General features: G+C 35.3%; 10 protein-coding genes and 1 non-coding gene across 42 annotated transcripts; 2 read left to right on the top strand and 9 right to left on the bottom strand.

Annotated features, from left to right (window-relative positions):
• Nucleotides 1-21982: 21982 nt before the first annotated feature.
• LOC105976623 (tubulin alpha-5 chain) lies at nt 21983-25053 on the bottom strand. The gene is made up of 5 exons (XM_013001874.2): nt 24625-25053; nt 23843-24057; nt 23545-23744; nt 22797-23305; nt 21983-22526 (listed from the first exon to the last, which is right to left on the bottom strand). The coding sequence occupies exons 1-5, from the start codon at nt 24735-24737 to the stop codon at nt 22214-22216; spliced, it is 1350 nt and encodes a 449-aa protein (XP_012857328.1). The 5' UTR covers nt 24738-25053; the 3' UTR covers nt 21983-22213.
• A 5518-nt stretch (nt 25054-30571) lies between these two features.
• On the bottom strand, nt 30572-30905 carry LOC105976624 (arabinogalactan protein 12-like). The gene has a single exon (XM_088825128.1). It carries the CDS (start codon nt 30791-30793, stop codon nt 30617-30619), a length of 177 nt encoding a protein of 58 aa, XP_088681254.1. The 5' UTR covers nt 30794-30905; the 3' UTR covers nt 30572-30616.
• A 453-nt stretch (nt 30906-31358) lies between these two features.
• LOC105976688 (non-canonical heme oxygenase HOZ, chloroplastic) lies at nt 31359-33995 on the bottom strand. The gene is made up of 12 exons (XM_013001945.2): nt 33704-33995; nt 33559-33612; nt 33323-33412; nt 33025-33123; nt 32829-32924; nt 32694-32759; nt 32509-32599; nt 32356-32423; nt 32212-32277; nt 32015-32065; nt 31847-31911; nt 31359-31684 (listed from the first exon to the last, which is right to left on the bottom strand). Exons 1-12 carry the CDS (start codon nt 33890-33892, stop codon nt 31627-31629), a joined length of 993 nt encoding a protein of 330 aa, XP_012857399.2. The 5' UTR covers nt 33893-33995; the 3' UTR covers nt 31359-31626.
• Nucleotides 33996-34162: 167 nt separating this feature from the next.
• APK3 (adenosine-5'-phosphosulfate (APS) kinase 3) lies at nt 34163-36791 on the bottom strand. Its single transcript, XM_013001946.2, has 7 exons — nt 36524-36791; nt 35961-36126; nt 35466-35615; nt 34832-34947; nt 34662-34746; nt 34534-34580; nt 34163-34451 (listed from the first exon to the last, which is right to left on the bottom strand). The coding sequence occupies exons 2-7, from the start codon at nt 36082-36084 to the stop codon at nt 34326-34328; spliced, it is 648 nt and encodes a 215-aa protein (XP_012857400.2). The 5' UTR covers nt 36085-36126; nt 36524-36791; the 3' UTR covers nt 34163-34325.
• A 674-nt stretch (nt 36792-37465) lies between these two features.
• On the top strand, nt 37466-38954 carry LOC105976613 (Chaperone DnaJ-domain superfamily protein). The gene is made up of 3 exons (XM_013001856.2): nt 37466-37911; nt 38001-38069; nt 38172-38954. The coding sequence occupies exons 1-3, from the start codon at nt 37672-37674 to the stop codon at nt 38769-38771; spliced, it is 909 nt and encodes a 302-aa protein (XP_012857310.2). The 5' UTR covers nt 37466-37671; the 3' UTR covers nt 38772-38954.
• Nucleotides 38955-39218: 264 nt separating this feature from the next.
• LOC105976612 (hypothetical protein) lies at nt 39219-46597 on the bottom strand. The gene is made up of 17 exons (XM_013001855.2): nt 46110-46597; nt 45124-45594; nt 44797-44922; nt 44640-44713; nt 44482-44551; nt 44355-44410; nt 44087-44158; nt 43842-43936; nt 43549-43615; nt 42685-42814; nt 42382-42600; nt 42147-42277; nt 40546-40720; nt 40326-40416; nt 39996-40153; nt 39726-39914; nt 39219-39653 (listed from the first exon to the last, which is right to left on the bottom strand). Exons 2-17 carry the CDS (start codon nt 45529-45531, stop codon nt 39594-39596), a joined length of 2121 nt encoding a protein of 706 aa, XP_012857309.1. The 5' UTR covers nt 45532-45594; nt 46110-46597; the 3' UTR covers nt 39219-39593.
• Nucleotides 46598-48836: 2239 nt separating this feature from the next.
• Nucleotides 48837-51571, bottom strand: LOC105976560 (glucan endo-1,3-beta-glucosidase 8). 2 transcript variants are annotated; one of them, XM_088825254.1, is made up of 3 exons: nt 51479-51571; nt 50316-50688; nt 48837-50098 (listed from the first exon to the last, which is right to left on the bottom strand). In XM_088825254.1, the coding sequence occupies exons 1-3, from the start codon at nt 51492-51494 to the stop codon at nt 48982-48984; spliced, it is 1506 nt and encodes a 501-aa protein (XP_088681380.1). In that variant the 5' UTR covers nt 51495-51571; the 3' UTR covers nt 48837-48981. The 2 variants fall into 2 exon arrangements, with proteins under 2 accessions (XP_088681380.1, XP_012857253.2); XM_013001799.2 differs by lacking the exon at nt 51479-51571 and having other exon boundaries at nt 50316-50691.
• Nucleotides 51572-51896: 325 nt separating this feature from the next.
• Nucleotides 51897-58079, bottom strand: PTB3 (polypyrimidine tract-binding protein 3). The gene is made up of 16 exons (XM_088825255.1): nt 57665-58079; nt 57495-57571; nt 56953-57020; nt 56482-56553; nt 56314-56390; nt 56132-56213; nt 54519-54642; nt 54158-54222; nt 54036-54085; nt 53902-53943; nt 53757-53808; nt 53610-53646; nt 53500-53513; nt 52892-52999; nt 52617-52760; nt 51897-52494 (listed from the first exon to the last, which is right to left on the bottom strand). The coding sequence occupies exons 3-16, from the start codon at nt 57007-57009 to the stop codon at nt 52105-52107; spliced, it is 1314 nt and encodes a 437-aa protein (XP_088681381.1). The 5' UTR covers nt 57010-57020; nt 57495-57571; nt 57665-58079; the 3' UTR covers nt 51897-52104.
• Nucleotides 58080-58886: 807 nt separating this feature from the next.
• On the bottom strand, nt 58887-67137 carry LOC105976559 (transcription regulator NOT2/NOT3/NOT5 family protein). 16 transcript variants are annotated; one of them, XM_088825238.1, is made up of 17 exons: nt 66796-67137; nt 66594-66725; nt 66021-66158; nt 65597-65647; nt 64980-65069; nt 64737-64883; nt 64438-64548; nt 63984-64049; nt 63255-63423; nt 62705-63168; nt 62050-62214; nt 61406-61574; nt 60577-60722; nt 59919-60200; nt 59646-59780; nt 59389-59567; nt 58887-59114 (listed from the first exon to the last, which is right to left on the bottom strand). In XM_088825238.1, the coding sequence occupies exons 1-17, from the start codon at nt 66886-66888 to the stop codon at nt 59048-59050; spliced, it is 2604 nt and encodes an 867-aa protein (XP_088681364.1). In that variant the 5' UTR covers nt 66889-67137; the 3' UTR covers nt 58887-59047. The 16 variants fall into 16 exon arrangements, with proteins under 16 accessions (XP_088681364.1, XP_088681369.1, XP_088681363.1 ...); XM_088825243.1 differs by having other exon boundaries at nt 62050-62208; nt 66021-66137; nt 66796-67130; XM_088825237.1 differs by having other exon boundaries at nt 59919-60203; nt 66796-67073.
• A 22319-nt stretch (nt 67138-89456) lies between these two features.
• LOC105966146 (uncharacterized) lies at nt 89457-90858 on the top strand. The gene is made up of 2 exons (XR_016034429.1): nt 89457-90087; nt 90181-90858. It is a non-coding gene; the product is annotated as an uncharacterized LOC105966146 (transcript).
• A 20783-nt stretch (nt 90859-111641) lies between these two features.
• On the bottom strand, nt 111642-121144 carry LOC148766723 (membrane-bound transcription factor site-2 protease homolog). Of its 16 annotated transcripts, none has more exons than XM_088825111.1 (12): nt 120819-121144; nt 119382-119643; nt 119210-119275; nt 119057-119123; nt 118851-118937; nt 118303-118406; nt 117400-117547; nt 117192-117272; nt 116657-117094; nt 116259-116573; nt 115218-115370; nt 111642-112072 (listed from the first exon to the last, which is right to left on the bottom strand). In XM_088825111.1, exons 2-12 carry the CDS (start codon nt 119480-119482, stop codon nt 112031-112033), a joined length of 1602 nt encoding a protein of 533 aa, XP_088681237.1. In that variant the 5' UTR covers nt 119483-119643; nt 120819-121144; the 3' UTR covers nt 111642-112030. The 16 variants fall into 16 exon arrangements, with proteins under 16 accessions (XP_088681237.1, XP_088681232.1, XP_088681245.1 ...); XM_088825106.1 differs by having other exon boundaries at nt 111642-112067; XM_088825119.1 differs by having other exon boundaries at nt 111642-112067; nt 119210-119297; nt 120819-121134.
• Nucleotides 121145-121896: the final 752 nt, after the last annotated feature.

Genomic DNA, 121896 nt, shown 5'->3' with positions numbered 1-121896 from the left:
TGGGTGGAACGTCCAAAAAATTGTTTTGCGATCAAAATCACCAAAAACTGTACACTATAATACACATATTTTGGGTAACATTGGTGGAATCAAAGAACTATTTCACAATCAAAATCACTAATACCTGTACACTATAGTACACAAATTTTGGGTAAAATTGGAGGAGCGTTTAGAAAACTAATTCTTGATCAAAATCACAAAAAACTGTATGCTAGTACACAAATTTTGGGTAAAATTGGTGGAACGTCCAAAAAATAAATTCACGATCAAAATCACAAAAAACTATATGCTATAGTACACAAATTTTGGGCAAAATTGGTGGAACGTCCCAAAGTCTTTATCACGATCAAAATCACCAAAACATGTACGCTATAGTACACATATTTTGGTTAAAATTGGTGCAACGTCCAAAAAAACTATTTCACGATCAAAATCACAAAAAATGTATGCTATAGTACATTGATTTGGGTAAAATTGGTGGAACGTCTCAAAAACGTTTTTACGATCCAAATTATCAAAAGCTGTATGCCAATAGTACATAGAGTTTGGGTAAAATTTGTGGAACGTTTAAAAAACTATTACACGATCAAAATCACCAAAAACTGTATGCAGTAGTACACAGATTTTGGGTAAAATTGGTGGAATGTCCACAAATCATTTTCACGATCAAAATCACCAAAAATTGTACGCTATAGTATACAAATTTTAGTAAAGAATGGTGCAACGTCGAAAAAACTATTTCACAATCAAAATCACAAAAAACTGTATACTATACATTGATTTTGAGTAAAATTGGCAGAACGTCCAAAAAACTATTTCACGATCAAAATAACCAAAATCTGTATACTAGTATATAGATTTTGGGTAAAATTGGTGCAACACCCAAAAAATTATTTCACAATCAAAATCACCAAAAAATGTATACTGTATTACACAAATTTTGGATATAGTTGGTGGAACTTCCGAAACCCATTTTCACGATCAAAATCCCCAAAAATCATATTATATAGTACACAAACTTTGGGTAAACTTGATGGAACTTCCAAAAAAAAAATTCACGATAAAAATCATCAAAACCTGTATGCTATTGTACACATATTTTGGTAAAAAATGGTGCAACATCGAAAAAACTATTTCACAATCAAAATTACCAAAAACTGTATACTATAGTGCATAGATTTTGGGAAAATTTGGTGCAACGTCCAAAAACCTATTTCACGATCAAAATCACCAAAAACTGTATACTATAGTACACAAATGTTGGATAAAATTGGTGGAACTTCCAAAAACTTTTTTCGCAATCTAAATCACCAAAAAATATATAATATAGTACTCAGATTTTGGGTAAAACAGGTGGAATGTCCAAAAAAAAAATTCACGATAAAAATCAGCAAAAACTATATGCTTGTACAAAGATTTTGGTAAAAAATGGTTCAGCGTCGAAAAAACTATTTCACAGTTAAAATCACCAAAAACAGTATATTATAGTACACATATTTTGAGTGTGTGTAATTTTTTTAGTGTGTGTATATTTTTGAGTGTGTGTTTTCGGTGGAGTGTGTGTAATTTTTTTTAATGTGTGTTTTCGGTGTAGTGTGTGTATATTTTTTTACTATGTGTTTTCGGTGTAGTGTATGTATTTTTTAGTGTGTGTTTTCGGTGTAGTGTGTGTAATTCTTTTTTTTTTTTTTTTTTTGTGTAGTCTGTGTAAAAACTTTTCACGATCAAAATCACCAAAAAATGTATACTATAGCACACATATTTTAGTTTTAATTTGTGCAACGTCTAACTATTTTAGAATCAAAATCACCAAAAACTGTATACTATAGTTTTTTTTAGTGTGTGTTTTCGGTGTAGTGTGTGTGTATTTTTTTATTCTATGTGTTCGGTGTAGTGTGTTTGTATTTTTAGTGTGTATTTTTGGTGTAGTGTGTGTGTATTTTTTATTGTGTGTTTTCGGTGTAGTGTGTGCATATTTTTTAAGTGTGTGTTTTCGATGTAGTGAGTGAAATTTTTTTAGTGTGTGTTTTCGATGTAGTGTGTGTATATTTTTTAGTGCGTGTTTCCGCTGTAGTGTATTTTTTCGGGTCTAGTGTGTGTGTATTTTTCTATTGTGTTTTTTCTGTCGTGTGTGTTACTTTAGGGTGTGTTTTCGGTGTTGTGTGTATTTCTTTTAGTGTGTATTTTCGGTGTTGTGTGTGTATTATTTAGGTGTGTGTATTTGGTGTAGTGTGTGTATTTGGTGTAGTGTGTGTTTTCGGTGTCGTGTGTGTATTTTTTTAGTGTGCGTTTTCGGTGTAATGTGTGTATTTTTTTAGTGTGAGTTTTCGGTGTAGTCTGTGTATTTTTTCGTGTTTGTATATTTTTTTAGTGTGTGTTTTCAGTGTAGTGTGTGTATATTTATTTGGTGTGTGTTATCGGTGTAGTGTGTGTATTTTCGATATAGTGTGTTTTTGGTGTAGTGTCTGTATATTTTTTAGTGTATGTTTTCGGTGTAGTGTTTGTAATTCTTTTTTGTTTTCGGTGTAGTGTGTGCACTTTTATTAGTGTGTATCTTCGGTGTAGTGTGTGTTTTCGGTATAGTGTGTGTATATTTTTTAGTGTGTGTTTTTGGTGTAGTGTGTATATAATTTTTTAGTACTTCTTAGGTGTAGTGTGTGTATTTGTTTTATTATGTGTTTTAAGTGTAGTGTGTGTAATTCTTTTTAGTGTGTGTTTTCGGTGTAGTGTGTGTAAAAAAAAATTCACGATCAATATCACCAAAAATTGTAGTACATAGATTTAAGTTAAAATTGGTGCAACGTCCAAAAAACTATTTCAAGATCAAAATTATAAAAAACTGTATACTGAAGTACACAAATTGTAGTTAAAATGGGTGGAACATCCAAAAAACTGTTTTGCGATCAAAATCACCAAAAACTGTACACTATAGTACACATATTTTGGGTAACATTGGTGGAACGTTCAAAGAACTATTTCACGATCAAAATCACTAATACTTGTACACTATAGTAGATAGATTTTGGGTAAAATTGGAGAAACGTCTAAAAAACTAATTCTTGATCAAAAAAAAAAAAATTGTAAGCTATAGTATACAAATTTTGGGTAAAATTGGTGGAACGTCCAAATAACAAATTCACGATCAAAATCACAAAAAACTGTATTCTATAGTAAACAAAGTTTGGGTAAAATTGGTGGAACGTCCAAAAGTCTTTTTCACGATCAAAATCACAAAAAACGCTATAGTACACATATTTAGGTTAAAATTGGTGCAACGTCCAAAAAACTATTTCATGATCAAAATCACCAAAAACTGTATGCTATAGTACATTGATTTGGGTAAAATTGGTGGAACGTCCCAAACATTTTTTTACGATCATAATTATCAAAAACTGTATGCCAATAGTACACATATTTTGGGTAAAATTGGTGGAACGTCCAAAAACCTATTACACGATCAAAATCACCAAAAACAGTATGCAATAGTACACAAATTTTGCGTAAAATTGATGGAACGTCCAAAAATATTTTTCACGATCAAAATCACCAAAAACTGTATGTTAGTATACAAATTTTAGTAAAAAATGGTGCAACGTCGAAAAAACTATTTCACAATCAAAATCACGAAAAACTGTATACTATGGTACATTGATTTTGAGTAAAATTGGCGAAACGTCCAAAAAACTATTTCACGATCAAAATAACCAAAACCCTGTATACTAGTACATAGATTTTTGGTAAAATTGGTGCAACATCCAAAAACTATTTCACAATCAAAATCACCAAAAACTGTATACTATAGTACACACATATTTTGGATATAATTGGTGGAACTTCCAAAAACCATTTTCACGATCAAAATCCCAAAAAATCATATAATATAGTACACAAACTTTGGGTTAACTAGGTGAAACGTCCAAAAAAAAAAATCACGATAAAAATCATCAAAACCTGGATGCTATTTATTGTACACAGATTTTGGTAAAAATTGGTGCAACGTCGAAAAAACTATTTCATCAATCAAAATCACCAATAACTGTATATTATAGTACATAAATTTTGGGCAAAATTGGTGCAACATCCAAAAATCTATTTCACGATCAAAATCACTAAAAGTTTTATACTATAGTAACCAAATTTTGGATAAAATTGGTGGAACTTCCAAAAACTTTTTTCGCGATCAAAATCATCAAAAAAATATATAATATAGTACACATATTTTGATTAAAACCGGTGAAGAGTCTAAAAAAAAATTTCACGATAAAAATCATCAAAAACTGTATGCTCGTACACAAATTTCACTAAAAAAACTATTTCACAGTTAAAATCACCAAAAACATTATATTAGAGTACACATATTTTGAGTCTGAGTAATTTTTCAATGTGTATATATTTTTTAGTGTGCGTTTTCGGTGGAGTGTGTTTAATTTTTTTAATGTGTGTTTTCGGTGTAGTGTGTATATTTTTTTAGTATGTGTTTTCGGTATAGTGTGTGTTTTCAGTGTAGTGTGTGTTATTTTTTTTTTTATTTGTTGGTGTAGTGTGTGTAACAACTTTTTCACGATCAAAATCACCAAAAAATGTATACTATAGTACACATATTTTAGTTATTTTTTGTGCAACGTCCAAAACAATATTTCACAATCAAAATCACCAAAAAATGTATACTATATGTTTTTTTAGCGTGTGTAATTTTTTTAGTGTGTGTTTTCGGTGTAGTGTGTGTGTATTTTTTTATTCTGTCTTTTCGGTGTAGTGTGTGTGTATTTTTTAGTGTGTATTTTCGGTGTAGTGTGTGTGTATTTTTTATCGTGTGTTTTCTATATAGTGTGTGTATATTTTTTATGTATGTGTTTTCGGTGTAGTGTGTGTAATTTTTTTTAGTGTGTGTCTTCGATGTAGTGAGTGTATATTTTTTAGTGCGTGTTTCTGATGTAGTGTGTTTTTTCGGGTGTAGTGTGTGTGTATTTTTTTATTGTGTTTTTTTATGTCGTGTGTGTTTCTTTAGGGTGTGTTTTCGGTGTTGTGTGTGTATTTCTTTTAGTGAGTATTTTCGGTGTAGTGTGTGTATTTTTTAGTGTGTGTTTTCGCTATAGTGTGTGTATATTTTCTAAGTGTATGTTTTCGGTGTCGTGTGTGTATTTTTTTAGTGTGTGTTTTCGGTGTAATGTGTTTGTCTTTTTTAGTGTGATTTTTCGGTGTAGTCTGTGTATTTTTTCGTGTTTGTATATTTTTTTAGTGTGTGTTTTCGGTGTTGTGTGTGTATATTTTTTTAGTGTGTGTTTTCGGTGTATTGTGTGTAATTCTTTTTAGTGTGTGTTTTCAATGTAGTGTGTGTATTTTCGGTGTAGTGTGTGTAATGTTTTCTAATGTGTTTTTGGTGTAGTGTCTGTATATTTTTAGTGTATGTTTTCTGTGTAGTGTTTGTAATTCTTTTTTGTTTTCGGTGTAGTGTGTTTATATTTTTTAGTGTGTATCTTTGTTGTAGTGTGTGTGTTTTCGGTATAGTGCGTGTATATATTTTAGTGCGCGTTTTTTGTGTAGTGTGTATATATTTTTTTAGGTGTAGTGTGTGTAATTTTTTTTAGTGTGTGTTTTCGGTGTAGTGTGTGTAATTCTTCTTAGTGTGTGTTTCGGTGTTGTGTGTGTATTTTTTTAGTGTGTGTTTTCGGTGAAGTGTGTGTAATTTATTTTAGTGTGTATTTTTTTTAATGTGTGTTTTCGGTGCAGTGTGTGTATAAACTTTTCCACGATCAAAATCACCAAAACTGTAGTATATAGATTTAAGTTAAAATTGGTGAAACGTCCAAAAAACTATTTCGCGATCAAAATTACAAAACACTGTATATTGAAGTACACAAATTTTAGTTATAATTGGTGGGACGTCCAAAAAACTATTTTGCGATCAAAATCACCAAAAACTGTAAAACTATAGTACACAAATTTTGGGTAACATTGGTGGAACTTTCAAAGAACTATTTCACGATCAAAATCACTAATACCTGTACACTATAGTACACAGATTTTGGTTACCATGGGAGGAACGTCTAAAAAACTAATTCTTGATCAAAATCACAAAAACCTGTATGCTGTAGTACACAAATTTTGGGTAACATTGGTGGAACGTCCAAAACACAAATTCACGATCAAAATCTCTAAAAAATGTATGCTATAGTACACATATTTTGGTTAAAATTAGTGCAACGTCCAAAGAACTATTTCACGATCGAAATCACCAAAAACTGTATGATATAGTACACAAATTTCGGGTAAAATTGGTGGAATGTCCCAAAGTCTTTTTCACGATCAAAATCACCAAAAACTGTACGCTATAGTACACATATTTTGGTTAAAATTGGTGCAACGTCCAAAAAACTATTTCAAGATCAAAATCTCCAAAAACTGTATGCTATAGTATACTTATTTGGGTAAAATTGGTGGAACGTCCCAAAAACTTTTTTACGATCAAAATTATCAAAACTTGTATGCCAACAGTACACAGATTTTAGGTAAAATTAGTGGAACGTCCAAAAAACTATTACACGATCAAAAGCACAAAAAACTGTATGCAACAGTACACAAATTTTGGGTAAAATTGGTGGAACGTACAAAAAACTTTTTCACGGTCAAAATCACAAAAAACTGTACGTTATAGTATACAAATTTTAGTAAAAATTGGTACAACGTCGAAAAAACTATTTCACAATCAAAATCACAAAAAACTGTATACTATAGTACATTGATTTTGAGTAAAATTGGCGGAACGTCCAAAAAACTATTTCACGATCAAAATCACCAAAACATGTATACTTATACATAGATTTTGGGTAAAATTGGTGCAACGTCCAAAACCCTATTTCACACACCAAATCACCAAAAACTGTACGCTATAGTACACAAATTTTGGATATAATTGGTGGAACTTCCAAAAACTATTTTCACGGACGAAATCCCCAAAAATCATATAATATAGTGCACAAACTTTTGGTAAACTTGGTGAAATGTCCAAAACAAATTTGACGATAAAAATCATGAAAACATGTATGCTATTGTACACAGATTTTGGTTAAAAATGGTGCAACGTCGAAAAAACTATTTCGCAATGAAAATCACCAAAAACTGTATACTGTATAGTACACAAATTTTGGATAAAATTGGTGAACCTCCAAAAACTTTTTTCGCGATCAAAATCACACATAAATATATAATATATTACACAAATTTTCGGTAGAACTGGTGGAACGTCCAAAAAACTTTTTCACGATAAAAATCATCAACAATTGTATGCTTGTACACAGATTTCGGTAAAAATTGGTTCAACGTCGAAAAAACTATTTCACAATTAAAATCACCAAAAACAGTATATTATAGTACACATATTTTGAGTGTGTGTAATTTTTTTGGTGTTTGTATATTTTTTAGTGTGTGTTTTCGGTGGAGAGTGTGTAATTTTTTTAATGTGTGTTTTCGGTGTAGTGTGTGTATATTTTTTTAGTATGTGTTTTCGGCGTAGTGTGTGTATTTTTTTACTGTGTGTTTTCGGTGTAGTATGTGTAATTCTTTTATTTTTTTTGTGTAGTGTGTGTAAAAAAAATTTACGATCAAAATCACAAAAAATTGTATACTATAGTACACATATTTTAGTTACAGTTTGTGCAACGTCCAAAAAACTATTTTACGATCAAAATCACAAAAAACTGTATACTATAGTTATTTTTAGTGTGTATAATTTTGTTAGTGTGTGCTTTCGGTGCAGTGTGTGTGTATTTTTTTATTGTCTTTTCGGTGTAGTGTTTGTGTATTTTTTAGTGTGTATTTTCGGTGTAGTGTGTGTGTATTTTTTATCGTGTGTTTTCAGTGTAGTGTGTGTATATTTTTTAAGTATGTGTTTTCGGTGTAGTGTGTGTAATGTTTTTTAGTGTGTGTTTTCGATGTAGTGTGTGTATATTTTTTAGTGCGTTTTTTCGGGTCTAGTGTGTGTGTATTTTTTATTGTGTTTTTTATGTTGTGTGTGTTTCTTTAGGGTGTGTTTTCGGTGTTGTGTGTGTATTTCTTTTATTGTGTGTTTTCGATGTAGTGAGTGTTTTCGGTGTAGTGTGTGTATATTTTCTAAGTGTGTGTTTTTGCTGTCGTGTGTGTAATTTTTTTTGTGTGTGTTTTCGGTGTAATGTGTGTGTTTTTTTAGTGTGAGTTTTCGGTGTAGTCTTTGTATTTTTTCGTGTTTGTATATTTTTTTAGTGTGTGGTTTTGGTGTTGTGTGTGTATATTTTTTTAGTGTGTGTTTTCGGTGCATTGTGTGTAATTCTTTTTATTGTGTGTTTTCGATGTAGTGTGTATATTTTTAGTGTAGTGTGTGTAATTTTTTCTAGTGTGTTTTTAGTGTAAGGTCTGTATATTTTTTCATGTAAATTGTCGGTGTAGTGTTTGGAATTCTTTTTAGTGTTTGTTTTCGGTGTAGTGTGTGTATATTTTTTAGTGTGTATCTTCGGTGTAGTGTGTATGTTATTTTCAGTGTGTGTTTTCGGGTTGTTTTGCGATCAAAATCAGCAAAAACTGTACACAATAGTACACAGATTTTGGGTAATATTGGTGGAATGTTCAAAGAAATATTTCACGATCAAAATCACTAATAACTGTACACTATAGTACACACATGTTTGGTAAAATTGGAGGAACGTCTAAAAAACTAATTCTTGATCAAAATCACAAAAAAAATGTATGCTATAGTACACAAATTTTTGGTAAAATTGGTGGAAAGTCCAAAAAACAAATTCGCGATCAAAATCACTAAAAATTGTATGTTATATAGTACACAAATTTTGGATAAAATTGGTGGAACGTCCCAAAGTCTTTTTGACGATCAAAATCACCAAAAACTATACGCTATCGTACACATATTTTGGTTAAAATTGGTGCAACGTCCAAAAAACTATATAACGGTCAAAATCACCATGAACTGTAAGCTATAGTACACTGATTTGGGTAAAATTGGTGGAAAGTGCAAAAACTTTTTTACGATCAAAATTATCAAAAACTGTATGCTATATAGTACACTGATTTGGGTAAAATTGGTGTAACGTCCCAAAAAATTTTTTACGATCAAAATTTTAAAAAGACTGTATGCCAATAGTACACAGATTTTGGGTAAAATTTGTGGAACGTCCAATAAACTATTTCACGATCAAAATCACCAAAAATTGTATGCAATAGTACACAAATTTTGGGTAAAATTGTTGGAACGTCCAAAAATCTTTTTCACGATCAAAATCACCGAAAACTGTACGCTATAGTATACAAATTTTAGTAAAAATTGGTGCACAGTCGAAATAACTATTTCACAATCAAAATCACAAAATATTGTATACTATAGTACATTGATTTTAAGTAAAATTGGCGGAACGTCCAAAAACCTATTTCACGATCAAAATCACCAAAACCTGTATACTAGTACATAGATTTTGGGTAAAATTGGTGCAACGTCCAAAAAACTATTTCACAAACCAAATCACGAAAAACTGTATACTATAATAGTACACAAATTCTGGATATAATTGGTGGAACTTCCAAAACCCATTTTCGCGATCAAAATCCCCAAAAATCATATGATATAGTACACAAACTTTGGGTAAACTTGGTGGAACGTCCAAAAAACATTTTGACGGTAAAAATCATCAAAACCTGTACGCTGCTGTACACAGATTTTGGTAAAAATTGGTGCAACGTCGAAAAAACTATTTCACAATCAAAATCACCAAAAACTGTATACTATAGTACATAGATTTCGGGAAAAATTGGTGCAACGTCCAAAAACCTATTTCACGATCATAATCACCAAAAATTGTATACTGTAGTACACAAATTTTGGATAAAATTGGTGGAACTTCCAAAAACATTTTTCGCGATCAAAATCACCAAAAATATATATAATATAGTACATAGATTTTTGGTAAAACTGGTGGAACGTTCAAAAAACGTTTTTACAATAAAAATTATCAAAAACTGTATGCTTGTACACAGATTTTGGTAAAAATTGGTTCAACGTCGAAAAAACTATTTCACAATTAAAATCACAAAAAACAGTATATTATAGTACACATATTTTGAGTGAGTGTAATTTTTTTAGTGTGTGTATATTTTTTAGTGTGTGTTTTCGGTGGAGTGTGTGTAATTTTTTTAAATGTGTGTTTTCGGAGCGGTGTGTGTATATATTTTTGTCTGTGTTTTCGGTGTAGTGTGTGTAATTCTTTTTTTTTTGTGTAGTGTGTGTAAAAACTTGTTGACTATCAAAATCACCAAAAAATGTATACTATAGTACATATATTTTAGTTATAATTTGTGCAACGTCTAATAAACTAATTCACGATCAAAATTACCGAAAACTGTATATTATAGTTTTTTTTAGTGTGTGTTTTCGGTGTAGTGTGTGTGTATTTTTTTATTTTGTCTTTTCGGTGTAGTGTGTGTTTGTTTTTTCGTGTATATTTTCGGTGTAGTGTGTGTGTATTTTTTATCGTGTGTTTTCGGTGTAGTGTGTGTATATTTTTGAAGTATGTGTTTTCGGTGTAGTGTGTGTAATTTTTTTTAGTGTGTGTTTTCGATGTAGTGTGTGTTTATTTTTTAGTGCGTGTTTCCGCTGTAGTGTGTTTTTTCGGGTGTAGCGTGTGTGTATTTTTTATTGTATTTTTTATGTCGTGTGTGTTTCTTTAGGGTGTGTTTTCGATGTTTTGTGTGTATTTCTTTTAGTGTGTTTTCGGTGTAGTGTCTGTATTTTATAGTATGTGTTTTCAGTGTAGTGTTTGTATATTTCTAAGTGTGTGTTTTTGGTGTCGTGTGTGTATTTTTTTAGTGTGTGTTTTCAGTGTAATGTGTGTCTTTTTTTAGTGTCAGTTTTCGGTGTTGTCTGTGTATTTTTTCGTGTTTGTATATTTTTTTAGTGTGTGTTTTCGGTGTAGTGTGTGTATATTTATTTAGTGTGTGTTATCGGTGTAGTGTGTGTGTTTTCGACATAGTGTGTGTAAGTTTTTCTTGTGTGTTTTTGGTATAGTGTGTGTAATTGTTTTTAGTGTGAGTTTTCGTTGAAGTGTGTGTAAGTCTTTTTAGTGTGTGTTTTCGTTGTAGAGTGTATATTTTTTCTAGTGTGTGTAAAAACTTTTTCACGAACAAAATCACCAAAAATTGTAATATATAGATTTAAGTTAAAATTGGTGCAACGTCCAAAAAACTATTTCGCGATCAAAATTACAAAAAACTGTATACTGAAGTACACAGATTTTAGTTAAAATTGGTGGAACGTCCAAAAAACTGTTTTGCGATCAAAATCACCAAAAACTGTACACTATAGTACATAGATTTTGGGTAACGTTGGTGGAACGATCAAAGAAATATTTCACGATCAAAATCACTAATACATGTACACTATAGTACACAAATTTTGGGTAAAATTTGAGGAACGTCTAAAAAACTAATTCTTGATCAAAATCATACAAAAATTGTATGCTAGTACACAAATTTTGGGTAAAATTGGTGGAACGTCAAAAAAATAAATTCACAATCAAAATCACCAAAAACTGTATGCTATAGTACATAGATTTCGGGCAAAATTGGTGCAACGTCCAAAAACCTATTTCACGATCAAAATCATAAAAAACTGTATACTATAGTACACAAATTTTGGATAAAATTGGTGGAACATCCAAAAACGTTTTTCGCGATCAAAATCATCGAAAAATATATAATATAGTACACTGATTTTTGGTAAAACTGGTGGAACGTCCAAAAAACTTTTTCACGATAAAAATCATCAAAAACTGTATGCTTGTACATAGATTTTGGTAAAAATTGGTTCAACGTCGAAAAAACAATTTCAAAGTTAAAATCACCAAAAATTGTATACTATAGTACACATATTTTAGTTATAATTTGTGCAATGTCCAAAAAACTATTTCACGATCATAATCACCAAAAACTGTATACTATAGTTTTTTTTAGTGTGTGTTTTCGGTGTAGTGTGTGTGTATTTTTTTATTCTGTCTTTTTGGTGTAGTGTGTGTGTATTTTTTAGTGTGTATTTTCGCTGTAGTGTGTGTGTATTTTTTATCGTGTGTTTTCGGTGTAGTGTATGTATATTTTTTAAGCATGTGTTTTTGGTGTAGTGTGTGTAATGTTTTTTAGTGTGTGTTTTCTATGTAGTGTGTGTATATTTTTTAGTGTGTGTTTCCGATGTAGTGTGTTTTTTTCGGGTGTAGTGTGTGTATTTTTTTATTGTGTTTTTTATGTCGTGGGTGTTTCTCTAGGGTGTGTTTTCGGTGTTGTGTGTGTATTTCTTTTAGTGTGTGTTTTCGGTGTAGTGTGTGTATTTGTTAGTGTGTGTTTATGGTGTAGTGTGTGTATTATTTCTAAGTATGTGTTTTCGGTGTCGTGTGTGTATTTTTTAGTGTGTGTTTTCGGTGTAATGTGTGTTTTTTTTTAGTGTGAGTTTTCGGTGTAGTATGTGTATTTTTTTGTGCTTTTATATTTTTTTAGTGTGTGTTTTCGGTGTAGTGTGTGTATATTTTTTTAGTGTGTGTTTTCGGTGTATTGTGTATAATTCTTTTGAGTGTGTGGTTTCGGTGTAGTGTGTGTATTTTCGGTGTAGTGTGTGTAATTTTTTCTAGTGTGTTTTTGGTGTAGTGTTTGTATGTTTTTAGTGTATGTTTTCGATGTAGTGTTTGTAATTCTTTTTAGTGTTTGTTTACGGTGTAGTGTGTGTATATTTTTTAGTGTGTATCTTCGGTGTAGTGTGTGTGTTATTTTTAGTGTGTGTTTTTGGTATCGTGTGTTTTGTATATTTTTTAGTGTGTGTTTTTGGTGTAGTGTGTATATATTTTTTTGGTGTGTTTTAGGTGTAGTGTGTGTAATTGCTTTTAGTGTGTGTTTTCGGTGTAATGTGTGTAATTCTTTTTAGTGTGTGTTTTCAGTGTAGTGTGTATTTTTTTTTAGTGTATTTTCGGTGCAGTGTGTATAAATTTTTTCACGAACAAAATCATCAAAAATTGTAATATATAGATTTAAGTTAAAATTGGTGCAACGTCCAAAAAACTATTTCGCGATCAAAATTACAAAAATCTGTATACTAATACACATATTTAAGTTAAAATTGGTGGAACGTCCAAAAAACCGTTTTGCGATCAAAATCACCAAAAACTGTACACTATAGTACACAGATTTTAGGTAACATTGGTGGAACGATCAAAGAACTATTTAACGATCAAAATCACTAATACTTGTACACTATAGTACACATATTTTGGGTAAAATTTGACGAACGTCTAAAAAACTAATTCTTGATTAAAATCATAAAAAACTGCATGCTATAGTACACAAATTTTGGATAAAATTGGTGGAACGTCAAAAAAACAAATTCACAATTAAAATCACCAAAAACTGTATGCTATGTGCACAAATTTTGGGTAAAATTGGTGGAACGTCCCAAAGTCTTTTTCACGATCAAAATCACCAAAAAAATGTACGCTATAGTACACATATTTTGGTTAAAATTGGTGCAACGTCCAAAAAACTATTTCACGATCAAAATCACCAAAAACTGTATGCTATAGTACACTTATTTGGGTAAAATTGGTGGTACTTCCCAAAAACTTTTTTACAATCAAAATTATCAAAACTTGTATGCGAACAGTACACAAATTTTGGGTATAATTAGTGGAATGTCCAAAAAACTATTAAACGTTCAAAATCACCAAAAACTGTATGCAATAGTACACAAATTTTCTGTAAAATTGGTGGAACATCCATAAAACTTTTTCACGATCAAAATCACCAAAAATCGCACACTATAGTATACAAATTTTAGTAAAAATTGGTGCAACGTCGAAAAAACTACTTCACAATTAAAATAACAAAAAGTTGTACACTATAGTACATTGAGTTTGAGTAAAATGGGCGGAACGTCCAAAAACTTGTTTCACAATCAAAATTACCATAACATGTATACTACTAGTACATAGATTTTGGGTAAAATTGGTGCACCGTCCAAAAAACTATTTCACAATTAAAATCACCAAAAACTGTATACTATAGTACACATATTTTGCATATAATTGGTGGAACTTCCAAAAACCTTTTTTCACGATCAAAATCCCCAAAAATCGTATAATATAGTACACAAACTTTGGGTAAACTTGGTGGAACGTCCAAAAAAAAATTTGACGATAAAAATCATCGAAACCTGTATGCTATTACTGTACACAGATTTTGGTAAAAATTGGTGCAACGTCGAAAAAACTATTTCGCAATCAAAATCACCAAAAACTGTATACTATAGTACATAGATTTTGGGCAAAATTGGTGCAACGTCCAAAAACCTATTTCAGGATCAAAATCACAAAAATCTGTATACTATAGTACACAAATTTTGGATAAAATTGGTGGAACTTCCAAAAAAAAAATTCGCGATCAAAATCACCAAAAAATATATAATATAGTACACATATTTTCGGTAAAACTGGGGGAACGTCCAAAAAACTTTTTCACGATAAAAATCATCAACAATTGTATGCTTGTACACAGATTTCGGTAAAAATTGGTTCAACGTCGAAAAAACTATTTCACTGTTAAAATCACCAAAAACAGTATATTATAGTACACATATTTTGAGTGTGGGTAATTTTTTTAGTGTTTGTATATTTTTTAGTGTGTGTTTTCGGTGGTGTGTGTGTAATTTTTTTAAATGTGTGTTTTCGGTGTAGTGAGCGTTTATTTTTTTAGTATGTGTTTTCGGTGTTGTGTGTGTTTTCGGTGTAGTGTGTGTAATTCTTTTTTTTTGTGTGTAGTGTGTGTAAAAACTTTTTGACGATCAAAATCACCAAAAATTGTATACTATAGTACACATATTTTAGTTACAATTTGTGCAACGTCCAAAAAACTATTTCACGAACAAAATCACAAAAAACTGTATACTATAGTTTTTTTTAGTGTGCGTAATTTTTTTAGTGTGTGTTTTCGGTGTAGTGTGTGTGTATTTTTTTATTCTGTCTTTTTGGTGTAGTGTGTGTGTATTTTTTATTGTGTATTTTCGTTGTAGTGTGTGTGTATTTTTTATCGTGTGTTTTCGGTGTAGTGTGTGTATATTTTTTAAGTATGTGTTTTCGGTGTATTGTGTGTAATTTTTTTAGTGTGTGTTTTCTATGCAGTGTGTGTATATTTTTTAGTGTGTGTTTCCGATGTAGTTTGTTTTTTTTGGGTGTAGTATGTGTGTATTTTTTTATTGTGTTTTTTATGTCGTGTGTGTTTCTTTAGGGTGTGTTTTCGGTGTTGTGTGTGTATTTCTTTTAGTGTGTGTTTTCGGTGTAGTGTGTGTATTTTTTAACGTGAATTTTTTGTTTAGTGTGTGTATATTTTTTAAGTGTGTGTTTTCGATGTCATGTGTATATTTTTTTAGTGTGTGTTTCCGGTGTAATGTGTATTTTTGTAGTGTGAGTTTTCGGTGTAGTCTGTGTATTTTTTTGTGTTTTTATATTTTTTAGTGTGTGTTTTCGGTGTAGTGTGTGTATATTTTTTTAGGGTGTGTTTTCGATGTTGTGTATAATTCTTTTGAGTGTGTGGTTTCGGTGTAGTGTGTGTATTTTCGGTGTAGTGTGTGTAATTTTTTCTAGTGTGTTTTTGGTGTAGTGTTTGTATATTTTTTAGTGTATGTTTTCGATGTAGTGTTTGTAATTCTTTTTAGTGTTTGTTTACGGTGAAGTGTGTGTATATTTTTTAGTCTGTATATTTTTTAGAGTGTGTGTTTTCGGTATAGTGTGTGTATATTTTTTAGTGTGTATTTTTGGTGTAGTGTGTATATATTTTTTTGGTGTGTTGTAGGTGTAGTGTGTGTAATTGTTTTTAGTGTGTGTTTTTGGTGTAGTGTGTGTAATTCTTTTTAGTGTGTGTTTTCGGTGTAGTGTGTGTATTTTTTTTAGTGTGTGTTTTCGGTGCAGTGTGTATAAACTTTTTCACGAACAAAATCACCAAAAATTGTAGTACATAGATTCAAGTTAAAATTGGTGCAATGTCCGAAAAAATATTTCGCGATCAAAATTACAAAAAACTGTATACTGAAGTACACAGATTTTAGTTAAAATTGGTGGAACGTCCAAAAAACTGTTTTGCGATCAAAAGCACAAAAAATTGAACAGTATAGTACACAGATTTTGGGCAACATTGGTGGAACGATCAAAGAACTATTTCACGATCAAAACCACTAATACCTATACACTATAGTACACATATTTTGGGTAAAATTTGTGGAACGTCTAAAAAACTAATTCTTAATCAAAATCACAAAAAAACTGTATGCTATAGTACACAAATTTTGGGTAAAATTGGTGGAACGTCAAAAAAAACAAATTCACAATCAAAATCACCAAAGACTGTATGCTATAGTACACAAATTTTGGGTAAAATTGGTGGAACGTCCCAAAGTCTTTTTCACGATCAAAATCACCAAAAACTGTACGCTATAGTACACATATTTTGGTTAAAATTGGTGCAACGTCCAAAAACTATTTCACGATCAAAATCACCAAAAACTGTATGCTATAATACACTTATCTGTGTAAAACTGGTGGTATGTCCCAAAAAATTTTTTACGATCAAAATTATCAAAACTTGTATGCCAATAGTACACAGATTTTGGGTAAAATTAGTGGAACGTCCAAAAATTATTACACGATCACAATCACCAAAAACTGTATGCAATAGTACACAAATTTTGGATAAAATTTGTGGAACATCCAAAAAACTTTTTCACGATCAAAATCACCAAAAACTGTACGTTGTAGTATACAAATTTTAGTAAAAAATGGTGCAATGTCGAATAAACTACTTCACAATCAAATCACAAAAGGCTATATACTATAGTACATTGAGTTTGAGTAAAATGGGCGGAACGTCCAAAAAACTATTTCACGATCAAAATAATCATAACATGTATACTAGTACATAGATTTTGGGTAAAATTGGTGTAACGTCCAAAAAACTATTTCACAATCAAAATCACCAAAAAGTGTATACTATAGTACACAAATTTTGGATATAATTGGTGGAACTTCCAAAAACCTTTTTCACGATCAAAATCCCCAAAAATTATATAATATAGTAACAAACTTTGGGTAAACTTGGTGGAACGTCCAAAAAACTTTTTCACGATAAAAATCATCAAAAATTGTATGCTATTGTACAGAGATTTTGGTAAAAATTGGTACAACGTCGAAAAAACTATTTCATAACCAAAATCACCAAAAACTGTAAACTATAGTACATAGATTTTGGGCAAAATTAGTGCAACATCCAAAAACCTATTTCACGATCAAAATCACCAAAAAAATTATACTATAGTACCCAAATTTTGGATAAAATTGGTGGAACTTCCAAAAACTTTTTTCGCGATCAAAATCACCAAAAAAATATATAATATAGTACACAGATTTTGGGTAAATCTGGTGGAACGTCTAAAAAACTTTTTCACGATTAAAATCATCAAAATTGTATGCTTGTACACAGATTTTGGTAAAAAATGGTTTACATCGAAAAAACTATTACACGTTTAAAATCACCAAAAAACAGTATATTAGGAGTACACATATTTTTAGTGTGTGTAATTTTTTTAATGTGTGTATATTTTTTAGTGTGTGTTTTCGGTGGAGTGTGTGTAATTTTTTTTAATGTGTGTTTTCAGTGTAGTGTGTGTATATTTTTTTAGTACGTGTTTTCGGTGTAGTGTGTGTATTTTTTTAATGTGTGTTTTCGATGTAGTGTGTGTAATTTTTTATTTTTTTTGTGTAGTGTGTGTAAATACTTTTTCACGACCAAACTCACCAAAAATTGTATACTATAGTACACATATTTTAGTTATAATTTGTGCAACGTCCAAAAAACTATTTCACGATCAAAATCACCAAAAACTATATACTATAGTTTTTTTTAGTGTGTGTAATTTTTTTTAGTCTGTGTTTTGGGTGTAGTGTGTGTTTATTTTTTTATTTTGTCTTTTCGAAGTAGTGTGTGTATTTTTTAGTGTGTATTTTCGGTGTAGTGTGTGGGTATTTTTTATCGTGTGTTTTCGGTGTAGTGTGTGTATATTTTTTAAGTATGCGTTTTCGGTGTAGTGTGTGTAATTTTTTTTAGTGTGTGTTTTCGATGTAGTGTGTGTATATTTTTTAGTGCGTGTTTCCGCTGTAGTGTATTTTTTCGGGTGTAGTGTGTGTGTATTTTTTTATTGTGTTTTTTATGTCGTGTGTGTTTCTTTAGGGTGTGTTTTCGGTGTTGTGTGTGTATTTCTTTTAGTGTGTGTTTTTGGTGTAGTGTGTGTGTTTTCGGTGTAGTGTGTGTATATTTTCTAAGTGTGTGTTTTCGGTGTCGTGTGTGTATTTTTTTAGTGTGTATTTTCGGTGCAATATGTGTGTTTTTTTAGTGCGAGTTTTCGGTATAGTCTGTGTATTTTTTCGTGTTTGTATATTTTTTTAGTGTGTGTTTTCGGTGTAGTGTGTGTATATTTTTTGAGTGTGTGTTTTAGGTGTAGTGTGTGTATTTTCGGTGTAGTGTGTGTAACTTTTTCTAGTGTGTTTTTGGTGTAGTGTCTGTATATTTTTTAGTGTATGTTTTCGGTGTAGTGTTTGTAATTCGTTTTAGTGTTTGTTTTCGGTGTAGTGTGTGTATATGTTTTAGTGTGTATCTTCGGTGTAGTGGTGTGTGTTATTTTTAGTGTGTGTTTTCGGTATAATGTTTGTATATTTTTTAGTGTGTGTTTTTTGTGTAGTGTTTATATATATTTTTTGTGTGTTTTAGGTGTTGTGTGTGTAATTGATTTTAGTGTGTGTCTTTGGTATAGTGTGTGTAATTCTTTTTAGTGTGTGTTTTCGGTGTAGTGTATGTATTCTTTTTAGTGTGTGTTTTCGGTGCAGTGTGTGTAAAAACTTTTTCACGATCAAAATCACAAAAAAATGTAGTACAAAGATTTAAGTTAAAATTGGTGAAACGTCCAAAAAACTATTTCGCGATCAAAATTACAAAAAACTGTATACTGAAGTACACAGATTTAAGTTAAAATTGGTGGAACGTCCAAAAAACTGTTTTGCGATCAAAATCACAAAAACTGTACACTATAGTACACAGACTTTGGGTAACATTGGTGGAACGTTCAAAGAACTATTTCACGATCAAAATCACTAATACATGTACACTATAGTATACAGATTTTGGGTAAAATTGGAGGAACGTCTAAAAAACTAATTCTCGATCAAAATCACAAGAAACTGTATGCTATAGTACACAACTTTTGGGTAAAATTGGTGGAACGTCCAAAAAAAAAAAACTTCACGATCAAAATCACAAAAAACTGTATACCATAGTACACAGTTTTTTAGTACAATTGGTGAAACGTCCAACTATTTAACGATCAAAATCACCAAAAAAATGTATACAATAGTACATAGATTTTAGTTAAAAATGGTGCCACGCCCAAAAAACTATTACCAAAATCTGAATACTATAGTACACAAATTTTGAAAAATTGTTGGAACGTCCAAAAAACTGTTTCACGATCAAAATCACAAGAATTGAATACTATAGTACACAGATTTTGGATAAAATTGGTGGAACGTCCAAAAAACTTTTTCACGATCAAAATCTTCAAAAACTATATAGTGGTAGCACACAGATTTTAGTTAAAATTGGTACAACATTCAAAAAACTATTTCACGATAAAAATCACCAAAAATTGTATACTATATAGTGCACAAATTTTAGTTAAAATTGGTGGATCGTATCAAAAACTTTTTCACGACCAAAATCACAAAATATTTTATACTATAGTGCACATATTTTGGGTAAAAGTGGTAAAACGTCCCAAAATCTTTTTCACGATCAAAATCACCAAAATCAGTATACTATAGTACACAAATTTGAAGTAAAATTGGTGGAACGTCCAAAAAACTATTTCACGATCAAAATCACCAAAAACTGTATGTTGTAGCTCACGTTTTTTACTAAAAATAAATGAAATAGTAATATATTTTTTCTAATAGTTCGTAACACTCAAATATATAAAAATGAAGATGCTAATTCATAATTAGTCACGAAATAGTTCATCTAAAATTGGTTTCACCAACTTTAGCTACTCAAGTAAAATCACAAAAAATTGTATACCATAGCTAGGGGTGTTCATAAACCCGCCAGACCCGACCCGCCCGCCCGACCCAAGCTGACCTGCCCGAAACCCGCAATTTTTACATGTTAAATTATTACCCGCAGTTTGATGATATGCATACCCGACCCGCCCGCTCCTAGTAATATAAATATAATATATATTCAATAATCTGTCAAAGCTGGGTATTCTAGTTGTTGACAGGGTATTCTAGTTATCACCGGCATATGTTCTTCCCAATTTGGTCATCTGCAGCTTCACTCCTACAATCCAACCAATTAAATTCTTGAACTGAAAATGGAGAGCAGTGAAGGTGAGAGTGGAGAGAGATTAAAAAAACCAAGCAGATGGAATTTACTATTTGCTGTGAGTGGTCATTTTTCATTGCAAAAATTGCAGCAAGATGTTTTTTTTTTTTTTATTAAACAGAAAAGAAGAATTGCAGCAAGGGATTTTTCCAAAGGGCGGTCATTTTGGTTTGGAAAAAAAATTACAGTGAGGCCTTTTTAGAATAGTGCAACAATGAGAGTTTTTCATGACTAGATTCTATCAAATTTTGTTAAAGTTTTTATTAGTTTTTTTCTTCAACCAACCCGCCCGCAAACCCGCTACACCCGATCAACTCGAATGAGGCAGTTTGTGAGTTTAAAATAGCAGGTGCAGTTTGCTAGTTTTGTAACCCGCCAATGGCGGGTCGGGTTGATTTTTTGTAGAAATCCGCCCAAACCCGCACGTGTTCACTCCTAACCATAGCTCACGCTTTTTGCTAAAAATAATTAACATGGTCATATATTTTTCTAATAATTTTTAAAACTCAAATATACATCTATGAAGATATTAATTAATTCTTAGTGAATAAATAGTTTGTCTACGATTGGTTTCACTAATTCAAGCAAAAACACAAAAAAAATCGTATACTATATAGCTCACATGTTTTTGCTAAAAGTGGTCATACACATTTTTTAATAGTTTTTAACAGTCTAATATATTGAATAACATATTTTCATGCTTATTTAGTCATAAAATGTGTTCATATACAATTGGTTTACCTAATTTTTGCACAGTCGAGCAAAAGCGCAGAAAATCGTATACTAATACTCACATGTTTTTGTTAAAAAAAGATGAAATGGTCATATAATGGAGATATTAATTCATAATCAGTGAATAAGTAGTTCATCTACAATTGGTTTTATTAATTCAACCAAAATCACAAAAATCGTATACTATATAGCTCACGTTTTTTTGCTAAAAACTGTCATATATTTTGAATAGTTTTCAACACCCAAAATATATAGCATAACATATTTCAATTCATATTTACTCAAAAAAATACTTCATATACAATTGGGTTCACTAATTATATATATATATATATATATATATATATATCTCGTATAAGCTCACGTCTTTTTGTTATAAACAGCTGAAATGGTCCAACATTTTTTTGATAGTTCTTAACACTAAAATATATACAGCATCAAAGATTTTAATTTACACTTGGTCAATAAATAGTTCATCTAAAATTGGTTTCACTAATCTTTAACGAGTCAAGCAAAATTATGAGAAAACGAACACTACTACTAACGTTTTTTTTGCTAAAAATAGCTGAAATGGTCAAATTATCGTTTAATAGTTCCTAACGTTATTTAATGATGATCAGTCGTTCAACTTGAGAAATTCACAAAACTGAAAATCATAGATTTCTTTACAGTTCAGAAGCACAGGGATTTCCATACTACGTTTCAAGAAATATCTAGGATGTCAAATATTGTGCAACACATTCACATTCACAGTGTAAATGGATTACTAAAGACATCATCAATAGCACACGTGAATTTACTACAAGCAAAGAGAGTTCATTCAAAAATTAATAAGTAGAAACAAATAGAAGAGAAAAAAAACCCAATTTTCCTGAAATCGAAAACCCTCAAAATCTGAAGATTGACAGACAAAGCATGTGGAGTTGGAAAGAATTGTGTGGTGTGGCAAAAATTAAAAAGAAAAAAACATTAGACATAATACCATCTGAATGATTTAGTACTCTTCCCCTTCATCTTCATCATCGACACCTTCGGCACCAACTTCCTCATAATCCTTTTCAAGGGCAGCCAAATCCTCACGAGCTTCAGAGAACTCACCTTCCTCCATACCTTCACCAACATACCAGTGCACAAATGCTCTCTTAGCATACATGAGATCGAATTTGTGATTAATTCTAGAGAATACTTCCACCACTGCTGTGTTGTTGCTTATCATGCACACTGCACGTTGTACACGTGCCAGATCACCACCAGGCACCACTGTTGGAGGCTGGTAATTGATGCCACATTTGAAACCAGTCGGGCACCTGTATGTGTACCAACGAAAAATCAGCAAGCATACCACCAGTAACCGAAAATAACATTGCAAATCATCCTACAGTAATCTTCTTTTTTAATGCTAAACATTAATTTTTTTTATAACATTAGAACCATGAAGCTAACCATTCATTTAATCTCAGTATCCATATAATTAATATTAACAAGATACACTCAAGAAGCTAACCCCATTATCTTATGCTTGGACGGTAAAACTGAAACTTCTATATTAGGAAATGTGTAACTGACATAGAACTCACCAGTCAACAAACTGAATGGTCCTTTTAGTTTTAATAGTAGCAACAGCAGCATTAACGTCTTTTGGAACAACGTCACCACGATACATCAAACAGCACGCCATATACTTGCCATGTCGTGGATCGCACTTGGCCATCATACTCGAAGGTTCAAATACAGCATTTGTGATCTCAGGAACAGATAATTGCTCATGGAAAGCTTTAGCTGCTGAGATTACTGGTGCATAAGATGACAGCATAAAATGGATACGGGGATAGGGCACAAGGTTTGTCTGAAACTCAGTAATATCCACATTAATGGCCCCATCAAATCTCAAGGAAGTGGTCAATGATGAAATTATTTGTGAGATTAAACGGTTCAAATTCGTGTAAGTTGGCCTCTCGATATCCAAGGATCTCCTGCAAATATCATATATAGCTTCATTGTCCAATAGCACCACGACATCTGTATGTTCTAGAAGGGAGTGAGTGGACAAAACGCTGTTATAGGGCTCCACCACTGCCGTAGAAACCTGAATGTACATGAAAATTAGTTAATTCACAAAAATAAAACAATATGTTGAAAAAGTAATAATGTTAAAGGACTTGCATGTTTTTCATATAGTGTATTCAATGAATCAAAAGAAAAAATATCTTGAAAGGGAAAGAAGAACAGCACATATAAATCATACGAGACAAATGGCACAAACAAACAATGAAACAGCTCAGCAATTGTAACCAATTTGATAACATTGTCGTATAAAAGAATAACCTGAGGGGATGGGTAAATAGTAAAGCCGAGTTTTGACTTTTTGCCATATTCAACAGACAAACGCTCAAGAAGCAGGGATCCGAGACCAGAACCAGTACCACCACCAACAGCATTGAATACCAAAAATCCTTGCAAGCCGGTGCAGTTATCTGCCAGCTTCCTAACTCGATCAAGGCATAGGTCAACGATATCCTTACCAACTGCATAATTGCATTTAATTAACATGAACCAAGAATTGCAGAGTCACGCTAGAATATCATTCATCGAGAAAACAACAACAGCATGAAATGAATGTTACCTGTATAATGTCCTCTTGCAAAGTTATTGGCAGCATCCTCTTTACCAGAAATGAGTTGCTCGGGATGGAAGAGTTGTCTGTACGACCCAGTCCTAACTTCATCAACAACAGTGGGTTCAAGATCAAGAAAAATAGCCCTAGGTACATGCTTGCCAGCACTGGTTTCGCTGAAGAAGGTATTGAATGAATCATTTGCAATACCCACAGATGTGTCACTGCGCGTTAAGAAAGAGGGGCAAATGCATTAGATAGAAAGAACGAACACGTGAAAACAATGCTTGAACATGGAATGCAAATTCAAAAAAAAATGAAGCAAAATACATAATAGAGAATAATAGTACACTAAAACTCCATAGGATTTAGATTCATCAACATAGTGTTTCAGTGCAAGTGAAGAAGAGGGACAAATGCATTAGATAGAGAGAACGAAGACAACGCCAAAAATGGAATTAAATTCAAAAAATGTCCCAAAATACATAATAGGGAATAATAGAACCCTAAAAGTCGATACGATTTAGATTCATCGAGATAGTGTTTCATTCGCGAAATTGAACAGAGGTTACTAACCGATCCGAAAGTAAGAAACAATCAACAAAGGTTATGAAGAAAAATATTGCCTGAAAAGACCGCATTAACAAAGGAAATACGGATCGCGACAAAAAAAATAAAAAAATGGATCCATTTCATAGAAATCTCAAGTCCATCGATGGATCTACAATAAATAATCAGAGAGCATTGAGAGATTGAGAGAGAGAAACAGGAGATAAAAGAAAGAGAAAAACCTAGGCATCATTCCGTCGGGCTGAATGCCATGTTCGAGACAATAAAGCTCCCAGCAGGAATTGCCGACCTGAATTCCAGCCTGACCAATGTGTATGCTTATGATTTCTCTCATCACTTTCAACTCAAATCGATTGATTCTTCTCTTCTCTGAATTAGATTTGATTTGTGGGAATGGAGGAGAGAAGAAAGAATGAATGAAAGAAAGTAGTAATAATAAAATTTCTTCTTTCTTTCGTTTAGTTTTCTCTTTCCTTTCTGGTTAATAAGGGCAATAGGCGAGAGCGGTTTCCTTGTGAATGAATGAATGAATGAATGAAGTGGAATTTACCAATTTTTGGAATCCGGGCCGTGAGGTACGGGTGGGCCCCACCACCGCACCCTCACAGCTGTTGATTGGCCTCTACAGCTTGGCTTCATTTCTGGCCCACGCTGGATAATATATTACTACTTCATTATATATATATATATATATAATAAATAGCAAGTTATGAATCGATAAAAAGGGAAAATACTAATACAACACATAATTAATTGCCAAGCTTGTAGCATATATTTAATTACTAAACAACAACTCCAATGCACTATTATCAATTCCTCATTTGATAGTTAATTAGTTATAACTTCATTTTAGTTGTGAGAACAAAATTATTAAATGTGGTTTCAATTTTATCAACATAATTTTGATTATGGACTTTATTTTGGCTATTTTTTAGGCTTATCTTGACAAAAATCAAATACGAAAACTGTAGCTCCTTATTTAACTTTACAATCTAATTTGAATAAGCTTGATTGGATGTCACGTGATAAAGTATGCCTTAATAAATTATATATTAAATTTTGGATAACTCAAAAAATCAAAGTTATGGACAATATTAATTGATTCATGCATACATATACTTCTCACCTGACAATCAATCTTGGTGATTCAAGTTGAGTTAATTAAAAGAGTAAAAAGCAGTTTGCCCCCTAAATTAAGGACCGATTTGCACTTTACCCTCCAAACAAAAAAAATTTGCACGTTTTTACCTGAACTCATTAGTTCGTTGCACGGTGCCCCCTAAACTCAATTTTCCGACAATTTTGTCCGGAAAGTTAAAACATGTGCCCTGCACATGACATTCGCAGGGGTATATTCGTCCATGCAGTTATATGTTGTATATTAAATATAAATTAATCTTTAAAAAAAAAAAAAAAAAAAAAAAACAAAAAATAAACAAAAATAGTCTTCTTCTCACTCTCTCTCTCCACGCCCACACATCACAGACACACACGCAGCTTCATAACACAGTAACACACACGCAGCTTCATAACACAACCCATGTTTTAATCCATATTCATTTCCTCTCAAACCCGCCGCAAGACCTCCATTTTTCGCCGTTGGAGCTGCTGCGGCCCAGGAAAAAATCCCACCGCCCATTTGCCGTAAAATCCGTTTGACATACGACCCATTTGATTCATCCAGTGCTAATGATCCGGGAACCCATGTTCTTAATGTGGATCCCGTTTATGAACCCATCCCTCGTAATCGCCCCCTTCGAAGAATTTTGGAATTTTTTTAAATTAGTGTTCAGGATTTTCTTTTGTGCAGGATGGATTGGGTTTTTAGGTTTTTTAATTTTGGATTTGCAGGTTGTTCGAACAACCTTAGCTGGAATATTGTTGGAGTGTAATGGAGAATTCGAGTTTATAATTTCAAGATTGGGTAGATTTATTTGTGGGTATTAGCTAAAAAAGTTTTGAATTCAAAAAAAGGGGCTTGAATTTGAATGTTGATGAACGTAATTCTGCAATTACGCGATGCCATTGTGGCGGCAAGTCGGAGAAACGGAGACGAGTTTCCGGTGCCACTTGGAAGAAACACCAAGTGAGGAAGAAAGTTGTCTGAACATTTCAATAAATATCTTCTTTTTCCTTTTTTCCTTTTTTTTATTTATTATTATTTTTTTTTTAATATTTATTTGTATTTAATATTAAAGATGCAGTAATGGACGAATTTACCCCCAAAATCTCACGTGCAAAGCACATGTTTCAACATTCCGGTTAAAATTGCCGGAAAATTGAGTTTAGGGGGCATCGTGTAACGAATTGACGAGTTCAGGTAAAAACGTGCAAATTTTTTTTGTTTGGGGGGTAAAGTGCAAATCGGTACATAGTTTAGGGGGCAAACTGCTTTTTACTCTAATTAAAATATAACTTAAAGACTTACAAATTCTATTATTTGTGTTTTGTTAAATTCAAACTCGAAAATGTGAAAATCACGTTTGAAGTCGAACGATATTTTCAAAACTGAAATGGCATATATTAGATCCAGATTGAGAATTGTGGTAGGGCGGCCCAAGTAAGATTTTGGGGTTGCTTACTGTTACCCCCTTAAATGGTGATATCGGTACTCGAGTGTGGCCGAGTCATGACCGATAAATGGTGCCAAGTGGGGATTGGCACAAGGCAGCCACACAATCAGCCAATGAGTGGTCGAGTGTTCGGCAAGCATTTGGGGTGCTTGGCCGAGAAAAGCAAGGATCGGCTTGGTTCAAGTGGGAACGGTGATCGAAAGTACTAGTGGCTGGCACGGGCGTTGCTCGGCAGCAGATGCGGACAATCAACTTGACACGGGCTCGCGGGCCCGATCAAGTTGGGCTTCGAAAATCAGCCTTAGGGGCGGATTTGAGGGAAGTTACGGAGCGGTTGAGGCCTGGAAATGCATGAAAACTGCCCCTTATTACTTGTAATAGTTAGCCAAGTGTCATGTTTGTATGCTGCCATGTGTCATTAGGTAGTTTTGTGTGAAAACTACCTTTTCCTTGTATTTATTGGGCTAAGAGTGCACAAATCCGAGGCATCTAGTATCATCTAGCATATGAGAGTTCAGATTGCAATTGTTGGACAATTCTGAGTGAGGATTTTGTGTGTGCACCTTAGTCTCCTTTGTATTCGTTGTGGGAATTAATATAAAGGTTGGGCATGGCCCGTAAACGTGCTTGTGTGTTTGTTTTCCGCTGCATACTCTTGTGTTCGTTTACGTTGGCTTGAAAAGACTTGTGTTGTGCGTTTTGTGCGAAGAAAATCGTGAGGAAGGCTGACTGGTTTGGTGGGCAAATCAGGCCGTACAGTGGGAAAATTTCGGTGATAAATTAACCCCTGTAACACTTACCATAAGGAGGCCCAACTCTATCTCATAATGCAAAATCTTGGGTAATTCTTAACATTTATTATATCAAAATAGTTAATTCGATAAAAGCGAAAGTGTTGGAGCTTAATGTGAATGGGCCTGTTCAATGTTTATAATTTATATATGAAAAATAAATAAAATGTAAATGGGCTTGGGCCGTGTAATATACTTATATTACATGGCTTAATTGAAAGCAAGGAGCTAAATTGATTGACTGATTGCATGTTCGAAAACATATTCAATTATATTTATAATTAGCACGTGTAAAATGTAAATAAAACATATACAAGTATGTATTATGTGTATAAGATACCATATACTAGACTCATGTATGCAAATTATAAAACAACTCACTAAAATAAAAAATTATTGACTATAATTTTATCATTAAGGTCCTGTCCCTCTCTATCTGCATCATGCATATCCAAGTCTAGCAAGCAACTGCTATACCATTTTCTTTTGTACTTTTTTTACTTTTTTTTTTAATGCAAAAAAAAAAAAAAGAAAAAAGAAAAAGAAAATCCGAAAGAGGAGTTGAATAGTAAGACTAAAATGAGAATATGTATTTATGTGTGGTCTGTGATGCAAGTTCCAGAGTGTCATCGGTGTAATATATTATTGTGTATCCAATTAAAATATCTAGGATTAATTAATGATACCTTTGGAATTGGATCATCATATTAAATTAATATTCGTCCAAGTAGAAAATAAATTAGTTTTCTGAATGAAAACAAGAAATTAATAAAGAAATATCTCTAGGAGATATATAGATAGATTCCCATTATTTGTTTGTTGTGTTTGTATGCGAGTAGTAAGCTAGCGTCTCCAATTCAATCAACTGGCACATTCATTCATCAACCCTCTATTACACATGTTGACAAAATATGTAGCCGAATACAATAATTCAACAACAACATCATTTATACAGAGAGAGAGAGAGAGAGAGAGAGAGAGAGAGAGAGAGAGAGGTAGAGAGAGAGAGTCCACTAGAAATATATACAGAGAGAGATACGGCCTCCCGGTGCGTGCGTGGTAGTGTAAATTATATTAATCCCTGATTGGTGGGTAGGTGGATCGATCATGAAATTATCGGGGGGAATGGATGTTATGAAATCATCGGATCTTGAGGAGTGGGAGCTGGTGGCTGATGATGATGAAAGAATCATTAATATTGATACTAATACTAGTACTACTAGTCTTTCCCACGTGATCAACTACTTCCACTACTCTTATTGTCCTCCACCGCTCGAATTCGTCCACAAAACAGGGCCGTCGAATCAGCTGCTCTTGTTACCGCCACCACCACCACCACCACCACCTCTCTCGATTGATCATTTGAAGACGATGGTGCAGCCACCACCGCCACCAGGAGGAGGAGGAGGAGGAGCACGGGAGAGTACTATTAGTACTTTAGAGGAAGACCATGTTTCATCGCCAAAGTTTACATCCGACGATTTCAATCAATACGGTCATCCTTGTAAACAAGTTGTTGTTGTTGTTGTTGACTCAGAAATGGATAAGGGAATAACTGCTGTAAAAGAAGAAGATGGAGGTGGGGCAGGAGGGGGGTTGTTCAAGATATGGAAATGGAGCATAAATTATAATAAGAATAGTGTACGGATTGGAGGTGCTATTTGCTCTTTTGCTGCTATATGCATCATGAGTTTAATTAGCTGCAGGAACATTAATAATATTAATAATGGTCAAACAAAGCTTCATCACCACTTTCAGATTTACACCACCACCACCACCAATGATCATCGTCAGCAAGTCGTGGTTCACCGTGCAAACGAAGCATTAATTTCTACAGGAGGAAGAATTCCCTTCATCGCCACAGCTGCCCGTATCACTTTTGGTGGTTACTATGATGCTTCTGCTTCTATTTAATCATTTCATGAATTATATATATATTTTTCTATGTCGTCTCTCATCGATCACTCTGTAATATATATATCTATATTATATCTTGCCTGCCTGCATGTTGTAATTAATAAACTTGCAGTATTCATGTGTATAATAGAAATTTGTATTATTCAGTACAATAATAATCTTATCTTGGCTACACTATTTAATCTTATAATCTGCTCTCTAGTGTTCCTCCTCAGCCTGTGCAATATTATAATCAATCATGGTCATGCATTATATATCTATATATGTAACAAGAAAAAGTATATATACATATAGACATGTATATAGACCGGACCATTTTTGTTCCTTAATGTACCAAAAGCTTTGATTAGTAATAGTGGTAATTAAGGTATGCAAAAGCTAGGCTTTAAAATCTGCAGCTTCTTATTATATATAAGATCATCATTTTTACAATTTCCATTAATAATTTATTTTTCCTATATATATACTCGCATTTTCTTGCTTTCTTTATCCTCCCTGTTACTTTATTGTTCTCAATGAATTACACTCCAAAATTCAATTTCGTTTATGTGTGTGTCAGTTCACAAGGAAGGACCTTCTGGACCGTTGAACAAATTAACTGCTGCAATAACTAGATTATTAATAGACAAGAAATTCAGAAATCGAGTATTATTATTATAGTATTTATGTTCAAGGAAATAATTGGAACATATCCATACATATATGTTCAAGGAACACAACAACACTAGTCACTATATGAATTGATTGAATGAATCAGAAATAAAAAACAAAAAAATGAAACTTGGGGGATCAGAACAGATCGATACAAGAGCTAGGCGATCGTTGTCCGAAGCAGAAAGACGAGGTGGATTGAGTTAGACGACATTTGGAATTAATGCATTATTATTGTTATTATTAATAATAATATTGATAGTAGTAGGTAGGTAATTGGATCAGAAAAGCAATCCAAAGGCCAATGCAGAAACGGAAGCGAAGACAGCTGGGAGGAAAGTGGTGGCGTCGGAGATGGGGCTGGGGGCGGGAGCAGCCTCATGCACCGCCGCCACATTTTGCACTGCGGCCATAAAAGCCACCGCCACCACAGCAACAAGGAACATGTTCATCTTCATTTCTGATATAAATATAATGATCTTCTTCTTCTTCTTCTTCTTCTTTAGTTTATTATTTATTAATTGCAGTGGGGAGAGAGAGAGAGAGAGAGAGAGAGAGAGAGAGAGAGAGAGAGAGAGAATATGAATGAAGAATGTGCGAGAGAGAGAAGAGATATAAATAAATAAATAAGGGATGTATGTTTTTACATTGGTTGGTTGGTTGGCTCAAAATGTTTTGAATTTTGAAAAGAAAAAGAGCGATGATGATGCGATGGAGATGGAGATGGACAAGGAGAGGGTGCCCGATTACTTTGGGTGCCATACATTACAGTTGTTGCCAACCCATTCATACATGTTTTTTTCTTTCTTTTTTATTATTTTATTTAAAATTACTATGCTTGTTTATTCCTTAACATGATCATAAAACACAAGGGTCCTTATACGGCACAAGTCCAACAGCTTCAATTGTCATCCAAATGCCCCTCCTCCTCTCATAATAATCTATATATGTATGTATGTATGTATGTATGTATGTATGTGTGTAGTCGTTTTATAACTTATTTCTATCCCTCATAAAGACATATTTATTAATTATAACACTAGTATGATCGAAAACTTGAAAACATTGAAATTCAAACAATTAACAACTTCTTCGGCTGAGCAAAAAAAAAAAAAATTAAAATTGTAGAATAAACCTAATATTTGCAATTTACATAGAAAAATTAATGAGGCAGGTCAGCTTTGATTACTCATGGTAACAAACAACATTTCGCAGCTTTAATAAATATGCATGAAAAAGGCTGTATATAATAACTGACATGCATGCGGCACCAGAGAGTGAGATTTAGTAACTAACTAGCTTGGGTTTTCGCAGCTTGAAGCATTTCTACTATCAGTGTCTTCACATCCCTGCAATGAATTATTACTAATCATTAAGTCTATATACGAGAATAACAGAAAAATTAACGTTAATTACGCTATCTATAATTTCCATTTATCATTGGTCTCAATATATTCTCGTTGCTCCACATTATTATTTGTTATAATTTATATTTTGTTACTGTTACTCACTTTCTGTCTGCAGCCCGCCTTGTAAAAGGGATTCGGAGCTTGAAATTGTTTCCTTGGTAACCAGCCTTGAAACAAAATATACAACAAATTAAACATGTATTAAATATCAGACAGTAATAATGTTAAATAGTCTAAAAATGAAGTCAATGTATGCACAACATATACAACCTTGACATTGAAACCCAGACTGTCTATATCCAACATGTAGGCAAATTCCACCTGAAAAATATACGAGTTATTTCAATTTTGATTTTGATACTTGTGGTAACCCTGAAGATGGGATTGATGTGAAACCACTGTACATTCTCTTTAAGTTAGTTAGTTAATGGAAATAAATGATTTAAGTAAAAATATTGCAATATTACCGGGACGGACGTAGAGTAGTGCACCATCAGCTTTGTATCTTCTGAATGATCTTTATTCATGTGGGACTGCAACCAAATTTAGAATCTATTAGAATTTATAGTGAAGACAAAATGACAAAAATCCTAACACTGAAATGGTCCTACTGTTATGGGCTTAGAAAATTGATATATAGGATCCACTTTGGCCGTTGTAAATTCCTCCTTGCTGAATTCTGCAAAGGTTACATCAAAATTATCATAAAATCATCTGAAATGAAGAGACCCACAATAATATAATGTAATGTACTATACGAACACCTCCTGATCCTAATAAAGCTGTTGCAACGCCCGACACATATCTAACAACTTGGGGTTCAATCCGCAGGAATTGGAAGTCACCAAAGTCAACCTTCATACAGGTTTGTTTATCTCAGTATGTATTTCAAGAAACACTAGAATCATATGAAGATATGAAATATATAATTAAGAAAATCAAAAGTTACCCAAAATGCATCAGGATGTCTAGCCAAATAAGCAGTACGAATAGTTTCCCTCTCAGTTTCACTAACCTATAGAAATTCGATGTAAGACAAAGGGGTACAAAATAGAACAAGGAAAAAAACCAGTGGTGGCCTTACTGGGATGGCATCACCATGCACTGTAATAACTAGGTCGGTTCTATCCTCTGAATCTTTTGCTACAAGCAATGAGCATTTGGGATTAGCTACAAGGTCCTGCAACAATTCATTCACAAAATATAAAAATGAACTCCAGGAGTCCGATTGGGTTCAGGTGCTCCTCCTCATATCACCCAAAAACAAGTAAACAAGTTACCTTTGTATGAACGGCCAAACTACTAACTGCTAACAGAGGAGATCCATAAGCATCACAAGCAAAGTCCACCATGGAACCTGATGGATACCCCTTGTACTTCTATAATATGTTTTAAGGAAATTGGAGTGTTAGCTAAACTACCTACCTAATGAACATATATATACAAACACGAAGAGATGCATGTATCAATAAAGCACAAAGGGGATATACATTAATTAATTAATTCATGTAATGAGTAATCATATGAAAAAAGAGAGAGATCATAAGAGGAGGTAGGCAGGCGGGTGAGAGAGTGAACCAAAGAGAAAGTAGAGAGGACTCCGCGAGAGATGCTGTAGTGGAGAAGTGTCTTAATTTCCTCAATAGGAGGTAGCCTAGCAGCTTTTTCCTGATAATCAAGTAATTAACCAAAATCATTGAATCATCGAATCATCGAATCATTGAATATTGAATATTGATTTTTTTTTACAAGCCAGTGTAGTGGTGTATAATGTATATTAAGGAAAAATACTTGTCATCATAAAAAAAAGGAACCTGGTGCGCTTGGATGAGTTGAAAGACATTCAGTTCATCGGCAGTGGAAGCATTCTGTGGAAAAAAATATCCAATTTGGGGTTTTAATTAATATGTATAAAACAAAAAATGAAATTGAATGAAAGTAAAATTGATTGAATGAAACCTGATTGGTGGGGGATGAGGAAGACATGCGTATTTGATTGAATCGGGAGACGAGGAGTGAAGTAGTAGTAGGATTAATCTTATCATAATTATTAGCAATTGATCTACAAAAATACGATGATGATGATGATTTGAAACAGAGTGGGATGGACGACGGAGGAAGGCGGTGCATTACAACACTCTTCATCATCTTCTTCTTCTTCTCCTCCGATTAGAGTTGCAGGTGTGTGTATTTTGTGAATGTGTAATTGTGTCTTTTCTGCTCAGATTATGTTTGGTCCAAAATCACTTCCGTAAATGGGCTTTTTCTAAATTATCCATATATATAGATGGGCCTTCGCTGTACGTACTTTAATTTCTGCTAATTAATTTCTGCGAATATGTTATTATTATTTTCTTAATACTCTTTAGTTTTAGGATATAAATATTATTATTGGATAATTAAAACCAGCGCATAGAATTAATTAATTACAAAGCCAACTTAAAACCACCAAAAAAGAAGAATTATTACATAAAAGTTAAAAGAGCCCTCAACAAGGCAAGTCATATATTTATATGTACTTGCTAATTAAAAAGAAAAGAAACAAAAAAAAAAAAGGTTGAGCTTGAGGTTGAGTTTGAGGTTAAGAGGAGGAGGGTGGTGATTGAGCATGGAGATACCCTTTGTGTTCCAAGAAAGTAACCACCTGTCCAGCCATTTCATTTGGTGTAGGGCATTCTCCATCTTCTTCCTTTTGCTTTATCTCTATCTGTATGTACATATATATTAGGTGTATGGACACATGTTGTTGTAACACTTAATTAATTATTTAGTTTCACACAGACACACACCTCAGAATTCAAAGGAGCTTCATAAGGATCATCTATTCCTGTAAATCCTGCAACATAAACATTAATTAATAAACTCTTGTTACTCAAACAACATCTACTGTTTTAATACAAATAAGTTAATAACACACCTTTTATCTTCCCTGCTCGTGCAAGCTTGTATAGACCTTTCGGATCCCTTCCTTCACACAACTCTAGAGGCATGTTTAGGAATACCTGCTATTCTTTTACCAATTTAACATGCATCCTAAATACCACCTTTTTTTTTTTTTTGACATGATTTAATAAAAATTAAACTTGCCTCGATAAAATTTTCTGGCAATAATGCACGACAAGCATCACGGTCTTTACGATATGGAGATATCAGACTAGCTATGCAAATTAATCCAGCATCAGCAAACAGCTTCGCCACTTCCCCTATATACATGCAAATTATCTTTTTGTTTATGTCAAACACAAATAATACTTATCAAGCACCAGGTTAACCTGCAAAGAGAATCTTCTCATACAATCAATCATATTACCATAACAATTATCACATCCACTCAAGTTTGCGACTGTAAGGATTTATCCAATGCTTCGATTTATGTGAGAAAAAAAAAACATTATTTGTAGGACAACCCATAAAAGCAGATTGCAATCATCTTCTGTAGCAATGGAGAAGGTGAATCGACTCTCATTATCATACTAGTCTATATGCCAGATAACGGTTACTAGGGCATGGCCAACATCAATCAACAATCAATGTAAAGTTTGCATCTTTGCTGCATGTCGAATGTAAAAGATATGCATGCGGTGTCTATATCTAAGCATAGCGACTTATGGTTACTGTTACTATATAGTTTTCTCAACTATGAATACAAATTCCACGAGGAAATAACACAACATAACTTATGCAGTTTGCTTGTTTATTCCTTAAGAAATTGTTTACTTACCAACCCTACGTATATTTTCAGTCCGATCTTCCGGTGCGAAACCTAGATTCTTGTTTAGACCATGTCTAAGGTTGTCGCCGTCAAGAACATACGAAAGTTTTCCACGAGAGTGCAATTGTCTACCCAGTGAGCATGCTAGTGTACTTTTCCCTGCACAGATGGATTAAAGCACATTTCACAAACGATGAAATCTAAGCACGGGTGTCCAAAAGTTTGGATCTTTATTATTAATGTTCCTAGGAGCGTCTATCCATAATGCTACAGTTTGGCAGCACTGACTAAGAATTGAAACAATTTGTATCTAAAAGTGATGAACTACATTATTTTTAAGACAGGATGAACAACAGTAAGAGATATATATGCAAGGAGGCCTTTACAGTTACAAGAAATATAAACTTACTCAAGACACGAAGATATAGAAATTCGAGAAACCTAAACCACTGGATAAATCCGAGAAACTCACAGAACGAAAAAAAAAAGAAGAAGAATATTGACCTGATCCACTTAGACCGGTGATCCATACAATACATCCCTGTTGATTGAGCAATGTTTGCCTGTCAAGCTTCCCGACAGGACATTCGTGCCAGAAGATGTTTGTAGAATTGCCCACAGTAGACATTTAAGAAAAAAGTAGTCTTTTTTTTTTTTTCTTTTTTCTATCCTGTTAAGATAGAGACAATCAGATTCTTCTAACAATAAAATATTGACCAAAAGGGTTAAGACAAGATCTCGAGTAGCAAGTAGCAACAAAAGGGGAATTTACAACTATTTCTACACATAACTAATGAAGATCGATCTTCACACCAATCGTATTGCATATATATATCTCTAGACAAAGAAAATCCAAAAGAAGCCTAAAGGGTATATTAATATATAACAAGAAGATGCAATCGCTGAAACTCTTGATCCCCATCGACAAAAATGGTATTAGATAGAATGTGAAAATATTATCAAAAATTGTACAACAGAGAGAAGCCCCGCATTCACTTTCTATTTAACATCAATAATACAGAAAACCCAGATTTAAAATCGAGGAATAACTACAGTAAAGAAAATACCTGGAAATCGGGGGAAAAAAAAAAGTGAAGTGTTGAATGTGGAGATGATAATGGTGGGAATGGAATTTAAGGGAATGGAGGTTTGTTGAATGTGGACGTAATTGGCGAAAGGGGGGAGGGGGATAAATCAAATTGGAAATTGGAAATTGAAGTGATGAATGAAAATTGAAAAGAAAGGAAAAAATGAAGATTGTTGTCACCACCACCGCACCAGACGGTGAACAATTCAATACGGACTACTTTTTCGTTTCCTCAACTTTCGGACATTATTTTACTACACCACCACTCCTTTTTATTACAACACTATTATTAAATTAAATAAAAACGATTATTACACTATTAAATTAAATAAATACGAATATTTCTACTGACTTGATCGTTGGAGTGCTGATGGCCGGAAACTTTTTTTGGCAAATTTCTTGGGAACTCGTGGGCTTCTTGTTTGAGCTTTCTTCGATCTTGCACAGTATTATATTGGGTAATTACAAACATTCCGTGGGGTATGGTCAAATTACACAACTCCCTTTTGTTTGGGTAATTACAACCACCTATTAACTATAAATCTTCTTATACGTCAATTCTTGCGGTTTCAAATTTAGTGCAAACTTTTTGATTATATGGAATATTATCCCTTTTACTCGTTTTGTCTCATTTGAACTCTATTTTAAAGCAAGATGATCATAAGATGTGTTTTTTGGCTTGTATATATCAGATTGTGGTGCATCAGAAACTGTATTTTTGCACAAAACGAGTACAAACTAGAGAGCATTCCACGGAATCTAGATGATTATGTTGAATTTGACAACATAAAAATGGATGTGTAAGAAGATTGATAGTTGAGGGGTAGATGTAATTATCTAAACATGATGGAGTTTCGTAATTTACCCTATTTTATTTTATATCCAATGGAGCCATTTATGCCGCATCAGTGACATTCTACATACATGATTGTGGGTTTCGATTATCCATTTTCTGTTTATGCATATTAAAATTCGAAAGCCCAAATTTGACAATAAAAAAGATATCGAGTAATAGGGCCGTCAATTCATTCATAATTAATTAAAAATTACAATAAACACAAGAGCTGGCTGATCTTCCATCTCCCTCCCGAGAGAGAGAGAGAGAGAGAGAGAGAGAGAGAGAGAGAGATGCAGGCGTACTACGGCTGTCTAGTGCTGGGGCCCACCTCCTTTGACGGTGGTGGTGGTGGTTGTTCCAAATCGAAGGTCCCGTCGTGGTCCTTCATCACCTCCCGGGGGAGTCACCGTCGATTTAGAGCTTGGGCCACCGTGAACGACCATTGGACCAATCACTACCAAGTATTGGGTGTTTCACCAAACGCTTCCTTTTCAGACATTAAGAAGGCCTATCGTCTACTTGCTCTCAAGGCATCCCTTTTCTTTTTTAATTAATTAATTGCTAATATCCAATTGGTTAGATTTATGGATTGTATATAATTAATTGATGATGAGTGCAGCATCATCCTGATGTTAACAAGGAAGTAGGATCTGATGAGGATTTCAAGAGCATCCGACTTGCTTATGATGTCAGCTACTTTTCCGCTAAGATATTTTCTGATTTTACTACATATATGATAAAGTAACATTAACCAATCATCGACCTAACATTGTGTGTGTGTGTGTTACAGATACTGATTAACGAAACAACAAGGAGTGAATACGACAAAGCACTCGGTGATCAACGAAGGCCGTTAGGAGATGAATACGAGGATGGATTAAGGCTGTATAGATGGGCTTATCTGAGGCGTAAAATGCAACGTGAGAAATATGATAGGAAGGAAGATCAATTTTCATATTATGATGATAGTGGTGATGCGTCTGAAGAAGAAAACCAAGAAGAAGAAGATGAGGTGGAGGAGGAGAGAGGGTCATTCATGGAGGTGGTTAGAGGAGCATTACTGTCTGTATTTCTGATGCAGACAGTGGGTACACGGCTCTCTCTCACGTATACTGGGCTTATGGCTTTGATTGACCGGAAATTAGACGCAGGGTATAAGTTTGGTTATTTATTTGCATGGATAATGGGAGGAAGAGGCGGCATTTTGCTTACAATGTTTCTATCATTTGCAAGTTGGGTTTGTGGGAAAACAAGTAGCAGTGTTGTTGCTGTAGTAGTTGTTGCCATGTGCTTTGCTTCAAATATTGCAAGGTATTATGGTCCACTTCCCCAAGGTGCTCTTCTCACTCTCTTGCATATGTCAATCAAGCTACACCTTGATCTAACCTAAATCTCAGTATCATGATTATGTAAATATCTCATGGATGAACAAGCCTTTGTTATATATTTACTTCAAATACATTTAGATAATATATAATTAAATTCCCAGTTCAAGATTGTATACTTGTAACTTGTAATGCTGTGATGATCATACTGTAAACACTCAACAATGTGGTGTTTTTTTCTTCCTTCATTTTTTGTACGCTCGTATGTATTATCCATGTTAAGTATTTTGGATTTTATCGGAATCATGGCTAGTTCGTAAAAACACACCACTTCAAACTCATCTTGAAATCTAAATAGAGCATCAACGAACTTAAACATAAATCGAGCTTGAATTGTTTGATTTTGCGTACACATTTTATCTCTTCAGGATGACTCGTATCTCTAATAATAGAATACTGGATAGTTTAGTTTAAATTTCAGTATTATGTGAGCTTGGAGATATTGACATTGATTTCAGCAGGCCCAATAATGATATTGAACACTTGAATCAATTTACATATATTAAAAAAAAAATAGTGAAAAAAATGGAAAAACATATGGGTACAGTACAGGTGTGCTTACATAAGATAGATAGATAGCCAATCCACTATCAGCAGCTTACATAGACAATTTTTAATCTGCCAACTCAAGTTCCCTTTCAGACAGACAGCAGCAGGTGTGGCAGCTTCTGTGTTGTTTTACAGAAGCACAAGAGTCCTTTTCTTCTTTCTTGGTACAGGCAATGCAAATACAGTTTTTGAAACAAAAGACCACTCATTAAGCTAATTAGCCAAATGTAATAGAAATCTGAGCCAGCCAGATAGATAGAGTCTCAGCTTTCAAAATTTTAGCAAACAGTACGACCGTAACATATTGATGCAATGTAGAGATTTTTGGACCACTTCTCCTGCACGCAAATTTGAAACATATAAGAACAATGTGTCGGGAAAACCAAGAAAGACGAAAATAAAACAAGTACCTTTACATGGGTGCTTGGGAAGGCAGACGTTCGTAGGGTCTCCTGAGTCTCGTCCATCATTTTACGTCTAGGAATACTAAGTATGAATGCCCCTTGATCAGCAGTTGCAGCCATGGCTGTTATTCTGTATCCATTTTCCCATCTTCTGTGTATTCCCTCACTTGGATACAGAAAATCAAGCTCCACAACCTAATTTATTATCCATTATTACTTAGTACTCTAACTTAGACAATTTGGTTACCTACAAATAGTTCCAGCATCGAGTTTTACCTGTTCAGAATATCCAGAATTTCTAGACATTACAACACCCCAACGATTCCCAGCAGTAGTCATGGATGTCACATGAAAACCTTCTTTCCACTTTTTATTTATCCACTTGAAAGGAAATGATTCACTAACTTTATACGACTGTTGAGTGTAAGGAGTTCCTAAACAATAACCAAAAGCAAAGGCAAAGACGTCAGACCTCATAACACACCATCTCACACTACACGATTATAATTCAGTATATGTTATATAAAAAGTATCTTAAATAATCACACATTATATACAAGATGACTAAAGGGGATGCAATGAAAAGAGACATAAGCTTCTGCCAACCTTTAGACATAATAACCAGCGAACTTCCATTAGCTGCACCAGCTATAGAACTGATGTAATAATTTTTCTCCCATTGTTCCATGATCCAATCCTGACAAAAAAAACATAACATTCTTTTAGAGAAATAAATATATGTCCAGTCAGAAAGGACCAAAACCACGAGGAAAAAAGAAAAAAAAAGTATAACTTGAATTAGTAGTGTTTCATTCAACAAACAAACCTTATGAAGGAAGACAGCTGAAAGTTCATACACCTGCGAACTGAAACCCGTTCCAGCATCCATGATCAAGGCCCAGAGATTTGATGCTGAAGCTACGCAGCTAATATATAAACCATCTTCATTACCCTTCTCTACATGCTGTCGGAGCCTAGAGTCTGCAACATTGTAGTGGTATCTACAAATATAATGCAACAAAACTTCTTCACAAATAAATAAATCATAAATAAGGCTGCAATATCTAACGGTATACCTAGTAATGCACTATACTATTAAGAGACACTATCAACTGCAACCCACTAAAGCTCTCATGTGAACCAAAAGCAGCTATATGATGCATCAGAAAAGAGAAAATAATACATACGATGCCAGTAAAGAGAACACAACATATAAGAGTTCGCTCAATCAGTTTCCATAGATTGCAATTTTCCATTAATCTTTATATTTAAAGCAAATTGGAATCAATGACACTATCGAAGATTCTAAAATTAAATGAATTTATGAGTATGTACAAATGACAAACCTCCAAGAAACAGACAAACACACACATGTAACACGCAATGTCAAAACAAACAGAATAAAAGAACATCTGCTTTTCCTATTTTTGTTGAAACCGCTAAATTGCCTCATTATATCTATTCACGTGACTTGGCATCATCAAGACGTCAATACCTAAAACTTATGCATCACGGATTAAAAAACGCATTGTTATTTTCGCAAGGACTTGGACTTCCATTAACTGTCCAAGAAAGATTTTTTTTTCTCAAAATAGTACCGAATTTATCTCTTTCTCCACTGCTTTTTTCAAAAAAATTCAAAATTTACCTTTCAAACTACTACAATCTATATGTTTTTAAAGACTCAGATTTCTGAGAAGTTAAGCATCTGCATATCAACAAGTCAGTAGTGAATAACACAGTATCAACCACCAGATAGTAAATTCACAAAATAACAACATAAATATAACGTATAGCATCAAGAGAATCTACAATATGTTAATTGCAGATAGATCTCTGTTCACATGCATCCAACAATGGGTAAAATATCAATGCCGTCTACATCTTCCTGTTTTGGCCATGCAAGTAGTAAATTACATCTTTGCTATTTTGAGGGAGATTCGATGTGCATGTGGAACTCCATACGCCGAGCAAGAAATTAAAAATGGGTACCATGATAAATATTTGTTGCTCTTGTGCACAGTTGAAGGAAAAAAAAAATATAAAAAAAAAAAATTCAACAGCTGCTTATCGAACAAGGAGGAGAATAACTCAAATTAGGTTAATAAAGATTTATTTTTCAGATCAGTGAGAAGTGAGAACATGCGTGATGCCAAAGTTTGGTACTACTTTACCCATTTTTCCAAAGTCTTCTAAAAAAAATGCCCTTATAATACCGAACCTCTCCCTATACCCCACAACGGGAGAAGTCCTAATACCACTTAGGCTAGGCTGTTTGTTTTTTCTAAGTCCTTGTATAAGCACATGAAGAGCAAATGTGTCATGATCAAAACTTGGATACAAGTTTTATGAACCTATGCATGCGATAACAGAAGATGCCACCCATGTTCATACCATCAAAATAAATATTTAGCAGCAGTGATTCACCTTTGTTTCATAGGGCGTCGTGCGTTATACACTGAAATCCACTGAGTAGCAGGACTACCTAATCGTACTTTCTTCTTTGGTTGCTCATCATCTTCCAAGTTTATAAGCAACCTTCCACGCTTTTGACCAACCTGTATAATAGGGGATAAATAATTTAAGACAATAATGTTTTTATCTAAACAGATACAAATTTGTAAAATTAATGCTAGCATATGTTTTTTCTTTCATATGTTACCTTGAGAGCTCCATCAATTCTTATTGGTCTCAAAGAAGAGCAAGGTTCAATAAGACTATCAAAAAGTGATATCAGCTTAGAATAATTTGGCTCCTCATCGAACTTCATATTAGTAACAGCCTCAAGGAAATGTTTGAATGGACCAGGGCAAAAGCAACACATCAACTCTGGAGACGTGGACATTTTCTTTTTACAGACTAGAAAACTCTTGTTGTCGCCCTGTCATCATACAAGAATAGAGAACATTAAGTTGAATTTGTGAGGTAAGACGCCATAATTACTAAAGCAATTACAACAATCCACCTGATAGCCTTGCCATGGTAACCTTCCCTTTATGAGAAATATCAATGTGTATGCCAGTGATTCAAGGTCGTCCCTCCTACTTCCCGTGCGACCCAAATGTGCGTGCACACTTGCATACCTTATTGTGCCCCTGTGGATAGACCATCAGAGACCATAAGTTCATATGAAGTCAGAACTATCCAAAAGGTGAGTGGTGGGGGTACATCATGAATCATGATATTTGGTGGTATATACTATTCCATAAAAATTGGTTCCATGTAGGGATCAGGTCCCGATGCATGATAAAATAATCAAACACAACTAGCAGACATTGGCTGACTGGGAAATGTCCACAAACCCCTGAGTTTTACCACAAGATTACATCTTCAACTCTTGTGATCTGACCCTAGGTAAAAAATGAATGGAGGGCCACAAAAACCTCATGACCGTCTGTACTCAATTCAGCAATCGAATGAGTTATCAGGTCAGCAGGAAAAATGTAGAGTGAATAATATCTTCAACAATGAATTTTAGGCAATTAACATATACACAATTGGAAGGCTGAAAGATATATCATTATCTTGTGAATGTAATTGTTTACAGTTTCTTGAGAAGCCAACCGAAAAATACTAAAGCATGGTATTCAGATATTACATTTTTTATGGAGTTACAACTGGCTGCAGTTTGGAATGTAGTAAGGGTTTTTTGGTTTATTGAGCAAATTTACACATAATAGTCCATCGTATACAATACTCTTGTAATTGTTGTAATAAGATTGACTGATATATTATCCAAACAATCCTATTAGGTACACATGATATTTGATCGATCTAACATTTGTAATCTTATATAAGAAATCCATAAATAAATCAAAATTCCACTAACCTGAATATATCTGGCCTTTGATCATATTCAACATGCTGACCAGATGGTGCGTCTTTCCACCTTGAAGCTGCATTACAAATGTATTAAATGACAAGAATTTATACAGAACAACGGTGAAATGGTAAAAAGAAAAAGGAACCAGAATCAAAAGAAAAACAAACCACAGATATGGAAATATCGGTAGCATAGATATTTAATACAAGAAAAAATATATGTTGCTTCTCAACATTGTTAACAATACAACTTAAGGTAGTCATGATGCAGAATACGAGAATTAAAATGGAGTATAATACCTAAACCAAGATCAATAAGAAACAGCTTTTTCTCATCTACACTTCCAGGTTGGCCAAGTAAAAAGTTCTCTGGCTTGACGTCCCCATGAACAAATCTAGATAACAGAAGAGACTACTGGTAAAAAAATTGCGTTATCAAACGGATAAATCAATTTGAAGCCCAATAAAGGAAGGATCAAGATTAATGCTATATAAGGGATATTATAGTAACAAGTGATGGGAATTTTAAATCAAGCAGGTGTTACCCCTTCATATGAAGCTTTTCAAGAATTGATATAGCCTCCACAGCAATGCAGGCTGCCATATTTGGAGACATCCTGTTTCAGGTACTCATAATCAAGTAAGGAAAAACATGGCGTATAGAGGAAGACATAATGACCACTCTATTTTTGCATGTTGCTCGTGATCATTTCATGTCAACCGCAGGATAAAGCAGGGTATATGTACGTGTGTGTGTGTGTGTGTGTGTGTGTGTGTGTGTGTGTGTGTGTGGAGAAGGAGAGAAAGTCTTACGACTGGCCCAAAGAATTCCAAACATCCCAAAGACTCGGTCCAAGTATGTCCATGACCTGAAAATAAAAATTATACCTCGGAACAATATAGAAAGTCATGAAGCGGAAATGCAAAAATCACAACTCACCATGATGTAAAAATCAGCTTGGCGACCTTTATAATGAACCCCTGGGATTCCATAACATCCATTCAGGGTGCTTTTTATAAAAGAAAACAAATATTAGTAAGTTAACATTTAAAGTGCAAAGAAAGATGACATCCTCAAGTTAAGACCAGAGAACTTACTTGTACACCTGCCACTCATATGGTGGGCCATAATTACAGCCCTTACTACTTCGGTGTTCACACTTCAGTGCAACCTACAAAAAATGAAAAATATTTCTAATTAAATCAGAAATGGTGAGATTTCATATGCCTCCATAAAATAAGTGCCAAATGATACCTCAATTGCATCTGGTCCTGTTCTTCCGGTGCCACCACTTACCCTTCTGCCTACATATACTTGGCCAAATCCGCCCTTACCTAATTTCCTTTCCGTCTTATACATGGGTGAACCCCCCACTTGTACCTGCACCAAGAAAAAGTAAGAATAAGTGGACTGTGCAGCAAAATATCGCATAAATGCAACAGGTAAGTAATTGAAGATCACAATTAAATCTCAAAACTATCTTCCTGCAATCTCCTAAAATTCAAATGCCATCTATCTGGGAGCCAAACTCAGGATATTTCCATAAGATACTCAAGAACGTGGATAATGAAAAAAAATTACCCTCTCAGGCACCGGAGTTGCACTTGCGTCTTCTTCAACTCCCATTATTTTATCCCCACTTGCACCTTCCATGGCAACTTCCTTATCTGCAACGCCCACGCCCTCCACTCTGTTCAATTCGGCTGCTCCAAGGCCAACAGTTTCAGGAAGAACCTCACGAGGTGGCTCTGGGTCTAAATCTATCAACCTCACTCCCCTGCCTCTACCGGCAGCAGTTGGCCTAGTAGGCGTTGCTGTAGAAGGCCCTTTTGCTACGGCAGATGCATTGCCTCTTCCTCTTCCTCTCCTTCTGGTTCTAGTCTGAGCAGGAGCAAGAAATTCCTCTTCTTGATTAGCAGTCTGAGGGGTAGGATGGAGATCACCGAGCCGTTTTGATCTCCTTGCTCCACTACGCAATTCCGGCATCATCACCCATGCAAAATTACTTCCAACTCATTCCCCGCCTTCTGCTCAGATTCTTCGGTCAGCTTTCTGTAAGAATAACCACAAAGGAATGGAAAGTGGAAACAGAAAGCATTTATTTACGTTTCCAAATAAAGAAACAAACTAATAAAGCTCAAATTTTTCACATATCATGAGCAATCAAAGTTTGCCAAAACTATGAAAAATAGAAGCATTTAAGATAATTGCTGCATAAAGATACTTGTTTCAGCTATTTTTTGCTCAGACTGAAGCACACAATAAAGAGCTCTGTACATATTGTTTCCAAATCATACTTTTTTTCCAACAAAAAGGAATGGCTCTAAATGAAATATTCACAAAAGGAAAAAAAGAAAATCTCTACTAAACACTCGTGGAAACTTATGGCCCAGTACAACAAAAAGTAAATTAACAAACCCAGGAAAACAAACATACAATAATTCAAATATATGTAACCAGAAAAGTTATTAACAGTCCGTATTAGAAGAAAAATGAAATATAGACGAAAAATAACCAAAAATAAAAAAAATAAACAACAATAAGCCGGTACAGATCAATTATCAGACCTCGAAAACAGCAAAAACAGGACGATCGGAGATTAAGAAAAAAAAAAGACAGCGACGGGAACCCCAAATCGATCAGCCGATGAACAGCAGATCTTGAGTGAAAACATTCATTCTTAATTTACATAGAAGATGGGGATGTGAAATTGGATGGAAAGAGAATGAGATATTGGATTCGAATTTTGGATAGAGTTGTGTGCGTCGTAAATGGTATTATACGGCTACTCTTGCTCTCTCTCTCTCTCTCTTTCTCTTTCTCTTTCTCTTATGTACACCAAAACATCCACAGTCCACACCCTGCCCTTTCCCTGCCCTCTCTCTACTCTTTATTTCTCTTTTATTTATTACCTTCAAAAATTATAATGCAATTGTGTTTTTCTTTTTTCTTTTTTTCACCAAGTAAATAGTAAATAGTATCTCTGTAATTTGTAATTTATAATTTGTAATTCGTAATTTGCATTGTAATAACTCTTTAAACCTCCTAAGCTTGAGATGGAAAGAAAAATGACTAGATCATGTTTTATACTCTATTTAGCACTGACATGGGAAACAGGGACACTATGTAGCACTGACATGGAAACAGCAATACTGTAAAACGGGAATACGAAGAACAAGGAAACTCTGGTTTCCAAAAAATTGGATACAGAAGCATGTAAATATTAAATATATAAGACTACATTCATAATTTCTTATACGGTTACTCTATTTAGCACTAACATGGGAAACAAGGACACTATGTAGCACTGACATGGATACAGGGACACTGTGAAACGTGAATACAAAGAAACAAGGAAACTCTGATTTCCAAAAAATTGGATACGGAAGCATGTAAATATTAAATATATAAGACTACATTCATAATTTCTTATACGGTTCAATCTTGTTTCCACTGTTGCGAAATTAACTAAAGTTGGTTTCAATTTTTTTTTACATACCATATTCCATAACTTTAATGTTGCCATAACGTGGAATGATTCAATTATATTTCTTTGTTCAATTTTTGGAAAATGTTTTTGTTGAAAAAATAAAAATATTGAAATTTATTTTGTGGGAAATAAATAAATATGTATTGAAAACGATTTTATTAAAGGGGTCTTAAGATATAGATCCCTAGTGACAAAACTAATTAGAACTAAATGACAAGCTCTACTAAACATTTGCTTCATATCCTTTATTAAATTCATTCCAAAAATGCCCTTTCACTCATGTTTATTTTTTCAATTTTCACTATGCATTTTTTACATTATTATAAATAATTATTTTTCCTTATTTATAACACTTTTTTGAAAATTACCATTTTGTTTTCTTCTTTTTGTTACATAATTCAGCAGATTTTAAAAATACTATAGTATACTATAGTGTACTATGTTGTTATGTGGTGTACTATCGTTTTTACACTATTATTAAAAAAACAATTCTACAATATTATTAAAAATTACAAAACTAAACTTGTTTTTCGTTTTTGTTAATTCAATATATATATATATATATATATATATATATATATATATATATTTAATATTTTATTTATTGTAATACTATAGTAGACTATGGTACGGTATACTACGGTATTCTATGATCTACTACGGTATACTAACAAACCCTAGCAGCCAACAACACACAACCCTAGCCGTCAACGCAGCAACCTTCAAACCCAAGCGGCCAAGATCTGCAGCCGTCGCTCCCGTAGTCACCTACCGACTGTTGGAAAACCTAGATTTACGATTTTGAACCCAAATCAACCAAAATCTCTTGAAGATCAAGATCAAATCTCCTCCATAACCATATCTCCGCCGCCACAACCACCACAACCCCTCGCCGCCATCTCGACCACCACAACCCACCGCCTTGACCACCACAGCCCCCTGCCGCCGCCTCAACCACCACAGCCTCCGCCGTCGCCTCGACCACCACAATCGCTCGCCGCCATCTCGACCACCACAGCCCGCCGCGATCTCGACCACCACAGCCCGCCGCCTCGACCATCACAACTCGCCGCCCCGACTCAACCACAACTTCTATACTTCTGCTCTTTAGATCCTCTGATCTCGTATCTTTAATCCTTCTCTAATTTTTGCAATTTCACACGTTTGCTAATTTTCTCAAAAGAATTATTTTCTGTCTTTGAGAGAGTGTGTGTTACGGTTGAGAGAAAAGGGGTGGGTGGGGGCGGCGGAAAAATTAGGGTGAGGAGAAAGAGATAAATGTGATTTTTTATTAATTATATTAAGGGTATTTTCGGGTTAAATTAAAATCAAAGGATGTGGTTCAAATTTTATTTACAAATAAGGATTTAGTTAAACTATTCTGTTTGAGGTTGTCCCCCATATCTAATTAGGTTTGATTTAAGGGGTGTCTAACATATTACCCCTTTATTAAAACACATTTTTATTACTAGTAATATTTTTTAAGTGAAAATGAAGTGTACTTGTAATTATGATATAAAGTGAGAGGCTTAGTCTTCCTTTATCAATAGAAAAATGAAAAAAAATGATTACTTTCAAATAATGAGAATATATGAATATATCTATTATTTTGAGACAAAGGAGTCATGGGCTGTATAATTTTGAGATGGATCCAATTTTTTCCGTTCGATGTATTAATATTCGGCCTGTGAAATTATAGTTTGCACCCTATAATGTGGCAATGAAGCAATCCACTTGAAAGAATAAACAAATAATCCTCAAAATCAAGATCATTCTCTAAAAAAAACACCAGTAATGGAAACACCAACTAAATATCATAAATTTCTATTGCTCGTAGAAACAATCACAATTTTCAATAGGAGAAATTGCCCAATAGTAGAGTTTCATCACAAAAAACAAACTGAAATGAGAAAAAAAAAAAAAAAGAAAAAAGAAAAAATTATCATCTTCTATAGCAACAATAATAATAATAGTAAGGTTAAAGCAGCTAAAAAAATAGATGAAGAAGGAGATGACGAGGAGGAGGAGGAGGTGGGAGCTATCTGAATGGTGAAGTTGCAATTGGACTGAGATATATTTTGGTCGGTGAGCACGGCAAGACCCTCAAAGTTGCAGGACAATCGACCTTGATTCTGAATCTGGAAGTACATATTAAACGCAAAAGAAGCATTTCCATTGGCATCTAATGAATTGCATGAAGAACCATATCCAAGGGCTGTGCAGTCTCCAAATGTACATGCATAATCTATGTTCTTTGCCAGCTTGCTTAAGTCTTTTGCATCTGGCCTAAGCATACACCATTTTGCTGGAAGATACTTTACATTTTGTGCACCAACAAGATACTTGTCTTCCTCTTGTTGCCCAGACAAGTCCATTGGGAATTTTGGTTGTCCGTCGTATCTGAATATTCCCCAGTGCCTCTCGAATTTACCTGGAGCTATGCTCTTGAAATCCTCATCAATCAAACCAAAAAGGTATACTTCTATATAACCTGGTCGTAGAGGTGTTCCTTTATTTCCTGCAAGTCTTTGTAGAAGAGCTTTGTAGAACCTCAATGCGTAATTTATGTTTGCATTCTTGTCTCCATCTGTCGGCCATCCCACCTCCCCAACAATAATCGGCATATCACCCAACTGCACTGCTTTTAGAGATGAAACCAATGTGTCGAAATTGGCATCAAACACATTGGTGTACTGAATCCCGTTATCCATAATGGGATTGCTAACCCCATCAAAGAAGGCGTAATCAAAGGGGAAATGTTCGTTAGCATAAAGACTCAAGAAAGGATAGATGTTTATGGTGAAGGGGGCCTTGTTCTTGTCCAAGAACTGAACTATTTGGGTCATTTGGTAGATGATATCTGTGCGGAATCTTCCAGCTGAAGGGACAGGGTTGTCTTCAGGGGAACCGTAAACATCAGCATTCAAAGGCACAGTTGCTTTGATGGAGTCCCCAACCCCAGCTTCATTCAAGGCATTCTGAATGTTCTCAAGAGCTGGGAATGTTGTGTTCAGAAATGAATTGTTATACGCCGTAAGGAAAGGCTCGTTGCCTACTGCCACATATCTGCACAATGTTTGTTAATCAATACTATTGACAATCAAATCACAAACCCAACATCTGCTAATTATATATGTTTCAAATCACAAATATATTTAGGTAATAATTTTCTTTATCACATTGCAAGAAGAACCCAAGAAATTAATTAAGGAGAATGATATTTGTTTGAACACACCACATGAATATTAGAAATTAGACAAATGAGAGAGAGAGAGAGAGATACTTGATATTAACACCGCCGTTGAAGTTGTAACGGGTGACATTGCGCCTGACCCACTGCTTAGCTCGGTCAAAACTGGCCATGACAGAAAGCTGGTCATTAGGGATAGCAACCATGACTTCAATGTCGGTGCCAGCCAAAGCGGTCATGGTGGACTGATCTGCATCGAATAGCTTTACTTTCTTTATCCCGTTGTCTATTAGCATCTGCACCACCACTTTCGGCGGCAGCTTGTGGCTTGCCATCGTACCCCAGTTCACACCCAGGCTTCCAACAAGAAACCCTTGCTTATTGGATAACAAATATAGCAGTGACAAGTATACGAAAATACAAAATCTCGACGACATAACTGTGTTTTCAAGGATAAAAATCGAACCTTTATCAATATATATAGATATAGGCTTTTGCAAAAGGAAAGGGGTTGAATAATAATAAAAATAATAAAATAAGGTGGAAAGAAAATCTTCTGCAAGAAAGAGAGGAATAAAAAAGGTATAAATGGAGAAGGAAATATTTATAATGAGAATATGGATGGATGAATGTGGGGGGTGGAATGGAACGTGTATGACTTAATGGGAACTGCCAAAAAGGTTACACTAACACTATCATACTACTACGGTGGTGGGTCGGCCGCCGGGGAAGATGGAAGTAGTGGGTCAGATAATTTAGGGAATTCAAATCAAATAATAAAATAACTTTCTTTAAAGGGCCAAAGAAAAAAACATAAAAAAAAAAGATTGGACCGTTCCGTTTCAGATGTTGTATAATTACAACCCACCGCCGGTCAAATTAGAAAAACCGGCAACCTGGCAGTGGTGGTGGTGGTGAATTTGAAGACGAAACAAAAACAATAATTAGAAATTAATTTCAAGGTATAGTATAGAGAGACACACACATATATGTATATATGTATAAAATATACACATAGGTATGTATGGTAGTGGTGATTGGTGATTGGTGGTGCTCGCCAGAAGTCAGAGGCCCACCGGTGTACCCGCCGCCCTCTTCTTATATCAATTTCAAATAAATTTGAATTTTTATTATAAGTATGATAATTGAAAATTGGTATACCACCAACGGCTAATTAATTTAGAGTAGAAGAAAATATATAGATTATCATTGTTTGTTTGTTTGTTTGTTTGTTTTGTAAATAAAGGAGGAGTTACGTTGTTGCCGACACATGGGCCGGTGTCTCAGTAGTCATTGACAACACAAGTTAGTATATGTTGCTCCGTTCAATGCATCATCGAATCAACGACCTATATAATAAATATTTTGATTATTACCCAAGAAACATCACAGTTTCAATGCAATTATCTAATAAACAATAAGCTACATATTGTACGTACACTCACACCCAAACTCGTTATTCAAATCACCAACTTAGATACAAATTTTATGAAAACAAGCTGAGCCAAGAGGACCTATACGATGGATCATCATTTGATACTCAAGATGCACATCTTGCTGTGATTATTGTTTCTCAAAAAGACGATTTTCAGAGCAGCACATTTGTCTGGATGGACCATAATGGATCATCTTCAAGGTCAATGTAGGTTACTCCTTTCAACGGTGGGTTACAGGTTAAAAAACAAAAGTAACATCATCATATTCGTTCATGGAGATTGTTCGATATAACAAAGAACATTGTATAACCAATGCATTACCCCCAATGATGGCATTGTGCAAGTAAAACAGAGTGAGGATATTGCCAATATACAAGTTTGTGAAATGAAAACATACTGGTCTACAGCTACAAAAGGTTGCTGTATTTGCAAGAAAGTCCCCTCTCTCATATGGTTTGCAATTGTGAGAAGGAAATGCGAATAGTTGAACCACCAAGAGATGTAGCATGCTTGCACACAAGGGCTTCTGTAGCCTGCTCCTCATTTTCATAAAGTACGAGAGACTGCTTTTTTCCATTCATCTCAAACAGTTTTGTACCGACAATTGTTCCATGCTCTTCAAGGTGACTTGCTATTTCTTCTTCGGTCACATCCTGGGGAAGAGTGGATATGTGGATCATTTTAGTTGGTGAACAGCAATATCGGTAGTTCTTGGCAGCATTTCGGTTGAAACGGTTCAGATTTGAGTTGGAGTAATCGTGGGTATCAGATCCAGTTGTTATGTTTACATGCTTTGAGAAATTAACCTCCAATCGTTTCCCAAACAACATTGCACCCTGTATGTATCAAAAACAGCTCCCCCAATTATACTAGCATAATTTATTATATTAGGATAACAGGATGTGCATCCAAAACCAGTCAACCAGAACAAGTTAAATTCAATATCAATTTTCTAGACCTTCAAAAAGTGAACGACCAATTCAGCCTGAAAACCATCACCCATTTGGACCAACGCATGATCTGGTTTGTTTCGGAGCAGTTTGATTCTAATAATGTTTCCATAAATTGAGAACAAATTGAAAAGCTTATCCTCATCTATTCTCTGCAAAACAAGTTCTGGAAGGAGTGAGCAATTTTTATAATGTTGAACTCTATACTTTCAAGAACTGAAGCAATGATCAAACAGATTACTGTGTGTGTGTGTGTGTGTGTGTGTGAGAGGTAAAAACTTACATCAGGATTCAGGTTGGATACAAGAACCGTGCACCGATCATTGGTACCACTTAAACCAGGTGGCAAAACTCCTCCAAAGGCAGCCGCAATAGCAGCAGCATTACCCATCTAAGTTTTAAAAAAACATGAAAAGGCAATCCAGCACAAATACTATAAGCAATGCACGACTGAGTGAGCCAAAGTGTGCATCACAGCTTAAAGTAAAATTAGATCAAAGACATTAGCAGATAAACAATACTTTTGCAGATAAACGAGAACACTTATTAACCACCATACATAGAGGAACCAGCCTGACCAAACGCCAGAGATTAGTTAATGTTACTAAATCAGCATCTACCAGTTCTTGTTTTGTCAGCCTAGATGAAAGATATGGACAGAACAGTATTACTAACTATAAGCTGAATGAGCTACCACAACTACAATCTATTGCCATAGCAAGGACATGACCAATTTAAAAAAAAAAAAAGAAAAACAGAAATGTAATGTTGTCATGCTCTGACTAGGATACAGCAGCATGCTCATGTACCGTTGAGGTGCAGACACAGTTAAGCAAGGATGTTAAAGAATGGTAAATCAGTTTGATCCCTGATGCTCAGCAACGTACTCACCTGAGGATATCCAACTAAAAACAGAGAGAGATAGAGAGTCAGAAAGTGGGATAGACTTCAGAGAGAAACTGAAACTATTAGACATCATACAGCATCTATTTATTAAGCACCTGGATGCGCATACATGCCTGCATCTCCATACCCAGGCTGTCATAAAGGGAATCAAATTTGGAATTCAATCATAAAAACAGTCTCGAGGCGGAAAAAAAGAAGAAGCTAAACAATGTGAAGTACTAAACTAGAGAAGAACAGATTACTTGAGAGGACTTGCCCTTTTGTTCTGAAGGCAAGGAAGGGTTTGTGAAATCCCTATGTCAAGCAGAGAACAAGAAATAATAAATCTTAATGACAGTACAGCAGCAAAAAAGAGACAAATAACATGAATTTAGCTCATAAACTTACCTAGAGCGCTCATTGTTATAATTCACTTGCAATTCATCAAGGCTAGGTTTAAAAAACAAAAGAAGCTCTCATGAATACACAGAAATCTAATAGGGTAATGTGTATATACACCAAAAATCTTAAAACTCACTTACTTTGAGAACTGAATGTCCAGCTGGCAGCAACCATCATATATATTCCGTCCCTGTAGCAAGTGATGAGCTTCGTTTCAATGTCGAGAAAGTCAACCAATCTAGTAGGTTGTTATTCAATATACCTGAAGAGAGTTTCTTGCTAAAATAGCACTCTGCTGTAGTTGATACTGAATTAGAGCTTGAAAACCTACACAATTTGGGGTATTAGTGCATCCCTGAGGAATAATTAGAAAAAGTATATTCTTTAATGCATTTTTTTGAGTGGGGGGTCAGATATTTGACCTCATACACGAGAAAGAAACAGCATAGATATTAATACACCAGACCCAGTTAAATAGAACCCTCACAAAAGCGAAAGAATGGCAAACAATATGCACAGAGGCATTCCTTGTGAAGGATGATACTAAATTTAGACATTCTTCACATGCCTTAACCAATATCTAAAATAAGGAAGTGGAGAAAGAGAAATTTGAAGATGCTGACCAGCCGACTTCTGAAACGTGACAATCTTCTCTACGAATCCATGAGGAGAAAAAACTTGATGCAGCACTTCCACAGTTATAGGATATAGCATGTGATGCACCGTAACTAAGAGGACTCGGTTAGGCTGAATATCCAGAGAGAGCCGAACAGCAGACCAGCATAGAGAGAATAGAGAGAAGACCCCGACAGCAAACCAGCAAAGAGACAGCAGAGAGAGGAGAAGGGAATGAATAGAAAGAATACAGAAAGAGAAAAGGAAATGGACATATAGAGCTAGAATAACCAGCACCCCACGCAATCAGTCCATAAGCACAAATGCAGTAAGTATATGGATGAAAAAAGTTAAGTGCTTGAGGAAATGACATAACCAGTTTACATGCACTAACACTATTTTGATTGATGTGATATCATATCATCAACCTCCATTGCAATACAAATATAAAGAAACCTCGGATATAAAAAAACACATGTAGAAAATAAGGGGGTAAACAGCATTTGAAGAGACACAATCAACCAAAAAATATTAAAATATTAATGTAAGTTATCCTCCAAGAGAACTAGGCATTCTCGAGGAAGAGATAATTGCTTATCCGAAAGGAAATTGTTGATATAGTATCTCAAGTCACCAAACAAGATATACTTGTAAGAAGCAAGAACAAACGGGCTTACTGCGAAATATTTCTCAGAGATACGTAATTATTGCCAGTACCATACTTCTCACTCTTGTGTCAGAAATAAAAGAAAAAGGTACCCTTCAGAACTACCTAAAAGATAAAGCAATGCTGGTTTCCCAGATACATACAAAACCCTAATCTGATTTTTAAACTATCTAAAGGCTGCTGTACTAAATCTTAGAAGGAAACACACATATCAGCACTAGGAATCTTCAGACACAATGCTATTACACGACAAATATCTATATGCACAGATTCAACTTTAAAGAACCTCTTGCCTAGAAGAACCCATGGGCCATGAATAACTTACTAGAGTTCCTCTAAGCAAGCATTAACTGTAAAACACAGCCAATAGATATTTGTATGTAAACTTGCTTCATCTTTCATCAAGTGGTCATAGAGTTCTGCTCCAAGTTCAATACTTCTATGTATAGGTCTCTCTATTTAAATCACTAAGTCTTCCAGTGGGATCTCTATGGAATAAACCATTCCGTCCAGGGCCACAAATGGTTGCTTGGACAGACAAACTGTAATTCAAAGATCTTTCCTAGTGGCTGATGAGTATTGTGCTGTCACTATTCAAATGCTTCTTACTATGTCAGTTGTGTGCCGCCGAAGGTTGCTATTCTTGAATTAAGAATATATTTTTATCTCTTACCTGCATTTTGCAAAAGATTACGTACATCACCAAATTTCTGATATTATAGTGCACTACTTTATATTCTTACCAACTAGATGCATTTCTTATTCAACAGTATTGTGTATATCCGTGAAATGAATAACTTAAGACTCGTGATCAAACCCCTATAAGGGTAGTGTGACATACTTACTACATCTTAATACCTACAAAAGAAGCTACATAATATTTGTAAGTTCAATGATCACATATCAATGTAATTGAAGTGAAATGAAAATTGTCACAATGTGCATAACAGTCACCTCATCTCCTCTTGCTTGGGAATTCTGATCTATAACTGTAAGTTCTTGGTGTGATGAAAATTGAACATAAACATTTCTTCCCCTACAAGCACAATAAGAAAGTTCAGTAACAGACTAGATAACAGCAAAAACAAGGTGAAGAACTCCCACAATGAAATTGAAAACATTATTTTTCAAGATACCTTATGCTCGGCTGAACATTAGAGTAAAATTGCAAGGCATTTACTGCTGAAGTGATATCTTGCATTTGAAGGAGGGCCTGGTATTTCAAAGTAAAAAACAATATCAGAGACAAATTTACTTCTGGCCGCAGATACATTACTGCTTGAAGATATTTTCAAGAACAAAACCTGATTCTTGGCTCGAAGCATCACAAGCTTGGTAATGACTCCAAATGGCTGGAATAGCTGGAGCAAGTCATTCTAGAAATCGTAAAATAATATCAGAAATTGTATGTAAGAGAACTATGCAACCAAAATATGTTTTTTTTGTTTTGCATCATTGATAAAGGTTTCTATATATTTATACGTTTTGGCGATGAGCTTGTTACAGCATTTAACTCTTGAAGATAGGAAAATTAAGCATGGAAGATACTGCAAAACCAAATATAAAAAAACGGAAAGGTTTCTATTTTTAATTTTTTTGGGGATGAGCCTATTACCGCATTTAACTATTGAAGATAGGAAAAATAAGCATGGAAAATGATGCAAAACAGAAAAAAAACAAATACAGTGGGACATATTTAATGCATGGGTAAGTTCCATATAGATCCTATTGTTTAAGCTTTGGGATTGAATGTCAATTGAGAATACTCAATATACCTCGGCAATTTCATGCCCCACGTTACGGACGTGAATGACTTTTGAAGGCTCTGCCATTGTCAAGAATCCTGAAACCAAAGAATGTGAAGGTGTGGATTCATGATATGGCTTCTAGAGGATACACGACCAAAGAAAGCAAAGAAAATACTAATGTCCGCCATAAAGAGAGAGAGAGAGAGAGAGAGAGAGAGAGAGAGAGAGAGAGAGAGAGGAAAGTTAAATATAGAGTAGTCCACTTTCAGTTTTGATTCATCAACAAATAGAGATGAAGTCAAATCACGGAGCAAAGGGCCCCTCTTTCAAGAGGTTGAGAAGAAGAGAGTGAGAAGGTGAAGATGTCAGGTTTAGCAAATAAAGCAAAATACAAGTCGGTTCCTGGTATTATTGACCCCAAGATCAGGCTTTTACAAATTGTAATCATTTAGAAAGAAGAAAAAAATGAAATTAAATATGCATGTAAGCACCAGAAAGAAAAAAATATTTGAAGAAGTGAGGAGGAGATCGAAAAGGATATCGCCTGTATTACACTCAGATGTCTTTACCAGAAAATGGTGTCGAGTCGATCTTTTAGAAGTGATATAGTAAGAGCACAAACAGTATAGCAAAATGCTTGAAAATCCTATCAGCATCCAGGAGAGAGAGAATTATGATCAAAACGACAGCATAAGAATAAGTATTGAAAAAACAAGTATAGAGCAAAAGAATTAATCACCTAATTGCGGAAGAAGAAGAAGAAGAAGAAGAATGGGTGGGGGTAGGGTTAGGGTTTTCTCGGGATTTTATTACAGTTTTGCCCTCAGATAGTAAGGGGTGTATCAGTAAAAAGACAATGGTGAATGGGGAAAAATAGGATCTATATAAAGAGAGGCAATGGCAATGGAGAGTGTAAACTACTTGATCTTATCTGAGCAGAGCGGCGGTGAAGAATGAATAGGTGAATTGGGGGAAGGAACCATGGATCGATCGGATGCCGCCCTCCTTGGCTGCTGGAGGCTCCGGTTTCCCCCAAATCTACTCATCTATCTTTCTTTCACCGCTTCTACTGTGATGAAGACTGCCCGCCGCCGAAGCCTGCAACCTTTATTGTTGTGGCGATGATGGATTAGCGGGCTTTTCCTTCTAAACATTGTTTTTTTTTTTTTCTTTTCTCCCGATTATCATTCTTTTACTTACATTTAAACATTGTTTTTTTTCTCCCTCATCGGATTATCATTCTTTTACTTGCATTAAACATTGTTTTTTTTCTCCCTCATCGGATTATCATTCTTTTTTTTGCTCCAAAAGGCGAAATCCCTCGCCCCCAGGGCCCCCATCCCTTGGCCCGACAAGGATTGATGGAGGAATGTAAATCATGGTAACTCAACGGCCCGTTAAGGTAGCGGACCCGGACCTGGTGCCCACAAGGAACCAATCTCATTGGAGTTGAAATTCCCACACTGCGGCTGCCAGGATTCGATCCTAGGACCTTGCTCCAACTTACCACCTCCGGAACCAGTTGAGCTACACCCATGCGGGCTATCATTCTTTTTTTTACTTGCATTTACTGTTGCTCACATTGTGTAATCGGATCTACATTTTAAAAGAGTGTTGATTTGATATTTCCATATAAATTTCAAATTATTTATCTTAAATTCTGAGAAAAGAGTGTTGATTTGATATTTCCATATAAATTTGAAATTATTTATCTTAAATTCTGAGTGCAGGTTCACACAAGAAACAAGATCCTTTCTGGCATGGCATTAGAGCAAGTTCTACGGAGATATTCATTTACTCAATTCAATTTTCATTTACTCATTTCAATTTGCACTCGTCTAGTTTATTTGTATTCATTTTTATATTTAATAATAAGATGCTTCGTTTCATTTCATTGTACCCATGTTTCAGAAATTTTTATGCCCAAACAAATAATCTATTCCTACGTTCAAACCAATAAATTTTGCCAACTGATTTTACTTGGTCGTTAATTCATGATGGATCAGCATCTCTAAATCATGGACCTTTACAATTTTGACCATCTAACAACAAATCCAACTTGGACAATAAATAAATAAATATAAAGGATCATAAAGCTCTCTCTCTCTATCTCTCTCTCTCTCTATATGATTAGCTCATCTTCAAGAAAACTGTATTCAAATATAAACTCTGTCTTGATTCTCTGGCACCTGAGTACAAAATGAAAACACAAGTGTGTCAAAAATGTCACCAATAACAAAGTATACCACATGCTTATTTGATACAAGTTAGTTAAGTTGCAAACACTAGGTTAAATAGAACAATAATCTATCAGGAATTCCACACCAAAATAGTTCATAGAGTTGTCACAATTTTAGAATGGGAGGATATCATGACAAGCAAAAACAATAAAACTTCGTCAACGATATTTTAAGTAAAGATTGCTTTATAGGCAAATGGAACTTGAAAACTTAAAAAACATACCATCCCTGTTGTTCGTCACTGGAAATATGGAAGTCAAAGTAGACATATGTCCCCTGTTCAAAATCATCTGTGGCAACTTTTGGCTCTTCGTGCCGTTGGAACCATGAATTGAATTTTCTGTGGTACCTCCAAGACTGCTTTTTCAATTCCTTAGCAGCCAAATATTGCTGGTAAGTATTCTGCACGAAAGGTTTAGCATAAGAACGAGATCAAACACTAAATTACAAGTAAATAGAATAGAATTTCAAGTGACCTACCTGTTGATAGTAAAATGAAAAGAAGAGCATATCAGTGGCATAAGAATCTGGACCAAGCCGCTCCCAGAAGGCAGGATTATTGACAATTGGCGCTTGCACTTGAGGATAACTCTGAGGAGTGATTACAGGGTGTCTCTGTGAAAAGCCAAAGTAAGCATTCTCAAGTACTGAAGAGAAACTCGGATGGAAAAACAAATATATATATATATATATATATATATATATATATATATATATATATATATATATATAGTAGATGAGCTAGCTGCATACTGGAGTATAGGTCCTTGCACGTTCAGAATCTTTGGGTTGAGGAAGTCTATAATAAGCAGCCTCGAGCATCTGCAAATTGTATATCTGATCGTGCATTCCTCCCGAATTTGCAGTTGATGCACTGATGTTATCTCCAATAGCACCGAGATCAGATACACTTCTTCGACCAATAACACCAAGACTTCCAGAAGATGAAGCTGGTTGCAAAGGTTGCCCTGGAGAAAGGTCGGTTTCCCTCATCACCTGGGAAGGTTCAACAAGTGGTCCAGAAGCAACTGCAGCCTGCTTGTAACCAATTACATATCAACTAATATTTTTTTGTAGCACAAAAAAGATTTATAGCAACAACTTTATATGAACTACATAAATATGATTGCACCATAATAAATCCAAGTTCAAGGATTACTTCAAGGAGTTGTTGGCTAATAGCACAAGTTCCCACAATATTCACAATTGTGCAAAATAAAAATTACACCATAATCAATCCAAGTTGGTGGCTAATAGCACAGGATAGACACAGTTATACAAAATATATCTTGATAGAGCCCTTTAACAATCAAGCCAAATAAAGTTTTACCACATAATTTTCAATGTTAATTAGAGAGGAACATAAATGAATTTCAACAATTAAAAAACAGAATAATTCTTTTAGACATACTGTAGTATCTAAGGCATGGGAAGTTTTCAATTCATCCTCCTGCACGAGACTTTTTCCTAGGCCGGAGTTAGAGCTATAATCTGGCGCCAAGTCTTCTGTGAGAGGCTGTTGCTGCTGCAATGCCTCAACTTTTGTAAGGCTAGTTTCTGCACAGTTAAACAGATTACATCATTTATTACAATGTCGCGATCAGACAACTGACTGATGCAATTTTATACACTATGGCTAGACAAGCATACATAGTTAAAACTTAAAACAGTAAACGGGAAGACTTCCTATAGATCGTGCAGTCACATAAAACAGAGAAATTAGAACCTGTTGCAATTTGGATAAGCATAAATTTGTATCAAGTTAAATTTCCAGACCCCGTTTGATAAATTAAATCAAATTTAAACGAATTCAGGTAATTCTTAATGAAACCACATCACATACCATTTTGACCACTACGAGATGAGATTTTTTATGAACATATTATCAAGTCTATATTACAACTATCAAAGGAACTCCATTATTTTTACAGAGTATGACAGTAGCAAAAGGTACCAGACTAGTCGTTCAGAAGTCTCTGGTTTCAAAAAAAGTATCAGATGTATTAAACAATCAAAATCCTCTGTTTTATAAGATTTGGTTTTATGTCATAGGAATAAGATAATTCACTATTCCTATCAGAGGTGGGACCAGAAATGTCAGAATTAAAACATATAGACCAAAATTGACCTGGAATCTCCTAGTATTATCATGTTTCAAAACATGTGAATGATAATACAACTTAATGTTTCAAGCTCCACCATACAAGTGTTGTACACATTGTCTTAGCGAGCAAAAGTACCTGCATCCTTAGATGTTGAAGATATGACTGCCTGCTGATTAGATGATTGGTGTATTGCACTCGGTTGTGGCTGCAGAGAAGCAGATGTTGCAACACTGCTAAGACCTGAAGTTTGGACTCCTATCCCCATCCCGAGTTGAGGTGAGATAGACGAGCTTTGAGCATTGAACTGAGAGGGGTTATAACAGGTGAGAAAAAGTTTCAACAAATCAACGAGTCTAGAGGGATAGAAAGTGTTTCAAAAAAATATGTCCCAGCAAAAATATCAGATATTAAGATTAGGATGATTGTATCGACTGTAACATTTCTTCCAAACTTTGTGACATATTCTCTTTTAATCTATTCTAGTATACAAAATAGACTTCACAAAGAGCTGCGGAAAGTCATAAATATGCAGAATAGACAAAGAGAGTGCTTTGCTATGCACAAGCGGTTGCATGAGTGGAATTCTCTTTTAGATGACCACAGTTTAGAAATCCCTAAGGCGCCACTTCTAGACATTGTCCCCACCCCCCACCCCCACAAAAAAAAAAAAATTAAACATTTACAACACAGATTCCGAGCCACATGTGTGGTAAAATGATAAGCCAAAGATGCAAAGAAAAAAGAGTAAGACGAAGAATGTGATGAATAAACAATAGCACCTGCTGTAGAAGTAGATTCTGCTGCTGAGCAGAGTACTGCTTCCCCCCAGCAAGAGGAGGCATGCCAAGAACATTAGTCTGACCTTGCTGCTGTACCTGCTGAAATCGTTGTAGAAACTTCTCCCTTAGATCGGGAGCAATCTCGGTTCTTCCACGAAACTGCCCCTGAGACACAGAAAGTTAACTTACTTCCAAGACGATTAATAGTTTTACGATCAAGTCTTAGCAATCAAATGAACCAATTTATCAGCAATGCGACCAGTACCATCCCTCATATTCTCCTTTTGGAATCATACTTCAACTTTTCCCCATCCCATTAGGTCACATTTTTGTTTCAATCTATCTCCTTCTTATGTTGTACCAATTACCCGTTGAATCCCTAATATGTATCTGCTTTGTTTCTTAACAAACAAATCTTATCACTGTACTAGTGTATTTGTATTCAGTTCACACCTCCTATTTACAAATTTCTAGGTTTAACATAAAGTGCTGGAAGAGCTAAATCAAATACTAAAGCGCACATGAACCCAAGTCATTCTCTTCTTGCGCCATTGACATAATCCAATCAAATCCTTCATACCTTGCAGAAAACTCAAAAGAAAGACGAAAATGATGGAAGGGGGATGAAAGGTCAGAAAATAAATCAATAACATACCGCTTCATTCTGGTTCTGGAAGGAACTTCCGGGCCTCCACTGCATACCAGGAACAACAGGAGAAGTGAAAACCCTGCTGCCCATAATCGCAGCATCGCTAACATTTCCAGTATCAGCTGATCCAAGTCCATCACTAGCCTTGGCAGCTTGTGACAAGATTACTCTATTGCCTAGGGGAGATACAAGAGACTGTGCAATACCAGTACTCGCGGATCGATCATCGGATACCAAAATATTCCTTTTCCCAATTTCAGAACCCAAAGGAATGGTACCATTGCTGGAAATTGTGTTTCCAGAACTGGGAAGGATGTTAGAAGTTGGTTGACTTGGCAATCCACCTTTACCAATAGCCCTTAATCCAGTTTCAGCAAGAGCTGGTGATGATTTACGACCAGGGAAGTTTGCGATCTCCTCTTCTTTTATAGGACTTGATACAGCTACTGGGGATGAAGCACTGCCGGCACCTAAGTTTTAAGAAGCACAAAATAGGAACTTAACCCAAAAAAACACGAGAGGAACTCATAGACCGGCAAAGTTATAGTTGACCAACTTGTGATGGCAGAAGCTGCAAGGCCAGATGCTGGCGTTTGTGGTGCAGAAATGCTGAGGGAACTACTTTTAGGAGGTGGAGTTCTAGCAACTGCATCATCCTGGAAAGCTGTTTCATCCACCTGGTCGAGGGAAGGAGGAGTTAGCTGGACGGAAGCTGACGTTGTTGCCTGGAAAGGATACCATCTAGTTACATCATAGCAGAGATATAAAATAGCATAGATGTCAACACCATGCAAAGATGACTGAATAAAGAGAAGTCAAAGTCCTGCAGATGATCAGAAGTAAAAGAACAGGAAAGAGATGTCAAACTCATATAGTCCTGTGGGAGAGCACACTTTGTTCGGTAGTAAAACAACTTAATACTCCTCAATGTGAAGAGAAATAGCATAAATAACAGATGCAGACTTATTAAACTATATCTAGCAGATGAATCATTCATAATCAAAATGAAGTGGAAGTTCCAAAATAAACAGCCTAGGTTATAGGTTAAGATCGAGGAAAAATAATGGGTAATAATGCAGAGAACAAACAGTTGATCATTAAAAGCCAAGTGGGGTTTGAATTTGCAGCTAATCTGTCAATTCATTTCTTTCTAGAATATACTAATTTGTAATGCTTCATGTGACAAGTGTACTAAGTAAATATGCATTTTCATGATTGAATGAACTATTTTCTCAATTGTTCTAATAGAATCAAAACCCTCCTCAGTATTTGGAAATAAACGTACTGGAGGAGTGGGTACTGCAGCCAAAGATGTTTTCATATTTAAAACTGCACTGGTGGCACTGGCACCCTGCCAATAATAAAACAATGTGATTAGCATTTCAGCTTGAATGTTTCCTATTAATTTCTAATGAAAAGGAACAAAAGTTTGTTCTGATGACAGTACCAATCAAGAATCTCAACAGGAAAAGAAGGGACAGCTACGCAAATCCTAGTCTAATTTGTTCTGTATTTATGTGTTTACTTTCTCAATTTTAATGGTATTATAGTCTAAAAGACAATTTGGAACTATATACCCCTCAATAAAAGATCTACACAAACATGGGAAATACTGGAATGGCATGTCTAGAAAATTTATTGGAAAACGAAGATAGAGAGACGCACAGAGAGAAGAACTAAATAAATAAAATTACACTAAAGTTCATGAAAGAGAAATAATTACGAGAGAAGCCATTCACCTTTACAAGACCAGGAGGACCGATAGTAACTAGGTCTTCAAGAGACTCCACCTTGTCCAGAGGTAGAGAACTGTAAAGCTCATCTACATCACTAAATTCATCAAAGTCCTCCTACATATTGCATGCCAAAAGGAAAGTATAATTAAGCTAAACCACCCAAAAACCTTTACATTTCTCAATAACTACAACCAAAATTGGAAATGTAAAGACTTAAATCATTTCAGAGATCGCAGACAATACAACCTGTAGGGGAGCTAAATCGTGTGAACAGAACATTAACGCAAACTGACTAAAAGTACCTGATTTCTTTCCACATAGTCATCCAAGAAATCCTTTACATCATTGACTTGCTCTGGGCTCAATTCATCGTTGTCCAACAGCCTTAGAATTAATTCTAACTTCATAATATGAGCCTTATGCCGACCAATGGATGTCTCCAGATGCGTCTACAACCAAAATAACAAAAAGAACAGATATTTTCATAGTCTAAGCTCAAGTCAGTTGACCCAAATTAAGACGCATGTCCTTCATTCCAAACATACCAGTCTGGGAGGCCTTGTCTTCCCTTTCTTAACAGAAAGCCCCTCTATTTCAGCTTCAAAGCTATCAATTTGATTTTCCAGCTCGCTGACCTACTCAATACAAACATAACATATTTCAAAAAACTATTAAAAAACTTATTTGGAAGGCGGAATAATAGATTACAGTATGCAATTCAATGTCTGAAGTAAGAATCGGTAAAATGCTCTAGTTTTCTCTCTGGAACACCAACATATGATGTTCCATAATCTAAAGGGGCAATTTTATATCCAAAAGTACCTTAACATTTCAGCCATCGACTCCTGACAACTACTTTAGTGGACAAGAATATACAGATAATAGAACTTTCAATGAGATCATCAAGACATGAACAGTTAAACAACTGAAAGCATGACAGCAATTGCAAATAAACTGACAAGTAGAAAGAAAATCAAATAATATGCATTGGCTTTAACCAGTACAGCTTCACTTGCCAAATAATCAAATTATTGAAACTACAGTTAAATGTAGGAAGATGGAAAACTAATGAACATGGATGAGATAATTTTACATGCTAGACAACCTATATGATTATGCAATCCAAGTGAACAACATGCAAGCAAAATTTCAGGGGCATTACCACATTATTTAACCAATCTCTTGTTTCTCCTTTAGCTTTTTCCTTCGGATCCTACAGCAAAGAAAGATATGCATGCTCAGAGAAGTTAGAATATTCTAAACACTAACCTAACACCAGCAGGCTTTACATGCTTAAATTGATTGCACGAGATAGCCCATATAATAAAAAAACTCCCAAATATCCATGATATTTCTCCCTCTTCAACTATATTACAAAGAAGTGACAGTATAGTTACATTTTGATGGATGATTGATATTATTCACATGACATTAATTTTAATCTACTTGTGTATATTGAAATATTAATTTTCAGCAATTACCCGTTGCAGCCCTGACGGATGTGAATTGTAATGAAACTTACACCAGAATACAGGCATTGGGGATGTTTTGAACATCCAGAAGCAAAACAACTACATAATGCCTACCGTTTTAGGCTGTTGGCCTAGGCCTTCTTTTGAGAATGCTTTTGTCTTCGTTTCTTTTTCACATATCTTAAATCGTTCCATTTCACGCTCAATTTGCTTTCGAGCGTCCATCAGAGCCTGCTCATAAGAGGCACTAACCTAGTCAACAGGTATCAAAAGAAAATTGATTGTCAACATCGGAGAAATAAGCATAGACAAGATGAAGATAATACCAGCTACTGCAAGAAGAACCAAAGAATATATTATAAAACTAAATCCACCATAGAACAATGAAAAACAATTCGCCGAAAAAGAAGTGCAAAAGAGTATGCCAACAAGAGAAAAGGAGTAGGAGCAACAATCAATAAAGTGCATAAATGCATGAGAAACAAGAAAACGAAAAGCCTGGCCAACTTGAATAAAGACAGTTCAAACTCTTCAAATTGTATTCATAAAAAAAATTGGTACGGTAGCTAGGCTGCCAGTTAGGATTGCTAAAAAGTATATACTAAAAATAAATAAGCCACAAATTCTAGGAGAGTAAAGAAAACGATGGGATTAGATAACAAGGTATTAGTTTAGCAGTAGATATACCTTCTTATCCTTGATCTCGCTGGACTGTATCCATGTTTTGATCTGGTCTCTGTATCTCTGTAGCTTCTTTATCTCCTTCTTCAAGTCCGCCTCGAATTTTTCCTTCTGATTTGCATTGTCCGTATCATAGACCTGTACAAACAGAAAGTATAAATTCAACCAAAATTATGATTTCCCTTGTTTGAAAATTCAATAATGCGACCTTGTTCCAGATGCTATCAAATACATCGACGCCCTCTTGAACCTTCTTGAGAACTCGGTCGATCTCCCCCTGCAGCTTCCGACTTGCACCCATTTCCAACTGATAAAGAACAGCTTAAGAAACGGTCTTCAGGAAGACGATGAGGAAACTAATATTAATACAATAATATAAATATAATAAAAATAAAAAAGAGAGAGGGGATGAAATTGAATTGATTTTCTTCCTTGCCCTTTAATCTCCGAGCCGCTGTTACTGTAAAAGAGTTTCTGTTTCTCGACAAGTAAAGGTTCCTCACTCAACATGGGCTTTTACTTGGGCTTTGTCTTTGGGCGAGTGAATTAGTTCTCATAGTAACAATTTTAGCGATGGCAACGGGTCGGTTCTGGGCCGGGTTTGCCTAAACCCAAGACCCGACCCACGAAAAATATATAAACTCAAGACCCGCCCCAACCCGCTTTAGCTTAGACCCAGACCCGCCCCAACTCAAACCCTAACTAAACGGTTCCGACCCGCTAGACCCATTAACATACAAAAAATTTAATATTTTTTTTAACTTTCATAACATTTTGCTTGTATATTTTTACGAAATAATCTCAATACTAAAATACAATATTTTAAAAATCTTTACAAGTGACATAACATGAACAATAAAATTACAATTAATTATATCTAACTTCAATAATAAGTAAAATTCAAAATGCAAGAAAAATTAGCGGTGGTCGACAAGTAATAATATTACTCTAGAGAAATGAGATTCGAAAAATAAAAGAGAGAAAATAGGTAAATGAGAATAGACTAGATGGAAATTGATTGTTTGATAAATGAAACTCGAAATTATATATGCATATATATATATATATATATATATATATGTATACACGGGTCGGTTCCGGGTCGGTTCCAATAAAACCCGTAACCCGACCCAGAACCATCTGGTTCTAGAAACTTAAACCCATTACCCGACCCAAAACCATTTAGCTGACCCAGACCCGCCCCAAACAGGTCGGTTCCGGGTCCAAGACCCGCCAAACCCGTACCCATTGCCATCCCTAAACAATTTCACTTCTTTTAAGTTTTTCAAATATATCGAAATAATATGATAATTTAATTTATAAATTATATATATATATATATATATATATATATATATATATATATATATATATATATATATATATATATATATATATATATATATATATATATATATATATATATATAAAATTGGGTCAGCCCAATAAGCCTATAATTTATCTACTTACTGGGTCACGAGCCCGATTTAGAAAAAAACACTATTACGAAAATCCAATCACCTTCAAATAAGGTTTGGGCCTAACAAATTATCCCCAGCCCAATCGACAAGGTATAAATAACGATTTAGTTCATTTATTAATGCGACACCCTATTATCTAAAAAAGAATACAATTCATATTCTCTCAACTATTTCTACTATCCGTACGTCTGACTGTAGCGTCGGAGGGGTTTCCGCCGTATAAACCCTTGGCCTAGTTCACGTATCTCAGGACCATCTAGCATGTGAACAGTGATCCACTTTGCTCTCCCAGCTCCTTCTACATCAACTACTTAAGGTGATCTATTTCTAGTATCATCATAATGGGGCCATCTGTGGGAAGGCATACAAGATCCCTAAGTCATCTGCTCGGAGAGAACGTGACAATGCTAACAACCTCCCACATCGCGGAGGCTCTGGCTTGCCACTTCCTCCTCGTAATCAGGATCCACCTTGTGAAGTCCAGATAAATCCCCGCATGATCCACCACTCCCCGCTCCTCAAACAGTTCAGATAACCGAAGAGGCCCTCCGACACATCATTGCGGAAGCTTCAGCTCGTGCTACCACTGAAAGTAGTGGCACAGTACATCGCCACAGCAGGAGTCAACGCTCCCCCTGCAACTCAACCCGTGGCACAACGACCTCCACCGCCACAGATACCGCATCCACCTCAAACCCTGGGTCTTGGATGCAACAATCTATTCATCGCTGATGCACAAACTGGGCGACGAGACCCACGTTCACCTCTAAGAGGCAACACCTCTCGCCAACGAGCTCCACCATACAATGGTGGAGATGATGAAATTAACAGTCGGATATCTCGCTCAAACCACTTTCCCCACATAGGTAATCCTATTGGTGGAAGGGCAATACCTTCAATAAGGCGAAGTCCCTTCACTGTCGCAATAATCAATGAGATACTACCCAAACGGGTAAAGGTCTCGAGTCTACCGCAGTTCGATGGAACTAGTGACCTCCATGAGCACCTTGAAAAGTTCTACGCCATGGCAGAACTATATGGCCCAACTGATGCGACGATGTGCAAGATGTTTCGTACAACGCTCTCCGAACAAGCATTGAGTTGGTTCAATACCTTGCCCACTGGGTCAATTGAAGCTCTCTCCGAACTGACGGATCGTTTCATCCGTCATTTTGCTATCAACAAAGAATACGCTAAGACCCCCGCGTACCTCTTCACTCACCCAGAGAGAGGGCGAAACCCTCCGCAACTATATTCAACGATTTGTAGAGGCAACTCACGAAGTTCCTAACGTGGGAGGAAGCATGCTCTCTGGAATCATTCACCAAAACTTGAAGCAAGGTAGATTCAAAGAATCTATCCCAGGAAGACCTCCGGCCACTATGGAAGAGTTATTAAGTCGCACTAAGAAACACGTGTGCATCGAAGAGACTTCGGCCCTCGCTCATCCCTAGAGGAAAAGAGATGAAGATCACTTCAACACCCGGTGATAAGATAACCAACGACAATCTTCGACATCTCATGGACTATCCCCTTCTACGTATCTGGACTTCCAATGATGTCAATGACACTTAGAGCCTCTCGAGCCCATAACATAATTTGTGATGCATCGTCGTAAACTTATCCTACCCTAAGGATGATGTATCATCTCACCTCTCTACTGTTAGAGTAGGTGACCAACAAGCCAACTCGTGGTTGTGGTCTTTTCATTTATTCTTGTAATAAATAATCATTTTTCGTATTAATAATAAAAGACATTGGCATTCTATATCTTTGTCCCTTGTACGAACATAGATATAGTTCTTACAGTTATTGCAATTACTTATAATTGATCTATTAGGATCGTAATATATCTACTTAAGTATTAGAACTGTTAAACTGTGTTCCTATTCGAATGGTTACGCCATCAATGAGGATATCGCCCTTTGCCATTAAGAGACTAGAACTTAGTGTATGTGTACTGCGTCTCATCAGTAAACGGTATTGTGATATCGGCATACAAAAATGGGTGCTCATAAGTTGACGAGTTCACTGAACTCCCTCACCCTAGAAATCTCTAGGTGGTTCTCAATAATCGAGTAGAGACATTTATGGTATAGTTGTACACCATTAGTCCTTATGACCTAGACATCACCGTGATTTCACTAGAGGACCAGTTGTATCGTGACATGTCCCTGAGTTCCACCGAGGACCGCCCCAAGGGCCAGTGTTCGTGCAGTCCGAAATCTAGTAGGAGGTTTGTGCATTGTAGTTACGGATTCGATCGCTAGAATAGTCTTGGATGTCCTGTCCTGTGTGTTCTCATAGTTTGTAACATTTAAGTCTCTGGCCAGAGCTGACTAAGTGATGATTAGGGTATTCGATTCTCTAAGTCATGCACGTACCGATTACAACACTTAGAACGATCGCACAGTTATTGAACTATAAATGAAGTCTCGATGAACCAATGCCTCTAGTTTAATCGGGACATATGAATCGTTGGGATCGTATTGTACGTTAACTATATCACACGGTTCTTGCAGGCACTTCATTTTTATCTAAGGAATCATGATGCGTAGTTGCTAGGCGGCAATCTTGATTCGTTGGGTGATTAAGTTGAAACGAGCTTCATCTCAATTATAACCCTATGGACGAGTTAAACCACAAAGAGTTGTGACGGCTAGCTTACACCTGAACCATCGAGGGTCACACTGCTCGTGCACTCGAGTTCTCTGAACAAACGGTCAAAGATAAAAGTGTTTAATCTTTGCATAATTGGAAGTCACTACGATTGAGTCCAACATTCATAATTGGGAATTATGAATGAGAATAAGAAAAGGAAAGAACTAGGCGAACATCATAGTGAACTTTCTAAATTGGGAAGTTTCCAAATTTTTGGCAGGTCCACTGAATTAGGGTTTCCAATTTTAAAAATTGGAAATCAAGAATTGGCATTCGTAATGACGAGGAAGTTTCAATGATTCCGAAAATATAATTGTTATAATTTTCCAATCATTAGTTTATGAGAAACGAGCGAAGAAACACTAACAAACTTAAGTTGTTGGGTCATGTCCAACTTAAGCCCGTTGGGCTTTTATACAAGACACTATAAATACAAGGTTTATAGGTCTTGTACATACATAAGAAACCCTAGCCTCTCACACACACGTCCGCTGCCTATCTCCACCGCCGTCGTCCGTCGTCGAAAATCGGCGGCCACGCGTCGCTACTCCTCGGTAGTTCTATTCCTTTCATTTTATTCTTCCGTTTAATCTAACTTTTGCGTGTCTAGTGCCACGTATTTAGTAGAACTCGGTATACGAGGTGAAATCCGAGAGGAGGAAGACAAAGAAGTCAAATCGCGGAGAAACACTAGCGGAACAGCCGCCGCACGAGCCCTCACACGCCGCCCGAAGACGGCACGTGAATCACACGCGCTGCCGCTACCTGCGCGTCCGTCAGGCCGCTGCTCCCGACTGAATGGATTGGTTTTCGTAGCAGTTTGCTTCAATCCGAGAATTCGCCTCACGCTTCAATAGGTATTTTTTGGATCCGTTTTAATTAGGTTTTAATTTAATATGATTAAACTAACTGTTGATGTTTGCAGTATGATTTTTCATGAATATTAATATGTAATTGTTGATGTACGATTCGTGATTTACTGTGAGCATGCTACTTGATTTAATTATCGGATTAATTGTATGCATGTAGTATTTTAATTTTCGCTGGAAACATTATGGTACGCAATTAATTGTTATTATCGAGTACGTGTTTATATGATTAAACTTGTTTTTCATATAATTTTTTTATTTTCCGTTGCCTACACGTGCCCGATTCCCGTGAAACACACACTCGAAATTCAGTGTACTTCTTGTGTAAAACACCGACTACATAAAAAACGCACACTCAATTACACAAGAAGTGCACTCAATTTCCAGTGTGTGTTTTACGGTGTAGTGCATTTTATTCAATGTGTGTTTTGGTGTACTTCGTGTTTTTTTGAAGTGTGTGTTTTTTGTGTAGTGCATGGTTTTTTTTCGGGTGTTTATTTTCTATTATAATTATAGTGTGTGTTTTCGAATTAGTGCATGTTTTATTTTTCATGGTATCTTTTTGGTGTAGTGTGTGTTTTTTCCAAGTGAGTGTTTACGGTGTAGTGCGTGTTTTTTTTTAGTGTGTGTTTTTTATGCACTGCGTGGATTTTTTTCCAGGGTGTGGTTTTTGGTGTAGTACTTGAGTAATTCAACCCGATAAAAAAACCACACACTACACCAAAAACACAAACTTAAAAAAACATGCACTACACCAAAACACACATTGAATAAAATGCACTACACCGTGAAACACACACTGGAAATTCAGTGTACTTCTTGTAAAATTGGTGGAACGTCCCAAAAACTTTTTCACAATCAAAATCACCAAAAACCGTATACTATAGTACACATATTTTGGGTAAAATTTGTAGAATGTCCAAAAAACTATTTCACGATCAAAATCACAAAAAACTGTATGCTATAGTACAAATATTTTGGATAAAATTGGTGGAACGTCCAAAAAACTTTTTCACGATCAAAATCACCAAAAAATGTATATTATAGTACACAGAACTTGGGTAAAATTGGTAGAGCGTTTAAAAAACGTTTTCAAGATAAAAATCATCAAAAAATATTGCACGATCAAAATCACAAAAAAAATGTATACTACTACACAGATTTTGGATAAAATTGGTGAAACGTTCAAAAAAAAATTCACGTTTAAAATTACCAAAAACTGTATACTGTAGTATACATATTTTAGTTAAATTTGGTGCATTGTCCGAAAAACTATTTCACGATCAAAATCACAAAAAACTTTATACTATAGTACACAAATTTTAGTTAAAATTGGTGCAACGTCCAAAAAAATATTTCACGATAAAAAATCACCAGAAATGGTGTACTATAAGTTCACAGATTTTGGGTGAAATTGGCGAAACGTACAAAAAATCATTTCACGATCAAAATCACAAAAAACTGTAAACTATAATACACATTTATTTTTTATAAAATTGGTGGATCGTCCAATTTTTTATTTTTTTCACAATCAAAATCACAAAAAAATGTATACTATAGTACACAGATTTTAGATAAAATTGGTGGAACGTCCAAAAAACTAATTCACGATCAAAATCACCAAAAACCATACACTATAATAGTACACATATTTTGGATAAAATTGGTATAACCTCCAAAAGACTATTTCACGATCAAAATCACCAAAAACGGTATGCCAATAGCATACAAATTTTGGTAAAATTGGTGGAACGTCCCGAAAAAAATTTCACGATCAAAATCACAAAAAACTATACGCTATAGTACACATATTTTGGGCAAAATTTGTGGAACGTCGTCCACTACACTATTTTACGATCAAAATCACAAAAAAAATGTATGATATAGTACACAGATTTTATATAAAATTAGTGGAACGTCCAAAAAACTTTTTCACGATCAAAATCACCTAAAACTGTACGATATAGTACACAGATTATGGGTAAAATTGGTGAAACATCTAAAAAATATTCAAGATCTAAATCACGATAAACGGTATGCTATAGTACACAAATTTTAGTCAAAATTGGTGGAACGTCCAAAAAACTATTTCACGATCAAAATCACCAAAAACTGTACGCTAGTACACAGATTTTGGGTAAAATTGGTGGAACATCCATAAAACTATGTCACGATCAAAATCACCAAAAACTATACACTATAACATTACACATATTTTGGGTAAAATTGGTGGAACGTCCATAAAACTATTTCATGATCAAAATCACCAAAAACTGTATGCTGATAGTACACAAGTTTTGAGTAAAATTGGTCGAACGTCCCAAAAACTTTTTCACGATCAAAATAACCAATAATGGTACTCTATAGTACACAGATTTTGGGTAAAATTGGTGGAACGTCCAATACACTATTTCATGATCAAAATCACCAAAAACAGTATGCTATAGTACACATATTTTATATAAAATTGGTGGAACGTCCAATAAACTTTTTCACGATCAAAATCACCTAAAACTGTACGCTTTACACAGATTTTGGGTAAATTAGGTGGAACGTTCAAAAAACTTTTTCACGATCAAAATCGCCAAAACCTGAGTCCTATAGTACACATATTTTAGGTAAAATTGGTGGAAAGTCCCAAAAACTTTTTCACGTTCAACATCACCAAAAACTATATACTAATAGGGCACACATTTTTAATCAAATTTGTGGATCGTCGAAAAAAAGTTTTCACGATCAAAATCATCAAAAACTTTATACTATAATACACAGATTTTGGTTAAAATTGGTCAAACGTCAAAAAAAAACAATTCACGATCAAAATCAGCAAAAACTGTATACTATAGTACACATGTTTTGGATAAAATTGGTGGAACGTCCAAAAAACTTTTTCACGATCAAAATCACCTTAAATTGTATGCTATAGTACACATATTTTGCAAAATTGGTGGAACGTCCAAAAACCTTTTTCACGATCAAAATCACCAAAACCTGTATATTATAGTAAATAAATTTTGGTTAATATTGGTGGAACGTCCAAAAAACTATTTCAAGATCAAAATCACCAAAAACTGGATACAATAGTACACAGAGTTTGGGTAAAATTGGTGTAACGTCCAAAAAACATTTTCACGATCAAAATCACCGAAAATACACACACTACACCGAAAACACATACTAAAAAGAATTACACACACTACAACGAAAACACACATTAAAAAATATAGACACACTACACCGAAAACACATCCTAAAAAAATATACACGCACTACACCGAAAACACACACTACACCAAAACACACATTAAAAAATACACACACTACACCAAAAACACACACTAATGTATAGTGCATTTCGTGTGTGTGTTTAACGGTATAGTGCATTTTCTTTAATGTGTGTTTTGGTGTAGTTCGTGTTTTTTTGAAGTGTGTATTTTTGGTGTACTGTGTGGTTTCTTTTCGGGTTGAATGTAATTAGTTTGTAATTCAGTGTGTGTTTTCGATGTAGTGTGTGTTTTATTTTTCATTGTGTGTTTTTCGTAAAGTGTGTGTTTATTTCCAAGTGAGTGTTTACGGTGTAGTGCGTGTTTTTTTTTCAGTGTGTGTTTTTTATGTACTGCGTGGTTTGTTTTCCAGTGTGTGTTTTCCAGTGTATTTCTTGTCTAATTCAATTTGTGTTTTCGATGTACTGCGTATTTTATTTTTCAATGTGTGTTTTTTGTGCAGTGTGTATTTTTTCTAGTGTGTGTTTATGGTGTAGTGCATGTTTTTTTTTCCAGTATGTGTTTTTGATGTACTGCTTGGTTTTTTTCCTGTGTAGTTCTTGTGTAATTCAAAGCGAAAAAAACCACACACTATACCAAAAACACACACTTCAAAAAAACACGCACAACACCAAAACACACATTGAATAATATTTACTACACCGTGAAACACACACTGGAAATTTAGTGTACATCTAGTGTAAAACACATACTACATAAAAAAATGCACACGCAATTACACAAGAAGTACACTGAATTTGTTGGTATAATTATATAACAATCTGCGTAAACGAAAAATACTTACTTGTTTGTCGAAAAGAGGAATTGTGAAAACCACAAAGAACGATCGAGGCTTGCCAAAGCAATTCCCTTAAGACAATATTTCCGGGCTGTCAACGGTGCACAGTCTCTTCCCGGTAGTCTCCCAAGGTACAACGATCGGTTGTCGAAAATTTGCACGAAGATTCGACCCACGGCGAACTTGAACAACGAACGGAACTTTGACGAAGAGAAAGAAAAATATGAAGAACTATCTCTCAATTGCCGATTAAATTCAGTGCAGAATTGGCCAGATTCTGCCTTTATTTATAGGTTGTAGAGATCCATTCACAGAGAGATGCAATGGTTGGAGAAGAAGCAGAGAGATGTGTCTGTTCTTTTTACCGAGTTCAAAAAACGTAGGAAAATTAATTGGTCATGGGCCAATTATTAAATATTTGGTTTGGGCCAAATATTTTATTATTTAAACTTTGGGTCAACTAATTTAACTAATTACTAAATGTCCCCAAAAGTAATATTTGTGGACACTTAAACCCAAACTAGTCCTATCACTCGATCACATCGAGCGCACATTTTTGAACTTTAACCATTTAATCAAGACAATTTTCATTCACTTTACTTCATGATTATGATCAAGTAAATAAATGAAATTAATCTTTTCATAATTTAATTAATATTACTCAATATTAATTATTGGAAATCATGAAAATTCCAACAATCCCCCACATGAATAAAATTGTTCTTCCAATCTTATCGCATAAGATATATTTGTCAAAATTCCTTAGTGAATAGTACAGCATCGGGATAGGTGAAATGTTTCATCTTGAACCTTCCCTAGTTAAAGCTTATCGGATTTACTTAGCCAATCGGTGAATTATTTCATCTTGAACCGTCGTCTGTTTGTGTAAACCAAGACAATAAACTTAACACCATACTAAACGAACTTGTTCAAGTTCTCGGTTGTGTTCGTTTTGGCCCTGAACATCCTCGGGTTCTGCGAGTGCTTTAGAGAATTCCAGCCTTTAAGAGTTCTCAACGAGCCGACCCAGCTCACACTAACATAGGTGACCGCATCTATAAAGAGTATCCTACTATACCCCACTTGTAAATTACAAGATATAGACGTCATTAAAAGCAATAGCTTAACCTTTTTGAACGTCGTAGGTTGCACTTATTGCATCATAAGAATAAGATGGAGTTAAAACTCCTAAGTGCTCCATTCATTTAAGTTACACAGAACTGGTTGTCCTATTGAACTTGGTCCGTGGGATCTCCAGTCGCCAAGTTAGGTTTCCGTATAAGGTAACTTAGTTATTTAGGCTTTAAACTTATTCCCCTCGATGCGCATTTAACTTTCTCGCTAGATAAACCTTTATTAAATGGATCCGCTAGGTTATCTTAGGACTTCTCAAAATCAATGGAAATTTATTCCATTAGAGAGTAAATGTATCACGTTATATGTCTACTGATAAGTATTCGTTTTGCACGATTTTTGCTTATCGAATCTTCGAGTTTTGGTCTTCATTCGTCCGAGTTTCGGCGTTATTTGTATATATTATTGCGTTTCTTGTTTTATTTCTATTTTTAGGTTTTGTTAGATATTGTTGCCGATTCGAAACGATTTTGAAAGCGAAGCCGAGAATCAAGTCAAACAAGAGCAAAAATTGCAATCAAGTGGATGGTGGCAGCCTTCGGTATTTTACGCATAACTTCTTCATACAACCTCCGATTGAGCTGATTCAAGTGGATTTAGAAAGCCAACTGCAAGGGCAACAACTTTTGTGAAATGCAAAATTGTCAAATTCGGGCTACAAAAGGGTCAAAACAGAGTTTGAAGTTATTGCAGTGACCATATCGCGATATTACCTACCATATCGCGATATGGGAGAAAATGAAACAGAGAGCTTGCATTTTTGCCATATCGCGCGATATGCCATTCCATATCGCGATATGGGGAGAAACGAAACAGAGAGCTTGCAATTTTACCATATCGCCCGATATGACTACGCATATCGCGATATGGGCCTCGGGATGTGTAAAAAATATCTAAAAAGGCAAAGCTTCCTCAAGAAGCTTTGCCTTACTATAAATAGAAGTCAGCCCTCATTCTTCTGGACTTCTTCGACTTTTTACGGTTTTCGACGGTTCTTCGCGGGAATCATCAACGGGGGTTTCGACTTGGGTTTTTCTTACGCAATTTCTTTACGTTTTGTTCTTCATTTCCTTAGTACATTCTTTTGATACTATGTTTGTTATGAACTAAGAACATTTTCTTCTAGGGCAATGAAGCCTTGTATATATTGATTTCGATCGTCATTTCTGTTATCTATTTGTCGTGTTTTGATTTCGTTTATGTTTTCCTGTATTAAATGCTTCTGATTGTGTTGATCAGCTCTCAGATTGATATTAAATAGGAATGAACTCGAGAGAGGATTTCTTGTTTGAAGTTAGGAAAATATAGCTCGGGGTGTGGAAACGGAGACGTGATGCACTTCGGGTAGCCCTTAAGGACTTGGCCTAAATGCTCTCTTAATAGCAGGTTCTGAACGGAGACGTCGGACCTGTGGGTAGACTCTAACTACACTGGAGACGGGGGTTAGAGTACTTTAGCGTCTGGGTTAACGAATAGGAATGTGGCGTTAGATAACGGAGTTGTAGATCGTTGTTGATTATACATAGGTGGATTTGGCCCTAGAAGTCCCCTTTAAATCGAAGTCCCCCCGCGTTGAGTTGTCGTACTTTATTTACGTACATTCCATATTTGCATGTTTACGATCTTGCATGCTTTTAAATTAGGGTTTATCACCAATCCACTTATTTACGATCGGCTAGATAATATAACGATAATATAATTACACTACTCAGCATTTGAATCTACAAGGTCCCTGTGGATCGATATCCGGAACCACTGTTCTGCAAAATGCGATACCGTATACTTGCGGTAATTTATACGTGAGGAAAACGCGTATCAAGTTTTTGGCGCCGTTGCCGGGGACCAATTTGATTTTATCTTTGTTGATAGTGTTACCAATTATCTGACTATTACTTTAGCTATTTACCTGCTTAATTTTCGATTTGTACCTTGATATTAACCGATCACTTTGTTTATGCCCAGGCGTCGAAATTTGGAAATCATACCTTACGATCCCGAGATTGAAAGGACACTTCGTAGACTAAGGGCCACGCGCAACCAACAAAGTGAACCAATGGCCGAAGATCAAGGAAATCCAGAGCACCTGGCTTTTGAGTACGATCGAGAGCCAGGACGAGATCACGAGCAGCCAAGACCGAACCTGCCACCCGAGCGAACAATGCGAGAATACCGAACTCCAGCTGTGAATGAGAACTATTCGGGAATAAGGAAACCGACGATAGCCGCAAACAACTTCGAGCTAAAGACGGGGCTAATCAACATGGTCATGGCGAACCAATTCTCCGGAGCAGCCACTACAGATCCAAATCTCCATCTTGCCAATTTCTTGGAGATTTGTGACACAATCAAAGTTAACGGTGTTTCTGATGATGCCATCCGGTTGAAGCTATTCTCATTTTCTGTCAGAGATAAAGCGAAGAGTTGGCTTCTGAGTCTTAATCCAGGATCACTCACCTGTTGGGAAGAATTATCACAAGCCTTTCTGGCACGATTCTTTCCACCCTCGAAGACCGCACAATTACGAAGAGATGTAGGCAACTTCAGACAGATGAGCCAAGAGCCGATGCACGAATCTTGGGAGAGATTCAAGGTATTATTACGACAATGCCCTCAACACGGATTCAACCCGTGGGATCAAATGGAGTTATTCTACAATGGGCTCGATCAACCAGCCCGATCTTTAGTCGATGCTGCTTCAGGTGGATCATTGCAAAACAAGACTCCCACAGACGCTCGAGACATTGTCGAGCGAATGTGTGAGAATGCTTACCATTGGCCGTCCGAACGGAGTGGTGTACAAAAGGTGGCCGGAGTCCACCAACTCGATCCTTTAGCCGCAGTTTCAGCACAATTAGCGATCCTATCAAATCAGGTCGCCCAAATTTCAGTTCGAGGGCCACAGATCGAACGAGTAGCAACAGCAAGTACTTCACAAGCCACAAACGACGATTGGGAGCAGGCACACTTTATGAACCACCGATTCAACAATTTCCGGGGAACCCACAATCAGAACCAAAACCCTACTCATTATCACCCGGGAATTCGGAATCACGAGAACTTCTCCTATGCCAATCCGAAAAATGCTCTACAACCACCTCCCGATCTCAACCATCAAAGAGAGCAACGAGGGCCAACGTACGACGAGCGTCTTCACCGACAAGAACATGAAATGGAGGGCCTGAAATCAACAATTAAGAACATGGAAAAGCAAATAGGGCAAATCGCCCAATCCATGTCCACAATGGCCAAGGGTGGATTTCCGAGCAATACCGAAGTCTATCCAAAGGAAAGCTGTCAAGCCATAACCACCCGAAGTGGTTTGCAAATGACTGATCCTCCTTATCCGACAGACGAGTCACCAAGGCCAGCTGTACAACCGACCCCGGTCGAGCCGGAAATCACCATTTCAGGAAGTAGTACAAAAGAGGCTAGTAAGCCCAATAACATTTCTTTTCCTGATAATCCCCCTCTTATGGTAACTCCTATTCCTTTTCCAGAAAGACAGAAGAAGAAGAAGTTCAAGGATCAATTGAAGAAGTTCATTGAAAAGATCAAGCAGATTCGAATCAACATCCCTTTTGCAGAAGCCTTGGAGGTAATGCCAAACTACACCAAGTTCATGAAGGAAGTCCTATCCAAGAAAATTCGGATCGAAGAAGACATACCAGTGACACTCACGGCAACTTGCAGTGCCATTCTTCAGTCGAATCTACCACCGAAAATGAAAGATCCAGGGAGTTACACTATTCCTTGTATTATTGGCAATTCTACTTTCGATAAAGCTTTATGTGATTTGGGGGCAAGTATTAATTTGATGCCTATGTCTGTGTTTCTAAAACTGGGCTTAGGAAATTTGAACCGCACTCGCATGACTTTACAGCTAGCTGATTGTTCATTGAAATATCCCGATGGGATTGTAGAAGATGTGCTAGTTAAAGTAGATAAATTCATTTTGCCTGTTGATTTTGTGGTACTTGAAATGCCTGAAGATGATGAAGCACCAATCATTTTAGGTCGTCCATTCTTAGCCACTGGTAAGGCGATGATTGATATGGAATTAGGATCTTTAATGCTTAGGGTAAATGGGGAAGAAGTTGTTTTTAATTTGACAGATGCATTTAAACACTCTGAGCATGTTGAGCATTGCAGTAGAATAGACGTGATCGAGGACTGTGTCTCCTCCTTTTTTGATTTGTATGAATTATGTGATTCTGTTGAGCACTGCATTGTTAACTCTATTGATTTGCATTCTGCCTCCCCTGAAACCCCTATTGAAAATGATGTGCTTGATTGTGTGTTGTTTCTTGAGTGTGCCGAGATTTTAGGCTTAGACGAGGTAGGGATCGTCCCCGAGATACCAGTTAGTGTGAAAACGGCCCCCGTACTGGAATTGAAGCAATTACCGGATTATCTTTGTTATGCTTTTCTTGGAGCAGACAAGACCTATCCGGTGATTATTTCTTCTAGTTTGAGCGAGGCCGAAACAAACACACTGCTGGAAGTCCTTAGAGAATATAGGTCAGCTATAGGTTGGTCTATTGAGGATATTAAGGGAATTAGCCCATCAATTGTTCAACACAAAATTCTAATGGAAGACGTCTATAAACCGAGAGTCCAACCTCAGAGGCGGTTAAACCCGTCAATGAAAGAGGTAGTCAAAAAAGAAGTCTTGAAATTGTTAGGCGCTGGTATGATTTATGCAATTTCTGACAGTCCGTGGGTCAGTCCGGTGCAGGTTGTGCCAAAAAGGGGTGGGATGACGGTTATTGTGAATGATAAAAATGAACTTATTCCGTCTAGAACAGTCACTGGGTGGCGTGTGTGTTTCGATTACAGATTATTGAATGCAGCCACTAGAAAAGACCATTTCCCCATTCCCTTTATCGATCAAATGCTAGACAGGCTAGGAGGTTTCGAGTATTACTGTTTTCTTGATGGTTATTCGGGGTACAATCAAATTTCAATCGCCCCGGAAGACCAAGAGAAAACTACTTTTACTTGCCCCTACGGTACTTTTGCATTTCGTAGGATGCCTTTCGGTTTGTGTAATGCGCCTGCTACCTTTCAACGTTGTATGATGTCTATATTTCACGATATGGTAGAAGAGTTTCTTGAGGTGTTTATGGATGATTTTTCTGTGTTTGGATCGTCTTTCGATCATTGTGTGCACAATCTAGAACTTGTTTTGAAAAGATGTACAGAAACGAACCTTGTTTTAAATTGGGAAAAATGTCATTTTATGGTTCGTGAAGGTATTGTTCTAGGTCACAAGGTATCGAAAAAGGGTCTTGAGGTGGATAGGGCAAAAATCGAAACGATTGAAAAATTGCCTCCACCGAAGGATGTCAAGGGGGTTAGAAGTTTTTTAGGGCATGCTGGGTTTTACCGTAGATTCATTAAAGATTTTTCGAAAATAGTAAAACCATTGTGTCATTTGCTTGAGAAGGAAGCCGTCTTTGATTTTGATTCCGCTTGTTTGCAGGCTTTCACGTTTCTCAAGGAGAAGCTAACCCAATCACCGATTATGATTACTCCCAATTGGGAGGAACCATTCGAGATCATGTGCGATGCGAGCGACTATGCTGTAGGTGCAGTATTGGGACAAAGGAGGGATAAAATCTTCAAAGCCATCTACTATTCAAGTCGTACACTTGACCAGGCACAGAAGAACTATTCAACGACCGAAAAGGAAATGCTTGCTGTCGTTTATGCTGTTGACAAGTTCAGACCGTATATTTTGGGGTCTCAGGTGATCATTTACACCGACCACGCAGCTATTCGTTACTTGTTCGCAAAGAAGGACGCCAAGCCCAGACTCATCAGATGGGTACTCCTACTCCAGGAGTTCGACTTGGAAATCAGAGACAAAAAGGGGAGCGAGAATGTGGTAGCAGATCATCTTTCCAGACTCATACTAGAAGAAGTTCCAGCCGAAGGAAATATTCAGGAGTCCTTCCCAGACGAGCAACTGCTCGCCATTAGTACTCACACTCCGTGGTATGCTGATGTGGCCAACTTCTTGGCCAGTGGAATCATTCCCGACGATCTTTCTTATCATCAAAAGAAAAAATTCCTTCACGACAGCCGTTTCTATCTTTGGGACGAGCCATTGCTTTTCAGAACCGGCCCCGATCGTGTCATCCGAAGATGTGTTCCGGAAACTGAAGTACGTGAGATTCTCACACATTGCCACTCTTCACCTTGTGGCGGGCATCACGGGGAATCTCGCACAGCCGCCAAAGTTCTGCAGTCAGGCTTCTTTTGGCCAACCCTATTCAGAGATAGTTACGAGTTCGTGAAACGGTGTGATCGATGCCAACGAACAGGGAACCTTTCCAACAAAAGCCAAATGCCTTTGAACAACATGCAAGAGGTGGAGCTTTTCGATGTTTGGGGCATAGACTTCATGGGACCATTCCCATCTTCGAACGGGAAGTTATACATTTTGCTTGCTGTGGACTACGTGTCCAAATGGGTCGAAGCAATTGCCACCACAGCCAACGATGCTCGTACGGTTCTCAAATTCTTCCACAAGAACATATTCTCAAGGTTTGGGACACCTAGGGCGATCATTAGCGATGAAGGATCTCACTTCTGCAACAAACTGCTCACTAATCTCACGAACAAGTTGGGGATCCGACACAAAATAGCGCTTGCCTATCATCCGCAAACAAATGGCCTTGCTGAGTTGTCAAACCGAGAAATCAAACAGATTCTGGAGAAGACCGTGAGCACGAACCGAAAAGATTGGGCATTGAAGCTCGATGATGCACTTTGGCCCTATCGAACCGCATTCAAGACACCGATTGGGATGTCTCCGTACAAACTCGTGTTTGGAAAAACGTGTCACCTGCCAGTGGAATTGGAGCACCGAGCTTATTGGGGAGTCAAAAAGCTCAATTTCGATCAAACAGCTACCGGCGATCGTCGATTGCTTCAACTCAACGAAATGGAGGAGTTCAGAAATGATGCTTACGAGAATGCCAAGATTTACAAAGAAAAGACGAAAAAGTGGCATGACAAAAGAATTACAAAGCGAGAGTTTCGGGCAGGTGACCAAGTCTTGCTATTCAATTCTCGACTACGACTATTTCCGGGAAAGCTAAAGTCCCGTTGGTCAGGGCCATTCGTAGTCCTGAGCGCAACCCCACAAGGAGTTATTGAAATCCGAGGACGAGACGGCCCATCATTCAAAGTCAATGGGCAACGAGTCAAGCATTACTACCCAAATGGTGCTCCCGAGGAAGTGGAGCGTGTTGCACTGATTTTCTCCCAATAAATCCAAACTAAGTCGAGCCGTCGACTGTAAAACAGGCGCTAAATGGGAGGCACCCCATTGTTGCTCGTATTTCTGTCATATGCTTTTCTCGTACTTCTGTCACTTCACCTCTTTAGCTTTCTAATTTTGGCTGGTAAAAGGTACCATATCGCGATATGTGTTTCCAGATCGCGATATGGTAGGATGGGAAACAGAGAGTCTGCAATTCTGCCATATCGGGCGATATGGGTGTCCATATCGCGATATGGGGCACTCTTTCCAGAACTCCCAGGTAAGGCCATATCGCGATATGGCCGACTGTATCGCGATATGGGTGTCGGTTTTTGCAGATTATAAGGCAGAAAACATAATTCAAATTCATTCCCCTCTTTCAAAATCACAAATATTACTCCTAAAATTTCGATTTTGATCCCAAAATTTCACAACTCTTTCACAAATTCTTACACCCATTCACTATAACACGCATTGTTGCACTTTTGGGGTTGATTATTGAATGAAATTTCCAAACAAGGTATGAGTACCCTAAAAAAAAAAAAGAAAAAAAAAAAATCGAATTTCTTCAAATTTCTTCAAATTTCTTGTTCCTTCTCCCTTGATTCTTGTTGGGTATTGCAAATGTTCATTTTTTATGAGTCTTGGGGTTTGAAGCATGAGTTTTTGGTTGAACCAATGTCTAGATTTAGGAATTACCCTAACATGCTTTATTTTGAATTTCTTGTCAAATTTGCTTGGGTTAAATGTTGAATTTATGTTTATGTTTGTGAATGATGGATTTTAATTCTTTTGTTTGATTGTTCATTGTTGTAGGAGTCAGGTACCTAGCAAAAAGGAGCATTCAATAGTGTACCAAAACACCGCACACCAAGTGTTCGGTGAATTGCCCGAAAGAAGATTTCAAGCTAATTTACCACCCTATCCAATCAAACCCTTGCAATATGGCTCCGAACAAGAAAAAGCCTCGAACCACGGCTTCGTCAAAAGTGCCAGAGAAAATTGGGGCCCGAGCCAACCAAAGGAACGCATCGTCGGCACCAATCGAAGATGATGAATTTCAGACACACACATTCGTCAGTCCACAAGCCGCCAAGGATTTTCAAGACCGAGCGAAGTCGATCATCCGGGAGCGAGAACTTCTTCTTGACGAGGAACGAAACCCGAAATTTTTTGACAATGTCATGAAACGAGGTTGGCAATCGTTCATTGAGGATCCGGGGGAGGCAAATGTCAGCATGGTCCGAGAGTTCTTTGCCAATGCAGCTCATTTCGATAACAACACATCTGTCAAGGTTCGAGATGTTGTAGTTCGATTTGATCCTGCCCATATCAACAACTACTTCAATTTGCCCGACTTATCGCTGGAAGGCTACAACACGGTGAAAAAGAAAACCATTTTCGATGATTTGATCAGCACTTTGTGCCCGAGAGGGACATCCTGGGAAGGGAAGAAGAAAAGTTTCAATCGTTCAGAATTGTCTAAGGAAGCAAAGGCGTGGGCTTACTTTGTCTCGGCCCGCCTTATGCCCACATCGGCGGTGAGTACAGTCCTTCCCCCCCGGTTGGTTCTTATCTATGCTATCATCATAGGGATCGACATCAATGTAGGGAATATAATTTACGAAGAGATGCGGCGGTGCATCAGCGACCTTTCACTTAGTCCGATGTTCCCATCACTGATTACCGGACTTTGTAAGTGGGCAGGAGTTCCGACCCGGGAGAACGACGAGACAATGAAACCCCAACTGCCTATCAAAGATGTTTTTTCGTACAAGGACGCTGTTGGGCCGGACGATCCAGGTATGGGAGGCGATGACGACGAGGGAGATGCCCAGAATGCTCCAGCTCCACGGCGACCTGCTCAACCGCGCCAAAAAGGAAAGCAACCAGTTCAAGAGATTGGCGACGGGGACCGAGAGTGGAAGGAGGCAGTCGAAACACACCTGACATTCATCGGGAAAATGTTGCGAGCACTTACCAGCAAAATGGGGTGCGACACCACAGATATCGCAGAACCTCTCCCTTTCCCACGACATGCTGCAGCTGTGGATAGGCCCGAGAGCTCTCGGGCGAGACGAGTCATAGAGAGCGACGACGAGGAGGACCTAAACAACTAAGGGACGTTGTGTATTCTTTCCCTTTTATTTATTATTCTGCTTCTGAGCATAGGGACTATGCTAAAATTTGAGTTTGAGGGTGGTGTATGTTGAACCTCTTTGTTTTTGTTTTGTGTTTATTTCGTTCGTTTTGGATAAGTCGTTGGATTGATATTTCGTTTACGATGTATCTTTGCTAGACTTTGTTTTTATTTTTTTATTTTATTTTATTTATCTTATTTTGGTTTGGTCTTTTGCATGCATATCATATAATTTAGTTTCGTTTATGTATTTCGATTTCCGTAATTGTGTTATGTTTGTCACATGCATTTCATTTAGGATCGAGTGTAATTTGCATTTCCGGGTTCTATTGAAGCAAAGCAATTAATGAATTAGTAGATGGGCTAGTTGATTTTAAAATTGAAATTATGGATAACCGGCTAATTATAGATGTACCTTCCGACTGCGTTTTTGCAACTTGTGTGGATAGCCTTTCGAATCCTTTCCGATTAAGTTTGAGCGCACTTTTCTGAGGGGTATAATAGTCTAAGGTTTGGGGGGTGAGTTAGAATTGAGTTATGTGTTCACGATTTCCAGTTGTTGGCTAAAAGTTCTTTCAATGGTCTTAACGTTTTTATTTTATGTTCGATGTAAAAAAAAAAAAAAAAACAAACAAAAAAAAAAAAAAAAAAAAAAAAATAATAATTTGTGGTATCGTTGTGATTCACGCTCTGATTTCCCCGCCTTTCTGACTCGAGCTTAACCCGTAGGGTGCACCTCGTCGCCTAAGTCTCTCGAGCTGTCGAGCTTGGGGGTTTCTTGGACTAAAGTTCGATACATGGGTCAGGGAGATAACACAGTGGTGTCGAGCTTTGCACGAGTCACAATTATGCCCGTTTCAAAAAAAAAAAAAAAAGAAAAAAAAAAATAAAAAAATTGTGATGAAAATCACCAAAAATATTGTTGTTGTCATTTCTTATATTGAATAAATAGACCTACTTATGCCCAACTCGAGTTTTTGAATTTCAGAATCAAAACTTGCTTTTCACCCACACTTCTACTCAAAACCCTCGATAATTGTGTTTATTGTTTAATGACGGATTCTTGAGTCTATCTTTCATTTTGGTGTAGAAACAACTAATTGCGTCGGTAGGAAAGTCGAATACCTTAAGCCGTATGCCATTCTAAAATTTTAAGTTATCTAGCTCGTTTTATCTTTCGAATTAATTGAAATGCTTTGACCAATCCGGCAACTTTGTGGGTGTGTTGTCTGAAAACCCTCACGAGACACAACTCGTCCTTTGGGGGTACCCAGGGGTTCAATGGCTTGTTGCATACGCTAAATGCAATCGTGTTTCCCTACGTTAGTGGCCTAGTTTTAGTTGGTGTTTTTATTTTCTTTTTGTTGTACTTTCGTTTTGATTTACTCGGGACGAGTAAAGATCTAAGTTTGAGGGTGTGATAAGTATTCCTTTTGCACGATTTTTGCTTATCGAATCTTCGAGTATTGGTCTTCATTCGTCCGAGTTTCGGCGTTATTTGTATATATTATTGCGTTTCTTGTTTTATTTCTATTTTTAGGTTTTGTTAGATATTGTTGCCGATTCGAAACGATTTTGAAAGCGAAGCCGAGAATCAAGTCAAACAAGAGCAAAAATTGCAATCAAGTGGATGGTGGCAGCCTTCGGTATTTTACGCATAACTTCTTCATACGACCTCCGATTGAGCTGATTCAAGTGGATTTAGAAAGCCAACTGCAAGGGCTACAACTTTTGTGAAATGCAAAATTGTCAAATTCGGGCTACAAAAGGGTCAAAACAGAGTTTGAAGTTATTGCAGTGACCATATCGCGATATTACCTACCATATCGCGATATGGGAGAAAATGAAACAGAGAGCTTGCATTTTTGCCATATCGCGCGATATGCCATTCCATATCGCGATATGGGGAGAAACGAAACAGAGAGCTTGCAATTTTACCATATCGCCCGATATGACTACGCATATCGCGATATGGGCCTCGGGATGTGTAAAAAATATCTAAAAAGGCAAAGCTTCCTCAAGAAGCTTTGCCTTACTATAAATAGAAGTCAGCCCTCATTCTTCTGGACTTCTTCGACTTTTTACGGTTTTCGACGGTTCTTCGCGGGAATCATCAACGGGGGTTTCGACTTGGGTTTTTCTTACGCAATTTCTTTACGTTTTGTTCTTCATTTCCTTAGTACATTCTTTTGATACTATGTTTGTTATGAACTAAGAACATTTTCTTCTAGGGCAATGAATCCTTGTATATATTGATTTCGATCGTCATTTTTGTTATCTATTTGTCGTGTTTTGATTTCGTTTATGTTTTCCTGTATTAAATGCTTCTGATTGTGTTGATCAGCTCTCAGATTGATATTAAATAGGAATGAACTCGAGAGAGGATTTCTTGTTTGAAGTTAGGAAAATATAGCTCGGGGTGTGGAAACGGAGACGTGATGCACTTCGGGTAGCCCTTAAGGACTTGGCCTAAATGCTCTCTTAATAGCAGGTTCTGAACGGAGACGTCGGACCTGTGGGTAGACTCTAACTACACTGGAGACGGGGGTTAGAGTACTTTAGCGTCTGGGTTAACGAATAGGAATGTGGCGTTAGATAACGGAGTTGTAGATCGTTGTTGATTATACATAGGTGGATTTGGCCCTAGAAGTCCCCTTTAAATCGAAGTCCCCCCGCGTTGAGTTGTCGTACTTTATTTACGTACATTCCATATTTGCATGTTTACGATCTTGCATGCTTTTAAATTAGGGTTTATCACCAATCCACTTATTTACGATCGGCAAGATAATATAACGATAATATAATTACACTACTCAGCATTTGAATCTACAAGGTCCCTGTGGATCGATATCCGGAACCACTGTTCTGCAAAATGCGATACCGTATACTTGCGGTAATTTATACGTGAGGAAAACGCGTATCATCTACAACGAATATGTCGAGACTTACTATAGTAAAGTATGAGAGCAATTTGTTAATTGATTATTTTTAGAGTAAAAAGCAGTTTGCCCCCTAAAGTTAGGGCCGATTTGCACTTTACCCCCCAAACAAAAAAAATTTGCACGTTTTTACCTAAACTCGTTAATTCGTTGCATGGTGCCCCCTGAACTCAATTTTCAGGCAATTTTGACCGGAATGTTAAAACATGTGCTTTGCACGTGAGATTTTGAGGGGTAAATTCGCCCATTCACTTGCATCTTTAATATTAATTACAAATACATATTAAAAAAAAAGAAAAAAAAGACAAAAAAAAAACAGATAAAAGAAAAAGAGGAAATAAAGGAAAAAAAGCTGTCATCCAACAGACCACATAACCTACCTTTCTTCCCCAAAACCCACGAGACCATCACCCACCTTTCTTCCCAAAACCCAATCCATGTCTGCACCAAAAAAATCTCAAACAATAATTTAAAAAAATTCCAAAATTTTTCGACGACCACCACTCCTCCTCCTTCCAAGGATATAGCTTCGTCCGCGAGCCAGGTAACATTCTCCGGCGAAAAAATAACAGCACCATCGATCTCCGATAATTGGTGCACTACATCTCCTCGGCGGCCAAGATTCAGTTAAATAAAATGTCTTCAAATCCTATTTTGCTCATAGATCCATAGAAGATGGGGATGGGGTTAGGATCTTTGACGTCGGAGGAGCAGCGGCGGAGATGGTGATTTCTTAAAAAGAAAAATTGGTCGGCAAACGAAGGAGGAAATGGGGCAAGTAATGGCGGCGGCGGGTTGGAAATAGTTTAGAGGTGGAAATGATGATTTGCCGGGGTGGGGTTGATGGTCGGTGGTTGCGAGAGAGTGGAAAAAACCAATTGGGTTATGCACGAATATCGATTGGAGGGCAAGCATTCTTGCAAAATCTCCCCAAAACTGCTAATGTATATTCCCCTGTTTTTATTTTTATTTTTTTTTATTTTGTTGTTTGCTGATGATTGTTTTTTTTTTTTTTTTTTTTCTTATTAAATTTTCAGAATGAATGGGTGATATGCAGAATATTTAAGAAGAGTAGTGATGGGAAAATAGTGCCTATATCAGGGTTTGCAAGGAATAGAAACTGCGGGGTCGATTCAGAGGCGGCGTCCGATTTGCCTCAGCTGATGGATTTTTCGTCTGACGAAAATCATACAAGAACCACTTGTGCACGTGCTGCTGAGGGATCTCACGTGACCTGCTTCTCCAATCCGATGGAGGACCCACGAGATATAACACCGTTCGATGACTTCAGTTCTTCATCTTCTTCGAGAAACTTCCGTTTCTGGCCTTTTCCGTTTGTTCTACCTCAGAATTCTGTTTCCTCGATAGCAAAAGCTTTTCTAATACGAAGCGAAACGGTGACGGGGAATTCTCGCAGGATATGTGTTCCGCTATGTCGTCGTACAACGAAGTGGGATATTTGCCTTATGAAGATCAAGAATTCCCGATTATTTCGACTGCACAAGTTGACCTCGATTGCTTGTGGAATTACTGAATTTATATTAATTATAAAAAGTGTCGAATTTTTTCTTTTAGTAAATGCAGATTGTATGTTTCTGTATAGGTTTTCGTTTATGTACTCGTTTACGTATGTCCGATATTTCGACGAAGAACTGTCGAAGTTTGCAATTAAAGATTCTTGCTAAATCTATGGAATCAACTTTTTTAAATTTTAATTTTCTTTTAATTTGTTCAATGTTTAATGTGAGTATTAATATGGGTTATATTTGGAGGGAAAATTGGACAAAGGGGAGAGGAAAAGGGGGGAAATACAGCCCTAGGTTAGTTTTTAAGTGATGAGACGGTTTTACCCTCAGAAAAATCACGTGAAATGCACATGTGTGGGATTCCGGCAAAAATGCCCGGAATATTCTCTTTTTAAGGCACTGTGCAACGAAAACCGTAGTTTAGGTAAAAACGTGCAAATTTTTTTTGTTTGGGGGGTAAAGTGCAAAACGGGCTATAATTTAGGGGGTAAACTGCTTTTTACTCTTATTTTTAAATCAAATATCTAATTATATTGCTTCGCTATATCCCCAAGGACATATACAAACATATTTAACTTGTAGTCAAATACCCCCACATTTTGAGAAATTTATAGCTCAATTATATATATTTCCATAACTCATAAGGAATGTTCATCTTGTGTGAAACTCTATTTAATATGTCATTAGACATACAAGGAGTTTCCCCCACAAGTTGTTCGGTAAACTCAAGTTTAATCGTGTCTTTAAATCATGATTTTTCATTTGACTTCCCCATTCAATGTGAATAGGGTGCAATGATTTTTCCATGCACACAAATAAGTTACTCATATTGTCCGCTCTATCGGATTTAAGAAGTTATCTTCTTATTTTGTATTTCACAAATACGCATTTGCTACCTTTTTATTAAACTCAAAATTTTAAGAACTTTATATTTTATTGAGAAAATACTCACAATATGATTGGACAGAATCATATTGCACCGTTTAAATCAAGAACTAACTTATAAAAGTTTTGATAACAAAGAAATCAAGCACCCCTCATGAGTGCTTATTTGAAGTATAAATAAATATTGATTGAAAACAATATTATTTCAAAAGAAAGAATAAAATATTTATATGATTTAATAATTTTAAATTTCATACAAACTTGTAAAACATAGGGCAATTTTAAAAAATATACTAGTCAAAAACTTGTATAATAAAACTTTGTTTTACACACGAAATTTTCCAACATAATAAGTTCTTACAACTCTTATGCAAATAAACCATATAGACTAAATATTATTAATATAAATGTAGTAGCTTAGTTCTTGCCGATAACGGCTACGTTCGCCTTAAAGAGACCATCACATAGGTACCCTTTTCCCACGTAGAACCCTCCTTTGGTTAGCACAAATTTTTTCGACTCAAAAGCCAACTTGAAACCTTTCTTGGTTAGGATAGAACCGCTGATTAAGTTCTTCCTAATATCCGGAACGTGTAGCACATCGTTCAAGGTAACTTCCTTTCCGGAAGTGAATTTTAGGATCACTTGTCCTTGTCCTTCAACCACCGAATAAGCATCATTTCCCATGAAAAGCTTTTGTTCTTGCTCCAACTTTTTGTAGGAGGAGAACATGCTCTTGTCATAGCAAATGTGACGTGTAGCCCCGGTATCTACCCACCATCCTCGAGTATCGCTCATTAGGTAGGCCTCTGTTACAACTGCCGAAAAATGCATGTTGTCGTTCTCGGAAGCGTCTAATTCCACGGTGACATTTGCTTCATTTTTATTGTTTTCTTTGCGGTGACGGCAATCCTTCGCAAGGTGTCCATTCTTTCCACAAACGAAGCACGCCCCCGTGAACCTTTTCTTCTTGTTATTTGGTCCTTTGTTACATGTAAGACCCTTTCGCTTGTTGCTCTGCTTCGAGCTCTCCACCACATGTGCCTTATCCACGAATTGACCACCCTTGTCGGTAATTTTATTATCCTCCTCGGTCTTTAGCCTTGCTATGAGTTCCTCCATCGTCCATTTGGCAACCGATTTCTTGTGCCTTAGGTAGTGTTTGAACTCCGTCCAACTCGGTGGAAGCTTTCCAATTATGGAAGCCACTTGATAGGATTCACTGACCTCATGACCCTAGGCGAGAATATCGTAGATCATGAGTTGGAGTTCATTCACTTGCTCACTCACAGTTTTGCTATCGACCATTCGATAAAATTGGAATTTGTCTACTATGAATTTCCTATATCCCGCAGCTTCAGACTTGTATTTCTTGGACAAACTATCCCACAAAAGTTTAGCAGTCTTTATAGGACTATAAACTTTGTACAATGGTTCGTCCAAGCAATTCAAGATGTAGTTGCGGCATAGGAAATCAGAGTGACTCCACGCATCGATTGCTAGGAAGACTTCCTTGTTATTTTCGGGAGTTTCTCCTTCCTTTGCCTTAGGTGCCTCCTCATTGAGAAATTTAGCCAAATTCATGGTAGTAAGGTAGAAGAACATTTTGTTCTTCCAAGTAGCAAAGTCCGTGCCCGTGAACTTGTTTGGTTTTTCGGCCGCGCCGACAACTTTAGGAGTAGTATCATTGATTGAAGCCATCTACACAAATTTATTGAAATGTGAAATTGAATTTATCCAAAACTTTTAATCTCATAATTTTAGTTTTGAAAACCAACGAACTGAGACGATAAATTCAAGACGTAGAAAATTCAAGAAATTCTCTACGCAGTATAGATTCAATACAATAGTTAAAACTAAAATTACTTTCAGACCTTATGCAATTTCTTAAAGTCAGACTTTTGATTCTAATGCAAAAATAAAATAATGTGATTGCACACAGAAGTGCACTTACAAAATAATAATTTTAAAACATAAGCAGTCTAAATATTTTGGCATAGAAAATACCTTTTCTACCAATTAGCCCAGTAAAGAAGATTTCGGCACAGACATTTACAAATAACCAAATCTTTATATATGTTTACATTTACAGAAACTTTGAAATCAATTTTTTATTTTATTTTCTTCCCAAATCACTCAAGCATTTACAATATATACACGCATATATTGTGAATAATCAACGTATATTCAATATGTAATAAAGCAAATTTTAAAAAACGTATGAACCTCATCACAAGTTTCGAAAATCAGATTTCAATTCACGCAGAACTCATAAAAACTAAATAATAGATATTGTCTTAAGATTGTTATATAATTATAACAACCGAATTTTCATTGTGTGTTTCACGGCGTAGTGCATTTTATTCAATGTGCGTTTGGGTGTAGTGCTTGGTTTTTTTTAAGTGTGCGTTTTTGGTGTAGTGCGTGGTTTTTTTCGGGTGTTTATTTTCTATTGTAATTGTTGTGTAGTTCGGTGTGTGTTTTCGATGTAGTGCGTGTTTTATTTTTCATTGTGTGTTTTTGGTGTAGTGTGTGTTTTTTTCCAAGTGAGTGTTTACGGTGTAGTTCGTGTTTTTTTTAGTGTGTGTTTTTTATGTACTGCGTGGTTTTTTTACCAGTGTGTGTTTTCCAGTGTATTTCTTGTGTAATCCAATGTGTGTTTTCGATTTAGTGCATATTTTATTTTTTAATGTGTTTTTGGGGCAGTGTGTATTTTTTCCACAGTGTGTTTATGGTGTAGTGCGAGTTTTATTCAGTATGTGTTTTGATGTACTGCATGATTTTTTTTTTCCAGTGTGTGTTTTCCAGTGTAGTTTTTGAGTAATTCAACCTGAAAAAAACCACACTCTACCCAAAATACACACACGTAAACAAAAAAATGCACTACACCAAAACACAAATTGAATAAAATGCACTACACTGTGAAACACAAACTGGAAATTCAGTGTTTCTTGTGTAAAACACATTCTACATAAAAACCCCACACACAATTACACAAGAAGTACACTTAATTTCCACTGTGTGTTTCATGGTGTAGTCCATTTTATTCAATGTGTGTTTTTGGTGTAGTGCGTGGTTTTTTTCGTGTTTATTTTCTATTGTAATTATTGTATAATTCACTGTGTCATTTCGATGTAGTGTGTGTTTTATATTTCATTGTGTGTTTTTGGTGTAGTGTGTTTTTTTCCAAGTGAGTGTTTACGGTGTAGTGCGTGTTTTTTTTCATTGTGTGTTTTTGATGTAGTGCGTGGTTTATTTTCCAGTGTATTTCTTGTGTAATTCAATGTGTGTTTTCCAGTGTATTTCTTGTGTAATTCAATGTGTGTTTTCGATGTAGTGCGTATTTTATTTTTCAATGTGTGTTTTTTGCAAGTGTGTATTTTTTCCAATGTGTGTTTATGGTGTAGTGCGTATTTTGTTTTTGGTATGTGTTTCTTATGTACTGCGTTGTTTTTTTTCCAGTGTGTGTTTTCCAGTGTAGTTCTTGAGCAATTCATCCCGAATAAAACCAAAACTCCACACCAAAAACACACACTTAAAAAAAACACGAACTACACCAAAACACACATTGAATAAAATGCACTACATCGTGAAATACACATTGGAAATTCAGTTCACTTCTTCTGTAAAACACTGACTACATGAAAAACGAACACTCAATTATACAAGAAGTACACTCAATTTCCAGTGTGTGTATCACGGTGTAGTGCATTATATTCAATGTGTGTTTTGGTGTAGTGTTTTTATTTTTTTAAGTGTGTGTTTATGGTGTAGTGCGTGGTTTTGTTTATGGTGTTTATTTTTTTTTGTAATTATTGCGTAATTCAGTGTGTGTTTTCGATGTAGTGCGTGTTTTATTTTTCATTTTGTGTTTTTGGTGTACTATATTTTTATTCCAAGTGAGTGTTTACGGTATATTGCGTGCTTTTTTTTTTTCAGTACAAGAAGTACACTCAATTTCCAGTGTGTGTTCTAAAAATCAGTCGAGGCGGCCGATTAATCGGTCTCCGAGGCGGAGGCGGTCTAAAACCTTTACGATTCTAGTGTAAAGGTTTGAAAAATCGGATTTTTGCCTGTGAGGCGGTTTGAGGCGGTCCGAGGCGGTCAAACCTTTAAGGTGGGTCAAACTCTGTGGCAAAAACCGTTCAAAAATTTGTTATTTATTTATTCATTTCTTATAATTCATAATAAAAGTTGGGATTTTAATAAAAAAAAATATGATTTTATGCTTTATTTTGTTTATTTTAGCTCTTATTGTTAAAGAACTAGTGATGTATACGTGGAATGTTCAAGAATAAATGTAAATGAAAAAAAATGCCTTTTTATTTTATAAGGATATTTATGTATTATAATTTTATTATTATTAAAATTTTATATATTATTAAGATATATACATGATGGAGATATAACTATGTTTAAATGTATTTTTATATATTTAATGTGTTTTCGATGTAGTGTGTGGTTTATTTTCCAGTGTATTTCTTGTGTAATTCAATGTGTGTTTTCTAGTATATTTCTTGTGTAATTCAATGTGTGTTATCGATGTAGTGCGTATTTTATTTTTCAATGTGTGTTTTTTGCACTGTGTATTTTTTCCAATGTGTGTTTATGGTGTAGTGCGTGTTTTTTTTTCTGTATGTGTTTCTTATGTGCTGTGTGATTTTTTTTCCAGTTTGTGTTTTCCAGTGTAGTTCTTGAGTAATTCATCCCGAAGAAAACCAAAACTCCACACCAAAAACCCACACTTAAAAAAAACGCGCACTACACCAAAACACACAATGAATAAAATGCACTACACCGTGAAAATACACATTGGAAATTCAGTGTACTTCTTGTGCAAAACACAGACTACATGAAAAACGAACACTCAATTACACAAGAAGTGCACTCAATTTCCAGTGTGTGTATCACGGCGTAGTGCATTATATTCAATGTGTGTTTTGGTGTAGTGTTTTTACTTTTTTAAGTGTGTGTTTATGGTGTAGTGCGTGGTTTTTTTTTCCGGTGTTTATTTTCTTTTGTAATTATTGTGTAATTCAGTGTGTGTTTTCGATGTAGTGCGTGTTTTATTTTTCATTTTGTGTTTTTGGTGTACTATATTTTTATTCCAAGTGAGTGTTTACGGTATAGTGCGTGTTTTTTTTTTCAGTACACTCAATTTCCAGTGTGTGTATCACAGTTAGTGTTCTAAAAATCGGTCGAGGCGGCCGATTAATCGGTCTTCGAGGCGGAGGCGGTCTAAAACCTTTACGATTTTAGTGTAAAGGTTGAAAAATCGGATTTTTGCCTGTGAGGCGGTTTGAGGTGGTACGAGGCAGTCAAACCTTTAAGGTGGGTCAAACTCGGTGGCAAAAATCGTTCAAAAATTAGTTATTTATTTATTTATTTATTTATTTTTTATAATTCATAATAAATGTTGGGATTTTAATAAAAAAAATGATTTTATGCTTTATTTTGTTTATATTAACTGTTAATGTTAAAGAACTAATGATGTATGCATGGAATGTTCAAGAATAAATGTAAATTAAAAAAATTGCCTTTTTATTTTATAAGGATATTTATGTATTATAATTTTATTATTATTAAACTTTTATATATTATTAAGATATATACATGATGGAGATATAACTATGTTTAAATGGCTTTTTATATATTTAATGTGTGTTTTCGATGTAGTTATACATGATGGAGATATAACTATGGAGATAGACATAAAAACACACACTTAAAAAAAAAGCGCACTACACCGAAACACACATTGAATAAAATGCACTACACCGTGAAACATACACTGGAAATTCAGTGTAGTTCTTGTGTAAAACACAGACTACATAAAAAACGCTCACTCAATTACACAAGAAGTACACTCGATTTCCATTGTGTGTTTCATGGTGTAGTGCATTTTATTCAATGTGTGTTTTGGTGTAGTGCATGTTTTTTTTAAGTGCGTGTTTTGGTGTAGTGCATGTTTTTTTTCGGGTGTTTATTTTCAATTGTAATTATTGTGTAATTCAGTCTGTGTTTTCGATCTAGTGCATATTTTATTTTTCATTGTGTGTTTTTGGTGGAGTATTTTTTTTTTCCAAGTGAGTGTTTACGGTGTAGTGCGTGTTTTTTTTCTGTGTGTGTTTTTTATGTACTGCGTGGTTTTTTTCAATGTGTGTTTTCCATTGTATTTCTTGTGTAATTCAATGAGTGTTTTCGATGTAGTGCGTATTTTATTTTCCAATGTGTATTTTTTGCAGTGTGTATTTTTTGCAGTGTGTGTTTATTGTGTAGTGCGTGTTTTTTTCAGTATTTGTTTTTGATGTGATGCGTGGTTTTTTTTCTAGTGTGTGCTTTCAAGTGTAATTCTTCAGTAATTGAACCCGGAAAAAAACACTACACCAAAAACACACATTAAAAAAACACGCAATACACCAAAACACACAATGAATAAAATGCACTACACCGTGAATCACACACTGGAAATTCAGTATACTTCTGGTGTAAAACACAGACTATAGAAAACGAACACTCAATTACACAAGAAGTACACTCAATTTCCAGTGTGTGCTTCACGGTGTAGTGCATTTTATTCAATGTGTGTTTTGGTGTAGTGCATGTTATTTTTACGTGTGTGTGTTTTTGGTGTAGTGCGTGGTTTTTTTTTTTTGTGTTTATTTTCTATTGTAATTATTGTGTAATTCAATGTGTTTTCGATGTAGTGCGTGTGTTATATTTCATTGTGTGTTTTTGGTGTAGTGTGATTTTCTTTAAAGTGAGTGTTTACTGTGTAGTGCGTGTTTTTTTTCAGTGTGTGTAATTGATGTACCGCGTGGTTTTTTTTCCAGTTTTTTTTTCCAGTGTATTTATTGTGTAATGTAATGTGTGTTTTCGATGTAGTGCGTATTTTATTTTTCAATGTGTGTTTTTTTGCAGTGTGTATTTTTTCCAGTGTGTGTTTAACGTGTAGTGCGTGTTTTTTTTTTCTGTATGTGTTTCTGATGTGCTGCGTGATTTCTTTTCCAGTATGTGTTTTCCAGTGTAGATCTTGAGCAATTCATCCCGAAAAAAACCAAACACCACACCAAAAACACACACTTAAAAAAAATATGCACTACACCAAAACACACATTGAATAAAATGCACTACACCGTAAACACACACTGGAAATTCAGTGTAATTATTGTGTAAAACAAAGACTACATAAAAAAGGCACACCCAATTACATAAAAAGTACACTCAATTTCCAGTGTATGTTTCACGCTGTAGTGCATTATATTCAATGTGTGTTTTCGTGTAGTGTGTGTTTTTTTTACGTGTGTGTTTATGGTGTAGTGCGTGGTTTTTTTTCTGGTGTTTATTTTCTTTTGTAATTATTGTGTAATTCAGTGTGTGTTTTCGATGTAGTGCATGTTTTATTTTCATTTTGTGTTTTCAGTGTACTGTATTTTATATTGCAAGTGAGTGTTTCCGGTGTACTACGTATTTTATTTTTCAATGTGTGTTTTTTGCAGTGTGTATTTTTTTCAATGTGTGTATATTGTATAGCGCGTGTTCCTTTTCAGTATGTGTTTTTGATGTGCTGCGTGGTTTTTTTCTAGTGTGTGCTTTCAGGTTTAGTTATTGAGTAATTCAACAAAAAAAAAAAAAAAAAACACACACTACACAAAAAACACACATTAAAAAAAAACATGCAATACTCCAAAACACACAATGAATAAAATGCAATACACCGTGAATCACACACTGGAAAGTCAGTGTACTTCTGGTGTAAAACACAGAGTATAAAAAACGAACAATCAATTACACAAGAAGTACACTCAATTTCCAGTGAGTTTTTCACGGTGTTGTGCATTTAATTCAATGTGTGTTTTGGTGTAGTGCGTGTTATTTTTACGTGTGTGTGTGTGTTTGGTGTAGTGCGTGGTTTTTTTTTCGGGTGTTTATTTTCTATTGTAATTATTGTGTAATTCAGTGTGTGTTTTCGATGTAGTGCGTGTTTTATATTTCATTGTGTGTTTTTGGTGTAGTGAGTTTTTTTTCAATGTGAGTGTTTACGGTGTAGTGCGTGTTTTTTTCAGTGTGTGTTATTGATGTACCGCGTGGATTTTTTTTTCAATATGTGTTTTTTCCAGTGTATTTATTGTGTAAGTCAATGTGTGTTTTTGATGTAGTGCGTATTTTATTTTTCAATGTGTGTTTTTTTGCAGTGTGTATTTTTTCGAGTGTGTGTTTATCGTGTAGTGCGTTTTTTTTTTTTTGTATTTGTTTCTGATGTGCTGCGTGGTATTTTTTCCAGTGTGTGTTTTTCAGTGTAGATTTTGAGCAATTCAACCCGAAAAGAAACCAAACACCACACCAAAAACACACACTTAAAAAAAAAACATTCACTACACCAAAACACACATCGAATAAAATGCACTACATCGTGAAACACACACTGGAAATTCAGTGTACTTCTTGTGTAAAACACAGACTACATAAAAATGGCAGACTCAACTACACAAGAAGTACACTCAATTTCTAGTGTGTGTTTCACGGTGTAGTGCATTATATTCAATGTGTGTTTTGGTGTAGTGTGTGTTTTTTTTACGTGTGTGTTTATGGTGTAGTGCGTGGGTTTTTTTCTGGTGTTTATTTTCTTTTGTAATTATTGTGTAATTCAGTGTGTGTTTTCGATGTAGTGCATGTTTTATATTCATTTTGTGTTTTTGGTGTACTGTATTTATACTGCAAGTGAGTGTTTATGGTGTAGTTCGTGATTTTGTTCAGTATGTGTTTTTAATGTGCTGCGTTGTTTTTTTCCAGTGTGTGTTTTCCAGTGTATTTCTTGTGTAACTCAATGTGTGTTTTCGATGTAGTGCGTACTTTATTTTTCAATGTGTGATTTTTGCAGTGTGCATTTTTTTCAGTGTGTGTTTATGGTGTAGTGCGTATTTTTTTTAGTATGTGTTTTTGATGTGCTGCATAATTTTTTTTCTAGTGTGTGTTTTCAAGTGTAGTTCTTAAGTAATTCAACATGAAACAAAACTACACACTACACCAAAAGCACATAAAAAAAACACGCACTACACCAAAACACACAATGAATAAAATGCACTACACCGGGAATCACACACTAGAAATTCAGTGTACTTCTCGTGCAAAACACAGACTACATAAAAAATGAAAAATCAATTACACAAGAAGTACACTCAATTTCTAGTGTGTGTTTCATGGTGTAGAGCATTTTATTCAATGTGTGTTTAGGTGTAGTGCGTGTTTTTTTAAGTACGTGTTTTAGGTTTAGTGCGTGTTTTTTTTTCGGGTGCTTATTTTCTATTGTAATTATTGTGTAATTTAGTGTAATTTTTCGATGTAGAGCGTGTATTATTATTCATTGTGTTTTGTTTTTTGTGTAATGTGTTTTTTTTCAAAGTGAGTGTTTACGGTGTAGTGCGTGTTTTTTTCAGTGTATTTTTTAATGTACTGCGTGGTTTCTTTTCCAGTGTGTGTTTTCCAATGTATTTATTGTGCAATTAAATGTGTGTTAGTGCGTATTTTATTTTTTAATGTGTGTTTTTTGCAGTGTGTATTTTTTCAGTGTGTGTTTATGGTGTAGTGCGTGTTGTTTTTCAGTATGTGTTTTTGATGTGCTGCGTGGTTTTTTTTCTAGTGTGTGTTTTCAAGTGTAGATCTTGAGTAATTCAACCCGAAAAAAAAATCACACACTACACCAAAAACACACACTTAAAAAAATACACAATGAATAAAATGCACTACACCGGGAATCACACACTGGAAATTCAGTGTACTTCTTCTGCAAAACATAGACTAGATAAAAAAACGAACACTCAATTAGACAAGAAGTACACTTAATTTCCAGTGTGTGTTTCACAGTGTAGTGCATTATATTCTGTTAGAATCTCTTGGAATCTAATTATACGAGAATTAAATAAAAACTTGTGCCACAAGTGTACATATACCGTGAGCTAAAGAATGGAAGAGTCCTCGTAGCTTTTAATTCTTTTATTTTTTCATTAATTGATTTATAATAGGAATTATTCTTCTAAAGAGTTTCCTTGTGTGGAAAATATTATTTCCAATGATTAAAAGTTTCCTAACCCTAATGGACTTTATTTCCTTGTAGGATTCTTATCATCTGTAGAAGTATAAATACAGCAGCACGGCGCCTCAGATCTAACGCCTTTCGTTGGAGAGAAAAATCATATTTTTCTACCCTTTTTATTGTTGCGCCTGGAACATCTCTTTATCGAGAGAAAATATACAGAGAAAATATTCTTGTCTCTCGTTCTTATTGTTCCATCGTGATATGTGATTTTCATAGAAAATATACCGGCTTCAAGGTTTTGTGGTGAAGACACCAAAATTCAAAGAGTATCACTAGTTTGCTTCTTCTATATAAAAAGAAGATCAGTTCTTCGGGAGAGGGGCTTAAACAGATCTCGGGAGGAGATCGATCCGCCGACTGAAGGATTCAGCGTTGAAGGGAGTTCAACCGTGCGGAGCAAGGGACGTGCTGCAAATTGAAGATTTATAATTCAGCGTAGTGTACAAGAACGACGTCAACAAAGAGGGAGTCTTTGTATTTTGATTAAGTCCTACTATTGTATTCGTTAAACTAAAAATTAGTAAATTCTATTTGCAGGTCCCCGTGGATGTAGGGTACAATTGTATCCGAACCACATTAAATTTGTGTCTCGTTTATTTCTGTTTATACAAACTGTTTCACGAACTGTTGCAACACTTCACGCAACACTAACGAAAAACTGAATCTGACACAAATAATTTAATCTGCACGAAATAAATTCTAACAATTGGAATCAAGAGCCTGTCACTAGATACACTCAGTGAGATTTTGGGATTTAATTCTTTTTTATTTTTTTGTGCAGATATGAATAATCATCATGAAGGCGCATTCCTACCACCTCTCCTGGGTGAATTGAACTACTCTGATTGGAAAATAAGGATGAAGATGTTCATCAAATCTATTGATGAATGGGCCTAGCGAGCGATTCTATTTGGTTGGACACCTCCTACCTCAATGAATGAGTCACACGAGATCATTCAAACACCAAAAGAAAAGTGGAGTGATGAAGAAGTACGAATAGCAGATTATAATTCCAAGGCAACCAATGCTATCTTGAGTTGTATCAATGACGAACAATTCAAATTGATATCAATTTGCAAATCAGCAAAGGAGGCATGGGATGTTCTACAAGAGACCTACGAAGGATTTACTCTGATAAGCAAGTGCAAAGAGACTGTTACTGAAACTGTTGCAATAGTTGGACAGACAGTTCAAACAGAACTCAGGTATGACAATTTGCCTTCAATAGACGACAGCGGTTTAACTCCCTTTATTCTTGCAGGTGATGATGGGGATTCAGAAAACAACAGTGATGATGATGAGACAACCTCGGAAGAATGAAAGAAGTTCTACGAAAGGATATACGAAAAATTGCTTCAGGTATGCGAGTCGAATAAATTCTTAGAAAAAGAGAAGCTTGTCCTAATTGAGGATAACAAAGTGTTGAAGGTAAGAATTTCTACTCTTGAACAAAATGCTATTTCTGCTAGTAGGGAAACAAATAGTTTGAAGGCTAAATTTGTTCAAACCCAAGATGTTATTTCTAAGTTTAATACTTGTAGAGTAACTTTGAATGAAATTTTGAGCAAAAATCAGCCGAACTATGGTCGTATAGGTATAGGGAGTAATTAGCTATCTAATGATGCATTGAAACAAAAAGAAGATCCAAAAAGAAAAATCAATTTTGTTAAACAATCCACTGTTTCACAAACTATTGCGACAGTTGCATCAACACAGTCATCTAAAACAAATCGTTTTGTCTCTACCTGTCATTTTTGTCATGTTCCTGGTCATATACGACCCAGGTGTTTTAAGTACTTGAAAATGGTTAAAAGAATAATGGCCCGCTCATCACTTTCCGATCACACTTTTGTGTCGTCTCAAAAACCCAAGATAAAGGTTGATTTAGTGAATAAAACTCAACAAAAAATCTGGGTAAAAAAGTATGATCTCAATTGTTTATCTGCCATTACTTCTTTAAAATCATGCGATGATAGTACTAACTGTTCCAACAGTTCTGTTGACAAAGCTAGTTTGGGGAATAAAAAACTTGGTAATCTGAATTGTGATAATTTGTATGCGAAAAATAAGTTTATGAATCCAATTCAGCATTCAAGAGCTAATCTTACTGATATTTGTCATTGTTTCATAAGGGGCTTGGTTGAAAATGGGGTTGTCTCAATTGATTATGCTGCAACAGAGAATGAATTAACGGATGCTTTTGCAAAAACCCTTGATGCACAGAGATTTGATTCCTTTCAAAAATCGCTGGGGATTTATGTTGTTTAATCTGATGCAGTTGCATGAACTGTTGCAACAGTCTGTGTGTCCAGACTTGCAACTTTTAGTGGTAGGACGCTTCATATGTTTTTGCATCTCATATAGGACCTGCATTAAGCATATTGCATATGATTGAGACAAATGTGAATTTGATACTTCATGTACTTCTAAACTTTGTGGGGGTAGAACTTCACCAATTCCCAAAATGATTACTTAAAAGGCTCAAACTTATTTATTTCTCTGAATAGTCTTGTCATGGTTGGATGTTTTTATAGGGAAAAGCTGCCTCTTTTAATGAGTGAAAGCTACTCTTGAACTACTGTTACTAATATATATATCTACAACCATTTGTTCAGTGAATAGTTCGAAGCCTTTTTGAGTCGAGTCAGTAAATCACGCGGCCGAAAGCTCGCTACTAGGCTCAATTAGAAAGCCCAGGGGACTACACATTGCACGACCAATATAAATTATATATATGGTCAGTGAATAGTTCGAAGCCTAGTTGAGTCGAGCCAGTAAACCACTTGACCGAACACTCACTACAAGGCTCAATTAGAAAGCCCAGGGGACTACACATTGCACGACCACCATAATCTCGTTCCTTTTAATTGCTCTGTTTGTCATGGGAAAAAGCTACCATTAGACGTGTGTGTACGCTACCTAATAAGAGCATCTTTGTGTTTGAGTTGGGATTATTAAGTTTATTGGTTGCATTGGGAGTCGGATTTTTGGGGATTGCGCTTATCCTGAATGTGAAGATAAATCCCATATGTTTTATTTGTCCATGCAGTATCCTATTCACATATGTCTCTTCACTCATGTTTATTTCTCATGTTTACCTCTTTTCTTGCATTAGGCATTTAAAAAAAAAGGAAAAAAAAGGAAAAAAAAAAGAGACAGAATTTTTGTTTATGTGCCGGTTAAATTATTTTTTTGTTGCAGCCGGATCTATTGAGCTTACTCCTCACATTTCCACGTTCCATATGAAGTTTGGCAAAGTCTATAGTATTTTTTATTTAATGTTGGATTTGATATCACTATCCTTTGATTTTCGCATTGTAATTATCGTGTGGTATTGAGTTTATGAGTTTGTGATTTTGTGTGCACGTTATGTATGGTGACTCTTCTCACTTGCTTTCAAGATTCTCTTTTCGTTTGATTTTTTTGTTAAGTGTTTGAACATATTGCTCGACACATCGAGATCATTAGTCCATGTCGATTTATCTATGTATGGTGATTTCTAGAAAGGGGGAGAAAAGAACAGTAAAGCTGGCATGAACACAGGGGGAGTTCAAACAACTGTTGCCACAGTACACTAGACAGTTGCTGGAACAGTGCTGGAATACAGGGGGAGTTCAGACAACAGTTGAGACAGTTCATCCGACAGTTTATGGAACAGTGAAAAAAAATACAGGAGGTCATTCAAGGAGGAATTCATTGTAAAGGGAAGTTGGTTGTGCTACTGCATTTTTTTGTTTCCTGCTTAATTGAACAATTTTAACTATATGCTTTCCTAAGTTGTCTTTTGCTAAGAGCTTATACAGTTTGATGAACTGTTGCAACAATTTAATTATTTGCAGATGTTATTCTGAATGTGCTAACCCTTGTTCATATATGTATCATATATTTAGGGGGAGTAAATGTTCTGACCAATCAATGCCAAAGGGGGAGAGTGTTAGAATCTCGGTGGGATTCTAAGTCCACAACACCAAGTGGAATTCTATGGAGATGTGTATTAATATGAGAAACATATTTTCCTTAGTTATCTAATTAGATAATTTGAGAAGAAATAAATTATCTCTCCATATTAATCACCTGAACGTGTATCTCCAAAATAGAAGGAATTTCACCTTTTTGATATTGTGTTTATTGTCATTAATTGGTTTAGGTCTTCACAAGAATATAAAAAGAGGAGCTAATTAATGCTGACGTTATTTGCTGAGTCTTTTATCACGTGGGTGATTTACCACGTCGCCCTCCAAGTCTACAAAGCCAAGTAAGCAAAGGGGAAGAATGAAGTCATTTACAAGAGGAGCTGCCTAAGGATCATTTACAGGGGGAGAAACACATGCAGGGGGAGCTGACTCCGTAAATGAACCACCTGCCGAAGCCACTACTGTGGGAACAGTTGCTGAAACTGTGGGACTTACTACTGCAGCAGTTGATGCCCCTCTTGTTGCTGAAAGAGATGAAGATGATGAGCTGTTCCTTTAATGCTGAGGGTGATCTTTAGTTTTATTGTTTCCGTCTATCCTTTGATTGTTTTATTTTCAAGTTTTTACTCAGCGGGAGAAAATGATTATAATCAATAAAAGACAAATGGGGGATTGTTAGAATCCCTTGGATTCTAATTATACGAGAATTAAATAAAACTTGTGCCACAAGTTTACATATACCGTGAGCTAAAGAAGGGAAGAGTCCTTGTAGCTTTTAATTCTTTTAATTTGTCATTAATTGATTTATAATAGGAATTATTGTTCTAAAGAGTTTCCTTGTGTTGAAAATATTATTTCCTATGATTAAAATTTTCCTAACCCTAATGGACTTTATTTCCTTGTAGGATTCTTATCATCTATAGAAGTATAAATACAGCAGCACGGCGCCTCAGATCTCACGTCTTTCGTTGGAGAGAAAAATCATATTTTTCTACTCTTTTTATTGTTGCGCCTGGAACATCTCTTTATCGAGAGAAAATATACAGAGAAAATATTCCTGGCTCTCGTTCCTATTGTTCCATCGTGATACGTGATTTTCATAGAAAATATACCGGCTTCAAGGCTTTGTGGTGAAAACACCAAAATTCAAGGAGTATCACAAGTTTGCTTCTTCTATATAAAAGGAAGATCGGTTCTTCGGGAGATGGGCTTAAACAGATCTCGGGAGGAGATCGATCCGCCGACTGAAGGATTCAACGTTGAAGGGAGTTCAACCGCGCAGAGCAAGGGACGTGCTGCAAATTGAAGATTTATAATTCAGCGTAGTATACAAGAACGGCGTCAACAAAGAGGGAGTCTTTGTATTTTGATTAAGTCCTACTATTGTATTCGTAAAACTAAAAATTAGTAAATTTTATTTGCAGGTCCCCGTGGATGTAGGGTACAATTGTATCCGAACCACATTAAATTTGTGTCTCGTTTATTTCTGTTTTTACAAACTGTTTCACGAACTGTTGCAACACTTCACGCAACAATAACGAAAAACTAAATCTGACACAAATAATTTAATCTGCACGAAATAAATTCTAACATATTCAATGTGGTTTTTCTTTGCTTTGAATTACTCAAGAACTACACTGGAAAACTCATACTGGAAAAAAATTCAAGCAGTACATTAAAAACACATAATGAAAAAAAACACGCACCATACAGAAACACACACTGGAAAAAAATACACACTGCACCAAAAACACACATTGAAAAATAAAATACGCACTGCATAGAAAACACACATTGAATTACACAACAAATACACTAGGAAACACTCACTGGAAAAAAAATCACGCAGTATATCAAAAACACGCTGACAAAAAACACGCAATAAACCGTAAACACTCACTTAGAAAAGAAACACACTACACAAAAAACACACAATGAAAAATAAAACACGCACTATATCGGAAACATTCACCGAATTACACAATAATTACAATAGAAAATAAACACCCGAAAAAAAAACCACGCACTAAACCAAAAACACATACTTAAAAAAAACACGCACTACACCAAAACACACATTGAATATATGCACTACACCGTGAAACACACACTGGAAATTGAGTGTACTTTTTAGTGTGTTTTTAGTATAGTGTGTGTATATTTTTTAGTGTGTAGTTTCGGTGTAGTGTGTTTATTTTTTTTATTGTGTATTTTCGGTGTAGTGTGTGTATAATTTTTAGGTGTGTTTTCGATGTAGTGTGTGTATATTTTTTAGTGTGTGTTTCCGGTGTGGTGTGTGTAATTGTTTTTAGTGTCGTTTTCGGTGTAGTGTGTGTAATTTTTTTAGTGTGTGTATTTCTTTTTAGTGTGTGTTTTCGGTAGGGTGTGTAATTCTTTTTAGTGTGTGTTTTCGGTGTAGTGTGTGTAATTTTTTTCTAGTGAATGTTTTCGGTGTAGTGTGTGTATTTTTTTTAGTATGTGTTTGAGTGTAGTGTATGTAGTTTTTTTTAGTGTGTGGTTTCGGTGTAGCGTGTGTATATTTTTTAGTGTGTGTATTTTTTTAATATGTGTTTCGGTGTAGTGTGTATGTATTTTTTTAGTGTGTGATTTTGGTGTCATGTGTGTATTTTTTTTAGTGTGTGTTTTCGGTTTGGTGTGTGTATATTTTTTAAGTGTGTGTTTTCGGTGTTGTGTGTGTATTTTTTTAGTGTTTGTTTTGTTGTAGTGTGTGTATAGTTTTAGTGTGTGTAATTTTATTTAGTGTGTGTTTTTGGTGTAGTGTGTAATTTTTTTTGGTGTGTGGTTTCGGTGTAGTGTGTATTTTTTTTAGTGTGTGTTTTCGGTGTAGTATGTGTATATTTTTTAGTGTGTGTTTTCGGTGTAGTGTGCGTATATTTTTTTAGTGTTTGTTTTCGGTGTAGTGTGTGTAATTGTTTTTAGTGTGTGTTTTTGGTGTAGTGTGTATTTCCTTTTAGTTTGTGTTTTCGGTGTAGTGCGTGTAATTCTTTTTAGTGTGTGTTTTCGCCTTTTCGGTGTAGTGTGTGTATTTGTTTTAGTGTGTGTTTTCGGTGTAGTGTGTATAAATTTTTTAGTGTGTGCTTTCGGTGTAATGCGTGTGTATTTTTTTAGTGTGTGTTTCGGTGTCGTGTATGTATATTTTTTATTGTGTGTTTTCAGTGTAGTGTTATTGTATTTTTTTAGTTTGTGTTTTTGATGTAGCGTGTGTATATTTTTTAAGTGTGTGTTTTCGACGTCGTGTGTGTATTTTTTTTTAGGGTAAATTACACACACTCCTCTGAGGTATGCTTAAATAACTGTAAGGTCCCTATGGTATCGATAATTACACTTAGCCCCCTGAAACGTAGTCAGAAACTCTAATGGGATAATGAATTCGATACGTTATTCCGATAGGGTTCTAACGGACTATTGGTTTCAGAAAGTGGTGAAGACAACAAAGAGCTATGGGGTGACATGGCTCCCCGAACATTCCCGAACATTTCTTAAATCACCCATAGCTCTTTGTTGTCTCCACCACTTTCTGAAACCAATAGTCCGTTAGAACCCTATCGGAATAACGTATCCAATTCATTATCCCATTAGAGTTTCTGACTACGTTTCAGGGGGCTAAGTGTAATTATCGATACCACAGGGACCTTACAGTTATTTAAGCATACCTCAGGGGGGTGTGTGTAATTTACCCTTTTTTTTACTGTGTGTTTTATGTGGTGTGTGTATATTTTTTAGTGTGTATAATTTTTTTAATGTGTGTTTTCAATTTAGTGTGTGTAATATTTTTAGTGTGTGTATTTTTTTAGTGTATGTTTTCGGTGTTGTGTGTGTGTATTATTTTAGTGTGTTTTCGGTGTAATGACTAATGTGTGTATATTTTTTTAGTTTGTGTTTTCAATGTAGCGTGTATTCTTTTAGTGTGTTTTCGGTGTAGTGTGTGTAATTCTTTTTAGTGTATATTTTCAGTGTAGTGTCTATTTTCGGTGTAGTATGTATAATTGTTTTCGATTTAGAAATACCCTTTAACAATTTAAATTCTCTTGCCCTCAAAAAACATTTTTGCTGCATTGTATACTCATGAATGCACATTAATCACGTTTAGCCCTAATATGCACATAAAATCTACATCAACAAGTCAAAATGTATGGCATTGCCAATCAATAAAATGCATCACATAGTTTAACTTAAATAGATTGCATCATACATATATCGTTTATTCATAAACCATTAATAACGAGAATTAGGACATGGTACAATCTTTTCAAGTCACATATCGATAATCACCTACACATAATTTAACTTATAGATCATCACCTACACATAATTGCACATAAATCAAAGCTAGAAGATAAATTCAAAACTCAAGGATATGAATTGCAAAATATCATACTTTTATTCTTTAAAACCAAGTTTCGTAAGAAATCATTTTTTTCTATCCATTCAGGCATTTCAAATACTCGAAGAAGGTTTTACGAATCTCTTTTTATAAAAATAATCGTTATCATGTAGAGACATCAAAATGTCAATCGAGTAAAATGAAATGAAATCTGAGATCTGTCAGTAGTTTCAAAAGACTTTATTAAAATCCCAATTTGGTACGCAAGTTCCAAATTGAGCCCTTAAACTTCATAATTAAAACCAAGGTTGTAAAAATCGGTAATCGGGTCCGAGTCGGTCAGGCACCGACTCACGATTAATCATTGTGGCGGTGATTAATCTGTGATAAATCGGAAATAAATCGGTTTTTAAAATTTAATATAATATATTTCTAAATATTATTTATAAATACTCCAAACATATATAAAAAGATATTTAAACATAGTTATATCTCCATCATGAATATATCCTAATAACATAATAAAAGTTTAATAATCATAAGATCATAGTACATAAATATCCTTATAAAATATAAATAAAAAAACAATTTTTTTGAATTTACATTTATTCTTGAACATTCGTGGCATACATCATTAGTTCTTTAACAATAACAATTAACATAAACAAAATAAGGTATAAACTCATATTTTCTTTTGTTAAAATCCAACTTTTATTTTGAATTATAATAATAAAAAATAAAAAAAATTAAAAAAAAAAACCGATTTTTAACCGATTTTTGCCACCGAGTTTGACCCGCCTTAAAGGTTTGACCGCCTCAGACCGCCTAAAACCGCCTCACAGGCAAAAAACCGATTTTTCAAACCTTTACACTAAAATCGTAAAGGTTTTGGACGGCCTCCGCCTCGGAGACCGATTAATCGGCCGCCTCGGCCGATTTTTAGAACACTGATTAAAACCATTCTCCACATATTTTATTTTCTTAAAAGAGTTCTCAGTCATTCAATAACAAATTCATACATTTACAATTACTACATGATTCAAACATACCATAGCATCAAACAAATACTCAAATCATAACCTTTCGTTCAATGATACATAACATAGCATGAGATAATTCAGGGAATTCGAAACATTGAACACATAAAAATCCACATAGTTAATTTCTAAAGTTTCGTACCTTAAATTAGATATAATCAAGTAACAACATAATTTAATCATGTAGTTCGAACTCATAATTTCACAGGTTACCACAATCTACTCTTACGATCACATAAAAATCCACATAATTCGATTCAAGTGATAGGATAGTTAATTTCTAAAGTCTCATACCTCAGACTTTAGACAATCAAGTAACAACATAATTTTATTAATTATTTAACATTGAATAAATTAAATAGATCAATAGACCGTAACATACTAATCTATGAAGAGTACTTCATAAAGGATGGTTCAATTATCATTTTCTTTTTGTTGAACATTGAACATAAATAGATTCAAGCACAATAACAAGATATTGAATCTTCATAACTAAACATATAAGTGAGAATTTATATCATAGTCAAGTTTTTGACATGTATCAAACATACAAATTCTCATGTTAAATATCACCCAAAGAAAGAACATGAATTCTACAATTCAGTTTAAAAGAAAGAGCATATAATACTTTACCCAATTCACATAATCCGATTCAAACGATCGGTCAATTAATTTCTAAAATCGAACACATTGAATTCAAAATAATCAAGGAATAGTATAGTTCCAATTCCACATAACTAAGGATTAGTACAATCGACCATCATGATCATATAGTTTAACTCAAGTTCACCATCAGGAGATTAGATTTAATATATTAGTCATATAAATGACAATCTACAAAATGTTGTATGAACATGTGGATGCAACGTCCCAATAGCTTGTAGCACATATGGACATAAAGTCCATCCCTATAGTCTGTATTTATACATTTAAACACACATAGATGCAATATGGCGGGATCCCTATCAGATTCATAACATGGTCGTAATAGACGTCGATATTCTGAGCCCGTTGTTAGTGGGAGCTACCCACTCTATAGTCTATAGTACCGTAGTTGGAATACCGACCCCTCCGTATTCTGTGTCTACTCGACCGATAGCCATATTAAGATTCTGACTTTCCTACACTTGACCATGCAATACCATAAATGACAAATCATTCGACTCCAATAATATAACTATGTTAGATCGAACTTGCACTTATCATAATAAACACATAACCACATATCTAACAAACATATACAAACCATTTTATTCCTTGGAGCTTCTTATTCAAATATATCATATAAACAATTCAAAATGCATAAATAAACATTGTCATACTTTATCGACACTATGTCAACACAATTATCATTCAACGTACACGTATCACATAAGAGAAGGGGATTATCATATTATTTCATATAATCACTTTCACGGTTATAACATACCAATGTAATTATCTAAAATGCATCATTCACACATTTTTTAGGTTATACATTTATGTTAACGTATAAGCATACGATAACCATAATAGCATATAATACATGAAATTCAAATCCACATACTCCATTCCAAAGAACTACAAAGAAATCGTATCAGCTTTGCAATCTAATCACATCAAGATTCCAAAACAATTTACAATCAAACCTTAATAATGAACTTCAAATTACTTAAATGAACCTATACCCTTATCCGTCCTAAATCAATCGAGAGGTATCCTTATATAGAACTATGTCATCTAAATAACGTCTTGACAACTCTTTTCATTCATATTACTATATTTTAGAAAATCTGGCAGCTTTGGTACTTCAACTTTGAAAATTCATCTCTTAAACCGTACATACAAACCGTATGAAATTTTCACGCAACGTTCACATATATGTGATTTATACCATATTAAAACAATTCAGTAAAATACTCATCAATGGAAGAGAAATAATTAACTTAGTACAGTACAACCAGCAGCATTTCAGAACAGGGCATTCAACTTCAAAAATACCAAATAAATTATTCTTTCAACGAAACCCCATGAAATTTTGCTGAGAATCAGTTTTATAAGTCTATAATCATATCCAGTTAGAATCGCATGCATCGGGCCAAGATAGAATCTAATTTAACACATAATTCATAGATGACTCAGAAACCGTGCAGTTACAGAAAACGGTTCATAACTTGATCAATATAATTCCAAATTACGCATACTATATATCAAAACGAAGCTAACAGAAATATCTACACGCACAATTAATTTCATAATTTTCAGAAAATAAATCATCGATGAAACATGCATTGGAATCTGAGCCTACGAATCTGGAAATCGAACTAGGGTTCATTGAAATCTATATTTCTTGACCTAAATCCCTAAATCCGATTCCTAAGCATATAAATCAATTAAACACATAAACATCATCTTATAATTATCATTAATTCAGTAAAGACTAAAGTCCTTACCTCTTTGAAGAAAATCGAATACAAGGAAGAAGAGGGAACCGAAGGATTCTTGGAGCTTTGGCTTGAAGGCTTTTGGGGCTGAACTTGGAGGTTATAGAGGGCACGATCCTCTTGCTAGTTTGGGGGATTCTATAGGGAAATTAATCCCATTAATAAGATATGAAACTTCCCAGAGAAGAAGGGGAAATTTGATGAGTTCTCGTTGCGTCTTGGGGAGGCAGCCGATAGTGTGAAGAGAAGGGGATCCTGCCAAGAGTGAAGGGATGTCGTAGGGAAGTTGGGAGGAAGAGAAGATGAGTCATCCTTGGTTTAGGCTAGGAAGTTATGAGGAAATTTCCCAAGGGCCCTTATGCAATATTTAAAACAATATGAGGTCCTAATAGCAATTAAAGAATACTTGGGGAGTAATTGGTGTTGTATTGACTGCCGTAGGAAGATGGGAAGAGAAGAGGAGGAAATGACTATATACATTACATGAATTATGCCTGAAAGTAGGAGGAAATTTACCTAAGGGCTATTATGCAATATCTAAAACCATGGGAGTCCTAATAGCAATTCAGAAAATAGGTTATACACTAGACTACATACTTCAAACACATACGCCACATACATGGCAATTATACACAAACCATTGATAGATGTATCTATATTCATTAAAATCATAAATCGTAAAATAATTAAAGATACATTGCATAGATTAATTATCATATCATAATTCTTATGGGATCATTTAAATTATAATTAAGCATGTACATGAGAGACAAATCAATATAATCAAAATTTAATATCATTATTAGCATAGATTAATTATTCATTTAAAGCACATAATTCTTAATCACATAAATAAAATTACTTAATCATTTAATTACATTGAATCGATCACATTTAATCAAATATAACAGATCACATAAACAGTTATGATGCTATAAACATTTACTAGTTAATTCATGAAATGGACATTATCGATTTACTCAATATAATTTCATATAATATGCTAATGAAATTGCAGAGAGTTACAATGTAGGTGGGTGGCCCCAACGTTTTTTTTTTTATAAGAGGTGGCCCCAACATCAATCTGCCCACAAATCTCATTTTGAAATTTTCATGCTTTGGAGTGTAGTGTATGCTTTTACGCACGCTGTATGTATTTCCTGATAAGGTCCTTGTCTTTTTCTTTTTTCCATCACGAATTCACAAGACAAGTATTTAAATCCAACAATGTTATGTGAGTGAGTACACGTATCCATTAACCACTGTCGAACGTGTTAAACATCAGAAATGTCAATTGAGATGAATACGTGATATGTTTTTGGTTACTTTTATTAAAAAAAAATCCTAATCCAAATAGTTAAAGATATTGTGCATCTGCAGGTTGAGACAACTCCATGTGACTACTGCCCGAGAGATGCCCCCACTTCTTCTGTTATTATCATCCTCGTGACCTTTGCATTTTCAACCAGCATAAACCATCAAAAACTACTATTTGTTTTTTCATATATTTTTAAAATGATTTTTATCTTTATTCTAATATTGTTACAACATTTCTCTATTTTGATATTATAATTTATGTTACTAGTAAAAAGTAAATTAACGTTATTTAATATGGATTTTTTTAAAAGGGAAAAATGATAACTTCGAATTCAACCCAAAAATATATTTGAATGAAATCCCTCCCTCAATTACCGACATTTTGCTAAACTGGTAAATTCACATCAATCGATTTTAATTTGACATCGGGAAAAACTACCACGTCTACCGGCAAACAACTACAAAACTCAGAGGGCACATACAGAAATATAAATTAAATGACGAACGATGATGAAATGACATTTAGCTTACAGAGACGAAGATTGTCTGCAAGATAAAACAGGCAGAATAAGAGGTCCCTACAAGCAGGCAACACCGCCGAACTGATTGCCTCATCCTGGAGCTCAATAAACCGAAGCAGTGTAGAGTCGCTTCTAAAATGTATTCACCGTCAAGAAAAAACACCTGATGATTTTATAAAAAGATATTCAAATATCGCAAATTAATGGCTTTCAACAATATCTCTATTTGTTTTTCTACTTGATAAACAAAGCAAAGCTAAACATGTAATTTTCAGCAGAGCCTTAACTTCCTACTGAAGAGATACATATGAAAACAAGTCCAGAATCCGACAAAGAGACATACCGAGCATTATGAGTAAAAGGCAAATTCCTCAGAAACACAATTCCAACATAGACTGATATATTTTAACATGTTTGATATCAATCTTAGAAAAACAAGTGGAATAGCGATAATTTTTCCAATCCCTTTCCCAGTTGCATAAACAGGAGCATTGGATGGTAGAAGAAGCATGCTGCCACCTAATGGGCCAAATTGTTACTAGTATATTTTTCATACATTAACTTTTCAGAGGATTGTTATTTTTCCAGGACTATTTGTTGCAGGGAAGTCTTGAATGTGTATGCACAATAACTTTATCACACAACAGATGCAAACCTACACTAAAAACAAACCAATATATCTGAAAGATCCAAGGATATGGATCTCATACAACCGTTTCTGTCAGTAATAAGTTTGTAATCCTGGATAGGCCAAGAACAAACATGCATTATTTGTGGAGAACTCTGAGAATACCCTTGACATGATTAGTGGAGAATCCCAAGAAATGAGATAGAAATAACAAAATGCCACTTTCTGAGTGATGCAAAGTTCACAATGTGCGTGCAAAGAACTAGCTATTAAGTATGTATATTAACAAGATAATTTCCTTCCAATATTAGGCCAAGCATCTTACCAACATTCACAAACAGGGAAATACAGTGTTCAACAGTAATGCATGCCCCAGTTACCAGTTATCAAATAGGTCAAACATAAAATGGTTCTGTGACTTACCGGCAGGCTGTTCAAGAGAGTAAGTACCATAGAGACATGGAAGGCATATGTGAATAGTTTCTCCAATAAATTTGGAAGATATGCCATGAAATAAATTGACCAACGAGGCAGATAAGAAGTCAAATGGATGGAATTTGCCATAGTGATCAGATCACCAACATAGACAAATGTCTGAAGACAGCTTATTTTTTCACCGCTAGAATGCTTTTCTGGAGAAAATAAACTTCTTCTACGATTGTGGCATTCCAAACTTGAATATGTTATCTCAACCCACCCTAGACCTGGCAGCTGCATAGGCGTCAAGCATGACTCTACCTGTGCCACAAGTGTCATACACAATATAAAAGTATCATTACCAATAGATTTTTAGATATTTGTAACATTGGAAGGTATATCACCTCTGAACAAAGACAGCTACTTCCATTTGTTAAAGCTTGCTCCTTAAAATTAGGGTAGGCACATTTTTTAAGCTTTATCACATCCTTAGCATCCATACAGTGAATATTGTTTCGGTTGGCATCGTTAGTATACTTTTCCACATCCAGACAGGTCATCGATGCAAAGGCTATGAGTTCTTTTGGACAATATGTTTGATTCCCTTTAAACTGAACTTGAGCGATCTCCTTAGTCAAAGATTGAGGAATACAATAACCATTTTCCACATTTAAATTTACACTAGGTTGATCAGAGCTAATAGAGTAAGTCTGCTCAGTCAACATAGTGATCGTCTGCTTCCACTCTTCTATAGTATGAATACGGATGCCATCCAAAGAAAATATAACATCATGACGTGAGAGATACCCGTATAATGGTGACATAGACGGCACATCCAGAACCTGTGGCGGAATCGCAAGTCGTTTCAGTTTAACAAATGACTTGGCTACGGATCATTCAGAAATAATTCAATAAAATCATGTAACTACAAATTTACACCATTAGGCTTTCACCGTGTATGTAGAATGGACTGAAGATGAAGGGAAGAAAGACTAATGCCAAGGCGCAACCAACACAAAACTGCAGAAGATAACAATTAGTCCATCCTGTTCCAGCATCAGGCGGCATACATTGCTAAGGCGGCATACATTGCTACTGGTATGTAAATTACACCTAACATTTTAGGACTAATAATACTCACACTTACCGCCGCATTGTGCCAAATACCAGCACAGTATATACGGAGAGAAGCAACCACAGGTAATGCCTGCAATGATGAGTGATTGAAAGCCACCAAAGCTCCAGGAAACAACACAGCCAAAAAGATAGCAACATACTCGATGTGCACACCCTCACTGCACCAAAGAAATTGCAGCAATCATTGTGAGGTAGATCCTCTAGCCAACAAACTCACTTATTCCCCAATTCTTAAGATGATAATATTTTACATGAATGTGAAAATTGCATAAATTGTACACCATTTTTTTTTTTTTTTTTCTTAGTTCATCAAGGAATATTTTCAAACTGGTTATGGCTGGAACAATCCCAACTAAATTATCTAATTCATGATTTACTGGCAACAATGTTAGTAGTTGCGGACACCAGATGCCCAATAGTCTGCACTCTAAGATCATAATTGCCACCATCAAAGTGCTATAGAAAAAATGTTGACAATTTTCAACTGATGAATAATCTTTCGTAGTTTTGAGGCTTGCACTACTAGTAGAGGGTTTAATGATCGTAATTTGTAACTTATTCTATATTAAATCAGGTGGTATAAAATTGATTAGCGTGATTTTTTTATTATTAATAATAAGAAATGAAATATTTTATTGAGAATGTTGGTAATTTTGATTAAGGGGTAGAATAATATTTTAATAAATTAAATAAGTAAACTGTATTCTAATAAAATAAAAAATACCTAAGTAAGACTTAAGTTGATTTGAGACAATGTTATCATCATTGAGAGTCAATAATCAGGACATTTAAAAAAAAAAGGATTTTAGAACTACATGTAGCCACTACATAGGGGAATGACAACTAAAGGACATGCTATTTTAAATTTTGTCAGCATCAATGCATGTTTAGAACGAAAGGAGATGAATCTTACCTTGCTGCTGCAAGAGCATGCCCAAGCTCATGAACAAATACGCATATGACAGAAGATAAGCACAAATATACCATATTGGGAAGTGAAATGTGCAACCCGCCAATCTGCATAAAGAGTAAGTACGAATGCAACAATGAAAGTATTGGAAACAAAAGGATGATTCGTGAGTACAACCACTGACCCACTTGTGATTTTCAAAAAGCAATAAAATGTTGGAACAACAAATGCCAAATGACCAAATATTCTAAAGTACTCCTTAACTAGCTAATACTCATTCAAATTACAAAGAATAATAATAACAAATAAAGTTGTCATAGGTTCTAAACATCTCACTATTTATTGGTAATACATAGACTGATAGAAGTATGTGCAAGTTAGAGATAAACCAAATATAACAGTTGTGACCTTTTTTCTGTTTATATAAATAACTCACGTGACATTGAAATGTTGAAATCAAGACACTTCATTTTCACATAACTTGACTTCTCGGTAAATGAAATTCAAACATCTACCTAAGAGCGGAGTAGGGCAAATGATTTATTACTAACCACAGAGGCAAGCCCAAACAAGGAGTTGCCCGTCCAGGTATTTCCGGCACATACAAGTGTTGTTCGGACCAATTCACATAGAATAATCTGAAAATAAAAAATAAATGAAAACAAAGAACAATGTAAGATTAAGGGAAAAAGCCATCGTAAACAATTCTCTTAGTTCAGGAAAAAAAAATAGACAACGTTGAAGATCAGCCACTGACTAGTGTGACTCCAAGTAAAGCAGCCAAACTAAATACGACTCCTATGGAGAACCATACCCTCAAGCACCTGCAAGGGACAAGGAGAAGATACTATATTCCCGTTAGCCCAAAATCACAATGGAAGTGGAAAAGAAGAAAAAACAAAATCACAACCTAGAGTGTCGCCGACCGAAACGAAACAAGGGTTCATTGAGGGCCGAAAATTTGAAATCACAATACCTATATGATTCACGTGATTATGCTGCTGATACAATAAACCACTAATTGAAGTTTAAGCAATTTAAACAAAAGCAAAAATCATATCAGTAGTCAGTCCTCTTTTTACCAGCAAGAGACGGTGCCGGAGAATTGCTTGATGGGACGCAGAGGTAGAAGCGTCTGATCGCTCCACCGTATTTCCCCTCGTCGACCACCATACTCCACCATCTTGATCACACCCTACTGGTATTCAATTAATCAATTAAAGTGGCTGGCTCTCTGTTAAAGCCTGAATGAGTACCGGAAGAACTAGACAGTGGAGGAGGATGAATGAATGAATGAGATTGGGTTTGGCCGTTTGGGTTTGGATTTCGCCGTATTCCTTGGAACTTGTTATTCAAATAGATTATATAAACAATTCAAAATGCATAAATAAACATTTTCAGACTTTATCGACATTATGTCAACACAATTATCATTCAACGTACACGTAACACGTACACGTAACACATAGGGGATTATCATATTATTTCATATAACCATTTTCATAGTTATAACATACCAATGTAATTATCTTAAATGTAGCATTCATACGCTTTCTAGGTTATACATTTATGTAACGTATAAGCATACGATAACCATAATAGCACATAATACATGAAATTCAAATCCACATACTCCATTCCAAAGAACTACAAAGAAATCGTATCAGCTTTGCAATCTAATCACATCAAGATTTCAAAACAATTTACAATCAAACCTTAATAATGAACTTTAAATTACTTAAATGAACCTATACCCTTATCCATCCTAAATCAATCGAGAGGTATCCTTATATAGAACTATGTCATCTAAATAACGTCTTGACAACTCTTTTCATTCATATTACTATATTTTAGAAAATCTGGCAGCTTTGGTACTTCAACTTTGAAAATTCATCTCTTAAACCGTACATACAAACCGTATGAAATTTTCACGCAACGTTCACATATATGTGATTTATACCATATTAAAACAATTCAGTAAAATACTCATCAATGGAAGAAAAATAATTAACTTAGTACAGTACAACCAACAGCATTTCAGAACAGGGCATTCAACTTCAAAAATACCAAATAAATTATTCTTTCAACGAAACCCCATGAAATTTTGCTGAGAATCAGTTTTATAAGTCTATAATCATATCCAGTTAGAATCGCATGCATCGGGCCAAGATAGAATCTAATTTAACACATAATTCATAGATGACTCAGAAACCGTGCAGTTACAGAAAACGGTTCATAACTTGATCAATATAATTCCAAATTACGCATACTATATATCAAAACGAAGCTAACAGAAATATCTACACGCACAATTAATTTCATAATTTTCAGAAAATAAATCATCGATGAAACATGCATTGGAATCTGAGCCTACGAATCTGGAAATCGAACTAGGGTTCATTGAAATCTATATTTCTTGACCTAAATCCCTAAATCCGATTCCTAAGCATATAAATCAATTAAACACATAAACATCATCTTATAATTATCATTAATTCAGTAAAGACTAAAGTCCTTACCTCTTTGAAGAAAATCGAATACAAGGAAGAAGAGGGAACCGAAGGATTCTTGGAGCTTTGGCTTGAAGGCTTTTGGGGCTGAACTAGGAGGTTATAGAGGGCACGATCCTCTTGCTAGTTTGGGGGATTCTATAGGGAAATTAATCCCATTAATTAGATATGAAACTTCCCAGAGAAGAAGGGGAAATTTGATGAGTTCTCGTTGCGTCTTGGGGAGGCAGCCGATAGTGTGAAGAGAAGGGGATCCTGCCAAGAGTGAAGGGATGTCGTAGGGAAGTTGGGAGGAAGAGAAGATGAGTCATCCTTGGTTTAGGCTAGGAAGTTATGAGGAAATTACCCAAGGGCCCTTATGCAATATTTAAAACAATATGAGGTCCTAATAGCAATTAAAGAACACTTGGGGAGTAATTGGTGTTGTATTGACTATTGACTGCCGTAGGAAGATGGGGGAGAATTACACTTTTGGCCCCTCATGTTTGACCCGTTTTCACTTTTGGTCCCCTTGTTCTAAATTGAACAAAGTTCATCTTCAAGTTTCAATTTTAAACACTTTTGATCTCCGCCGTTACATGTCCGTTAGCAAGTAACGGAAAACACTATTTTGGGGTGAAAATTGAAATTTTAAAATCTTTTGGGCCTGAAAATAATTATAAATTTAAAATAGACTACTTACAATTAAGTTTTTAAAAATATTAAGTATAATGAAATTTATTTAGTTAATTTATTTTTTTATTATTAAAAAATTAATCAAAAGTAGTATAACGAAAACTGATATTAAGTATAATGCACAATAATTTATTTAGTTAATTTCTTAATTATTCTTAAAAAAATAATTATAAGTAGTATAATAATAAGAATATTAAGTATAATTATAAATGATTTGTTTAGCTAAATTCTTTTTTTATTATTTGTTTTTTTATTATAAGTAGTATAATTAAAAATAATATTAACTATAATTAAAAGTAACTTGTTTAGTTAATTTATTTTTGTATTATCAAAAAAATTATAAGTAGTACAATTATAATAATATTAAGTATAATTCAAAATAATTTGTTTAGTTAATTTATTTTTTTGTTAT

This window comes from Erythranthe guttata, chromosome 11, assembly GCF_056151865.1.
Source record: "Erythranthe guttata isolate IM_541 chromosome 11, IM_541, whole genome shotgun sequence".
Classification (NCBI taxonomy): Eukaryota; Viridiplantae; Streptophyta; class Magnoliopsida; order Lamiales; family Phrymaceae; genus Erythranthe; species Erythranthe guttata.
Note: the sequence above shows the minus strand (reverse complement) of the source record. Positions and strands in the feature narration are given on the sequence as shown.

What these genes read in the sequence shown, in the direction of transcription:
- LOC105976623 (XM_013001874.2), bottom strand. Translation starts at nt 24,737, where the DNA reads ATGAGAGAAATCATAAGCATACACATTGGTCAGGCTGGAATTCAGGTC. An exon ending in TGCAAGAGGACATTATACAG is followed by an intron (nt 23,745 to 23,842) that starts GTAACATTCATT and finishes GCAATTATGCAG; the next exon opens with TTGGTAAGGATATCGTTGAC. An exon ending in ACCATTCAGTTTGTTGACTG is followed by an intron (nt 22,527 to 22,796) that starts GTGAGTTCTATG and finishes GTACACATACAG; the next exon opens with GTGCCCGACTGGTTTCAAAT.
- LOC105976624 (XM_088825128.1), bottom strand. Translation starts at nt 30,793, where the DNA reads ATGAAGATGAACATGTTCCTTGTTGCTGTGGTGGCGGTGGCTTTTATG.
- LOC105976688 (XM_013001945.2), bottom strand. Translation starts at nt 33,892, where the DNA reads ATGATGAAGAGTGTTGTAATGCACCGCCTTCCTCCGTCGTCCATCCCA. An exon ending in TCCTCTCTACTTTCTCTTTG is followed by an intron (nt 33,124 to 33,322) that starts GTTCACTCTCTC and finishes AACATATTATAG; the next exon opens with AAGTACAAGGGGTATCCATC. An exon ending in AGCTTTATTAGGATCAGGAG is followed by an intron (nt 32,424 to 32,508) that starts GTGTTCGTATAG and finishes TAACCTTTGCAG; the next exon opens with AATTCAGCAAGGAGGAATTT.
- APK3 (XM_013001946.2), bottom strand. Translation starts at nt 36,084, where the DNA reads ATGTCTACTGTGGGCAATTCTACAAACATCTTCTGGCACGAATGTCCT. An exon ending in CACCGGTCTAAGTGGATCAG is followed by an intron (nt 35,616 to 35,960) that starts GTCAATATTCTT and finishes CCATCTGTGCAG; the next exon opens with GGAAAAGTACACTAGCATGC. An exon ending in TGCCAGAAAATTTTATCGAG is followed by an intron (nt 34,747 to 34,831) that starts GCAAGTTTAATT and finishes AAAGAATAGCAG; the next exon opens with GTATTCCTAAACATGCCTCT.
- LOC105976613 (XM_013001856.2), top strand. Translation starts at nt 37,672, where the DNA reads ATGCAGGCGTACTACGGCTGTCTAGTGCTGGGGCCCACCTCCTTTGAC. An exon ending in ATCGTCTACTTGCTCTCAAG is followed by an intron (nt 37,912 to 38,000) that starts GCATCCCTTTTC and finishes TGATGAGTGCAG; the next exon opens with CATCATCCTGATGTTAACAA. An exon ending in GCATCCGACTTGCTTATGAT is followed by an intron (nt 38,070 to 38,171) that starts GTCAGCTACTTT and finishes TGTGTGTTACAG; the next exon opens with ATACTGATTAACGAAACAAC.
- LOC105976612 (XM_013001855.2), bottom strand. Translation starts at nt 45,531, where the DNA reads ATGATGCCGGAATTGCGTAGTGGAGCAAGGAGATCAAAACGGCTCGGT. An exon ending in CAAAGGCCAGATATATTCAG is followed by an intron (nt 42,815 to 43,548) that starts GTTAGTGGAATT and finishes GTCTATCCACAG; the next exon opens with GGGCACAATAAGGTATGCAA. An exon ending in CAGCTGTCTTCCTTCATAAG is followed by an intron (nt 40,417 to 40,545) that starts GTTTGTTTGTTG and finishes TTTTTTTGTCAG; the next exon opens with GATTGGATCATGGAACAATG.
- LOC105976560 (XM_088825254.1), bottom strand. An exon ending in AACGGCGGTGTTAATATCAA is followed by an intron (nt 50,099 to 50,315) that starts GTATCTCTCTCT and finishes AACATTGTGCAG; the next exon opens with ATATGTGGCAGTAGGCAACG.
- PTB3 (XM_088825255.1), bottom strand. Translation starts at nt 57,009, where the DNA reads ATGGCAGAGCCTTCAAAAGTCATTCACGTCCGTAACGTGGGGCATGAA. An exon ending in CCCAAGCAAGAGGAGATGAG is followed by an intron (nt 54,643 to 56,131) that starts GTGACTGTTATG and finishes CTGGATATTCAG; the next exon opens with CCTAACCGAGTCCTCTTAGT. An exon ending in CACGTTTCAGAAGTCGGCTG is followed by an intron (nt 54,223 to 54,518) that starts GTCAGCATCTTC and finishes CAAATTGTGTAG; the next exon opens with GTTTTCAAGCTCTAATTCAG.
- LOC105976559 (XM_088825237.1), bottom strand. Translation starts at nt 66,888, where the DNA reads ATGGGTGCAAGTCGGAAGCTGCAGGGGGAGATCGACCGAGTTCTCAAG. An exon ending in AGACAAGGCCTCCCAGACTG is followed by an intron (nt 64,884 to 64,979) that starts GTATGTTTGGAA and finishes TTTTGGTTGTAG; the next exon opens with ACGCATCTGGAGACATCCAT. An exon ending in CCCATGCCTTAGATACTACA is followed by an intron (nt 60,204 to 60,576) that starts GTATGTCTAAAA and finishes ATTGGTTACAAG; the next exon opens with CAGGCTGCAGTTGCTTCTGG.
- LOC148766723 (XM_088825103.1), bottom strand. Translation starts at nt 119,482, where the DNA reads ATGGTGGAGTATGGTGGTCGACGAGGGGAAATACGGTGGAGCGATCAG. An exon ending in CTTTACTTGGAGTCACACTA is followed by an intron (nt 118,938 to 119,056) that starts GTCAGTGGCTGA and finishes TTTTATTTTCAG; the next exon opens with ATTATTCTATGTGAATTGGT. An exon ending in TGTTTGGGCTTGCCTCTGTG is followed by an intron (nt 118,407 to 118,850) that starts GTTAGTAATAAA and finishes CTCTTTATGCAG; the next exon opens with ATTGGCGGGTTGCACATTTC.